This window comes from Malus sylvestris, chromosome 7, assembly GCF_916048215.2.
Source record: "Malus sylvestris chromosome 7, drMalSylv7.2, whole genome shotgun sequence".
NCBI lineage: Eukaryota > Viridiplantae > Streptophyta > Magnoliopsida > Rosales > Rosaceae > Malus > Malus sylvestris.
The window spans coordinates 4,541,093-4,651,325 of record NC_062266.1 but is presented as its reverse complement, the minus strand read 5'-3'; the positions used below and the strand labels follow the sequence as shown (position 1 = coordinate 4,651,325).

The 110,233-nt window shown below is 38.4% G+C and overlaps 6 protein-coding genes, 1 long non-coding RNA gene and 2 pseudogenes across 33 annotated transcripts; 4 read left to right on the top strand and 5 right to left on the bottom strand.

Moving 5' to 3' along the window:
- The first annotated feature begins 5,177 nt into the window (after positions 1-5,177).
- Positions 5,178-8,619, top strand: LOC126628176 (protein CDI-like; annotated as a pseudogene).
- Positions 8,620-30,274: 21,655 nt separating this feature from the next.
- LOC126629700 (transcription factor GAMYB-like) lies at positions 30,275-35,080 on the top strand. Of its 2 annotated transcripts, XM_050299802.1 has the most exons (5): positions 30,275-30,552; positions 30,783-30,987; positions 31,684-32,106; positions 33,279-34,278; positions 34,461-35,080. In XM_050299802.1, exons 3-5 carry the CDS (start codon positions 31,747-31,749, stop codon positions 34,727-34,729), a joined length of 1,629 nt encoding a protein of 542 aa, XP_050155759.1. In that variant the 5' UTR covers positions 30,275-30,552; positions 30,783-30,987; positions 31,684-31,746; the 3' UTR covers positions 34,730-35,080. The 2 variants fall into 2 exon arrangements, with proteins under 2 accessions (XP_050155759.1, XP_050155758.1); XM_050299801.1 differs by having other exon boundaries at positions 30,275-30,987.
- A 1,465-nt stretch (positions 35,081-36,545) lies between these two features.
- Positions 36,546-43,741, bottom strand: LOC126628147 (inactive protein kinase SELMODRAFT_444075-like). Its single transcript, XM_050297735.1, has 9 exons — positions 43,567-43,741; positions 43,226-43,368; positions 42,953-43,050; positions 39,799-40,010; positions 38,921-39,631; positions 38,650-38,798; positions 38,204-38,428; positions 37,893-38,042; positions 36,546-36,803 (listed from the first exon to the last, which is right to left on the bottom strand). Exons 1-9 carry the CDS (start codon positions 43,739-43,741, stop codon positions 36,549-36,551), a joined length of 2,118 nt encoding a protein of 705 aa, XP_050153692.1. The 3' UTR covers positions 36,546-36,548.
- A 6,718-nt stretch (positions 43,742-50,459) lies between these two features.
- Positions 50,460-51,995, bottom strand: LOC126629992 (uncharacterized). The gene has a single exon (XM_050300166.1). The coding sequence runs from the start codon at positions 50,993-50,995 to the stop codon at positions 50,504-50,506; it is 492 nt and encodes a 163-aa protein (XP_050156123.1). The 5' UTR covers positions 50,996-51,995; the 3' UTR covers positions 50,460-50,503.
- A 9,753-nt stretch (positions 51,996-61,748) lies between these two features.
- On the bottom strand, positions 61,749-71,687 carry LOC126628918 (SUPPRESSOR OF ABI3-5-like). Of its 3 annotated transcripts, none has more exons than XM_050298789.1 (16): positions 71,544-71,687; positions 70,728-70,847; positions 70,475-70,515; positions 69,465-70,242; positions 69,303-69,374; positions 69,126-69,218; positions 68,964-69,043; positions 67,867-68,020; positions 67,341-67,428; positions 67,169-67,260; positions 66,985-67,053; positions 66,368-66,532; positions 64,538-64,730; positions 63,006-63,965; positions 62,460-62,644; positions 61,749-62,141 (listed from the first exon to the last, which is right to left on the bottom strand). In XM_050298789.1, exons 2-16 carry the CDS (start codon positions 70,773-70,775, stop codon positions 61,962-61,964), a joined length of 3,198 nt encoding a protein of 1,065 aa, XP_050154746.1. In that variant the 5' UTR covers positions 70,776-70,847; positions 71,544-71,687; the 3' UTR covers positions 61,749-61,961. The 3 variants fall into 3 exon arrangements, with proteins under 3 accessions (XP_050154746.1, XP_050154747.1, XP_050154748.1); XM_050298790.1 differs by having other exon boundaries at positions 67,867-68,017; XM_050298791.1 differs by having other exon boundaries at positions 69,465-70,236.
- Positions 71,688-82,035: 10,348 nt separating this feature from the next.
- Positions 82,036-82,592, bottom strand: LOC126628587 (uncharacterized; annotated as a pseudogene).
- Positions 82,593-85,245: 2,653 nt separating this feature from the next.
- LOC126629597 (protein ELC-like) lies at positions 85,246-86,927 on the top strand. The gene has a single exon (XM_050299675.1). It carries the CDS (start codon positions 85,499-85,501, stop codon positions 86,756-86,758), a length of 1,260 nt encoding a protein of 419 aa, XP_050155632.1. The 5' UTR covers positions 85,246-85,498; the 3' UTR covers positions 86,759-86,927.
- Positions 86,928-93,803: 6,876 nt separating this feature from the next.
- LOC126628203 (putative disease resistance RPP13-like protein 1) lies at positions 93,804-104,362 on the top strand. Of its 24 annotated transcripts, none has more exons than XM_050297810.1 (16): positions 93,804-97,762; positions 98,410-98,526; positions 98,635-98,774; positions 99,169-99,305; positions 99,443-99,544; positions 99,630-100,005; positions 100,110-100,426; positions 100,585-100,714; positions 101,290-101,367; positions 101,603-101,757; positions 101,958-101,998; positions 102,167-102,600; positions 102,938-103,071; positions 103,209-103,279; positions 103,359-103,482; positions 103,840-104,362. In XM_050297810.1, exon 1 carries the CDS (start codon positions 93,897-93,899, stop codon positions 97,740-97,742), a length of 3,846 nt encoding a protein of 1,281 aa, XP_050153767.1. In that variant the 5' UTR covers positions 93,804-93,896; the 3' UTR covers positions 97,743-97,762; positions 98,410-98,526; positions 98,635-98,774; positions 99,169-99,305; positions 99,443-99,544; positions 99,630-100,005; positions 100,110-100,426; positions 100,585-100,714; positions 101,290-101,367; positions 101,603-101,757; positions 101,958-101,998; positions 102,167-102,600; positions 102,938-103,071; positions 103,209-103,279; positions 103,359-103,482; positions 103,840-104,362. The 24 variants fall into 24 exon arrangements, with proteins under 24 accessions (XP_050153767.1, XP_050153769.1, XP_050153770.1 ...); XM_050297812.1 differs by having other exon boundaries at positions 101,958-102,003; XM_050297813.1 differs by having other exon boundaries at positions 101,603-101,787.
- Positions 104,363-104,661: 299 nt separating this feature from the next.
- Positions 104,662-107,365, bottom strand: LOC126628202 (uncharacterized). The gene is made up of 8 exons (XR_007625315.1): positions 107,280-107,365; positions 107,007-107,193; positions 106,821-106,912; positions 106,571-106,732; positions 106,269-106,376; positions 105,586-106,187; positions 105,091-105,227; positions 104,662-104,994 (listed from the first exon to the last, which is right to left on the bottom strand). It is a non-coding gene; the product is annotated as an uncharacterized LOC126628202 (long non-coding RNA).
- Positions 107,366-110,233: the final 2,868 nt, after the last annotated feature.

The following is a 110,233-nucleotide window of genomic DNA, read 5'->3' as shown; positions in this document are numbered from 1 at the left end:
AGGAGTCATGATTCCAAGGCATACAAAGGAAAGAATCCACATCTTAAGTGTAAGTACTGCAATGATACTGGTCACACGGAAGAGAGATGTTGGGAGTTACATCTTAAGCTTAAGCCCAATTTCAAGACAACAAGACAATGGCTCCAAAATCTCCATCAATGGTTCTTTTCAAAGCTCAAAATTTTGCCAACAATGCTACCAGCTCTCTCACTCATGGCTCGATGGACTTCACAGCCAATCCTGTGACTCTTATCAATGAGTTTGCAGCCTACTTGCAAACTAAAAATCATGGAGAAGCTGCACAGACAACAAAGGGTGAAGGGAACAATCACACTGCACTTCTTGGACACTTTGCAGGGTTTCTAGCTGATCATGATCATGTTCCATGAGACATAGCTCCAGGTATCTTCAAAGCATTCTCAACTGCTTTACAAACTAGTATTAATCATGAATGTAGGATAATTGACTCGGGTGCCTCTAATCACATGACAAATAAAGCCTCAAATCTACATGATTTCCAAGCCTTGTCAAAACCATCCTATGTGTCAGTTGCAAATGGAAAAAATGTCTTGGTCATGGGAAAGGGAAAAATAGGTTTAGTCTCAAATACCATAGAGTCTACTACCTTATACGTACCATCTTTTCCATTTCAATTAATGTCAGTATGACAGCTCACAAACACTCTAAACTGCCTAGCCATATTCTCACCCACAAATGTAATTTTTCAGGATGCTTTCACCCTTATTATTTTTTCACGAAGCCTCCTTTATCAACAGCCCTTCAAGTTCAACCAAGCTCTTCCAAAGATCAACAACTTTGGCACCAAAGGCTAGCACATCCATCCGAAGTTGTTTTGTAAAAACTATTTCCCAAGTTTTGTCACCCATTGATTAAGTATGATACTTGTCATTTCTCAAAGTTTGCTAGGTTACCTTTTGGAACCTCAATGTCTAGGTCTAGTATACCTTTTGAACTTGTTCACACCTATGTATGGGGTCCTACTATTGAATCAATGGAAGGTTACAAATATTTTGTCATTTTCGTTGATGATTACACTCGTGCAACTTTTCTTTATCTCATGAAGGCTAAAAGTGAAGTTCCAACTATCTTTCAAGACTTTCATGCACTTGTGTTAAATCAATTCCATTCAACTATAAAAACATTAAGGTCAGATAATGGTACCAAGTTTTTATCCAACACCATGGTTCAATACTTGAGTTCACGAGGAATTGTGCATCAACCAGTTGTGTGGGAACCCAACAACAAAATGGGATTGCTGAGCGAAAGAACCGAGATCTACTTGAAAAAACTCGTGCATTGATGCTACATATGAATGTTCCCAAGAAGTTTTGGTCCTATGCATTTCTAACAGCTACATACCTCATCAACCGACTCCCAAGTTGGGTCTTAGAGTTTAAATCTCTCTTTGAAACTCTAGAAAATAGATCTATCAATCTGTCTCACTTGAAAGTGTTTGGTTGCTCATTTTTTGTTCATATACAACATCAACACCATGACAAATTGGATGCTAGGGCTGAAAAATGTGTGTATGTAGGGTGGTCACCAACACATAAGGGTTATAAATGCTTTAATCCTCGCGCCAACAAATGTATTGTCTCCATGGATGCCTTATTTGATGAAGACACCCTTTTCTTTCAACCAAGAAGGCATACTTCTTATGAGGGGGAGTCTCTACAGGATTTGTTTCCACTACCTATGTGCATAAAGCATGGTGATGATGTTTCAGCAGTGCATAACACTCAAGGTGATGAGGAAATACACCAAGTCACAAATTCTTCAAATTCACAGGTCCTTTCACCCAGGGATATTGAGCATGGATCTGAAGATCAAGTTGACAGTGCACAACCATCACAGTCAACCCAAGAAGTACGAAGAAATCCTTCTTGTACAAGAAAACCTCCAACAAGGCTCTTGGATTATGTCACTTATGCCTCAAGGTACCCTATCACTGATGCACCACAGTACTCGAAGTATTCATCTTCTCACCGTGCCTTTCTCACTGAAGTTTCTAAGATTGCTGAACTAAGAACATTTCAAGAAACGTCTTCCTGGCCCTATTGGAAACTCGCTATGGTTGAAGAGCTAAATGCATTGGAAGATAATAATACCTGGAGCATTGTCAAGTTGCCTCTAGGAAAGAATGTCGTTAGAAGTAGGTGGGTTTACAAAACAAAGCTCAAGGCAAATGGTTCAATAGAGAGACACAAAGCCAGACTTGTAGCTCGTGGCTTCACTCAGACATTTGGAGTTGATTACAGGGAAACTTTTGACCCAGTAGCTAAGATGAACACCGTTAAGGTATTGCTCTCTATGACAGTCAATTGTGGTTGGTCTTTGTACCAAATGGATGTTAAAAATGCCTTTCTTCATGGAGAACTTCAAGAAGAAGTCTACATGCAACCTCCACCAGGTTATATTTAGGTGGACAAATGAATGGTTTGTAAGCTACACAAGGCAATCTATGGATTAAAGCAATCCCCGAGGCATGGTATGCCAAGCTAAGTTCTGTCTTAGAGAAGGCAGGATTCATCAAAAGCAATGATGATTCCTCCTTATTCATTCGAAATGGATGCAGTGGTAAGCTTGTAATTCTTATTTATGTCGATGATCTGATCATCACTGGTGGCAACGAGAATGAAATTAAAGTCTTAAAACATTCCTTACACCACACATTTGCTATCAAAGATCTTAGGAGATTAAAGTACTTTCTTGGAATTGAGATGGCCACCTCTCAAAAAGGGTTGTTTCTTAGTCAACGAAAGTACGTGGTTGATTTACTCACTGAGGCTAATCTCACTGATTGCAAGCCTGCCCTCACACCTATTGACAGCAAAATGAAGCCCGACTTGACCGGAGACCCTCTCACCAATATAAGCTACTACCAAAGGTTAGTAGGTGATAGGAGCATATTTATGCAACTTAATTAGCTTGTTTCTTGGCATTTACTTAGTTTAATTCTAGTTATTTTAGTACTTTAAGCTATTTTCGTGTGTTTGTAGGTTCAAATAACAAAGTTAGCAACAAAGTGCTATTTAGAGCATTTTGGAGCATTTTTGGGCCAAGATTGGATAGTGCAAGCATGGAGACATGAGGATGGACGTTTTTGAGGATTTAAAGGCTAGAAATCAGCATGTGTGTGTGCAAGTGTGTTGACCTACAACTACAAACATCCATCCACTACACCTATTACATCCACTCATTACCAAACATCCATCCACTACACCAATTACATCCACTCATTACCAAACACTCACCCACTACACCCATTACATCCATTCATTACCAAACATCCATCCACTACACTCATTACCAAACATTCACCCACTACACCCATTACATCCACTCATTACCACAACATACACCACTATCACCTTAATTAGATGGTGGTCTTCTCCCTAGCCTATAAATACATCCATCCTTCACCATACCAGGGGGGAGATCCATCCAAAGACACATTCACACAGACAGTTTAAGGAGAATGGAGGAAGACACATTCTGCCGCAAGGCAGAGTCTTTTCTTCTTAACCATTCTACATATTCCCACAATAAAAACACAATTCCATGCACCTTCATTTCCTTTTCCTTGCCGTGACCTCCATCCAACCTAAACACATTCAGTCATTCCTTTCCATATATCCATACGCATCCATCAAACCACACATTGTGTCGCAACAAAGAGAAGAAGGAGGACCTTGGACGTGTTTGCCATTCAAGTTAGATTGTTGAAGCGTTTTTAGGTGTTTTCATTCTTTTGTTTTCAATGTCTAAATTTGTTTATCTTTGCTTTGTGAGTATGAGGAACTAAACCCCCCTTAGCTAGGGGGAATTCAAAACCATGTTCATGCTTGCAATATGATTTGATTACTTTCAGTTGTGATTCATAAATTGTGATTTCAATTTACTTATCCATTTGAATTAAAACTGATTTGTGTATGTTGGTTGAGAGTGCACGATTAATTTTCATGCCTAAATCTGATGCTAGGATATAAGAGAGTTTCACCTAATCGTTATGAACTTATATTCACAAGTAGTGAAGGTTGCTCGTCACAACCGTGTTAAGTAAATTCTTGGCATAAGTTTCATGCAATTCATAGTTACAAGTGTCTCGTTAATGCTTATGATTTTCATAGAACTTAATGATTCTTGCTTGTATCTCTATTATGCAATTCATGTAGGGAACCTGTGGAGAATGTTTTGGGTTGTTGTATGCAATCATCCAATTCAATGAAATTAGGAAAATCTGAGGGTTAATTAGTGCAATTCACAGTTAATCTGGGGTGTTGAGAATTCGTAGTTTATTGAAAAGCAACTGGAAATCGTTTTGTTTGCAAGTGTGTCATGTGTGGAGAAGAACTTCCTAACTAGCCTTCCATCCATTCAATTTACTCAAATTCGTGCAGATTTCATTAGTTCTTTAATTTACTTGTTTTGTTTTCAAATTCATCAAAACCAAAACCCCATTTACCTTGTTGAGTCATATTAGTTAGAAACTGATTTAGTTTGTACTTTTAAGTATTTCGAACCAAGTTGAAACCAAAATTCGTCCAAAAGTGTGTTTAGAGTCCAAATCTGCCCAGTTTGTGTTTTTAGGCAGATTTGAGTGTTTTTAGCTTGCTTTGAGTTCTTTGAGTTTGTTTTGAATTCTTTTAGTCTAGTTTAGTGTTTTTAACTTTGTTTATATGTTTTTAAGTCAGTTTAGAGGTTATTAGCAAGCCCTCCTAATCCCCGGTCCAGAACGATCCCTACTTACATTCTTTACTACAATTGATACAAGAGGGTTTAATTTGTGTGTTAAGTAAATTCGCATTAGTAGGCAAGCTTATCTATCTCACTATCACACGCCCAAACATCACTCATGTTGTTAGCTTGGTCAGCCAATTTATGCATGCTCCTACAATGCAATATCTTCAACTTGTCAAATGGATTATGCGTTATCTCAAAGGTTCACTAAACAGAGGCATTCTTATGTCAAACAATCAGTCCACGGAAATCAGTGCCTACACATATGCAGACTGGGCAGGTAGTACAATTGATAGAAAATCTACCACTGGTTATTGCACTTTTGTTGGAGGAAACCTTGTGACATGGAAGAGTAAGAAACAACACGTAATTGCTCGATCTAGTGCTGAAGCGGAGTATCGAGCAATGGCAGCTACTGCGTGTGAATTAATTTGGTTCAAAAGCCTTGTTTTAGATTTAGGGTTTCCACATCCAGCTCCTATGTCTCTCTTGTGTGATAACCAGGCCGCCATGCACATTGCAGATAATCCTGTTTTCCATGAGAGAACAAAACATATCAAGGTGGATTGCCATTTCATTCGAGCTCAAGTTCAGACACAAGTCATTCAAACTCAATTCACTCGGAGCCATGATCAATTGGCTGACTTGTTCACCAAGGCTCTACCCTCTCATTAGTTTCGCTGGCTTCTGAGCAAGCTTGGCTCGGCTACACTTCACGATTCAGCTTGAGGGGAAGTGTTGGAACTAGTCTCTAAACTGGAACCAGTCTTTAAACCCTAGCAGTCACCTCGTATCACAAGTCTCCAAGTAATCATGGATACACAAAGTCAACCACCGCCAGTTTTGTTACTTTTTTGCTTTCAAGCTTTCCCTCTTCCTTGATTCAAGGCACTTAACTTACTGATTACTTCTTTGTTTTAGATTTGATGTAAATCACCTTAAATTAAGGAAAAGCTTGTATCCTAGGTTTAACCTGTCTCTAGGGTTCCATGTAAAGATGGTTTCTTGTAACCATTCTCTTTTCTTGCCTACATATACTGCCATATACATTCAGAACTCTCTATGAATTTGAAATACTTTGAAACTAAAAATCCACAATTGCAATACAATATTTATCAACTAAGATGAGTTTGAATGATGGGAAGGTTCATCCAACGAGTTGTAATTGTGACATAGAGAAGGACAACCCCTTCAAGATATTTATGGGTTACGATTCATGCGAAGACATTGCGTATGAGGTTTGTAAACACTCAATACTATAGCGATCTTCGATCCCCGTTGTGATCATACCAATTATACAATCGAACCTCAGAAAGAATGACCTTTACTGACGCGAAAGGGAACAGGTAGAGAGGATCGATTTTTCTTTTACCACATTTTTTACTCCACATTTGGAGAATTATGAAGGTTGGGCAGTGTTTGTGGATTGTGATTTTCTTTACCTTGTTGACATTAAGGAACTGAGAGACTTGACTGATGACAAATATGCTATAATGTGTGTTCAACATGAATACACACCAAAGGAGACGACAAAAATAGATGGAGCAGTGCAGACTGTGTATCCAAGGAAGAATTGGTCTTCCATGGTGTTGTATAACTGCAGACATCCCAAAAACAAAGTATTGACACCCGAGGTTGTGAATGCGCAAACAGACGCTTTTCTTCATAGGTTTCAGTGGCTTGAGGATGAAGAAATCAAGTCCATCCCATTTACTTGGAACTTTCTTGAGGGGCACAACCAGGTTGTTGAGAATGATCCCGAAACTTTCCCAAAGGCGATACTGAAGGAATTATTTTGAAAAACATGTTCATTTGAGCAACATCATATAGCATGCAATTAACAATTAAAGGCGGAATCATGCTTGTATGCACCCAAAAACAAAACATTACCATGAAATTCAAAGCCTAGTAGATTGGTGAACCAATAATCAACTCAAAACAAAGTGAGTTGAAATTTTTACCTTTGTGGATTCCTCTTTGCATAAGCAAAGGCTAATCACCCAAAGAGATAGGGCATTCATTCCTTGCTTCTTAGATCCATGGATTTGGATGGAAGAATAGGTTCTCCAAGTTCCCAAAATTGAGAACCTCTAAGTCTCTTCACCAAGGTTAGATTGTAGAAGAAATGAGTGACCTTGGAGTAGTAGGATTGCTAGATGTACCCTCCAAGGTGTTGGCCTCTTTAGAGAGAAAATGGAGAGACAATTCTCACCAATTTTCCCAAAAATAAACCATTTTAATCCTTAATGAATATTTGGCTATAAAGTCATTTATATAGTCACTTCTTTAAGTGACCTAAACAACCAAAAACCCTAATTCATCTTCATGGCCGGCCACCTAATGGGATTTGGGCTTTTTGGGCTTTAATGAATCTTTATTCATTAAATTGTCATACAACTTAAGTTAATGGGCTTGACGTTCGAAGCCCATTGGGCCTTAAGGTCCAAAACTATCCCGAAGTCTTTAACAAACTTATTCGTTTGATTAATTAACATATTAATTAATCATTGCCATAAATAAATGATTAAACCATTTAATCATTCTTACTCATTTCCGTTTAATCTCCAATCTCTACCTTTTATGGTGTGCGATCCATTAGGTTCCTTTTAGCGAGGTAGTGGGCGATTAAAACCATTTTACATCGATTGTGAATTGAAACTATTTTCAATTCTCCCTTTAGTGATTACACACGTTTAGGGCTTCCACAAACCATGGTTGACGCCTAGCAGCATGTCATGGTTACCCAAGCTAATCAGAAGAGGTTAGAGAACCTATTCAGTTCGGGATTACAAATGCAATACGGTCTTTCTCTAATCTAATACTCTTGACCACATTGTTTGGTTTGATAGTTTATTTGTTCATGTCTACTATCCAATGTGAATCTTGTGCTTATATGATTTACTTGAATGTGATTTGGAACGCATTCCCTAATCTCATTCATACTCTGGCCAGAGATTCTAAATCATATCATAGAGTATTCTCCCTCAACTGTTTGAAGGTTAGAGATCCCTTGTTGCGCATTCACTTGTCTCCATAGCTAAGTCACTTGACCCCAACGATGTCGTGGACACCCCGAGGGGGTGACTTTGACATAATCAAAGATCAATGACTTAACCACAAGACAACTGTGATGCCTCAGGTCAAAGGACTTCTTTGCATTATCCCAACCATGAGTTCTTATGTGACATGGAATATGAGAACTCTTCGTTGATCACGTTCAGTGTACTCATTCTCTATTGAGCACCTACGTACTTGTCTTGATGTCACACACACCAATGACTCGAGACTAATCACTCTCCCTGAGAGAAGACATAGTACGTACCAATCTTAACGGACTGTCAATGCCCAATTGACAATCCTATGATCAGGAACATTTAGGATGTGTCTACGAAAGAATGGTCTCATGAATCTAACTTCATTAGATTACATTCTCCCAATCACATATTCCTTGGACTTTATCGTTTAAGCATATAACATTTATATGAGACGGCTCAAACAATAATCTTTGCCCTTTATATGTAAAACTAGATTAGTTTAACATGTGAAATGTCCGTAAAGTATCATCACATGATTGGCTTTAGGGCACATTTCCAACAGATACACTATACTCGCGGAGGGTCGTGGTTTGAGGCTTAGAAGGGTTGTGAGTTTGCAGACCTGTGGTTGAACGAAATGGAGAAGTACGTGCAAAAAATGAATAAGGAGATTAGAAACCAGATAGAATTAGTAGGTGGTGTGCTGCATTTGAAGTTTGGGATTCATCATTGAAGTTCATTTGCTTTTGTTCCTGCTGTCTTATGAATTTATTTAGAGATTTGAGAATTTCTAGCAATGATTATTAGCTAGGTATTGCATTATATGGTGTAATTGTGTAAGAATAAGATTTAGCTTGTTATGCTGTAATATTTGTACTAAATAAAAAAAACTAAAATAATGTGTATTTTTTTAATAATATTTTTACTATTATTAGGGGAAGGGGAGACAGTTCCAAATTATTACAATAATTTAGAGAATGAAGAATTTCAAAGTCGTAATGCATTGGTAAAAATCCAACACTTTATTCACTGTACCAAATACAAAGAACCCATAATAATATATGTATCTTGTACATTTGAACCTTAATGGTGTGGCATGAGATAAGAAGCACATTATATTTATATCTACTAAAGCTCAGCAGAAATGTACTGTTCATTAGAGCAACTCCACCGTTGCAAAGGCTCCCCCGGGGGCTATTCACTATTTAATCCACCCAATGAACAATAACTACCCTTAATGAATAGTAACTACCTTTTGCATCTCCACCCCTACGCTGAATAGCCTTGGCAGTAGGCAATAAAATATTAGTATTTTTTTTTATAATTAATATTATATTATTTAATTTGTATAAATTAATATTATATTATTAATTTATCTTTTCTTTTTAGAAATCTATTCCCGAAACTTCTACCATTTTTTTTTCTTCTTCCTTCCCACTCTCTTACTTCTCTCTCCCTCATTGTCTTCCCTTTTTTCTCCAGCTGATCGTCTCCCTCCTCGCTCTCTTTTTCTCCCCAATTTCTCCATGTTTTCTTCCTCAAAAGAGAAAGCTGCAGATTTTGCACCTGATTTGGATCGAAAGACCAGCAAGTCTTTCTTCTTATTCCTCAAAGCAAAGAAAGAGCAGTACCGAACCCACCCGCTTCCCACCATGTCTAAACCTGCTGACGTGTCCTTCTTCCTCCTCTTCCTGGTCCTATGTAGCCAGACCCACGGAGGCCACTTGCTCCTTTCCGACATCAACCAATCAACGTCACCTGATCTGATCTCCGATAGAGTCATCCACCACCATCACCAGTCTCACACCTTCACGCCCTACCTCACTATTAAGAATGCCTCATCGGCGGAGGACTCCACCTTCGAGCAGACCTACAAGTTCCTACCCTGCACCACCACCGTGATCGGTAACCTCTCTCTGCCAAATATTTTGGTGTTCTCCCTCGAGGGTTCCGGTGACCCATGTTTTAAATTGTGGCTGACGTCAGCCTTACATCACGTGGCCTTCTGGCTCTCAAGCTGGCAACTCTTGCCGGGCCTCTCCCTAGGGCCCGTTCGGGCTCCATCGCCAGCACACGTTGGACCTCCCCACTTGGGCTCTTTTACCCTGTCTGAAAGCCAGTCCATCGGGCAATAACCCATGATGGAACTGCTCTTATGTGAGAGATAGCACTGGAAGCATATTTTGGTTGCTTTTGATTTACATCATGCCACGTGTTAGTCATCCCCTTCCATTTGAGAGAGAGACAGAGGAAAATGGAGATGCCATTGCAATTGTAGACAGTTGCATGGTGGTAGTAAGGCCCATTCCTCGAAAAAGATATAATAATCTACTATTCATTAACAGTGCCCACTCGGTTTTGTCCCTCATTTATTCATGGTTTTTGGGTTTTAGTGGGATTGTGCAGTGAACTGGCCATTTTGCCCTTGGTCATGTGTGGTGCGCGTGCATGTTGTGTTTTTTAAGGAAGATGTTTTCCAGCATCTTCGTTTTCTTTTCCTCTTTGTTTCTTCTCATTGTCGTTCCGTTTCTCATTTTCCCGTTTGCCTTTTGGTTTCGATTCTCTTCTCGAATGTGTTTGCCCTTTTTTCCCCATTTGCGCGAACGAATCGCACCTCGTTTACGTATATTAATTCATGCATTGTTTTTTTTTTGTTTGGTTAGGAAGAAAATGTTATAATTAATTGTTGTATAGTTGGACTCTTCGGCTTTTTGGCCCAGTGCTTTCTGTGTTTTTTCTGGCTCTACGTCTAGTTGTTATCTCTGATTTTGTATTTTGGTTGCAGGAAGCATTCTTCTCCAAGTTTTAGGGTTTCATATCGTGACCTTCCAAGCTTTTTCTGGGTCAGGTATATAATTTATCTCTTTCGTGTTTTTTTTTTTTTGTTTTTTTGTTTGTGCTTCGCTTTTTCCTTGAAAATTTATATATATATAAAAATTTAAAAAAAAAAAGGAACAGTGATGATTAATTTTTGTGGTTTGCTTTGCATGTTTGGGTTTTTTACTGTGGGTGAGCAATTTTTTATTTTGGAGTTTTAATTAAAGGGCTAAACATTTGTCAGGAATACATATGGATGATGATGATTAGTTTTTGGGATTAATTTACTATTTCGGTTTTTACTGTGGGTGAATATTTTTTTTATTTTATTAAAACGCCAGAGATTAGTGAGGAATGGATATGGTTAGAACGGTAGTTAGTGACGACGTTCTGGCTTTATTCGATGGCTAGGGGACTATGGCTTTATATGTTATTGAAAAGGCCGAAAAAAAGGATGCTTTATACCCTTTGTAATGAATATTATGACGAGGATGTGTACATCTTCCGTCCTCTTCAATTCAATACTCTGCCAGTTGTGAAAACAGCAACCGAGCTACTAAATCCATGTGTGCTGCCAAAGATGGTGGAAGGACTACGAAAGATAAGCAAGAGTTATCCTCTTGCAATCACTAAAGTTGAGGAGTCTGAGGAGCACATGATATTAGGGATAGGATGACTCTACTAAGATTCAATAATGAAGGACTTGAGAGAGCTTTATTTGGAAGTAGAAGTCAAGGTGATTGTTTGCTCCCAATCCTCATCCTCTCTTCATGTTTTTTCTTTTTAAAGTAATTTTTCCACCCTTTAAGAATGTAAAATTTTATTTTCTTCTTTTCTTGATGGATTTGCTTTTGTTTGTAGGTTGATCATGTTGTTTCATTTTGTGAAACAGTGGTGTAGTCTTTGTCAATGAAATGTTTTGCTGAAACACCCAATAAGAATAAAATAACTATGGTAAGAAGCAACCTAATTTCAGAAATTTTATGTGATTTAGTTTTTAAATTATAATCTCCTAAAAACCTTTTGTAGATTGCAGAGCCATTGGAAAGAGGACTTGCTGAGGACATTGAGAATGTACATAAGCTACAGTTGTGGATGCAAATTTCTTCCTCCTTGTTCTTGGACAAGATTGCACCTATAAAACAAATAACATTTTAGGTCAAGGCCAAGAGCCTCACGCGCCCACGATGAATGAGGGGGGGGGGCTTTGGCAGAAGAATCTTTGATGTCAAAGTTAGAATTTTGAGAGAAAAGTGTTTGGAGAATTTCAAGAATTTTGCAAGAGTGTTGAACTTAGGTTTTTAGAGAAAATGGGGTAATATATATAGGGCATGGCCGATAGCCTTTGGAGAGAAGGTGGTCAGACCTTTATGGTGTTTTTGAGTGTATTTTGTAGTTAATTGGTAGTTTAATTAGCCATTACTAGATTAATTAGGTAATAAATCTATTAATTAGCTAATTAACATAATTTAAAAGGAATATTTTGGGGGTTACCTTGTGGAGAGGATTTGATGAGGATGGATGAGATAGGTTTTGAATTATTACCTATTTTGGGCACTTTTGACTTGGTTGAGGATTGATTGCCCACTGCTCGCGCATAGGAATCCCGGTATGCCTCGAGGGTAATTTTGTCCCCTTAACCCAAAAATCCATGTGTCGCCTTGTGATTATTTTTGGCTTCACAAATGCCCCCACACCTGCTGGGCTACTTATAGGGAAGGGCAGCAGGTGTAGAGACCTTCAACTTTGATGCAGATTCTCTCTTGGACTTGGAATTAGATTCTTCTAGAAAAGGGAAATAAATCGCCTACAAAGCCTATTTAAGCCTACCTTAAGTAGGGGATTAAATCAACTTCGGAGGGCAATTATTTATCCCTACAAGAAAGAGAGAAAAATAGAGGATATTTGTTCCCCCTCCCCTAGCACTCTTCTTTGCTTGCATGTGCAAAAAACCGTCTTCCATTGATTTCTTTGTCTTCTTCGCACTGCACCGATGTAAGAAAAACTTAATTCTCCTTGTCTTCTTCTTGGGATGTGCTGCCACGAAGCAGTTGTCGACTGGTAGGGGCCAGGAGTCGGTTTGGCATGAACTAAGGAGATAGTGTGCCGGGGCCATTACTTGTGCTGCTCGACTTGATTGAACCCAAGGATTGGCTAGGCATGGGCTAAGGAAGTGGTGTGGCATGGGCAACAGTTTAGGTTGCCATGTCCGGGCTGCTTGTTACACCCCACCCCCAATTAAAATTTGTTTTTTTTATCTTAATTTGTGAGCCATATGGGGCCCACCCTATGAGCTTTGTCTCCCAGTCTCTCTCCTCTCTTTCTCCCCTTTTCCCGTGTAAACTCTATCTCTCTCTTTCTTTTCTCTCATTCTCCCTAACCTCTTTCTTACCTCTCTCTGTCTCAGCCCTGAGGGCACCATGAACACACACACACACACACACACACACACACACACACACACACCAATACACCCTCATCTCCCTCATCATAAAACATCACTACAACAATAAAACATCATCACCATCACCCTTGTGTTCTAAAAAAAATGAAGAAAGAACACCCCAAACCCTTTTCTTCCTTTTGGCTGATACTGTTCATCATCTTCTCTGTCGAGTTTCGTATTGTTCCAATGTTGGTAAGCTTCTAGAAACCCTTAGGTTGTGTTTTAGGGTTATATCGAAGCTTGTGTTAAGTGATGTATACGTTCAAATCGTAGAAAATAGCTCGGGAAAGCTTTTCCAAATTTTCTAGGGAACACAGCCCCTTTCGAGGCGTTTTTCGACCAAACCACGATGAGTTGGTAAGCATGCAAGGTATCAATCTCTTCGTTTCATTGAGTACTACAACTTTCCTTTTTGTTTCACCTGATTTCGTTGAGTATTGAAGAAGTTATATCCATTTAAATCTTACCCAGTTTCGAGCGACCTCCGTGGATTTCGAGGCATTTTCCGGCCAAGCCACGGTGAGTTAGATGTCGTACAAGGTACCATTCTCTTCGTCTCGTCGAGAACTACAACTTTTATTTTTGTTTCACTTGATTTGGTTGATTATTGACAAAGTTATGAACATTTAAAGTTTGTCTAAAATTTCGACCGAAATCCGACCTTCTTCTTCCTTTGGGTCTGGTGACCCATAATTTGGATTCGGGCCAGGCTTTCAAGCCCAAATACCCAATGAGCTAAGGCCTATTTGGGCCGTGCAAAAAGGCCTGTGAAACCCCAACCCATAAAAGCCGACCCAAACCCTTTATGTGGAATATTCCCTTAGAGAATATTCTAGGAATATTCTATTAACTTTTACGAAATTTATCTGGGACCCTTCTTAGGGTAATTCGATGTTCTGAATCTGTTTCCAATGTCTGTTTTCACAAATTCAATTGCTATTATATAGTTTTACTAATTGGGCTCTTTATGTGCTTAGAGGCAATTATTTGTGGTGTTTCCGTCTTCTCTAGTTGCGTGGCTCTTTGGTGGCTAAGTACTGTGAGTGTTCCCTTCTAAAAATGCATGTTTTGATAGTAGAAATGCATACATGAAAAGCATGATTTAACAATTATGTTATATGGAACGCTTTATGAGATAACATGCTTATTGAGGCTAGTTTGAATTATTACTATTTTTCCTATAACCCGTGTTCTTATAGAATATCTTATGGATGACGATATGATATTTAGAACATGTTTAGAACATCTCTTTATAGTATAGATGATGGATGACTTTATACTATGAAGTTGCTTTTCAATATATATATGTTCAGTGGTTTTGTACTTACCTAGTGGTCCTTTTCCGTTACGGGACGTAGGGATAGATTCCGATCAGTCCCGAGCAACAGTTTGGTGTTGGCATAGGGCCTGGAGTGTGTTTCCTCTGGCTATTAGCACAGGGACGGGGAGTCGGCATGGGGCCTGAAGTGTATTTTCCTTTTACTGTCTGCTCAGAAACAAGGAGCCAGCATGGGGCCTGGGGGTTCTCGGACATTCCGTAGTGATTATTATATATACAAGTTATGATTTGAGATATTACACAGCATGCTAGGTTTCGAAAAACCTATGTTTAGCATGATATATATATATATATATATGTTTTCATAAAACATGGGGGTTAGTACGTTGATAACTGTTTTATTATATATATATATATGTATCAACTTGGTTCACTCATGTTTGTTTTGCGCCCCCTTCAGGATTTAGAATCAAGGCATATAATCCCGGCGTCAAGGCACTTCCGCATCAGCATCTTCGAGTCCTTTCGGTATAGGACCCATTTTTTTATTCACTCCATTTTATATTATTTCTTTTAGTATTCTAGTTAGTTGCATGCTCTGAACACGTTCCTTAAATGCATATTCTTTATTTTTTTATATTTATAAGTCTTATCTATCCCTTGTTTTCAGCATTTGCACTCAATCAATGGCTTTCGCCACCCTCGGGTGTCGGCTAGCACATGCCTATCCTGGTATTCAAGGAATATCAGGATCGGGGCGTGTCAATGCTTGAGTTTGATTTCTCAGCTGCCGTAGATGGAGCAGTCAAGAATCGAGCTGCCAAGATCGGAGCTGCTGAAAATGAAGTGTCGGATGAGCGAACTGTTATGTGCAAAAGTGGTTGCTGCCCCCTGACCATTTGCTGCCTAGTTGATCTTCAAGCATTCGATCTTTTAATGTGGCCTTCTCGCACTAAAGAGCTTACCCAGATGGGTGTCGGGGAATTAGTTTGGAGAACAATTAGTTTACTCTCTCGCACTAGAGAGCAATTAGTTTACCCTCTCGCACTGGAGAGTAATTAGTTTATCTTCTCGCACTGGAGAGCAAACTTATATGGGTGTTGGGAAATTGGTTTACCCTCTTGGACTGAAGAGCAATTAGTTTATCCTCTCGCACTGGAGAGCATAGAAGTCATTATCGTGAGTGCAGCTAAGGAAAACTGGATTGCTGGGACAATCGAAATAATCCTTAGCTTGCGAGGTTATGTTTGGCGATCTGCTTGAGACTTCGAACTGCTTGTGGACCCCGCGTAAGGATGTAAGCGTAGTGAGCTACTTCTAGAATTATTGTGTCATCATTGGGTGTTTTGTCATGTGCCCTTTTGAGGCTTAGTTGGCACAAGTAACATGGCAAAATGGGCATGGCTGGGAGCCATGGTGTAAGATTGGCACAGTTATGAGCCATGGTGATAGGTCAATGGCTGCCAGAAGTCATGGAGTAAGTAGGCACGGCTGTGAAAGTAAGGTTTGGGCCAGGTTATGCGCAGCATGAGGAATTGGACCACTAGGTTCGTGATGCTCAACTATTGATGATGTGGTGTTTCAGTATTGAATCGTCTGAAGTGTTGAGAACAAGGCCTACCCCTGGTTCTTGGTAGTTAGGCCGGTATGTCCTTCTGATATTCGTCTGCCCTTGACGCACCATTAGACTGAGCTGTTGTATTTGTCAAAATGGAAGTAGTCTTTGTATCCAGCAATCTATGTAGGGTAGTCTCGTCTGCTCGATCTTGTCATTGAAAGATGACTCGCTTATGTTGGTCATGTCTCATCAGAACGCCTTGTCAATAGCTTCGTTACTCAGGAAATCATGCAATCGCTCGGTCAGAAGCTTTTCTCTTCTTCCTGAATTTGCCTTTGTTGGGGTGACGGAGCTCTCGACTACCCCTGGTCGTGACCTGCTGGTCTAGGCTGCTTTTCCATGTGTTCGGCTAGTCTATGTCGCTGCTGTGGTGGGTGTGGTATGTTCCTAGCAAGTAAGCAGGTAACTCGTAGGCTCTTGGTTGAACTTGAGCAGGATTGAGTGACTGCTTCTCTCCGTCCACTATGCAGCCTGCTCTGATGTAAGGTGGATGATGCTCTTTGCGGGCCTTACCGCGAATGAACATTTCGCCTGGAAGGTTGCTCATGTTGATTATCGAAGTGTGGCCCCAACCGTGAGTGTATGTGGGCCTAACTGAGAATGCACGTTCCTTCATACGCTAAGACGGGAGTATACGCTATCTAGGGGGCCCAGTCGAAAGTGTACTCTGTTAGAACACTCGGTTCATGACTGGTCAAGTGGCTGCTTGCTGGGACGCTATTGGAGAGGTTCGTCTGCCCTTGTCCTACTTAGGGACACCTCGTCTGGGGCACGTTGGATCTCGGTGCGTTGCAAGAGTTGATTCACCAAGGTTGTTTGTTGTGCAAGGGCGCTCGTCAACTCTATGACTTGTCGAGACAAGATTTGTTCGCCATTTGGATTGGAAAAGCTTGGAAAAAATATGCCTCATTGAGCAGTGGAAGTGTGGTAGGCTTTGGGCACGAGATTTGAATTGGGAAATGTCAAATCCGTGGAGAAACGTGGTGAAAATGCCCTCAGCTCGATGGTTAGTCAGGATGGTTAAGATAATCTTGGGGTCGATTTGGGCTGCTTGGAATGCTGCAAGAACAGGCTGGGCCACGAAAGTGGGATTCTCGGGTCGATTTGGGCTGCTTGGAATGCTGCAAAAACAGGCTAGGCCACGAGAGTGGGCTGCTCGGCAGGAGCAGGCTGGGCAGCGAGAACAGGCCAGGCCACGAGAGTGGGCTACTCAGTGTATGATGTTCGCGAGTGCAAGGCTTGGCAACGCATTGGGATCGCGTTTGGCGTGGAGTGACATGGTTAGTGCCGTGAGCCGTCTTGGATGGCACGGCTCGAGCCGTGGTGGTGACACCATGGACCTCACCGTGGGTGGCTAGCCACCACAGTGGTTCCCGTGGTGGAAACTCGTGGTGATGGTGCCACTCCACCTATTGTCACATTTAGCCTCGTGGATCGTCATGGTTCCATCTCTTGAATGTTGAAATTTCTAAATTTCTAGCCATTGTACTTCTTTTTTACATTTTATCAAAGAATTTTTGCAAATAAAAAATTCTAATAATAAGAACATACGAAAAATCTACAAATGGACAAGAAAATAAAAAACATTGGACGCGAGAGTCTTCTACAAGTGTGGGACTCAACTCTCAATGAAAGCACCAAATTGTGGATGCAAATTTCTTCCTCCTTGTTCTTGGACAAGATTGCACCTACAAAGCAAATAACACTTTGGGTCAAGGCCAAGAGCCTCACGCGCCCACGATGAATTGGGGGGGGGGGGTTTGGCCGAAGAACCTCTGATGCCAAAGTTAGAATTTTGAGAGAAAAGTGTTTGGAGAATTTGGAGAATTTTGCAAGAGTGTTGAACTTAGGTTTTTAGAGAAAATGGGGTAATATATATAGGGCATGGTCAGTCCCCTTTGGAGAGAAGGTGGCCGGCCTTTTGTGGTGTTTTTGAGTGCATTTTGTAGTTAATTGGTAGTTTAATTAGCCATTAATAGATTAATTAGGTAATAAATCTATTAATTAGCTAATTAACATAATTTAAAAGGAATATTTTGGGGGTTACCTTGTGGAGAATATTTAATGAGGATGGATGAGATAGGTTTTGAATTATTACCTATTTTGAACACTTTTGACTTGGTTGAGGATTGATTACCCACTGCTCGCGCGTAGGAATCTCGGTATACCTCGAGGGTAATTTTGTCCCTTTAACCCAAAAATCCACATGTCGCCTTGTGATTATTTTTGGCTCCACAACAGTTTTCATTTCTGCAATGCAGGTTGAGTATGATTTTTGGGATTATTTCTTCATTGTCAAGAACCTTCTTAGTGTATGTTGTATTAACTATTGACAATAATCTTAAGTTCTTAACCTCATTTTGGTTGAATTTGACTGATTATTTCCTTTGCACAAGAACATGAATTAACCCCAAACATCTTCAAAACTACAAGCAAGAAAGTTTGTTTCATATCATACTTTCTGTTTTCATAAATATGGAAGAATCCAACATAGGGGTGGGCACGGGCCGGGCCGGACCCAATTTTGAAGGGACCGGACCGAACCCGGGTTTAAAGGAGATGAGCCGGGGACAACATATTCTAAGATGGGAACCGGACCTAACCCGACCCGGTTGAAATGGGCCGGTTTAGGTCGGATCCACGGGTCCTTTTTTTTTTTTTTTGTTAATAAAAAAAATTAAAAAAAATTAAAAACTAAAATTTGCTGAACTTATAAAGGAGGTTAGCTTCATAGCTGGAGAGGAGGCCAGAGAGAAACTAAACTCAATAACCTAATGTATGCCCAAGAGTAGCTCAAACCTGAAACAAAAATAAACATATAAATATACATTTCCAAGAGAACATGTTAGTCATATACAACACACATGCACACACCAAACACAAAATTAAACTAACTAGTTCCCAATCAGACAATACAGACAAATTTTGTTCCAGCAAGTTGTGTTTCTATTTGTCGATCGGTTCTGTCATTACACCAAAATTTGCACGTAGAAGACCACAACATACAAACATAAGATACATATCCACAAACACATCACTACCAGGCTACTAGCACACACACACATACACATAACATGTGTAGTTAGCTGTTACAAAAGTTGATCTTAAATCAAACTTTAGAGAAAAAGAAATGCACGAGATGGCACAGATACTCTCATGCAATGTTCACTGGGAAGCATAAACGACATGTATAGTTATTTCCGGGGCTCGCTTAACATGCATGAGAAGCGACTAATAGTGCAAGAAAGAGTTAAACCGCATGCAAACTAAGCGCAGGAATCAAACGGATCGAGACATTCTCGGGCCTCTAGGTTCTCAGAAGCAAACAGATCAGTCATCAATCTACTGAAAAATTAAGTTAATTAACTCTAGTAACCTAGTTCGAAAACCACAGACATTCTCGACCCTCTGGGTTTTCAGAAGCAAACAGATCAATCATCAATCTACTGCAGAATTAACAACAAATTCTAATTTAAAAGCCCTAAAATCCCTACACCCGAAATTCAAATTAATAACAAAACCCTAATTCAAAATTACCTACATTTTAGAGGGATGATGGCTGGTAGCAGCGTCCTCGATGGCGGTGATGGTAGTCGCAACAGTGGTGGTGTTGTCGAAGATGAGAGAATCGAGCCGTGGTTCTAGGACCTGGGTTCTCTAGGATGTCATCAAGGAGGATGGTTGAATAGGTGGTGCCGTTGTTAGTCGCGACAGCGGTGAGGCTGGATGGGTCGTCGAGCGATGTCGTCGAGAAGACGATGAAGTTTGAGAGTTGAAACTTGGAGTCGAGGGAGAGGGAGTGGACTGATTCTGGAACACAGCAGATGACTAGGGTTCAAAGTGACGGTTGAGATTGAATGAAAGGTTATCATTTAATCTCGGCCGTTCATTAAAATTAGAAACGGGCCAGTCCGGGGCCCTGTTTTTCTAAGTATATGGAACCGGTCCGCCCCGTAAATGACAACGGCCCTACCCGGCCCGTCCTGTTTGTTCTCTATAATATTTGGACCCGGCCCGTACCCGCCCGAACCTAGATACCTGCCCCGACCAGCTATTCCTCTACCCGTTTGCCCACCCCTAATCCAACATATACATTACTTGAGATTAAAGTTGGGTCTTCTTTCTGTTTTTAATTTGGGTTTCTTGGTGGGTTCTCGGCCCAATTTTAGGCGGTTCACTGGACTCACTTTGATTGCCTATCCCTGAGTATTCATATCATATTTTATTCTTCTTTCTTGTTAAAGATGACTTTTGAGTCCTATGATTTTCAGGTACTCAATCTTCAATCCTGCATAGTAGCACCGCACGCCACCTGTTTGATAAAAGGTACGGGAGAAACATGCACGCCCACACACACTGACACGGTGTCTAGGTTTTTTTGTTTTGTGTTTTTATGTGTTTACAGTTGTTTCTTAATAGTAAAATACTTGTAGAAATAGCTTACAAAAATAGGAGTTGTCTTTATATGATTTCCAGTGAGATCATAAAATCAAGAGATTGGAAGGAATCAGTTGGAATAGCTTAGATGGACTTCTCTGGATAATGAACTTTTGAAAGATAAGAGTAGAAATTAGGATGGTATGGTATGATAAAGCCATCATAATGAAGAAAGACGTTAAATAAAAAGTAGTTATTCTTCTTCTCTCATTTTTTTGTCTTACAACACACATTTCGATTTTACAATTTTTCGAATGTGATGGGTTGGTCTTGGATGCATATTGCATTGCAACTATATTGTCAAATGGTTGTAACATAAAGCAGAAGAACCAATAAACTGAAAGTTTTACTATGATCATTTCATTAAGCAGTTATCCCTCGAAATTTGGGGGTTTCTTAAGATACAATGTTATCAAAATCCTGTTTTTTCTCTTTCTAATTTTATGATTTTGAGGGTAGAAGTCAACTCTTTCTCTCATGTTACTGTTAGGGGTGGGTTCAAAAAACCGAAAACCGAAAAAAACCGAAAACCAAACCGGACCGAGACCGAAAAAAACCGAACCGAAAAAAAAACCGAACCGAAACTGTCAAACCGAATCGAACCGAATTTGATCAGTTCGGTTTCGGTTTTTGAGGTTCGGAAACCGAACCAAACCGAACCGAACCGATATATATATATTTAATTATTTGTTTCAATATTATAAATAGTTCAGTCATACAATCATAACAAAATATAACCTGTTGTCAAGTTGGTTTCAGGGAAAATTTTAAAGCTGCAGCGCATGGGTTCGAACCCTCATGCCTCCCGATTTCAGAAAAGTTTTTAAACTTTTTTTGAGAAATCGTCAAAACCCTTTCTATTTCTAACCCTAGCAACTAGCAACCACACACCCACACCTTTTATTTTTTTCATTCCTCCCTTCTCTTCTCTCTCGTTCCCTGCCTCCAGTCTAACCCTAACCCAGTAGCAGTAACCATCTCGCGCAGCCGAGCCTCCTCTCTCTCTCGCTGGGTCTCTCTCTATCAGTCTCTCACCCCCCTGACCTGCGACATGCGACCTGTCGTCTTCTTCCTTCCCAGCGACCTGCGACCTGTCGTCTTCTTCCCGGCGACCTGCGACCTGCGACCTGTCGTCTTCTTCCTTCGTCTTCTTCCTTCCCAGCGATCTGCGACCTGTCGTCTCACATCTCGCCGATGCCATCTCACTATCAGTCTCTCACCCCCGTGACCCATGACCCGCGGGCGACCCACGACTTCCTCTCACCATTTCTGATCTGTAGCTTTTCAATTTCATGGTTTTTGCAATTTGTTTTGGGTATGCTGGATTTGGTTGGGTAATTTCGTTTCTGAACACTATGAGACTATTAGTTGAGATTTAATTAATTTGTGAGAAATGTTGGTTATGCACTGCAATTTGTTTTGGGTATGTTGGGGGGTGTCTGTCGATGTGGAGAAATTAGGGCTGTTGGGGAATTGGGGCTGTTGGGGAAATTAGGGTTATTGGAGAAATTAGATCTTTTCGATATGTCCCTTCCCTCGGCTTGTTTTGCTTGCAGCTCTACTTTACCTCCATTTTTGTTGTACTCATTTGTCTTAATATTAAAACGAAGAACTTGATGTGTACATTCCTAATATTAAATATCTTGTTGGTAGGTTGTGAATCCTGTGAATCTGGATTAGGATTGATGCTATCATCCTCTCTCTGTATAAATAATTGATGTTTGTTTAAGCATATTGCATATGATTCGCATTCGGGGAATCTTGTATGGCATTTGGCATGTATCAGCCAAGCTGCCAAGGCGTCCCACATTCCTGTTTCCTGTGCAAAACAATTACTGTCCTTCTCAGTGGTTGTTTTGCATTTTTTGGAGGGGAACAAAAAAACCGAAAAAAAACCGAAACCGAACCGGAAAAACCGAACCGAAAAAAAAACCGAACCGAAAAAAACCGAAAAAAATTTGGGCCGAACCGAACCGAACCGAAAATTCGGTTTGGTTTCGGTTTTGGCAAAAAACCGAACCGATAAGAACCGAACCCAGCCCTAGTTACTGTGGTCTTTTTATCATTAAATTTTGGTGAAAACATTGTTTAGCATAAATCTTATCACAATACAAAATAACAGGGAGATAATTTTGGTGATATTGCATCTGTTTGTTTTTTAACCACGTTTATGCATACTACTCATTCCAAGCATGTTGATGTGATAGCTAAAGAATTCAATTTGTAGAACATGCTTAAAAAATTATAGCTTTAACTAATCACTCATCTTTCATCTCTCTCCCTCTCTCTCACTTTTGCACTAACTCACGACGTATTCCGTTTGATTTTGCTGTTGCTGGTCTGCATGTAAATTTTCACTTTCCTTATAAAATTTGCTTTTTTATATTCCTAGCACAATCATTTGACACTATATTTTCTTTGAAGTTGATCTGTGAGTGCATTTTCAAATGATCTGTTTGTTGAACTCTAAACGGAGTTCCAACTTTGATCGCAACATTGTTTGAATTTTGTCCTCTATCCTATGTCGTTTTCCACTGATTTCAACTTCCAATTTTTCCACATTAAATGTTCACGGTTTAAAGGCATTGTTCCAATATTAAACTATTTTATTTATTTTAACAAAATTGCAAACTGTATACTTCTTCCAGTAGAATATAATTTTGCACCTAAGATCAAATATGATACCATTCACTGAAATGCACACATCTAACTAATTCTATAAATATGTGTTATCAATGGTTTGCATGATAGCTATCATTCTAATGTGACTTATAGATTGTCAGATATATGTGGAATATTGCAATTCGAGTAAGAAATTGTATTTGATTAAAAAAAAAGAACTTAGATATTAGTCCGAAAATATCTATATTTCATGCTATATGACTACTGCTTCTATGTTCTATGGTCTAAAATGTACTTGGCATGCTAGGTTAGTGGGTATGACGAGGCACTAAATCGCTTTTCTATTCTTGGGGTGCAGGGAAAACGGAGGAAGAGAGAGAATAAAATTCTGAATTTATCGGGAACATTGTAGATATTCCATGCATTTTTGCAACTGGAATCATTTGGTAAGTACTTAACCTTTTAATCAAAGCCACATATGCCAAGGTTTTGTAATCAGCATCCAATAAGATAGTTGCTTTTATCTTTTAATGGCTCTATTAGTTGTGCAGATATACACAGTAGTGTGTTTGAAATAACTTTTGCAGTATGGTTTATATATATCGTGGCACATATGGAAGTGCTGTTGCTGAAATAATCATACTAAGACCTAGTTTGGGAGTGAGGTGCTTAAAAAAAAAGTACCCATGAAAAAAAACTGTAAGGGTTTTATGTGTTTGGTAAACTGAAAAAAAAAGAGCTTATTTTGGAAGCTGCTGTGAGAATAAGCTGAAATCAAAGGAAAAAGCTGAAGCTGCTATTTGCAGCTTTGGAAAACTGGCTTTTTTTCAAAGCACACGGAGCTACAGTGCTCCTTTAATGAAAAGACCCACTATCAGACTGTTTTTTTTTTCCAAAAGCACTTTTACAAAAAAGTTTACCAAACACTCTGCTGCTTTATTTCACAGCCGCTTATTCTCACAGCAGTTTTTTTTCAAAACACATCAATACCAAACCAGCCCTAAAGGTCATGATTTCACAATTAAAGAGTATGCCACTTGGTTCCCTGTGGGGCACTACAAATTATGGCCAAGTAGCTTAGATATGGTTAAGCCTGCCTGCATATAGAACTTAGTAGGTATTCCTTTAGTTCCTTTATTCTCATTGATATTACATTTGAGTCTGGCATCTCTCTAAGAACCAGTATGGCGTACTCATTCATTTACAAACTCATCTTATTCATCTCCAAATTTTGGAAACCATTTTGCCAATGTTGAATATTTACGAGAGAGCGAGCTATAGTTACATCAAAAAAATATTATTGTAACGGAGATAAATAATTATGCAATAAATTTGTTATCTGGTCAAATTAAGTTCAGATTCTTTATGCCCATTTTCTGGAAATTTTGAGAATCTTAATATAATGTATCCTGCTGAATTCCCCTGCTGAATTCCTCAACACACTTGATTTTAATGGCTTATCTCTCGGCAAGTTGATTTTAAAGATAACAATGCTCATTATGCTGCTTCGAAACTTAAATCAATTTATTGGCTTTACGCTATTGTCATGTGTAAATAATACACTTATTCTCTTTACATTATAAATCTGATGTCATGGATCTCATATACAATATAAATTCAGTCTCTTGATTCACAGTTTCAATGAAGCCAATAAACCTGCATTCACAACGGAAACCATCTTCCAGTCAACAACTTTTATGATCTTTTTTAATGTAAATAGAACAAATAGTTTGTCATCCTTTTTGCATGTAAATAAGATAATGTTTCGTAATCTTTTGTATGTAAATATTACTATCGATCCAAAGCCACAAAAACTACCCAGGTAGAATGTGTCGATCTAATCTTTTTGGCATGTAGGTAGGACAAAGTTCTATGATCTTTTGAGCATGTAATACTATCAATCCAAGGCAACATGAACTACCCATGTGGACTGTGTGGATCAAATTTTTTTGTACATGACAATTCATCTAACATTTTCAATGTAAATAGTGTTAATCTTTTGTGATACAATCTCTTATATCTTTCAACATAATTTTTCATACATATTTCAATCTCGCAGCAACATGCGGGCACCAATTTCTAGTACTAATACTATTGATCAGAAATGATTTTCACCCGCTTTTTTTTCTCATTCCACATACCCTTATTTAATTCTTATCATTAATTTGAATAAATTAAAAGAAGCAGCACATAAATAAACGGAAGAGTGCAGAATGAAAAAATTGTGTACAAGTAATTTCCCTTTAGGTACCTTTTGGTACGTGGGACGAGAAGTTCCATCCCACGTTTGGTGCGCCTAAAACAGGTGGAACGCGTTGTTCCAGTTGATGAATTTTGGATGAATTTTTGTTCCGCCTCATTCTCTTGGAACGACTCGTTCCACATATGTGGAACACAAAATTATAACATCTTCGTCTCCTTCTTCTTCCTCCTTGTTTCCATTCGAGGGCATCTTTGCTCCCTCTCCATTATGTCTCGTCCCATTCCGTTTCGTCCCGTCCCGTATGCATACCAAACGATTTATTGTTCCTATATTGTATTTACTTGGGGTTTGTTTTTAAGGCCTTAGTAATTGTAATGTATCTTCGAAATCTCACTTTATCCGATAAAATTCATTTTGGTCCCAATTTACCCATTAAATTAAATTTTTGCCCTACATAAAGTATTAAATATCGATGATATCGGAAATATCGTTAGTCTAAAAACACGGAAATTTCGATGGAAATATCGAGATATTATCGATATCGATAAAAATTGAATAAAAACCACGGAAATTGTAAAAAAAACTTGGAAATTTTTATTGAAACTTTGCAAGATGTTTATTTAGTCAATTATCTATTAGTTTATCACAAAAAATTGGAAGGAAATGCATTGCATGATAAATATAACTGATTTAAGTTGATTATATAGCGAGCTGGCAAGCATTGTGAGTGTAGAAAATATGTAGTAATTAATGAAAGAAGTTTAAACACACCATAATTATTTATATATAATGAATTAGTACAATATTTTACACTTTATACATTGCATGGTAAGATATATGAGTGACTTAGTAAGGTCTAAAATATCGATAATATCGGAAATATCGGTAGTCCAAAAAAATATCGGTAGTCCAAAAATACGGAAATTTCAATAGAAATATCGAAATATTATGGATATTTTAGACCATGTACTCTTACATTACCCCTGCTGTCAAGTTTGTCAAATTTTCCGTCGAAGTTGCTGACGTGGCTTCCGAGGGTCTGACCCCATCTAGAGGCTAGTGGTTATAGCCTAGATCAAACATACTCTCGAAAAAAGATATATTTGAAGATAGCATATATCCGGTTGTGATACACAAACATTACATACTACTAAAAACACAGTAGAGATTGAGTGGAAAGCCAAATATAATTAAATTCATGCATACGCCATAGATCATGAATGAAATATGGCTTTCTCATCTAAAAATCTTTTATTAAGGAGAGGAATGGATGAGAAAGGTATGCATTCTGCCAAATATGGCATCATTTGCTTGCAACTTGGGCTTGAGTAGAGACTCACACAATCCACTTTCAGAAAGCAAAAACAAAAAAAAACAAAAGTTGAGACGTGTTGGATTAAATTAATGAGGGCATTAACATCTGGATTCGAAAAAGAGTAATGTTATACTTATCACCTAGTTATGAGTCTTGTGACATTATTTATATCATCTCTCTAACAGAGATAGAGCCCGTCAATGCATGTGAGTCTCATCTCTATTAGAGAGATGATACAACTAGTTGTAAGAGTAACATTTTTGTTCGAAAAATTAAGGCAGCTATCAGGTTAAGCTCAGTTTTATCTTTTTCTCAGTTTTTTTTTATATTTTAAATATTTTTTAAAATATTAAAGATAATTAAAATCTTCTAATTTCATGCATTTTTTGAATTTTGAATACTTCAAAATTGGTTTGTTTTCAATCTACTTATCTTCTCACAAAAAGCTAATACACTAATATGAACATACGACCTACCTCAAGGAACAAATATACATGAATGGGTAATAATACCTATATGCAAGATATGAAACCTAACTAAAAGGTGAAAAATCATAATATACTTACGAGCAAGGCACATTAATCTTTGACACATATTAGTTATAAAAAGATATGTCATATAGGTAAATAATATAATTAATCTGTGATATAGGTTGATTATAAAAATTAAAAAATAAAATATATAAATCGGGTTTAGAGCATGAAGAAGAAAAAGACATAACAAAAGGGGTGAAACTAAAATAAGAAAATAATTATTAAAGAGATAACTATGAAAAGATTTAAAATTTTCATTGAATAGATAATTATTAATAATAAAATAATCTTAAACTCAAGGGATTGGGTTTTTTAATAAAATGAACTATTTCTAACATTGGCTAATAAAATTAGATTTATATCAAGTTTAAAATCAATATTCCTTACAAGTCAAACTTTATATATAGCTTCAGTTTGGGAAATCCTGAGAAATTCTCGTCCTACGTGTGGACGCATACCATGATACCAAGAACTAGTTGATCTCATCCATCTATTTTTCTGAGTTATTAAAACAGTTGGAAAAATCCAAGGGTAGCAATTATTCATGCATGCTAGGTTATGTTTCCTTCTTTTTCTTTGGCTTTTTGGTTCCATGCACATAATTGCTGACACAAATGGATGAAATTAGGTTTCAAAGTTTTCAAAAGGGAAATATTTTGAAATGTCTTACGAAGTTATACATTTTATTTTTCAATTGTCGTCATATGAATTAAAATTTTAAACGATTTGTCATATCAATTTTTCGAAATCATTGATCTGTAATCTCATTATAACTTCGTTAAATTTTGCATCCAACTTGCACATGACTTATGTCCAAAGTTATTTACGACTTTTGACCTCTTTTTTATAAGGCTTTTGCTTCTTTTTAGTACAAATTCTTAAATTTTGGCTATTTAAAAAACATGTCGTGTTCATTTGAATAGCTTATGGTGAACTACTAATAATTACACTAAACTCACTAACATGGAGTTGTGGTAAATTGCAAGCTTTGAGAATTTAACGTGACCAATCATGTCCAAAAAAAAATGTTCCATCATGGCAATTTCTTTCATTTTATTGCTACTATATCAAAAATGTAGTCCATTGTCTGATCATGTTCCAAATCAATGGCACTAGATAGTGAGAAAAAATTGCTTAAAGTTCAATTTGACACATAGAGAAGAGAGTGCCCGTCATTCCTCTTTTTGGAACGAAAAATCCTCAAATTATCGTATTCTAGATTAGCCTTTTCTGTGCTTTTTAAGATTTTTTTTTTTTGTTGAAGGCAATTTTATTGTAAGGCCATTAAGGTGTCGAAATGCCTAAAAGAACTCTGAACATAAGCCATGTGCGAGGCACCCAACTTAGCTCAGGGGCGGAGCCACCAAGGGACTAGGGTAGTCCCTGGCCCATCCTGACTTCATTTGACGTGTGAACCTCATGGAAGAAGATGAAGCAAACGACGTCGTTAAGCTGTTTTGATTTTAAATCTTTTCGGCTGTCTAATGAAACAATAAGTTTGGCAGGGGAGTTTTAAAAGAGATGTGCAATTTTAAATGGAAAAAGCAACCCCACTTCTGGTTCGATTCTCTCACCTAACAGTAATATACACCCAATAATTTTCTAAAGCAACCCACCTTCTTTATTTGCAGACCTCTCCCCCTTTTCCTTCTTTTTCTACTTCTTTGTATTTTCTTTAGCCTTCCACAACCTACCTCTTACTTGGTTGTCTGGGTTTTTACATTTTTTTCTTCTTAGTATTGAATTTAAGAGAATTTTTTCAGTTTTGTGAGGATTACACAAATTGCATATGTCAACATGTTATAAATTCAACTTTTTACACTCATATATATATATATATATATATATATACATATTTGTGAAAGGCCCCTCCTCATTCAGAATTCTTGCTCCGCCACTGACTTAGCTTGGATAGAAAATTTAACGGAATGGGGTGAGATGGAAAGAGATCCTCTTCGGATCTCTCCCTCTAAAGTCAGGGATTAAGTGATCCGAGCCTTTGAATCCAACAACAAAAAATTATTATAATTTTTAAAAGTTTTTACTAACTTCTTTGTTTTTAGCTGTTAGATCAAATTTCAAAGCCCCAGATCACTTGATCCTTGGGCTTTGGAGAAAGAGATCCGAGGAGAGATGACAAATTAATGAATTCGAGAAGTTAATAAAACAAATTGCTTAAAAATTTTAATTCATTTGACAATACTACCATCAATATCTAATAATCTTAAGTTGCAAGCTTCTTACCCTATAATTGGAAAGGGCATCCGCACTTTCTCGTTCCAGTTTTTCGTCTATTCTCTTCCTTTGCATATTGTACCTCTTTCACAACCCAGTGTTATTCTGGGACTCTTGTTTCCTTTTCGTGCTAAACATATTATTGTTATGTATCTTTTAAGGTCTTATCAAATATTAGATATCTTCTTTAATTGTGCTGCTATATCGGAAGCCGCGGCAGTTCATGCAGCGTTCTTGGTTTGTACAGAGGGTGGCTGTGCAAGGGTGGAGATCGAATCCGATGCTCAATCGCTAATTCGATTGCTCAATAGGAATATTCTACGGATGCTAGTTTAGAGTGTTTCATTTATGGTATTAGATGTTTGGTATCCCAATTAGGAGAGGTGAAGTTTCTGTATGTAAAATATAGAAGAGATTTTTCAGTGTGATCGGTACACAAGGTGGTACACCACGTGTCATTATACAAATGATGGGATATGTGTGCTAAAAAGTTAATAACTTAAAAAATAAAATTTCCCACCAATTCTATTAAAATATGTGGTGTACCACTTGTGTTCCCATCACAACTAAAAATTTCTTCAAACAAAGTAGAAATTCCGCTGCTTATGTTGTTGCTTCATATTTACCTCGTGTGGGAGTGTTTTCCATTGAGATGTTTTGAGTCTTGAGTTTTTGTTTAATATTCTTACTGAGATATAAGGGTTTCATTATACTTTAATAAAATTTTATCCCTTGACCAAAACAAAAATTAAAAAATGGATAGGGGGATAAGATAGTGATTGAAAATAGCATCACTCTTGTCATCTTAATTAGTCAATGCTCGAGCCTCGACCAAAAAGAGAGAGGAATTAATTAAACATAGATATTATTATTTGTTACCCAAAAAATATATTTTAATTATTATTTTATTTAAAATAAAATAAAATTTGAGGAAGAAAAATAGAAAAAGTAAAGGAAAAGAAAAAGGGTGAAGAGAGAGAGTTGAGAGATAGAGAGTGAGGTGGTAGGGATTCCAGAGCCAGCCTAACATCGCTCTGCTCCTGCCATTTCGCTTCTCAAATCCCCAAATTTTATATACGCAATTTCACATTACTCCGCTTTCATTTCTCTCTCTTCATCCCTCTCTCTCTCTCTCTTCTGTGTATTGGGTGTGGGTGTGTGTAAATGTCTGTGTTCGGATCTCCGTCTCAGTTCGCAGATGCGTTGCTCTCTCTACGCTCGAATCCTCTCTCTCCTCTTTCAAAAACTGCGGTTAGAATCCCACTCGTCTCGATCTCTGCTTTCGTTTTCTTCACCTAGGGTTTCCGTTTTCCGGATCTGTAAATTTACAAACCCACAATTCGATTCCACGCAATTCGCATTTGGGTAGACGCCGGAGCTCTTGGAATTGCGATTCCAGCACAAATTAGCCTTCCATTTCTTCAATTTCTCACTTTCTGAGCTTATTTCGTCTGAATTCTGACCTTTTTCGTCGATTTCAGGTGCTCCGTTGGCACGATTTTCTCAGCTCTTAGCTCATTTCGTCACTACTTTTGAGTTCCCGATTTCGATTTCTTTTTCAATTTCCGTTTCCGATTCCGGGGATTTCAATTGCGCGCAAAAGGACTTGTCTTTGGATTTTGGTTGATTTCGCAGCTTCAATTGTTGGATAAATTTGCATCTGGCTCTATATTCCCTCTAATTCAGGTATGCGACGAGTTTTCGGCGTGATTGGGTTTGTGTATAAATTCCAATTAATTCAGCTGAGGGTTTCAGTATTTATCATCCATATGGTAATAAATGTGGTTGCCATATATAGTCTTGGTTCTAATCAACAAAGTCATTATGATTTGGATATGGGTGGTTCTAATCAACAAAGTCATTATGATTTGGATATGGGTTTGTCTCCACTTTCCTTGTTTTTTATTTTTTTGCTTCTGAATGGGGTAAAAAGGATTTAATTCGACCTTTGAATATAACTCACTGCTTATCCTTTTGTGGGTTTTGAAGATCTGCATTTTAGAACATATCATTAATTTGCATCTTGGTGTTAATTACTCATAAGTAGTGTTGAAATAATGCTACATGTATATGTTATGCCCATCTTTACTCCTTTGTTCCATATTGCCTATCAGGAACTGCTTTTATGATTTTCCTTATTGTTTTCTTTCTGTTTATGGATTAAAGTTTATCTATTTATTTTATATTTGTGTGCTGTTGAGTTTCGGGGGTCGTTTGTATTTATGACATGGATCAAATTTTCGTTTAAACCATTGGCTATTTGTTTTTTTTTCTTTGTTTTGTTCCATAAATAAATACTTTGTGCACGAAGCTGGAGTGCATGTATAACAATTGGCGCTGCGGTTGTGTTTAATATTGTATTTGTCTCTCTACTTATTCCAGGTTGTCAGCCTACTCTTTGCATGGTCTTGGCTCTTGGTAGGAGTTTTGATCACAAATCAAGAGATGAGTCGGACAACAAATGAGAGTGAAGATGGAATGCTGTACAAGGATCAGATTGATTCTCCGTTGATGGATGAGAGTAATGGAGGGAGTGGAAATGGTGGAATTGTTCTAAAGAAAGGGCCATGGACCTCGGCTGAAGACACAATTTTGGTGGAGTATGTTAATAGGCATGGGGAAGGAAACTGGAATGCTGTTCAGAAGCACTCAGGCCTGTTCCGTTGTGGCAAAAGCTGCAGACTGCGATGGGCAAATCACCTAAGGCCGAACCTGAAGAAAGGGGCATTTACCCCTGATGAAGAACGTCTGATTGTTGAACTCCATGCCAAGATGGGGAACAAATGGGCACGCATGGCAGCACACGTAAGTACATGGTTTATTTTTGTCTGTTTCTATATGGTTCATACCAAGCTCTATTTCCTTGTATTGCCTCAAACTTGAATTTTATATGGTTCATTCTTTTGGGATTTTCTTTCAAAGCTTTAGCTGCAACTTTTGGTTTTGTGTAGTAGGATGCTTCTTTTGCATGGAACAAACATTGATAGTTTCTTCAATTATCCTTTATTCTTTCCTTCAGACTTCCTAATTACGTGCCAATGTTGTCATTATATATGTTCAGCTTCTAGAACACAAAATTAAAACTCGTTGACTGCTGCACATATTTTGCACTACCACAATTAAAGAACTTGTGCCTATTATGATTTATCTATTAAGATCAATTTAATAAAATCCTAAAAGATAACTCTACACAGTGATCCAAAGTCTTCCCTTAATTTAAAAGATAGTAAAATCATAAAAGATAACAGTAACAGTACCCTAGTTTGATACAGCTTCTAAGTAACATTGATTCTCAATTGGTTGAAACCGTATTGAAATCTTGTAGCTTTTGTTCCTCCACAACTTCTTAGATGGATGTGAATGAGAACTTGGATGTGATATCTATCAGATTTATTGTGTGTTGAGCATTTGAGAGATCAGAGAAAAGTTTTTAGGGTGATACATATGTTAAATATCCTTCCTAGATTTTATAGTCTATGTTTTGCAAATTTTATGGAAACTAAAATCTTGACTGAATGCGGTAACGGAAATGTACAATTTTGCACGATACTTTGGCTAGATGAAGACCCGTATTAATCCTAAGATATTTTGCATCCCTAAAAGGGTCAAATATAATTTCATAATATATGGTATTGTTTTTTAGATAAAAAAATGGAGATTATTAAAGTGTGTATGTTAGGAGATTATTATAGCAAGATAAAGTTCATTGTTGCACAAAATGCATGTTGTAGCGGATGCACCATATTAACATATCTCAACTAAATGTTCTTCACAGACTGGTACTACTTTTTACTATTTTTAAAATTTTTATATTGGGTTCCTTCAATGGTTTTTTCTCTTATTAGTTTCAAATTGAAAATAAAATAAATTATCATTTATTGTCAGCTTGATTAGAATCTTAATTTTCGTATTATTCTTCTCAAAGTGTTTTCCTTTGTTTATTGGATATGATTAACTGTCTTTTCTGCACTCCTTAGTTGCCTGGACGTACGGATAATGAGATAAAAAACTACTGGAATACCAGAATTAAGCGGCGCCAGAGGGCTGGCTTACCACTTTATCCTCCTGAGGTGTGTTTGCAAGCATTGCAGGAGAGTCAACAAGGCCAGTCCAGTGGTGCGGATGGAGCACATAATGATTCTATGCAAGCTAACAGTTTTGAGATACCTGATGTTGTATTTGACAGTTTAAAAGGAAACAACTGTGTCTTACCTTATGTTCCTGAACTTCCTGATATTTCTCCTGGTGGAATGCTGATGAAAGGCCTTGGTTCTTCTCCATATTGTGGTTTTATGGCACCAACAATGCATCGCCAAAAGCGTCTTCGAGAATCAACAGCTTTATTCTCTACTTCTGGTGGCAGTTTCAAAAATGGTTTCCCCCGGTTTGATCAATTCCAAAATGATACTTGTGATAAAATTGCTCGAACAGTCGGGTTTCCTTTTCCTCATGATCCTGATCCTATCATTCCACTGTCTTTTGGTGTAATTCAGGGTAGCCATTCCCTTTCAAATGGCAATTCTTCTGCTTCTAAGCCCACAACCGGGGCTGTGAAGCCGGAGCTCCCTTCACTCCAATATCCAGAAACTGATTTAGGTAGCTGGAGCACTTCTCCTCCGCCCCCCTTACTTGAATCAGTTGATGCTTTTATCCAATCGCCCCCACCGGTTGGTACGTTTGAGTCTGATTGCACTTCACCACATAATAGCGGCCTGCTAGATGCTTTACTCCATGAGGCAAAGACTCTCAGTAGTGCGAATAATCATTCATCTGAGAAGAGTTCAAATTCATCCAGTGTTACTCCTGGCGATGTGGCTGAAAGTTCCAATTTGAACATTTGCGAGACAGAATGGGAAGAATATCGAGATCCGATTTCTCCACTGGGTCATTCTGCCACTTCGCTGTTCAATGAGTGTACACCTATCAGTGCCAGTGGAAGTTCATTAGATGAACCGCCGCCTGCTGAGACCTTTACTGGTGAGTATCTTAATCTATGAGACCTGGAGACGAACGAGGTTGACAGTAACATTGTAAATTGATTCTTGATATTCCTATTGCAACATTTTTTGTATTAGCAGTTGGATAAGTCCATATCTATGTGCAGAATATGTCCTGTCCTGCCTGTTCTTATGACTTATGTTGTTTGACTATTCTGCCAGGGTGCAATGTGGAATCAGAACTGGTAGACCAAGCTTGGACCCCAGATACCGAAAGAGAAACCGCACTTCAGTTGGATTATACTCGTCCTGATGCTATACTTGCTTCAGAATGGTTTGGTAACAGCATGCATGAAAGTATTGCATCACTGCTGGGTGATGATATAGCGGCGGAATGCAAGCACCTGGCTTCTGGTAGTCCTACATCAAATCAAGGGTGTCCATGGAACACCATGCTTCCCGTCTGTCAAATATCGGCTCAGCATCCTTAAGAAACCGCTCTGTCAATTGTATGAACCTGAAACTTGTCACCGAATTCATGCTGATGACTTGTTAACTGTGGGGGAAGTGAGTCCCCGTCTGAGAAAAGGTCACTTGCAATTGAGACTTGCGGGATGTGCTTTTCATGAGTCGTGGTTATGTTTTTGTTTGTGGTTTTCATTCGGTTTCTTTTCAAACCTTGCAATGCAAAGCATGTATGCCTAAACAGAACCATATGAGGTACAATTTGCTTGCAGGCTTTTGCTATGATTGCAGAATAACTATGCATTTTCGAACATGGAACCGTTCTCATACGATGGAACCTGCTTAGTTGTTTTAATTTATTTGCGTTTGAATTGGTATATTCTGTCTACGCTTTCCCTTCTTCCGTTGCTCTTTTTCGTTTTCCCCCTCATTGATAAAATTTGAAACGATGAATTTATTGGGGTAAATTGTTAGTTGTACTGGGGGGAGGGTCGAGAGCTTTGATGTGAAGCAAGTTAAAACTATGAGGGGAAAGGAGGTTTGAAAAATAGTCGATGAAAGATGGTGGGAGAGAGGTACAAAAAATGTACAACGACAAATAAAAACCCAAAAACTAATTTAGGTTGGTTGGTTTCTCCCTCAAAAAAATAAAAAATAAAAAAAATAAAAAATTTAGGTTGGTTTCATTTTCAAAATTTTGCTTTCATCATTTATCCTTATTTTCTCCCCTCCCATAACCCTTCTTCATCGCTCATTTCCTTCATATAATGTCATCTTATCTCTAATACAAAAAGTAAAAAGTGAGTGGTATTTCCCTTACTTGAGAGGTCTTAGATTCGATTCTCGCAAAAAATGAATTTAAACTACATTATTGTTAGCCCATTGTGAGGCTAAGCCCACCCCCTCACCCTTAATGTAAATAAGATCATTTGTTCAAAAAAAAAAATATCGTGTGGACGAAACCTAGTTTGATGATAAAAATAAAATAAAGATGTGTAAAAAGAGGATAGAGGTGTAATCACTCCCCAAAATTAATTCTCCATTTTGTTTCTATGACCGTAACCCTATCAAAAGAAAATGGTTTTTAGTCAAAATAGTCCATGAGATTAGTGTAACTCTTCACTCTGTCCCCTGATATTTAAAATCGATAGAAATGGTACTTGAATATATCCATCATCAATTATTTTAGTCATTCTATGAAAAAACTCCGTTAAATAAGGATAACATGACAAAAACACTCAATTTTTTGTCATATCATTTTGGCCAATTGTTTACTAAATTGAGTGTATTTTTATTATTTTGGTCTTATTTAACAGAGTTTTTCATGGAATGACCAAAATGATAAATGGTAGACAAACTCAAGACTACTTCTACCAATTTCAAATCTCAGAGATCAAGGTAAATAGTTAGACCAATTTCAGAGATTATTTTGGATAAAAAGTTATATATGGTTTGAATTAAAAAGATCAAATGTCATGGCAAAATAAATATGCATATCAAATGTCAAACTTAAAATAATCATACAAAATTAGAACGTTCCAGCCTTTGCAGTGGAGAGGTCCTAGTACAACCCAAAATGCTCGATTAACTTTCATCATCTGGAGATTGGTAATCTCATCCTTAAAAGTACTCCACCACTCTTGTTATAAAATAAAAAGTTCAAAAAGATGTGCGTGGGACGTTTCCGCACACTCGTTTTCTCCACATGCACGCAGAAATCTCTCAATTATATAAAAGATAATTATGAGATAGAAGTGCGCACAACGAGAAAAGACGTGTGTGGAAATCATCCCCTGTAAAGAAGTACTCACCATTCTTATTATTCTGACATTGTATCTCTCGTCTTCAGTACTCAGAACTAGTACCCGAGGGGGAATTCACAGAGACAGTGAAAGAGCTAGACCCTTCTGTTTCTGAAGAAATAGTAGAGGTGGGATGTTGCATGTAGTCTATGGTGGGAGTAATTTCTATGCTAATATAATCAGTAGCATGCGATTCAGAAGATCCCGGAATGCTTCCCGCTGACTCAGATTGTGCTGGTGAAAAGTCTCCAATGCTACAAATGTTGGCATCGTTCAAGTAATTCAAAGCATTCACCACCTGCCATTGTATCAGAAACAAAAACCAAAAACCATCAGATTACGTTTGCTCCACGTAGCTTCTTATTAACTTTAAAAGTTACATAAATAATGTGCAGAATTGATATGATTGATGAGCAAATTAGAGTACTGCAGGTCTGTTCGGTGTCAAATTTCAAAGCATATTGAATGTAGAAGTGAATTATTTTTTTCATTTGGACGAGATTTGAAGAGGATTAGACATGAAGGAAGTCATCTCTTCTAATCCTACCATTTTGGGATGGATAGTACTGCTATAGTTTTATTCACGAGTAATCCATCTTATACTTTTTAGTTGGACATAATTTTTCACTTCTTTTTCTTTTTCAACAATCAATAGTGTTTGTGTGTTAAATTATTAAATGTTAGAGGGAGGGGGGGTCTAACCCGCCCAAGGTGCATAGGCATTATTGTTTTTGGTCACTGCGATAAAACATTATCTGCTTCACTTCTTCCTTGAAATGTATTGTTAGAGAAGAATCATCATCTCTAGATTCTTCTCCTTAATTTATGTTTCCTTGCATTATAGGTCAACTCATTCATAATTATATTTTAAATTCCTACCACACGTGGGTTAAGTCATCCCCTTGTTTAAGGAATAGTATTTCTACACATACCTTACTTTCGTGGTATATTCATTCAAATTCAATCTTGGATACCAAACGAGATCATAGTCACAAAGAGAAATGCTCCAGAGTTTGAATATCAATTGATGGGTTACTATTTTCTTGTATAAAATGTTACTTTGATACACAAATTAACTATAGTCTTACCACCTTTTAATAGGGGTGGGTCCTGCATTGTATGTGGGAAGACATGTAATCATCAATGTAATCAGTTTTGCATGTCTAACATTACCTCTCTTTTTTTCATATTTGGTCTCACTTATTTTTTATGCGTCATGTTGCAGTTGGTATCTATTATTTGATACTTATCTTCATTCTTGTTCCATATTCATCTATATGCACCCAACTTGTGTCCTAGTTTGAAGCTTTATGTTGCAGTTGTTGTGTTGAAGGACTAGATTATGCAGACATACAGAATATCAGAGTCTAGTATCAGGTGGACTTACACTATCCATAGGTAATCTCTTGTGTGGATCCCTGCTGAGACATTTTTCGGCTACCCGAACCATCCAATAGAGCTGGTGAACATCATGGCAATCAACATTCCTCGGATCGATTAAATCTGGGTAGTTCCTTTCTTTTAACAGTGGTCTTGCCTGGCAAGAAAGTTATAGACTTGTTAGTTCAAAATAATGAATGGAATGTGAAGTGACATACTAGAAGGCTGCTCCTTTTCTTAGTAATCAGTTTGTCTTTAGTAATTAATGTTTCCTGGTGCAACAATTTTTAGAATTATTTATGGTATGGAAGCTCTTACCCATCCCACAAGACTTTTTCCTTCAAGCTTCTTGTCAGTAGGCCTCAGTCCTGTGATAAGTTGTAATAGAATGACCCCGAAAGCATAAACATCTGTCTTAGTTGACACTTTCCCATTTTCCGCATATTCTGGGGCCAAATATCCCAGAGTTCCGACAACTCTTGTTGTATCTGATGACCGATCTGAGTCTTCGTGTTGAGTTCTCGCAAGACCAAAATCTCCTAGCTGATGCATAGAACATGTTAGATGAAGCATGAATGTGGTACTATGGTTAAACCATAAGGTTTAACTTAAGAGTATTGGAAAATTGGTTATCCAGTCTAGTAATTGCGGCAAGAAGAACGCTTGATTTTTCATTTGTTGGATTCGAGTCACATAATAACAGTGATGTTATAGGATCATAAAGCTGATATTAATAGCAGACATATTGGGTTTAGTAAACTTACCAGTGATTCATAATCGTGTGTCACGAGGATGTTGTTTGGTCTCACATCTCTATGGATGATGTTGTTTTGATGCAGGTATAGTAGGCCTTTTGCAGCTCCAGTAGCAATTTTTATCTTCTTATCCCAACTGAGAGGTCTTTTTCTGTGTTCTGCATGAATTTAGAAAAAATGTTATGCAGCGTTTAGGGTTGGACCTCTCAATCCTGAAATATTTAGGAAAACACTTGATTTTTCCAAATTACGGGTTCTTCTAGGCTTGTTCACAACTTACCCGACAGATGTTTATCCAATGAACCATTGCAAACATATTCGTAAACAAGCAGCCTCTTGCTTCCTTCTGAGCATGATCCTAACAGCATTACCAAATTCTCATGTCTTGCCTTGCTGAGTACATGAACTTCAGACTCAAATTCTTTTTCTCCTTGGCAGCTTGCATTCTTATGTTGCTTAACAGCAATCTTCAGCCCATTAAGTTCTCCTCTGTAGACGGAACCAAATCCGCCTTCAGACAAGTAGTTCTTGTCTGAAAATCCATCCGTAGCAGCTACAAGATCTGCATAGGTAAAGTCTCTCTTCCATCCAATCATTGGCCGTTTATTCTTGCAATCTGTGCATACTGAATTTTTGAATTCTTCATCTGTTCGACATTCTCCTATCCAATCGTCCTTGTAGCTACGCTGTTTCTGTTCATTGGGACTCCCACCATTATGTGTTTCCTTTTGATCGCTTGCTTGAATCTCTGGAATTGGAAATGAGGACTGCTCTCCTGCTTTCCCTCTTTCAGCATTGGTCGCGCTTTCTTCCTCACCATAATTACAGGCAAAGCCAGGATTATATAGGTCAGTATTCCCCAGAGTTGAACTTGACACTCTACTTGCTAGCTGCAGATCACTTGATGATGTAGATTTTCTATAGTTAGACCTTGAGTGTCCACGACCATCTTGTTCTTTTCCAAAACTGCTCGTACGAGGACTTGGAGATTCTGAAACAAAATGTACTCTTAGTCAAGTTCTTGCATTTGGTACCGACCATAAGAAATGTGGAGTTATGTGTGATAATATAGTGAAAAATCCCTTTTGATTGTAAATTTAGTCCATGAACTTGGTGCTCCGAGTCCCAGATCATACGAGCTGTGATTAGATTTCTTACTTTTAGGAGAAGGTTCTTCCTCTGGGCTTCCCGGTATCATTTCATCATATCTTACATGGGAGCTTTTACTGCGTTTTTTGGTGACTGGTTTGTTGATGATCCCCCCAATTTCTTTTGGCCCTCGCAATTGTTCAACAGAATTGTTACGCTTCATCCTTGATATGCCACATGGCAACTTCTCCATGAAGAATTGCTTGTCTTTCTTCATCTGCCTGCATCATCAGATCAGAAACAAGCTTTCGAAGGTTGGTGTCTCTATGTCCTCTTACATTTTATTGTTTCCAAATCGCAGTTTGTTTCAATTACAAATATAATTTAACTTAACATGTTTCGGAAATTTAATAGTTTGAAGCAGGAAGTACGAAGCTTCATCGGTAGTATAATGATTTTTCACACCATTTAGCTTGAAAATACACAATTTAATTAACAATATTATGGCTTCAGAATTCAGATTTCAGACTGCACCATAACTATGTGTTGTGCGGAAGCATCAAATATGAAACCAATAAGTTACAACGGCAAAATCTGACAAGACAAATAATTCAAAGCACAAGGATTTATACTGGTTCGGCGTAAGCCTACGTCCAGTTCCGAGACGGAGAGGAAATTCCACTAATATCAAAAGGAGATTACAAATAGAGTTTTAACTCTCAAACTCAAATCCCACATACAATCAATAGCTCTCACTCAAACTAAGAAACAAATGGAGAAGAAGAAACACATATCAAAATCCTTCTCTCCCAAAAGCTACACAAGTAGCACCAACATCTTTGATTGAGTGATTACTAACAAAATGGGATTATTATAAATGGTGGGAAGGAGCAGCTCATATTCAAATGGGAGAGCCGAATGCTCTCCCTGGTTTCTCTCATCTGCCGCTCCCCCTCTCTCTTTTCTAAAGGCATAACCAAATGCCTTAATATAAACAAAAGGCCACATATTCTTTGCCTTTGTAAAAGCTGTTGGAATTTAGTTTAGAATCTAGGTTGTTATCTTGCGGGCCAAGGATTAGTTACTTGCCCATTAAGTATTTGAGTTTGTTTAGGATTTGGTTTAGGGTTTTAGTCTAGGGTTTGCTTTGGTCTTTCTCTATATAAAGACCTCTTTGTTTTGTTTCTGTTTAAATCAATCAATAAAGCTATGTTTTTCCGGTATACTTTTCTACTTGGTATCAAGAGCAAGGTCGGTATCTCGGGAACCACCACCATGCTGTCTGCCAGAATTAGCCCAACAACACAGCCACTTTGATTCCGCATCAGTCGCTCGTACTTTGATTGTTGCATCAGTCTGCATCTGCATCAGTCTGTTGATATTTGCATCTGCATTTGGACCGCATCACCAGCACCTGATCACCCTGCCCCACTGGACACGTCCGACTACAACCTGCTGCGTCGACTTGAATTTGCATCTGCTCAGATCGCTGCAATTATCGCAGCCAACTGGACCACCGCCACACCGCACCCACCATCTGCCGCACCGCTTCAGTCTGCATCAATCTGCATCTTTGCATCTGCATCAGTTTGCATCAGTCGCATCTGCACCTGTGATCTGCATCTTCACCAGGTATCGTGTTTCTTGTTCCTCAGTATTGTCATGGCATCTGCAAAGGACGATTCCTTACAAGCTATTGGTGTGAAATTGAATGGAAATAATTATGTGTATTGGGCGTATGTGATGAAGAATTTTTTGATTGGAAAAGGACTGTGGGGCTATGTTTCTAGAATGGTTTCCATTCCGAATAACCCCAAGGATGAAAAATATGTTGAATTGTTTGCTGCATGGGAGATGAATAATTCAAAGATTATTACTTGGATTAATAATTCTGTTGATTTGGCTATTGGAATGCAATTGGCTAAGTTCTCAACGTCTAAGGAAGTTTGGGATCACTTGGCAAAGTTGTATACCAAGGCCAATTTTGCTAAGAGGTATCAATTGGAAATGGAGATTCATACAATCCAGCAAGGTGATAAGAGTATTCAAGTGTTTTACAATGAACTGACCAATCTTTGGGATCAACTTGCATTGACTGAGCCTAAAGAACTCGGCATTGTCAAGCTCTATTGTAAATATAGAGAAGAACAACGTCTTATTCAGTTTCTAATGCCTCTTCGGGATGAGTTCGAGACGCTCCGTAGCTCCATCCTTCATCGAACTCCTCTTCCATCTGTTGATTCTGTTCTTAATGAGTTACAAGCAGAAGAGGTTCGTGTGCAGTCGCATAGGCTCTCTTCATCGTCGTCAAATACTTCAGCATTTGCTGCAGCAAGGTCTCGTAGGGTTGCTATGGATGAGTGTTCTTATTGTAAAGGGAAAGGGCATTGGAAATCCCAATGTCCTAAGTTGTCTCAGCAACATGAACTTCCACAGAAAGGAGGAGCAACTGCTGTTTTGCATATTGGAATTGATTCAAAATCTGAATCTAGGAAGGATGATTGGACATGGTAGTTTGAAGTTGGCATCGGCATTGACATGGTAGTTTGAAGTTGGCATCGGCATTGACATGGTTGTGTTTTGAAGTTGGCATCGGCATTAGCATGGTTGTGTTTTTCGCATCGGCATTGGCACTAGAATTTGGAGTCTTGTATCCACATCTACCTTGCAAACTCATGACTGTGTTCCGCCATGAGTTTGACGGGGGGTGTTGGAATTTAGTTTGGAATCTAGGTTGTTATCTTGCGGGCCAAGGATTAGTTACTTGCCCATTAAGTATTTGAGTTTGTTTAGGATTTGGTTTAGGGTTTTAGTCTAGGGTTTGCTTTGGTCTTTCTCTATATAAAGACCTCTTTGTTTTGTTTCTGTTTAAATCAATCAATAAAGCTATGTTTTTCCGGTATACTTTTCCTTATTCTATTTTATTAGCCGAAAGGTATTTTGGCTTGTTGTCCACTTGGTCACAAATAGTGTTCTCTTGAATTTGAAACCATAACTATTAACAAAGCGTCAATCATTCGAATGATTGACTATTTGACAACACGAATTCATCAATTCAATTCGATACATAAGCTTTTGATATTTCGGATACTTAGCTTATTAACAATTTATTGTCTGTTTTTATTTATTATGCAAAATGAAGGGTGCACTTGTGAAACAAGGTTGGATGAGTACGGCATGAAGCAGAACAATTTCAAATTCTCCAAGTCTATTAATGACTGACCTATCGAGAATCACCCATGTTGCTCCCAATCTTATCGTGGCCTCTGCAGCAACCATCTTCTGAGAGGGACCAGCAACCACCTTCGTGTTGAACTCAACCTGAGAAATGTCATCCAAACAGTGATCCATTTGATTAAAAAATGAGGTTGAAAAAAATTTCCGAGTGGAAGATGCAATATTGGTCTGATAGATAGTATAGGTGATCTATAAATCTTTAACAAACAGCAGGTGATCTCCACGTTGTAAGAAATAGTGGCCGGAAGTCTTATCTGACCTTCACTTTTTTACACATCGTAGAAATCATAGTGATCTCCTCTTTGCTACGATACTCCTCTGTTTTCCTCACAAGCTCTTCTTCTATGACTTTCTGGTTGGTTCCAATAAATGAACTCGAGTCTATCTTGGTTCTGTATCCCACTGAGAAAGAGGACAGAGAAGGTGGGAAAATGGGGTATTGGGGGAAATAAAAAAGTTAGCAAAACCTGTTCTGTGTGATAGAATCATAGAATAGAACTAACATTTTTTTTTCATCATATTAATTGGTGATTTTGTTTATCATACTTTCGGACTTTATTTTCTTCGTTCTATTAGGAAAACAAAAGCAAAAATTCTTACACAGTCTCCCAGCGAACGTACTAGGATTATTAACCTGGTGAAGAACCGAAAGAAGTATAAGTTCATCCCCAGGCTTAAGGGATAAGCTTTGCAGGACCCGTTTGATTGAGCTCGAACTAACAATGTCTTTGGATGCATCCTGGATCACCACTACTTTCTGAACTTCCGCTGCCATAAAGTTTTTTCTGAAACTCGAAGTAGTTCTCCTAAATTTTCAAAACAACGATGCAGTACAGAAGAGAAGATTGACAAAGTGAAAGTAATATACGTATGCTGAACTGGTTCCCAAATTAATGCTTAGTTTTATGTTGCATGTAGACTTCTCCTATGTACATTATGTGTAATATGTATATATATGTGTGTGTGTGTGTAAATATATTTATAGCGGGAAAGAAACTAACACAAATATGTTTGCTTGATGATTAAGAGTTGCAACTGTTAACATAGCAGTTGCTAGGAAAATGAGAGTATTTTACTGAGAGAATATGATGAAAGAGGATTCTTTTATCAGTGACATTTTGCCGATGATTCAATAGAACTAGAACGTCGGAAATGAATTCGAGAAGAAAATATAGTAGTGGTGAATCCAATCAGCGGCCTCGGAGAGTTAGTTCGAGCATATTCGGATATCCGAAGATGGGACCTGCAGGGGGTGTTTGTTCTTCAAGTTGTGGAGACTAGGGAGAGTATTTAATTAGCATTTGTTTACTACGTTGTTAATACCAATGCTAAGCTTGATTATGATGCATGAACTGTAATTTAATTGCTGTCCTCAAACCAGAACAGTTGGGAATCATTGATAATAACTAGGAAGTCTATGAAGTTTGTTCCTGTAGGTAACTCATTTGTTTATATAAATTTAAACTGTGTTTATTTGGTAATAAAATACTTAAAACAGCTGCTTATTTTTAGCTGTTTTTGCAGGATATTTAAAGTGTTTTAGGAGATAGATTAAAATGGGTGATTGTTTACTAATATCTAGCACTAGTTTGTCAAAATAGTCAAATTTTTTATTAGGATTTTCTTCTGTTTGATCTTTACAGCAACCTGGGTGGGTTTTATCACCAAGAACGTAAGACTGCACATTGTACTCGACATTTGTTAGGGGGTAGTTGACTGTTTTGTCACAGCTCATTATTACTTTTGTTATGGTTTTGCAATGTTTTAAAAGGAGAACGCGAGCGAGGCGTTTGATGGATAATCCTGTCTAGGCAAAAACCGTAAGGCGTGAGACGAACTCTCATGAGACTTAATTTTTATACTATATATATATATATGTATATATTATAATACTTTGTAAAATAAATATTCATTGTTAGTCAAAAGTGCACAAAGTATAAACAAGTATAACTCACATGACCAAGTTTAATCAAGCAATCAAATTAATCAATATTCAAGCATCTACTTAAGTAAATGCCTATATATATATATATATATATATATATATATTAAGGAGAAAAAGAGATATAAGGATAAATATAAAGACTTAAAAAAAGAATAATATAACATTAAAAAAATATAATAAAAGATGTTTTTTTCTACCGGCCAATCATAAGCATATTTAGGAAAATATAAGGAAAAGACTTAAAAAAAAGAATAATATAACATTAAAAATATAATAAAAGATGTTTTTTCCACCGGCCAATCATAAGCATATTTAGGAAAATAATAAATATAAAAAAAGATGTTTTTTCTACCGGCCAATCATAAGCATATTTAGGAAAATAATAAATAAAATAAAGGGTAAAAGACTGTTTACTACCCTCATGTTTCGTGGTTTTCAACATTTAGTACATCAAGTTTTTTTCGTCTCAGATTCATACCTAAAGTGTAAATTTTGGGACAGTCTCATACATCCGTTAGTCAAATGGTTAAGTTTTCCGTTAACTGTGACGTGATGCACTGACTGGGCGCCACGTGTCATCCACGTTTTTTTTTTTTTCTTCTTCTTCTTCCTTCTCTTTCCTCCTTCTTCCTTCTTCTTCTTCTTCCTCCGAATCTACCCAGATTCAGTTTTTTCTTTTTTTTTTCTTCTTTCTTCTTCTTCTTCTTCTTCTTCCTCCGAATCTGCCCAGATTCAGTTTTTTTTTTTTTTTCTTCCTCCTTCTTCTCCTTCTTCCTTCCTCCTTCCTCCTTCTTCCTTCCCCTTCTTCGTTCTTCTTCTTCTTCCTCCGAATCTGGGGGAAGATGAATTTTTTTTTTTTTTTGAGGAAGAAGAAGAAGAAGAAGAAGGAGGAAGGAAGGAGGAGGAAGAAGGGGAAGGAAGAAGGAGAAGAAGGAGGAAGAAAAACAAAAGTTGTAGTCTGAGGAAGAAGAAGAAAAATAAGAAGAAGGAAGAAGGAGGAAGAAGAAGAAAGAAAAAAAAACTTCCCCAGATTTCGGAGGAAGAAGAAGAAGAAGAAGGAGAAGGAAGAAGAAGGAAGAAGGGGAAGGAAGAAGGAGAAAGAAGAAAAAAAGAAAAAAAGAAAAGAAGAAAGTTGCAGTCGGAGGAAGAAGAAAAAGAAGAAGAAGAAGGAAGAAGAAAAAAAGAAAAAAAGAAAAGAAGAAAGTTGCAATCGGAGGAAGAAGAAAAAGAAGAAGAAGAAGGAAGAAGAAAAGAAAAGAAAGAAAGAAAAAAAAAACATGGATTACACGTGACGTCCAGTCAGTGCGCCACGTCACAGTTAACAGAAAACTTAACAGTTTGACTAACGGATGTATGAGACTGTCCCAAAATTTACACTTTAGGTATGAATCTGAGACGAAAAAAACTTGATGTACTAAATATTGAAAACCACAAAACATGAGGGTAGTAAACAGTCTTTTACCCTAAAATAAAAAATGGTTATCTAATATGTATCTTGTATATGAGGAAATACATATTAAAATCAAAAAGTGAAGAGTAAGGAGATGGCAGGTAATAAATGTCAATAAGTGAAGATAGTGGGGAATAAATATTAACAAAGTGGGGTAGTTAAAGCATTAAAGACAAAAATTAAAAATTAAAAAAAAAACTCAGCCTAAAAAATCCTAGCCGTCGTCTTCATCTTCTTCGCTAGTTTCTTGGTCTGCAACTCAAAAACAGCCTTGCAACTAAAAGAAATCCAGATTTCTGCAACCTAAAAATGCAAAAGGGACGCCTAGTTGATGCCTCAGGCATGCCCCGACGAGTCTAGGCGAGTATTTCGCCCACTCCCATAAAACAGAGGCGAAACTGGTGAAGCCCCGCCTCCAATGCCGCCTAGGCACGTCCCGAGGCGAGTTTTTTTAAATACTGTGGTTTTATCACTTTTTAAAACATTAAAACACCAATTAGAATCTTGTAAATGACGAGTTCGATATTAATTTATTTTCCAACAGTTAGTGTAAATATATTGTTATATAAACAATGCAGCAAAAACACCTCATATTGTGTCAGAGGTAGTGCACCTGCCTTTTATGCTTGACTTCGAGGCCCCTCTTGTAAGTTAGAATAGTTTACAACTGTAAGTGCGAGATTCTTGTGACAAATCAAACAAGAACATGTGTACAAAATAATATTTGTATTGATGAATGTTTAGGGTTACAATCTTTGACTACAAATTTGATCCTCAAGTCCGATATTAGGGATGCAAAGGGTGTGTGTGTGTAGGGGTTGTTGATACGAGGCTCGTAGTGACTTAATCTCAAATGAACGGATGTTGCAAGGTTTTGGCTTGTGGTGTTTGAAGAATTGTCACGTGTAGTGGTGCTTGAGATTCTTTACAATTGTGACAAAGAATGTAGAGGGCTTTCTGAGTCTTTTGAGCATTTGGGAATGTTTGGGGCTTGAGAGCTTGAACGTTTGGGTGAGAGAATGAATTTCTGAGCCACTTTCGTTGTCTTAGAGCGTCGTATTTATAGGCTCTCCAAGTTTTGATTGGGGCTTGATTTGGCCTTGATTGTGGACTTAATTAATTGACGAAAGAACCAAGACTTGATTTGTGGCTAGGTTCGTGACTTGACTCTATCAATTAATTTGTTTTAAATTTAAATCAATTTATTTGTTTGATTTGAATTAAAATTATTTAAAGAATTAATAAAGATAATTCTTTAACTACTTTTTGTCGACGCGTGACATCCTTGGTGACTCATTTGGTTTTGATGAGACACTTGTTATGCGTACGATTTATGACACATGGTACACTCGGAAATATTTTGTCTTTCTATGCTTCTTGTATAATATTCTCAAGTTCAACAAAAAAAAAAAAAGAAGGTATAATATTCTCAGTAAATAAGATATTCACATTTTATACAAGGACTGTTTTGACTTGAACAAATTATAAGAATTGGCTTGAGTTGGTTCCATTTAGGCTTATCATTTTAAATGGTTTAAAATAAGCACACATAGAGAACGTATAATCTCAATTTAATCAACTGTTAATTAACAGTATTAACTACATGTTCGATCCAAACTGAGATATCAGATTAATGATAGTCAAATCCAGTCTTAATGCGGTTAATCAAAAAACCCCTAAATGTGTTTAATAGCACATTCTATCAGAATGATAAAACTTCATATATTGCACTCATGTAGTGGCTGGAAGATGGGACCATATTGGAACCAATTTTAGTTAACCAAAGTATAGAATCGACATTGAGTCATATGGGCTTGTTTCTAGTTTAGATTTCACATGTAAAAAATTCGTGCTCTAGAGTATTCTATATTCTGAGAAATGTTAAGGAGACTCTCTCAAAAGTGAAAATTTCTATGAACTCTCCGTCACCTCATGTTTTTTGCACAATTCTTATGCTTACATTATAAAATATTGTGCCAAAAACGTGAGGTGACGAAGAGTCTATGGAGAGTCTCACTTTGAGATAATCTCCTTAGCATTTCTCTCTATACTCCAACTATTAGATCTCGATTTTTGTGTTTTTTTATAAAAAAAAAATTACCTATTTAAAAGTTTGAGTATCTAATTCTTCGGAACTCTATAAAAAAATCTTGTCACATGTATATATTATTCATTGAGAGCTGAGCGCTGTTGTTTGGGCTATAAATAAAAACAAGGTATGCTATAGGGCCAATCTATTTTTATTTACACAAAGGCATGCCATACCGGCCCACCAATTTCAAAATCGAACTCAAGCTAAGTCCCCAGGGCTCAGGATGACCTCTTCCCCTTAGACCTCACCACTGGAACTCAGACTCGACCCTTCCCAGAGCGCGTTTGCCATGTGAACGACCAAACCCAAGAATATCTCGCTTCCTTAAATGACAAGGAATGTGTCACCAACCAAAAATTGCACTTATTGTCAGCGTCAAAAGACCAATATACTCTTGCTCCAACTCAGAGATATGATCGAGGATGCTCCTCTCGAACTACCTATCAATAAAGCTAAAGGCTTCAAGCAAAAGACCTTTGTCACATTCAATCTCTACGGTTATACAAACGCAAGTGATTTTTCAATCAACCCAATTGCTTTTCATCACAAACAAATTAGTCTTCAGTAAATATTTTAGCTGTTCAGCTATAAATCCATGCTTTCTTCAAAGCAAACCCATATTACAATCCTTGCTATCTAAATTTTTTATAGCTCTGCAATCACGTAGTATGATTCGGTTGACAACCATTCCAACCAACCTAGGCCTCTATGAGACAATGTTTTATTTTTAGTTCAGTCATACATTAGTGATATCACGGAACCCCTCTAGCATTATTTTGCCTTGTATTGCCTGAATGTTGCTAGTGTTTACTGCTTTAGTTACATTTTCAAATTTATTTACTTTCCAGTTATGTAGATCAGCTCATCAGCCTCGAATCTCCATTGTAAACACTTGTAATGTTGATTTCATCGTTTTCTCGAGGCATAAAAATGAACTTAACCAAACCAGCATCCCATTCGGTGTACAATCATTTAGTTAAGAAGTCAAATATACACACAAATCTAAACACACTCTTAAGTTGACAGCCTCCAATAGTGGGACGTCTATTCCCTTTTTCTCCATTTTGTGGCATTGAGACCAAAAACAATACCCAAGACAAATCACGTAATCAGTGGAGAAGGGGACAAGGGGAGAGGGGGCTGCGGGTTTTTTTTTTTTTTTTTTTTGGTTCTTTTTCTTTTTGTTACTTTCCTTCTTAATATTCATGGTATTTGAAATTTTAAAATTGGTTAAAAATTATTTTTGTTTGTTTAAACCATGTGGCAATATATGAGTAGTTGGGTGGTCCTCATATTGTGTCACGTCAACAAACTAGCAAAAATTTAACGACAGTAGATGGCATGGAGAAGATTGATGTGTTCAATTTCAGAGACGAAATCGACCAATTTTCAAATTACACGACTAAAATGATGTGTTGGATCAAATTCAAGAACTATTGGTGATATCAGAGACCTTTTGGTTGGTAGAAGTCAAATTATCTGCAATACTCTTGGCTTCTTGAAGATAGTCATGAATAGAGCGAGTCTCTTTTTGCAAATCAAGGAAGCGGAAGCGTAAATTAGCAGCGTAAGCCACGTAGACTTGAGAATGAGAGAACAAAATCGGAGAGAGAATAGAAACAAGATAGCTGCACACCAGTTAATTAGTTTTATACCACGAAACATATTCAGGATTAGGCTTGGCAGAAACATCAACAGTAGGAAGATCAGTGCTAGGAGCAGAGGAGAAGCCATCAACATAAGAGACAATTAAGATCATGACCAATTGAGAAGGAACGCATCTGACACGTCCAGTTGAGAAAATTGGTCTCCGTAAGCTTGAAGAAGTGAACCACATTAGGTCAGGAAGGAAGAGAGGGGGCGGAAGAGGAAGCATGGGAGAATGAGATGCCAAAAGAACTTTGGGTCAAGGGAGAGGGTGCAGCACATTAGGGTTTTTGCGGAAAGATATTCTCTTCGGATCTCTTCCTCCAAAACCCAAAGATCAAGTGATTCGGATCTTAAAATTTTTTATTAACAACAACAACAACAACAACAAAGCCTTTTCCCACTAAGTGGGGTCGGCTATATGAATCCTAGAACGCCATTGCGCTCGGTTTTGTGTCATGTCCTCCGTTAGATCCAAGTACTCTAAGTCTTTTCTTAGGGTCTCTTCCAAAGTTTTCCTAGGTCTTCCTCTACCCCTTCGGCCCCGAACCTCTGTTCCGTAGTCACATCTTCGAACCGGAGCGTCAGTAGGCCTTCTTTGCACATGTCCAAACCACCGTAACCGATTTTCTCTCATCTTTCCTTCAACTTCGGCTACTCCTACTTTACCTCGGATATCCTCATTCACAATCTTCTCCTTTCTCGTGTGCCCACACATCCCACGAAGCATCCTTATCTCCGCTACACCCATTTTGTGTACATGTTGATGCTTCACCGCCCAACATTCTGTGCCATACAACATCGCTGGCCTTATTGCCGTCCTATAAAATTTTCCCTTGAGCTTCAGTGACCTACGACGATCACATAACACGCCGGATGCACTCTTACACTTCATCCATCCAGCTTGTATTCTATGGTTGAGATCTCCATCTAATTCTCCGTTCTCTTGCAAGATAGATCCTAGGTAGCGAAAACGGTCGCTTTTTGTGATCGTCGCTAGATTGCTCCGGTCATTAGTGTGGATAAGTATATAAATGGATAGAGATAGGAAAGCAAACACCAGATGTACGTGGGTCACCCATATTGGCTACGTCCACGAAATAGAGGAGTTCTCATTAATTGTGAAGGGTTTACACAAGTACATAGGTTCAAGCTCTCTTTTAGTGAGTACAAGTGAATGATTTAGTACAAATGACATTAGGAAATATTGTGGGAGAATGATCTCGTAATCACGAAACTTCTAAGTTCCGGAGTGTGGTATCGTCTTGACTTGCCTTATCTGTCTCGTAGGTAGATGTGGCATCTTCTCTGGAAGTACTCTTCCTCCATCCAGGGGTGGTATCTTTAACTGGTGGAGATGCACAAGGTAATGTATCAATTTCACTTGAAGCTTACTTGTAGTTTCGGGCTTGGTCAAGCGCGATACAAACCATGTAGTAGGAGTCCTCCAAGTCGCCGAGCTAGGGGATCTGCTGAAAGAGGTGACAGACAAGGTAAGCAATCAGAGCTCCAAGCAATCAGTCCCAGATCAGAACTTTGATTTCGAGTTCCGGCTGATTGTTCACATTCTCCCTATCTTGCAGGCAGCATGAAGGATAAAGAGAAGAAAAATGAGAAGAGATGATATGGGATACTTTTGCTTTTGAAGAAGTAACTTTCCACAGGCTTATTCTTGAACTGGGCTGGAGGGTTTTCTGGTTTCCTCCAGAGTATAAGGCCGATTGAAGAATTTGAGGGTCAAAACAAGTCCATCAAATCTATAGTACGTTCGACCCTGCTGATATGAGATACTTTTGCTTTTGACAGAGTAGTGGATGTATCGGCACGTGTGCTGTTACGCTTGTCTCCACATGCTTCCTTGTATCATTCTCACTTGCCCTATATGTTCCTCAGGCAGATGCGGTATCTTCCCTGGAAGCATACGATGTTGAAGATGAGTACTCGAGAGCAATGCCAGGTAAGTAATCAAGTAAGGGGTTCCAGGCAGTCAGTTCCTGACTGGAAGCTTGATTCCAAGTGCTGACTGATTGCTCTCTTTCTCCTTGTCTTGTCGGTAAGAACAAGGCCAAATGAAAAGACAGGGAAAAAACATGATATGGGATACTCTTGCTTTTAACCCTGATGATATGAGATATTCTTGCTCTAGTATAGCTTGTTTGCAGAGGTATTATCGGGGGGAAAGAAAGCTGAATATTTCGAAAGGCTTCTTTGGGAGTGCCCTCTCAGATATGAGGAAGGGTTGAGCATTTTTGCAGGTCTGCCTGTCTGTTGGGGATGGAGGTCAACATATATAGGAGTCTCCCTAACAACAAGTAGTAATGCTATTCCTTTACCCTGCTTGGTCATAACACGGTAGTGGGAGCTACCAGCTTCACATGTTTTAACTTTGTCAGAGCACTTTGAAAAAGTGGTCTATGGTATCTGGGAAGCTGATGTTGCGTGTAAAAATTACAGACAAGCTTTATCCAAGGAGATCCGGCTCTTGAAGTTGGGAAAGTGGTGCCTCTTCGGTTTTCGAACAAGCAATCCTGTCGGAGATCTGGCTCTCGAGATTCGGAGAACGATGCCTTTTCGATTTTTGAGAAAGCCATCCTGCTAGGGGTCTGGCTCTCGAGATTCGGAGAGCGGTGTCTCTTCGATTTTTGAGAAAGTAATCATGTTGGGAGTCTGGCTCTCGAGATTCGGAGGGCGGTGCCTCTTCGATTTTGGAGCAAGCAATCTTGTTGGGAGTGTTTTCTCGAATGTGAGAAAAGGTTGGGCATGTTTGCTAGTCTATCTTGCCACGAAGCACAGAGGTTGACACACAGGGACTTTCCAATTATCCAGCAGTGGTACTGTTCCTTTACCCTTGTGGGTAATAATATGGTAGCTAGACCTTCAAAATTTATGGGTCTAAACTTTGTTAGTGCTGTTTCTTTGCTATTCTTTTACCCTTCTTGGTCAGAGCGGTGTAGTGGGAGCTGCAAAGTTATCTGTGGTACCCATGAGCTAATGTTGCGTGTGGGGTGTGAGTGATTGAACAGTAAGATTCATGTGCTTTCTACTTCACCAGAAATCTTCGACATAATGCCCATAATTTCCGCAAAGCTGACAGGTGCTGACAAGGCTGGAAAAGTAGGTGCCTCTTCGATTTCTGAGATCGGCCCTCGTGGTCTCTGAGCAGCCCAGCTTTTGAGAAAGCAAGCGCCTCTTCGATTTCTGAGATCGGCCTTCGTGGTCTTTGAGCAGCCCAACTTTTGAGAAAGCAAACGTCTCGTGGTCTCTGAGCAGCCCAGCTTTTGAGAAAGCAAACGCCTCTTCGATTTCTGAAGCTCCGTCGAGTGCAGATTTTTATAGAGGCTGGCATTAAGTTCCAAAGCACACTTGAATCTCCACCAGTAGAAGCTCCATTCTTGCACTTCTAAGATCTTGATTTGTCCGACCTCTTCTCTCTTCAACACCTTTGAAAATGTCTGGCCCCTCCGACCGTCGTTTTGACTTGAACCTTGTTGAAGAGGCAGCCATGCCTTCTCCAGACAACATATGGCGCCCATCATTCGTCTCCCCTACTGGTCCTCTTACTGTTGGGGATTTCGTGATGAAGAATGATATGACCGCTGCGATAGTGGCCAAGAACCTTCTCACTCCCAAAGATAACAGACTACTTTCCAAACGGTCTGATGAGTTGGCTATTAAGGATTCTCTGGCTCTCAGTGTTCAGTGTGCAGGTTCTGTGTCTAACATGGCCCAACGCCTATTTGCTCGAACCCGCCAAGTTGAATCATTGGCGGCTGAAGTGATGAGTCTCAAACAGGAGATTAGAGGGCTCAAGCATGAGAATAAACAGTTGCACCGGCTCGCACATGACTATGCTACAAACATGAAGAGGAAGCTTGACCAGATGAAGGAATCTGATGGTCAGGTTTTACTTGATCATCAGAGATTTGTGGGTTTGTTCCAAAGGCATTTATTGCCTTCGTCTTCTGGGGCTGTACGGCGTAATGAAGCTCCAAATGATCAACCTCTGCTGCCTCCTCCTTCTAGGGTTCTGTCCAGTACTGAGGCTCCAAATGATCCCCCTCCAGTGCCTGCTCTTTCTGGGGCTCTACCGACTGCTGAGACTTCTCCTAAGCAACCTTTGTGAAGGCTCCCTCTTGTTTGTTTATTTTGACTCATGTATATGTACATATTTGTGACTTATCGGGGATATCAATAAATAGCTTTCCTTCATTTCAACGTATTGTGTTGAATACACCAAAGCCTTCTTCGCTATGTTCTCTGAATTTTCTTTTGTTGAAGCTTGTATGTTGAAGCTTTGTGAGTGGAGCATGTAGGTTGAGGTAGTATTCCCTTAATTTCCCGAGTGAGGAAAACTTCTCGGTTGGAGACTTGGAAAATCCAAGTCACTGAGTGGGATCGGCTATATGAATCTTTGAACGCCATTGTGCTCGGTCCTGTGTCATGTCCTCCGTTAGATCCAAGTACTCTAAGTCTTTTCTTAGAGTCTCTTCCAAAGTTTTCCTAGGTCTTCCTCTACCCATTCGGCCCTGAACCTCTGTCCCATAGTCGCATCGTCTAATCGGAACGTCAGTAGGCCTTCTTTGCACATGTCCAAACCACCGTAACCGATTTTCTCTCATCTTTCCTTCAATTTCGGCTACTCCTACTTTACCCCGGATATCCTCATTCCTAATCTTATCCTTTCTTGTGTGCCCACACATCCAACGAAGCATCCTCATCTCAACTACACCCATTTTGTGTACGTGTTGATGCTTCACCACCCAATATTCTGTGCCATACAGCATCGCCGGCCTTATTGCCGTCCTATAAAATTTTCCCTTGAGCTTCAGTGGCATACGGCGGTCACACAACACGCCGGATGCATTCTTCCACTTCATCCATCCAGCTTGTATTCTATGGTTGAGATCTCCATCTAATTCTCCGTTCTTTTGCAAGATAGATCCTAGGTAACGAAAATGATCGCTCTTTGGTATTTCTTGATCTCCGATCCTCACCCCTAACTCGTTTTGGCCTCCATTTGCACTGAACTTGCACTCCATATATTCTGTCTTTGATCGGCTTAGGCGAAGACCTTTAGATTCCAACACTTCTCTCCAAAGGTTAAGCTTTGCATTTACCCCTTCCTGAGTTTCATCTATCAACACTATATCGTCTGCGAAAAGCATACACCAAGGAATATCATCTTGAATATGTCATGTTAACTCATCCATTACCAACGCAAAAAGGTAAGGACTTAAGGATGAGCCTTGATGTAATCCTACAGTTATGGGAAAGCTTTCGGTTTGTCCTTCATGAGTTCTTACGGCAGTCTTTGCTCCTTCATACATATCCTTTATAGCTTGGATATATGCTACTCGTACTCCTTTCTTCTCTAAAATCCTCCAAAGAATGTCGCTTGGGACCCTATCATACGCTTTTTCCAAATCTATAAAGACCATGTGTAAATCCTTTTTCCCATCTCTATATCTTTCCATCAATCTTCGTAAGAGATAGATTGCCTCCATGGTTGAGCGCCCTGGCATGAACCCGAATTGGTTGTCCGAAACCCGTGTCTCTTGCCTCAATCTATGCTCAATGACTCTCTTCCAGAGCTTCATTGTATGACTCATTAGCTTAATACCTCTATAGTTCATGCAATTTTGTACGTCGCCCTTATTCTTGTAGATAGGCACCAAAGTGCTCGTTCGCCACTCATTTGGCATCTTCTTCGTTTTCAAAATCCTATTGAAAAGGTCAGTGAGCCATGTTATACCTGTCTCTCCCAAAACTTTCCACACTTCAATTGGTATATCGTCTGGGCCTACTGCTTTTCTATGCTTCATCTTCTTCAAAGCTACAACCACTTCTTCCTTCCGGATTCGACGATAAAAAGAGTAGTTTCTACACTCTTCTGAGTTACTCAACTCCCCTAAAGAAGCACTCCTTTCATGTCCTTCATTGAAAAGATTATGAAAATAACCTCTCCATCTATCTTTAACCGCGTTCTCTGTAGCAAGAACCTTTCCATCCTCATCCTTGATGCACCTCACTTGGTTTAGGTCCTTTGTCTTCTTTTCCCTTGCTCTAGCTAGTTTATAGATATCCAACTCTCCTTCTTTGGTATCTAGTCGCTTATACATATCGTCATAAGCCGCTAACTTAGCTTCTCTCACAGCTTTCTTCGCCTCTTGCTTCACTTTTCTATACCTTTCACCATTTTCATCGGTCATATCCTTGTATAAGGCTTTACAACATTCCTTCTTAGCCTTCACCTTTGTTTGTACCTCCTCATTCCACCACCAAGATTCCTTTTGGTGTGGGGCAAAGCCCTTGGACTCTCCTAACACCTCTTTTGCTACTTTTCGGATACAACTAGCCATGGAATCCCACATTTGGCTAGCTTCCCCCTCTCTATCCCACACACACTGGGTGATTACTTTCTCTTTGAAAATGACTTGTTTTTCTTCTTTTAGATTCCACCATCTAGTCATTGGGCACTTCCAAGTCTTGTTCTTTTTTCTCACTCTTTTGATATGTACATCCATCACCAACAAGCGATGTTGATTAGCCACGCTCTCTCCTGGTATAACTTTGCAATCCTTACAAGTTATACGATCCCCTTTCCTCATTAGAAGAAAATCTATTTGTGTTTTTGACGACCCACTCTTGTAGGTGATCACATGTTCTTCTCTCTTCTTAAAGAAGGTGTTGGCTAAGAAGAGATCATATGCCATTGCAAAATCCAAGATAGCTTCCCCATCCTCGTTTCTCTCCCCAAAACCATGGCCACCATGAAAACCTCCATAGTTGCCTGTCTCCCTGCCCACGTGTCCATTTAAATCTCCTCCTATAAATAACTTCTCCGTCTGAGCAATTCCTTGCACCAAGTCTCCAAGGTCTTCCCAAAATTTCTCCTTCGAACTCATATCCAACCCTACTTGAGGTGCGTACGCACTAATCACATTGATAAGTTCTTGTCCTATTACAATCTTGATTGCCATGATTCTATCTCCTACCCTCTTGACATCTACAACATCTTGTGTCAAGGTCTTGTCCACGATGATGCCAACACCGTTTCTCGTTCTATTTGTGCCCGAGTACCAAAGTTTAAACCCTGAGTTTTCTAGATCATTTGCCTTAAGACCAACCCACTTAGTTTCTTGTAGGCACATAATATTTATCCTTCTCCTCACCATAACTTCCACTACTTCCATAGATTTTCCCGTTAAGGTTCCTATATTCCACGTTCCTAAACGCATTCTACTCTCCTGAACTCTACCCTTCTGTCCTAGCTTCTTCAGCCTCCCCCGTCCAATGGAATCAAAGTACTTCTTTTGTGTGTCCCGTGTAAAGTTGATAGGTGCATATGCTCCCAAACAACTTTGAGTGGAGTCGTTCGAAAAGAAGTTTCTATGGCCCCCTTGCTCATTTAACACTGCATCCGGGTGCCTATGAAGATACAGCGACCCTTGCTCACTTATCACTGTGCTCGGGCCACACAGCGCGCCACTTACGGGTGACGCCCTAGCTTTAGCGCGATTTCGTTCTGAATTCATTTTCATAAGGATTCGACGTAACTGTGGAGTGCCGGCTGTCGACTACCTGACGCCCTCCCCCTCCTCCTTTACCCGGGCTTGGGACCGGCCATGTAAGATAAACTTCCAACGGGTAAAAATTATTATAGTTTTTCAAAGTTTTTACGCACTTCTCTATTTTTAGCCGGTTGATCAAATTTTAAAAGCTCATATTACTTGATCTTTGGGCTTTGGAGGGAGAGATTCGAAGATGATCTCTTTCCGATTTTTGCAACCTTAACTGGCTGATACCATAAAGAAATTATATCTTGAAATTATAATCTTATAATATTACTCATAGTACAAATGCACCAACAAGATCCTCTCTGGATTCTCTTTGTGAGGATCACAGAGATTCGTGAATTGTGTCTGTTCATCTTACATCGTGCGGTTAGTTTTTGTCAAGTACTGCTTGTGTTCAATTTTAAATAAAAAAATTTAAAATGATTTATGACCGTACGATGTACGAAGAACGGACACGATTCACAAATTACCGAGATCCTCACAATGAGGACCCAGATTCCACAAAGACATTTATATCCAATTGTGTATTCCAAACATACAAATAAGTATCTCTACAAATCAAAAGTACAATCACAATCATAATATTAATTCTTAAACTTTTGGAAAGACAATTTTCTTGGACAAGACTTCGAATATTTGTAGCCGACGGATTTCTACATACAATGCCTTGAGAGAGGATCCTGGCCGGATCCTCTTTGTGAGGATCTCGTCCTATCACATCCGTTAATCATTGTATTTAATTTTCATCAGGTACTTTTTATATTTAATTTTAAATAAAAAAATTACAATAATTTTTACCACATGATATACGATTAACGAATGTAATTTGAAGATCATCATAATCCTCTAAGATTATCTCTCCAATGCCTTAATTTAGATAAAAGGTCCATTTCCTTGGTACTATAAACGAAGCAAAAATCGTGTCGACCATTCGTGTCAATTACTGCCAAAAGATGAACTGGAAAATGAAAGGATTGTCCTTCTGCTAAAACATTTTTTATTCAAGAATCTGCATGGTACCAAAAGCAAAATCATCTAATTTTTCGTCATCCTTCAGAGATGAGACTTGTATATGATTAACTAAATTTAAAATTGTTTAATTATTTAATTAATTTTAGATAATTTCGATGTTGGATTGAAAAAATCGAAACCGTTTAGTTATTTAATTCTATTTATTCAGCAATCTTTATTGAACACGAGTTTGACATTGTGTTCTTTAAGCTGTCTTTGGTGATCGAACCATCATGCCTACAAGGTTTTCGCATAAGACGAACTAAATATAGAGTACATATCTTTTTTGGATTTAAAAAAATTGAACCTAAAGATTAAATGATTTGGATCATTGAAATTTGATCCAACGGTTACAAATAAAAAACTCTTCTAAAAATTATAATAATTGTAGCCGTTGAATCAAATTTCAACGATCCGGATCATTTGATTCTTATGCTCAATTTTTGATTCTTATGCTCAATTTTTTTAAGTCCAGAGAAGATCTGTACTTCTAAACATAACGTTATAGATATATTTAATGGAGTAACCCAATTTAATTGTAAATCATGTTTTGTGATTGCACGACCAACTTTACGAATTTGTTGTCTAAAAAGTCATTCCCTATATAATGAAAATGTTTTTTTTTAGTAGGTCTTTTCAATATTTTGATGATCGACATTGATAATCATGCGTCTTATCCTTTACAATAGATCAAGAGTGACATAACAAAGTCACGTCAGTGCAACGGATTAGTCTTTACACAACTGGACGCTTGGCGGTTCTTAATATTAAAGATTATTGTTTTAACATTGCCTAAAAAAACTTCATTCTAATGGACGGGCGGGGGGTTTTTGGGTGTAATGGTCCTCACCTCTTTGAGGGCACTTACGCATGCGATCATTAGAGAAGAACTAATCTCGTCAAATCTTTCTCAAAAAAAAAAAAAAAAAGAAGGCACATACAGTGGCGGATCTAGGATTTGAACCTTTGGAGGTCCAGTGTTAAATACAAGTTTTTTTTTTAATAGGAATAGAATGTGAAGCGCGCAAAAGAAAAAAATCAGTTTATTCACTTGGTGGGCTTATTGTGCGCATATGTCAATAGATATCAGCATATACCGAAGCAATCTGATGAGTGATATATAGAGAACTTGTCAAGTGTTGTCGACTTAACATGTCAAGATATGCCTAGCATACATTACATCAAACATGTAGTTGCACAAAAGAGACTCGTACCAAACATTCGAATGGTTCTCGAAAGACCTTCACATATATATTTTCCATACTCAGATGGTCTTGAGACCACCTTGGTCCCTATTCCTATCTGGGCTGGGCACATAGTGAGGATTTTCTAACTAGAAAGTATGATTGGAGTAGAGAATAACTTTTGTAAGTTTTTTTAGTTAAATTTAACTTAAAACTCATCGTTCATATGAAAATCATATAATTGTTTATGTACAAGTCTCACATTCTAATATTACTAATGTCATGGATCTTTTTTTTTTTTTTCACATACAACACAAACACAACAACAAAAGTATGGACCAAAGTACAACAAAACCAAGCTCAACAGAAAAAAAAAACCGAACAACTTGCATCCTCTGCCACAACTTCCTCTGCCTCTGCTGCCATCCGAATGACCTCCAGACTCGAACAATTGCCAGAAAGCAAGCCAAATCGAGCCCTCAAAGTGGCTAAAAAGAAGGCTTCAACAACCGCCAAAGAGCACATCAAAGATCAGCACCACAAATCGAAGGAAGCTTGCAGGAAACAACCCATGAGCAACAGAGGCAACAAGGCTAAGTCGAGGCAAGAAGGTGGTGAGAACACCCGAGCATCAAAAAAAATCTGAAGCTCTACACATCTCCCTCCTAAACAGGAATCGCGAAGATTTGCGTTCACGATGTGGATTAGTGGAAGCTGATCTAGAGGATGAGAGCACCGGAGGAGTGAGCCAAGTGGAGAGGGTAGGGTGTGGAGTGATGAAAACGAAGTAGGTGGAGGGGAAAGGAAAGGAAGAAAGGGGAGTTGAGGAAGGGAAACTAGAGGCAGCAGTAGAGTAAAAACCCAGCAGGGACAAAAGGAAAGAAAAGGAAAACAAGAGGAGTAAGGGGCTACCACCAACCCTAGCCATAGCTAGGATCACCGCATTGCAAGAAAAGAAAGAGAGAGACTTCACTCATGGTGGGATGACCCGGTAGAAGCCAACTCAATCAAGAAGCCAACTCAATAGCTTCTTTTAGAACCGCTATGCCCTTTGCTGAACTGTTTATATATTTGCTACAGTTGATTGACTAAGCAATTTTTTCATAGAGATAATCTTTATAATGTGTTTTATATATAATATGAAATGTTCCGACCATCTATTTTTATACATTTCTATGACTAAATAATCTCATATTTTATTAATTTTTTACAAAAAAGATCGAAGTTGTAATACGAATGATTTCGATCATTTCAAGGGATAGATAAGGATTTTTCATTTTTCAATTGGGAGCTTTGGTTTTGGGTCAATCAAAAGTTACAACAACAGGAGTAAATCAATCATATTTATCCTAATTAACAAGAGATCAATGTAATTTTCAACCAAGACCAGACACTCCATTGCATTTCTGTTTTACACTTCTGCATATTTATACTTCGAGTTGCCGTTTATGTTTTTTTTTTTTTTTTTTTTTTTGAGATGAAAAATTAAAAACATACAAAGGTAAGAATATGGTACTAACATGAACCTCGATAAAAACCTTGCATGTTTTATTAGTCAAATGAATCAAATCTAATATTCCAATTTAGCATAGTTATTGGTTTTAGAATCCTTGTTACTTTTTTTTTCCTTCTCATTTTCGAGTTGAAAATATTTTGCATCAAGTTAGAAAGCGCAACGAGTCGTTCCATTTGCACTTTGCTTCTTCTTACGTACTTTTAAATTCATTTATTAACTAAAATCATCGGCCGAACTTACCCAAAATACACAAAGTATCCCTCCACTATTAGAACATGTATTACACGAGAACACCTCGACCTCCTTAGCTCGTTAACTCCTCTAAACCCATGAAATCCCCACCATGGACGCAAATCTGGGTAGACCACGTTAAAACTGAACATTTTAATGAGTGCTAGAAAGCAAGTTTTTACAAAGAGCGAAGCATGCACAATAACACATAACTACGACGACCACTTGCTCTACGACTGTTTCCATCGCTTTGTTCGAATAATCTTCCTTAAGGAGACAAATATCGACTATATCTACTTCCTAAACCCTAAAAAGACAATCAAAATAACGATTAACAGTGCCTTAAGACATCTCCCGGAACCTGGCCAGTGCCTTCTTGTGAATGAGAGTTTTGTAACTATCTCCAGCCTGCACCTCGAGGGTTGGATCTAACTTCTTCTGCTGACTCCCAAGTCCTGCTCTCCGTTCCACGGACTGAGCCTGGACTGGTTCTACCATTCCGCTTCCATCTCTTCCTAACCCCTGTGATCCGATCAACAGCAAAAGAAGAACAAACAATACCCAAAATATTTAGTTAGAAACCTTGCACACATGCACCGTCTAGCCAGGGCCATACGACAGGTAATGTATGGGCGTCAGATTATTGGCACCATAAGCTGCTGTATTTATAAGAATAGCACTACCAAATTCACTTTTGACCTATACAGAAAATAGAGCTCTGCCTGAATCATGTAATTCGAGTTCAATAAGGGGTATTTTTTTGGGGGTGCTATCTGGTTCAACCGAGTAATTAATAAAAAGTTCAAACAAATTATGAAGTGCAAAAGAAGGATATGCTACCGAGCCTTCGTGCCAGCCCATGTTGCGAAGCATCTTGTTGCCCACATTGCTCTCATCAATTGCTTTTTCAGCCGTAATCACCTCATAACTGTCATTGTTGGCATCTCCAACCCCACGTCCTCCACCAACACCAGGGGGAAAAGGCATTGAATCATAAGAACCCTTTCTTGATGCAGAATCTCGATCTTGACAGTAACAATAGTAATCACACAAGATTTTTACAAGTCAATTCACAATTGTGAAAGTACAAAAATGACTCATCCAACTTGGATAATCCTATTGGGGTATCGAATATCAAAATTGAACTGACATCTTCACATCAATTACGCAGACCAGTATGAAAAAGGTTGCAAGAGTGATGGTTCTAATAAATGAAATTTGAAACTAATACTAGATTCAATTGAGCTTGTACGACAGAAAGAAGGGCCATTCCAATCGAAAACCATATTCAAGAAAACTTTGGACTGATGTGCATTCATGTATTGACCATGTAGTAAAGAAATAGAGGGGCAAACCAATCAAAAACAATTTCTTAATAAAGCTTACTTGACTCCGCAAAACTAAGGTCAGATGCATTGTCACCAAAAGACGCTGACGAACCATACAGGTTCCTTCTCTCGGCAGCACGATCCCTGTATGCAGTATGAGGTTCTTTAGGAGCAGAAGCAGGAGTTAGTGGCATTTCAGAAAATCTCCTCTTTCCACTCCCAGCAGCAACAGGTGGCGTATAAGAACCCAATGCAGATGCATCTGTTCTAAAGGGTGTCAAAGCTGTGGGGGTAACTGCATTTGTTGATGCAGATGAACCTGCCATGCCTGGAGCAGAAGTTGAAGTTGTGGAAACTCCAACACTTGATCCTGAAAACGAGGCATCTGATTTCAGCGCACCTCTTCCAGATCCCCTTATGACTCCCATCACCGTCCCTCCTATACTGTTACTCACAGGCCTTGGCATAACTGGGCACTCCAAACCAACAGTCTCTGCAGCAGAAACAGTTGCAGTAACCCCTGAATTGGATGTAGTAGTCTCCTTTGTCACATCAGTTTTAAACTTGCTCTTTGCAGACTGCACAGAGGAAACTGGTCTATCATCAGCCGAACCACTTGGCTGGTTGTCATCCAGAGCTACATGGGTTGCTTGCCCTTCATGATTCCTTTGCTTCCACATTGTCAACACATTACTCATTTTTTTCTTGTTTGCCAAAATACTGCTCTTTGAAGCCAGTTTGATCTCTTTTGCCTTTTCCTTTTCCTTTTTCTCTGCAGCTATTGCTGCTGCTGCAGCAGCCTGGACTGCATCTGGTAACGACGCAGCCTTCTCAGATGTTGACGTTGTAGCTGGTGCAGAAATTACTGCTTTTCTGTTACTTGAACCATCCGATGCCTTGGAAAGCTCAGATTGATCAGCAGATGTTTTGTTATCATTTTGATCAGTACAAGGGATGTACTGCTGAGTTTGTTGGTCATATGTATACCAAATGCCATTGTTACCATCGTAGTAAAGGCCTGCGTTGAAAAATGTACATAAGATACAACAAACCACGAATCACGACAGGCACAATCTTTGTCTGTGTGTGTGAAAGAGGGGTAAGGGGAAGGGGACAACTTAGGCAGAAAAACTAGTCCAGACAATTGACATTAACTTAGTATATTAGTCAACAGAACCTTATGATCTAAAACAAAATTATCCACTACCTCAAAGAACCAGCCAACTACTCCAGATCAAAAACAGGGAATACAACAAACATTCATATTTAAGTCAGGAATCTTTGACAGAAACCACCCATGGAATCCTAACAATCATTCATATTTAATTTAGACAGAAATGCACTCAATTGAGAAAAAGAGTCCTTAGTTTTACAAGTTCAAACAGCATTTCCAAGATGTGAAATAAATTAGTCAGAGCCATTTGCTTTCAAAAGCAAACAAATAATAAAATAAAAAATTCACTTCATTAACTCAAATGCACAAATAAAAATAAAAAATAAAAATAAAAAACCAAGTACAGAACTATTAGTTTGCAACGAGTTTGACAACATGAACTGTACGAGGCAAAATGAAACACAAATAAAAATAACCTGTATTTGGGTCATAGTAGAACCCAGAAGCAGCATCATAGTAATAACCAGATGCCTCATCCCACACAAAACCAGATTGTGGAACCAAACCATCTTGTTGTACTGCCATCTCCCCACCATTTTGCTCGTTCCCAGTAGCGGATTGTTTATCATCTGGATTATATTCCTTTGGAGCCCATCCAACAGTGTCGTACTAAAACAAAAACAAAAACCAAAAACTTGCATAAGGTTTAATAAAATATACAGTTACAGTAACATATACATAAGAAAGCAAACAGCATACTATCAGCGCCATGGACATATTCAATGACTAAGGGTGATTATCAGCAATTTGAGTTACTTTCTCTTTACACAATTCATGCTCACTTGACTTACTTAAGGATCCTTTCTTATCTTAGGTTTTCCTTTTTTAAGATTTTGTAAAACAACCCTTCAGGTTTTGCATGCTCCCAGCTTAAAACTATGAACTATCTTTAAACAAATGAGAGAAATTTAAGGTTAATCATAAGTTCATAACCCAAAAGGTTCCAAACACACCTAAAATTCAGAAAATAAAATGTATTCCCAGTAGGTGATAGAGGTGGTGTGTTCGTTGGTGGCTCAAGGATCAAAACTAAAACAATGAAATTCAGGCTGCAACTGGCAAGTATGATACAGTACCAAAATCTCAATGGTAATTTAGACTATGGTCGTTGTTTTCCCGAATCAAGTTATCAAATGGGTTGGGTGTTAACACTGTTGCCTATGGTCGTCAAGTTGCAATTTGGATCGCCAAAATACCAAGGCCTAACAGGTTTAGGTTTTCCAATTGGTGTTGGGAAAGGAGAAAAGGAATGTGTACAGGTTATTTCCCATAAGAATTGGGAAATGGGTTTTTCTTTGTAATCCCAATCAGTTTAGGATTAGGAAAAAGTTAGTTTTCCGTTTTCTAAAAAGATTTAGGAATCCTATACTTGTAAGGCATGTAACCATCGGCCTATGTACTATAAATAGGCTTGTTGGAGACTGTTTATTCTCACGAACAGCAGAGAGAATACAAGGGTAGAGAGCCAAGAGTGATAGAGAGATCTAAAGCAAGATTTTGGTGTTTAGCATAAGGGTTTTCAATAAGTTCTTGTAACCAAGTTTTATTCTCCATGATGGAGGTGATTTCTCAAGAGAGATCACACGAGGAGTAGGCAAAGTTCGCCAAACCTCGCTAAATTCTTCGTGTTTGTGTGTGGTGTGTTTACTGTTCATATATTCGCATAGCATCATCTTATAAGTTTGTACAACGCCGGAGCCTATAAAATATCAATAAACAAGATAAACTAAGGAGGATTAAAATCAATAATTAGTATCGAGAGTCAAGGTTGTAGTTACAACTAGGGTTGGGGTTGTTATCCTATCGTTGCGATGACACCATCATACTTCAAGTTTCAACAGCCTAATCCAGGACGCTTTTGAAATTTTAAGATAGTGAATAAAGGATTAACCTAATGGGTAAAGGTGACACAACCAAACTTGATAGGAGGCATTCTTGAGAGGTGCTTAAGCTCAGAAGCGCTTTTATTAGTTTTCATTAAAAGAAGCGCTTCTACATATTCACTTGAAAGAGCTACATGAAAAGCAACTACAAGGTCCTTCTCCGGCAAGTAATTTTGTCCATGGTTATACCAAACTATAAAACTTGCATTTAGTTTATGAACCGCTTTTGGCACTATCTAAAGCACTCCTAAACTGACCCATAGTAGTAAAAGAGTCAAAGAATGCAGTAGCTCATGTTGCCTATAAGGAAGTTTAATCACAAACAATACCAGTGCAAGCTTGATACTTTAAATCTCAAATCACCTGTTGAGCAAATGTGGCTGCCTCAATTGCAGCAGCTGCCAGGCTGCTTGACTGTGAAGATCCTGGACCAAGAACGCTCTTTGCATATGCTACTCTCAAAATTTGCCCATTCCTCTCAAGTGTTGTTCCGTTTGTTGCTTCAAGAGCTTTTGTAGCATCTCCTACCTAAAAATCATGCGTTGTAGTTTAAACCAAAATAATTTTGACTAGAACTATGTTCATATCTATGTATAATAAAAGTTATAAAACATCATATTATGGAGCTTATTTACTAATAGTAATACAATAAACCTACAACTATAAAAGTTTAGCATATAATGACTATATAAAAGTTCTGAAGAATTAAATTCATAAGTTCTGACATGTGCATTTGGAAAGTAAATTTTGTACAAGTTCTGTAAATATAAGTTGGTAGCATTTTTTGTAATATTTCTAAGTTCTGTACTTTTAATTGCTGGCATCAATTCCCCGTCCCCACATCAGTTAACTTCAGTGTCTCTGAATTCTAGTACCATAACATTAAACCATGATTGATAAATAGATACCAAAAGAATGGAGGAAGACAATCCAATTACAATAATTAACCAACTCAATAGCCAAAGACAAAAGGGACATACCGAATGGAAATGTACAAAAGCAAATCCTCTTGAAACATGAGTAAATTTGTCTCTAACAAGACGAAGATCCTGCAAATATTACGTCAATAAACCTTCCAACATAGAAAATAGATTCTGTCTTTTAACTTTAAGATGAAAGTAAATGAGTATCTACAGCATCCACTGATTTGTTCAGCATTTGCACCTTAATTGCAGCATGTTTGGAAAACTCATAGCGCAGCATTTCCTCATCAGCATTTTCATCCAGTCCACGAACAACCAAGACATGAGTAGGACCTAATTACATATATACTCAGTGAAGGTCATAACAAATAATACTCAGCTACGGCCAACCAAAAGCAACAAAGTAGACCAACCAGCTTCAGAACCCTTCTTAGCTGAAGTCGTTTGATTGGAAAAAGAAATATCTGCTGCAGGAGCATCCTCAGTTCGTGCCTTATTGCACTGCAACAGAGGGCAAAAATGACATATACTAACATGAACTTCTTTTTGAGAAAAAACTTACATGAACTATTATTAAATTAACATAAGAAAAGTCATACGCTACACGTTTCTGCATGTTGAAAATTTTCTTTTCTGAAATAATAAACAGAAAAAAAGATAATAAAAAAAAGTTTCCACTATACTGTAATTTTATATTTTCTTGGACACAATAAGATTTCATTCTCAAAGCACTGTACTCAAGCCTAGAATAACTGAAAATCTAACTCCAACACCAGGTAAATTGCTTGATGGTACGCATTTAGCATTACCACAATCATTGTCAGAGTGCCATTATAAATTTATTTATAACACAATGAAGAGTTTGAAAGGTTTAAGAATTCGATCAAAACATATCATAACCATGGGAATGCATGTGTTCTAATAACAAAAAAGGCATACCTGAAAACAGGAAGTGCGCCGTGCAAAATTAACATATTCACAACTTATGCACATCCAATCAGATGGCACTGTGATGCTTTTATGGCTATTATGGCCTAATTTAACGGCATTCTCCTGACCAAAAGATCCACCTGCACCCCCAGTTGGCTTACTACTGCAACAACACAATTGAAAGTCCAAATAAGTATACTTCCAGTAAAATAAATGGGTTCCTAGGACACAAATAAAAAGACACAATTTCAGCCTTTAGATGTTTTTCTATCATCTGACAGCTGAGGATACATCTGACACAAAGAATAAACCCTTCATTTTTTTACACATTAAGTATCTGCACATCGTATGAGATGTCCGTTTTCCTCTACATTAATTAAGCAATCCTCTTCACCTTTACTATATTTCCATCTTACTACTATAAATACCTCCTCTCACTGCTTTTTCCTCAACTACTGCTCTGGTGATCCCTACCCTATTTATTGAAGCTCTTTTGGATTCAAATTCTATTTTCTTATTGTCTCTATCCTGTCCTCTGTTAAATTATATTTTCATTTTCATCCGAAATGAACTGCAGAGGAACATAAAAAATGCATCTTTCATTTAGAACCCAAACAGCCAAAAAAGAACAAGAACAAAAGAAGACACCCTCAATTACAGTATGTGTCACGTAAAGAATAAGACATGTAGCATTTCATAAACTGCTATAACTGCAACATGAATTTCAAGTAGCTGGTTGGTGAGTATATCAAGAGATGTGGCTGTTTGAAATTGTTACGCATTTTCTGGTGGATTCCTACTTGAGGAAGAAAGAGAACTTAAGGAACAGGGAGAAGATATTAACACAAAGTATACATAAGGATATACTATATACAAAACATTGGCAGGAGGTAGAGATATTAACACGGCACTGGCTAAAATGTGGGTTTTGTTTGTTGAAGGTTATATTAAAATTTATCCAGATCTGACCATTTTCTGCTCCATGTTACTTCCTCAATGTTCACAAGGTAAAGATATTAACACAGCACTGTCCACCATTACTATAATACTTATTACAAAAAAGTATATCAGCAAGATATGAATCAGGAGCATGGGAGAAAAAACACCTATACTCGAAAAACAGCTTCCTGTCATCGACCACAAGCCCTTCATCCCCAATCTTGTCCATCATAGTGCAAGCTGCTCCCTATTTAACAAACATAAACTCCATTGTGAATTATTCTTTTAAATCAAATGTAAAATATTTAAAGATAAAGAATGATACATACCACAGAAGGAAAATCAATAAATGCAAAACCACGAGAAGTGCCAGAATTACGTTCTTTGATCACACGGACATGTCGAAGAGGTCCCCATTCAGCCTGGTAGATATCAAATTGCTTATCAAAAAAAAAAGGAGATAAAAGTAAAAGAATAGCATTCACAAACAACAAAATGAATATTACAAGCATCTGGTATAAATCTTCCTCATTCGTCTTCTGGGAAAGACCCTTCACTACAATAGTTGCAGACGGGGCCTACAAAAGAATATCATACTTATGAAATAATCAGGCATGTAAACCCAAAGGAAATCAGATAGAACACAAAAGATAGACATAAAAATATACCACAGAATAATGTTCTCTATGGCGTTTCTCATCACGGTCCCTTCGCTTATCAGTTCTCTCATACTGTTCATCATCATAGCTGTCCTCTCGATGACTTCGCCCATGGCTTCGACCTCTAGGGGACCTTGATCTAGGGCGATCATCATGCCCACGAGAAATTGACCGAGAACGGGAACGCTCATGCCTTCTATGTGGACTCTGTTCTCTCTCCCTACTCATACATTTCTTGTCACGCTCACGGTCACGAGATTCACGAGATCCCCGACGCCTCCAATTGCCATCTCTCCTACTACTTCTGTCGTAATCAGAATCATAACTATATCGACCATAGTCATAATCCCTTCCACGACTATCCTCCCTGTTCTGATGGGTTGCACGAGGCCTGGAGTCAAAATCATCATATGCATAATCATCACGATCACGTCCACCAAACCGGGCAATCTTGTCAAACCTAGGATCACGATAGTTGTCAACACTACGATAGCTATCCCGAAATTTATCAAAATCCTGAAATGTATCGATCTCATGATCAAGAAAGTTATCCATCTCGTGATACGAATCCATGTATTGTTTCTCATGTCGCCTAGGTTCCCTCTCGATTGGAATATCCTCCTCATAACTTCTTCTTGAGTGTGGCCAGACACCAACAGCATGAGGAGGTGGCGGTGGATAGTTATCCCTATCCAGAACATCACGGTGAAAAGCGTTTCTTGGATAGACATTGTCCCTTGAGTATCTTTCATCTATAAATCTCCTCTCATCATATGAACCACTGACCCTGCCAAAAAAGAAAATATAATGGGATGAAAGGAAAAGAAAAAATGTAATACAATACAAAAGATATATGACAAAATTAAAGAATATATTCCAACAGTGCCAATGATAGATATAGTTCCACAATCATTCATGAAGTTTAAAGTAAAACACTAAAGTAAGTCTCAATCCGCAACAGTAACAAACTTAAGTAGCCACCAAAGTGATGATGAACAGCAACATTAAGTAGCACTCACCGAAAGTTTGGCTCGTGGACTGCACCATACCCCTCCAGAGCCTGTGGATTCAAGAGAATAAGGTAATGTCAGCAAGAGATCAATGATGACATGAGGTTAGGCAAATCCAGTCAGTCCATATCCACATTGCCCCACGACTTTCTCTCATTTTTCTCCCAAAAAAATGGACATTCAGATTGGGCCCTAATAAATTCTTGTATTTATCATCATTCATCCCATATAGGTGATTTATTAAGGAGGAAACCACAATTACGCTGTTATTATCCCATCCTTGCTGATGACCATAGCGACCGGGATCCATTTCTTTCTTGCATGCAAGTGAAACCCGAGAAAGCTCTTGATGAAGATATCGTGCAGAATTTGAATATCTTTCCTGTATATAATGCACAAACAGACACACAGTTATACCCATGATGAACCAATAACCTACAATTCCCATGACTTTGACCTTGTTGGCCTCCCTTTCACAAGTCACAACCGGAATAACCAAAATCCTCTCCATAAAGTCCCAACTTCTCTCAACACACAACACCCTCGACAGAAAACACCATCAGCGTATGTACATACAAAATACCATTCAACCAAATCTTGAGCAATCAAAACGTTGACCGAAGCACGACTTACCCCTTTAAACAGGCTTCATAAAAATCGTAATTGAAAATACAAATTACCTAAAACTAATCCAAATTCTAATTGAACCCACTAAACCCTCAAAAATCACTTCAAAATAACACAATGCAGACCTGAACAAAATCATACCCGAAATTTTTAATACGGAATTAACGAAAATAGTCACATAATCCTAAATCTCCCATAGTCAATCACACATACGGAGAAATAATAAGCATCAGGGCACAAAATCAATGGGTTGGATTTCAATTCCAAGGAAACTGGATTGAAAGTTGAGAAAATGGGTTAGCACAAGTTCGAATTTTCGTTTTGAATTTTATATAAAAAGGAGTTTCACAAAATTGGGAATTCCATCATTTAGGATTTCCCAGCAGGCACCATAAAAATCCAAAAGGAAGAAGAAGAAGAAGAAGAAGAAGAAGAAAAGAAAAAGGCTTACCCCTGCAGATCCTAAGCTTCAGATCACAGGCCACCTTTCGCTCTCTCTCTCTCTCTCTCTCCTGCTCTCTCTCTCTCTCTCTCTCTCTCTCTCTCTCTCTCTAGTCCCCTCTCCTGCCTTCCGGTTGTTGCTCGTGTCGACCAAAAGAATTTACTCGTGCACTATTAAACTTTTCGCTACCGCGACTCTTGTGCCACGCACGCACATGGATTGGGCTATTTGAATGAAAAACACCCTTTAGGCCCAAATATATATATTGGATTTCTTTCAACCATTTATATTTCGATTAAGCCCAAATCTAAAAATCGGAGGCCCAACAGACCATGTGTATTCATCCACGCACTCTAGCTACGTACCCAGTTATTAATCACAACACCAAAAATCAAAACATTATTATGTTTTACCCCGTGCAAAATATAATATGAAATAATATAAATTAGAATCAAATGTCTTATTTTAGACCTTTTTATATTAAACATTAGCTACTTTTTAAATTTCGATTAAACTACTTTCACTTTTGATTAAACCCTATATTCCAGGTATATTATTAATTTAACTGTTTTTCAAATTCATTTTAAATTCATTTTTATGTCAAAATGCACTGAATAATATTAATTAATTTATTGTTGATTTTATGGAATATCATCCCTTCCTCAATTTAAGGATTCAATTATATATTCAAAGTATTTAAGAAATTTCAATATATCTAAATTATTTGTGACTTTGTTTTATACAAAAAATTGTTTGCACCATCTTTCTTTAAAAATAAATATTGACATGTACCAACACAATTTATTCTCAAATTGAATCATACTTATGCTAAATTAAAATGTATTCATACTGATTTAAAGTGTATACTTACTAAATTGAAATGTACACATGCCGATTTGTAATGTACCCTTATTGGCTTGAAACATACCAATAGGTTTTACAGTTACACATAACTTACCGTTAGCATTTTACATACTAAAATTATGATAATATAAACGTACCAGTAGCTTGGTAGTTTGGTAGCCTTTGAAGCTACAACATTGAAAAAATCGAGTGATTGGCGCCAAAGCGCACCGCAGCGGCTTGGTATTTCTCAGGTCCAGCTGTGTTTTCAAATATCATGTCTTAAGCCAAGAAACTGACCATGTTAACCCATGTGTTTTAAGTGGAAAAAAAAGTATTATTTTGTAAGCGATCAGACACATATTAGAAAAAAATACTTATATGGGACTATACATGTTGCAAGTTAAGAAATGTCACACGTTGTTTATATTAACTCATGTCTCTAATGGGTGTAGAATGACATGTGTTTTTATCAACTTTCATCTTACAAAAACAATTCATTATCCTAAAAAACAAGAGACTCGTACTGTTTTTCTCCATAAGTTTTCAAAATTCATAATTTGATTGTCTAATTTGTAACAAAAGTATAAGATCTATTTTCCATGTGTTAATCAAAATCATAATAACACCATAAGTACCAAACTCTAGAAAGAGCTGTTCAAATGAACTAGACTTCATGCTTTGTATAGTGTATAGGATGTATAGGAAATGTCACATTGCTTAAATTTCACATGACATGTTAAAAAATAAAAATAAAAAGATCATTATTTTTGCAAATCAAAGAGACCACAATTCAACCATTAAACTCAAGAAACACTACTTAAAGTATCATATGACTTCTGATGAAGTAATGTGTCAATTCAATGTATGCAATTAGGGGTCGACAATGGGCCAGGCTGGGCTAGCCCAACCCATTTTTTGTGCTTGGACCGGGCAAGGCAATTAAAATGGAAAAAAGAATAGGCTAGCTTGGAATGGGCTTTCTTGAAGAAAATATAAACATGGATTGGGCTTACCCTTGTGCTCCATTAATAAAACTAATTAATATAGTTGATGTGGTGTAATTCACTATGGGGAAGTTAATAGAGGGAAAGGGACATCTTTGATGCACTTTAATATTTGATGCAGTTTACATTCTAACTAGTACTAATAGCCACTGATATGAAAAGGTTTGTATTTGAATTATTCATTATTTATTAGTTGTAACAAAAAAAAAACACATATTTATTATAAAGATAGTTAGGCATACACACATAACGCATCTTGGTAGCCTTTGAACCTACATCGGTAAAAAAACCGAGTGGTTGGCACCAAAGAGCATCGTAGCAGCTTGGTGTTTCTCAGGTTCAGCTGTGTTTTCAAGTATCATGTCTTAAGCCATGGACCATCCGTGTTAACCCCTATGTCTTAAGTTAACGATATGTTTTCCATGTGTTAATCAATATCTAGGCTGCACTCTCGACGGCGACTATGAGGGATTAGGGGTGGGTTCGGTTCGGTTTGGTTTTTGGCTGAAACCGGAAACCAAACCGAAGTTACTGTTCGGTTCGGTTTTTCTTCGATTCGATTTTTTCGGTTCGGTTTTTTCCATGAATTTTTTTTTTAAATCTGGATATTAGTACCTGCATAGCTTGTTCATCACCAAAGACATCAAATTCCAACTCCTGATTTTCGGTTCTTACGATCTCAACCTCTTCAGACTGGTTTGGAGAACATCTTTTGTGATTGTCACCACTGTGATCTCCATGATCCTGCCATTTTCAATGATGTTGTTGGACTTTTAGGGGCTTTGGGATTTTGGCCGCTCACAGTTTACTTCCCTATGGAGATGTATATTGCTCAAAAGAGGATACCAAAGTGAAGCACAAGATGGCTTTGCCTCCAAATCTTGAGTGGTGCAATCCTTTCTTCTTCCAACTTTTCGATCTACCCATTCATTACCCGTGGGCCCCTCTTCCCCTAATTCTTTCCATTCTACCAACGAATAATCTATAATAATTCGCAAATCCCAATCGGCTAATTGTTCTCGGATAGCACCTGCTCCAGTAGAAATTTCTCTATTTCGAAATGTATCGAAGCCCTGGGTAGTTAAAAAAAAGTGGGATGCTGTATTTCCAAGATTGGATTTCATATTTGGATGAACCTTGTAATCGTAAGAAAATAGGTTTTTTTAGCTATGGGCCCTTATAATGACCATAGCAGCTGCTGCTAGATCAGTTGGTGGTGTGATTAGTGATCTCAAGATCTACAAGCCTTTCAAGACCAGCTACTAATAAGTTTAGCAAATATGTCGTAACACTATATATATGTTTTCATTGTTACTTAAGAGTTTGCAAATTTTCAAAAAGTAAAAGAGAATTGGCACTTTGATTTCAAATCTTGTTCATGTTCACAACTATTAATTTAATTAATTAATTAATTAATACCCAAAACAAATAATTAAATAAATAAAATATAAAAAACTTTTAATATAATTAATTCGGTTTGGTTCTGTTTGGTTCAGTTTCTAGACCACTAAAATCGAAACCGAACCAAAAGAATTCGGCTCGGTTCAGTTTTTTCAATTTGGTTCAATTTTTTAGTTCGGTTGGTTTTTTCGGTTTCGGTTCGGTGTTCGATTCTGTTTTTTTTTCTTCAGTTTTTTGAACCTACCCCTATGAGGGATCGCTAGACCAACAATGAATGTTTAATGATGGTAATTCCACCCCAGGCTAAATAAATGATTAAAAAGGAGTCCATGACCCGCGTATAAGGAGAGGTCGAATTTCAAACTTATCTCTCGAGTATACCCATTACCAAAAAATGGACGTCACTATGGGACACATGTATATTAGATGCCTCTTTAATAACACTATAAGTATCGAATTCTTCTTTTGAAATTTTCGCCCATGTGTTATCCAACAGAAAAAGTTGTTCAAATAAATTTGACTACTTAAATTTTGTTTGCTTTGTATAGTGCATAGGAAATGTGTTGTTGCTTAAATTTCACAAAAAAATTTGTCAGTTTTGCAAACCAAAGATACAACAATTCAACCATTAAAATTAAAAAACACTAGTCAGAGGATCACATGACTTATGATGAAGAAGTGGGTACAATTAAGGGTCGACAATGGGTCAGGCTGGGTTAGCTCGACCTATTTTTTAGGTTTAGTCCAGACCAGGCAATTGAAATGGAAAAAAAAATATATGTTGGGCTGAGATGGACTTTCATGAAAAAAAATATAAACCTGGACTGGGTTTACCCTTGTTGTGTTCTATTAATAAAATTAATTAATATAGCTGATGTGGAGTAATTCATTAGACGGAAGTTAATAGAGGGAAAGGGACATCTTTGATGCACTTTAAGTTCAAACTAGTACATTAGTTATATGAAAAGTTTAAATTTGAAATTATTAATTATTTATCAGCTCTCTGTAATCATATATACGAAAGAGCATTCGGCTTCATGAAGCTACCAAACCCCATAAGACTTCTTCATTAACCTTCACGATGTAAATTGGGTTCATTAAACTGTTTTTCACATCAAAATATTTCAATTCAAATCGAGAATTGGTAAAAGGAAGCATTGTGGATCGGGTACATCATCTACCTTACCAAGTAGTCTATGGACACATGAATCTTCCATGCACTTCACACATCGAGCATAATTGTCCTTGCCAGTTTTGTTAAGGGGTGTCCATGTTTATGTAAATCTCCTACCCTCGTAAAGTAAAATTAATAACAAGTGTATATGCCAAATAAGTGTATGAATGTACCAAACCCATGCAGACTCGCAGGCAGGAAAAGAAACACAAAACAAAAGCCACAGTAACAACCAAAATAACAGAGACACGTGAACTAAAAGAAGTGTATAAATGTTACATAACCAAGCCAATTCCTTAGTTGATTTTCATCAACTTCTAGCTTATAAAAGATCAATGCTGACTTGATGTTTTCAATGGTTAAGTCATCGAAGACCTGCAAATACAATTGTACAACATTTTTCTCAAATATAACCTCAACTTCAAGCCTTATATCACTGTCAACCAACAAAACATATGATCAATAGAGTGTATGATAATGTGGTATAAAAGTTCAAAGTAAGGAAGATCTAACTTTTTAAAAGTCCTAATGTGCGGAAATCAGGCGATGATTCAAACTGTTGATGCACAAAATCCGGATGATCTTGGACTAACGTAAATCCGGCTGTGAATCACACAAACGCTCAAGAACACAAAGATGTATCGTGGTTCACCCCAATGTTTGGGCTACGTCCACAATGATGTTGATTTCATTTCATTGTATGAATGTATGAATTACAATAGATCGGCAATGGAGCTCTCTGTGGATGCAACCTTTACCATTTTGCTCTCTGTTTGGCTGAGAGGGTATTGCCCTCTAATGTTGTGAGGGATGAGACTTTGTTTCTCTGGATGTAAGGCTCTCCCCTTTAGTGAAGGTGAGGATCCCCTTTTATAGAGTAAGGGTTCCCTCACTTCTTACATAAATCATGGGCTTAGGGATAAGGCCCAAAGACGAGGCACAATATATGGTACCAACAGGAGGCCCAAAGACGAGGCCTAATATATGGTACCAACAGGAGTCCCCTAAGTTTTCAGTCAAGAAAGTCTTTTGGCTTGATACTTCAAATCCAATTCATGTACGGGCTGAAGTGACTAGATGTCGTCTAGAACTAGTACTCAACATAAAGCAATACTCGGCTAGAGGTATTACACGTTGCGAGACTGCTCGGCTGGAGGCGATGCTCGTTGCGAGGCTACTCAGCTAGAGGCTATGCTCGTTGCGAGGTAGCTCGGTTCGTGGTATTTCTCATTGCAAGTATCTACTTTATGTCGACATGCACTCAGTATGAGTTGATTCTCGACATGATTCGGGTCCGCTTGTCGGGTTCGCATATTGGATCTATATGTCGGATTCGCGGATCGGGTCCGCAAGTCGGGTCTTTGAGTCGGGGCCATATGTAGGGTCATCGAGTCGGGGCTATTTGTAAGGTCATCGAGTTGGGTCCAGGCACATAGGTGTCCCAATAAGTGAATGTCCGAGCAAGTGGGTGTCCGGTCAGATAAGAGATCACCGTTCGGACTGAATCTTTGCCACCATGAGCACGTGGCTCATCAGTTTATAAGTTGGTATACTTCTTTAATCAGCAACAATGTTGATCAGTGGATCTAGTTGCTCAATAATTCCTGCAATAAATAACAGCATAAGTATGACCGTATAATGAATAAATCAAATTGACAAAGTTTGTCAAGGAAAAATATTGTACTATGTGCCTTCTATAAGTAAATAATTTATTCAGTCGTGTGGTAAATCACATGTTGTATAAGTGACATAGTTTAAAGGCGGTCACAATATTCTAGGCCATGAATAAATATTGCACATGTACTTGAGTTAAATATACGTCACTAGGTGAAGAATAATATATATATATATATATATATATATATTATATTTTCCTTCGTGGGGCTATTCTGGATAATGGGTTGTATTTGTCCCTTCATGATGAAGGTTTTATCATAACGTTTAAATAATAAAGGTTACTTTCATCATAACATATATCAATAACGTATTAAATAAAAAAGATAAAGTTCTTATCTTTCGCATGGGGGTTGTCGACAAAAGCCATCCTCAGATGCCAAGCTCTGCTTAACCCCTTATATATATTATATTTTCCTTCGTGGGGCTCTTCTAGGATAGTGGGTTGTATTTGTCCCTTCATGATGAAAGTTTCATCCTTTTTTCAGAAGTTGGTGGTTGACAGTTGCAGGTTATGATAATAAAGTTCTTATCTTCTCTGTTCGTCCATCATTGTTCTAGCAATGAAACTGTGGACAAAATCTTCGAAATCATTACTTGCGTCCTTTCCAAACCTCTCCCCTTTTTGTCGCTCCTCTTCGCCAGCGCTCTGTAAAGAAACAAGGCGCCCGGCACGGTGGTGAAAATTCATCCGAGCAAGTACTAATATGCCATTCCTCCGAAACAACGACGCTTCTCCCTCCCTCTCTCTGAAAACCTCACTTTAAACCCCAGAGAGCAGAGACGTGATGGCTCAAACACTAGTTCCTCCCGGACCAGCGCCTGTGTGAAATCCCGTTCCTGGATTTCACTGTTATAATCTACGTATTTGTATTATTGAGATTTTATATTATTTTTCGAGAATTTATTTTAATTTGTTTGAATTAAGATTTTAATTAAATTAGTTACGAAGTTTGAAGTTTGGAGATTAATTATTTAAAATCCGTAGACCTTTCGAGGTCACAATTTATATCGTTGAATAGATTTCGAGATCACGAACGTATAGGTGAAAGCCGCTTGTGAGTCCGAGTTTTAACGATATAGTTACGGATATTTGAAGTTGTGTTACTAATCTATATATTTTAATTTATTTTAAAACTCCCACATAGTGGGAGAGGGACCAGGGAGAAATGGGAAATAAAAGGGAACGGACAGAGAAAAAAAAGAAAAGGGAGGAGGGTCTGGTTTTGACCCGTTTTTGGGCATTTTCGACCCTTTTGACCCACAAACTTGACCCGCTTGTATCTTCTTCATCCGAGCTCCGTTTTGGGTAATCTTGGTGTCCATGGAAAGCTCTTAGCGAGCCCTACAACTCTGTAATGTTAGATTTTCCATTTTCTTAGCCATTTTTCCAGTTAGAGGCAGCAACCGTGGGTTTTCCGGCGATTTTGTCATTTTTCCGGCGATTCCGGCAACCATTTCCCTCAAGTGAGGTATGAAACTTTACCTACTCTTCATAATCTTCAAGTTGGTATGCTTGGTTTGTGTTTTTGTAGTCGTTTTAGTGTTAGGTGTTTAGAACCCTAGAAATCCGGTTTTCCTCGGTGAAATTGGATGGCATACGGCTTGAATTTGTCGTTGGACTAGTTGTGAAAAGTGTTTCCCTTGTTGAGCTCTAGCTACCACGTAAATTTGAACTCATTTAATTAATATTGAAAATTTGGGTTTTCTAAACCCTCCACCTTGGCTATCACCACGTGTGGCGGTGCGTGGGACAGTCTACGAGTGTTGTTTAAGTACCAAATACCTTCTAGTGACCCTGTGAACCGATGTCTAGCTTGGTTTCCTGAAATTCAATTGTTTGGTGTGGTGATCAAATTGGACCGCCACTTGTTTGTGTGATTAATGACAATCCGATCTTTGGTTCGTCGTACAATTTTGTGAACACCGTAATTATCAGTTGTTGGACCTTTGAGAACTTACAGATTGGAAATCCGATGTGCGGATCTTCCGGATTGAATAACCTTAGTTTGTTGACCTTAATGGACCTACCTTATCGACGGTTGATGCTTTAGTTAACGTGCTCTACTCTTGAGTGTTACTTACCTCTAGTATGTTGTTTAGGCTTGATGGAAGTTAGTTGGCTCATCACGATGATGTGTCGTTCCCAGTTGACGTGTGTCTCGATATATGTATTAGTGGTACCATATTGAGTTATACTTGTTTATTAAATGTGCTTTCTATTGAATTGTTATTTTTATTTTTAGCATCGATCTATGTTTAGTAATTGTGAATCGACTATAGCTTGGAAACGTTTATGAAATGTGGTTAGATATGTATGAGGTGTATGATTATTTTCATGACAATGTGATCCTAGAATCCTATTAGAGGTATGTTGTAGCACTTATATGCTTGGGTGACATATTAGTGGTGACCTCGAGAAGTTGATGGTGTAGGCGACTACGTTGTAACTCATAGGGGTTGAGATGTGGATAAGTTGAGGTGTTGAGTTTACTGCACCATGTAGTAGTTGTACATTGATGGTCCTGCTTGGTATATCCATATTGGGGGACCATACGCATTATAGGAGTGATCATGCTTGGTATATCCGCATTGGGTGATCACTACCTACCTGATTATTTTGACCCTGCTTGGTTAATCCGCATTGGGGGGTCATTAGTGGTCCTGCTTGGTTAATCCGCATTGGGGGACCATACTATATATGGATCGCGCTTGGTTAACCCGCGTTGGGTAATCCTTATGGCCATGTATGCTTAGGAATGATCATGCTTGGTTAATCCGCATTGGGTGATCACTTCCTAATAGTTGTAGGGGTGACTCTGCTTGGTTAATCCACATTTGGGGGTCACTGCCTGCTTGGTTACTTTCTCAAGGGTGGCTCTGCTTGGTTAATCTGCTTTGGGGGGGGGCACTTCCTGTTTGGTTACTTATGTGGGCTTCAGTTGAACTGCGTCCCTCTAGCCCTAGTTTTAATGTACATATGAATGATGGTTTTTGAGAATCTTGATGGTTTGAATGGGATAAGTCGTTGGATGTCTGAGTGACTCCTTCGGAGTTGTTAGAGACTTGATTATGTTTTCATATTTACGAACTTATATTTGAGGTTATAAACTATGATCAATGATCTTTCTTTTTATTGATTATCTCATACTTGTAATTTGGTTCCGTTGAGTGGTCCGGAACCCAGTGTTGTTGGATTCCGTTGAGTGGTCCAGAATCCTTGCTTTTGCTTATTTCCATAAGGTTATCTTAGAATCCTAGATTCGAGTGAATGAGAATTACGCACAATGGATCTTGTGCATACAAATTAGAATATCATGTTATTATTCATAACCCAAGTAGGGAATTATGTAGAGTTCTTTAATTAAACTCGTGAAATGATGTGCTATCTCATTGATTGATTAACGTAATTAAACATTACTATTGTGCTTCGTGATTCCCTGATATGTTACAAGCTATGGATAGAGATATAATGTTGGAAACATAGTGATTGGTATGATGTAGTGAAATGTGATTTGACTTGTGTATTGGAAATGGTTGTGTCATGTGATTGAAATGCCTATTGAATTGCTTGGGAGATGTGAGATCTAGTAATGGACCGATAACCCATTGTGATGGGGATTTGTTGCTCGTTATTAGTTCGTTTTGTTGAGTCTTCGTGAATTGAGTAACTTGAATCCTGTCTTGTTCCTTCAAGCCGTAGTTATGCTTATTGGACTTCCGTTCGGTTCTGTTGAATGGTTCGGAACTAAGTTCTGTTTGGATTCCGTTGAGTGATGGTTCGGAATCCCTTCTACTCTGCGATTCCGTTGAGTGATGGTCCGGAATCGTATCATTGAGATGTTGCATATTATGAAATGGAGAATCATGTGAAATGTAGTGATTTATATGAAGGATGAAGTGGAAAATATATGTGTGGGCATAGTATACCTGCGTGCATGACAAGATGATAGTTGTGTATGGCTTATTGTTGATGCGTAGTGTGGTACCCTATGTTTTTTTCACTATAAGTATTTTACGAAAAGATTAAAGTTTGACGAACGTTGAACTGCGAATGGCTTGATCCCTATTGAGGGTACGCAGACAGTCTAACGAAGAGGTTAGATGCAGCCATAAATTGTACGAAAAAATGCTATGAAATTTGAATCTTGATTTATGCTTTGTACATATCCCGGAGGCGGGGTATGTTAGATGTACGGGTATTGGTGACGTCACGTGTCGATTCTGGACGTATGTTGGGATCGGGGCGTGACAGCCTGCTCAGTCGTCTTCCAGCTCGACGCCTCTACCCATTGAGGCTCTTCTCATCTGTGATATGGAGCATGAACTGACGCTGACCGCTCTGCCATCGTCGTCGTCGAAGGCCTTCAGGTATCCGACTAGGCCTGGCTCTTGGCCTCAATCATCTGACCAACTCTTTCAGCTTCTCAGGCGTCTGCGGCGTCAAAATCCCGCCGCCTCATCCAAATCCAAGATTCGAAACGCACATTCCCAGAGGTATTTCTCCTCCAGGCACACAGCGGCGCCGCATATCACAACCTTCTTCACCGTCTCCATGTACATGGCAGCTAAGTTGTAGCCCGCAAACCTGCCGTAGCTCAGCCCCACCAGGCTCAGCCTTCGCACCAAGTGCGCCTGCATCACGCACTCGGCCTGGAACCACTCGGACCGGTCGAGCTTGGTCGTGTAGGAGCCGTCGAAGAAGACGAGATCCGACACGTAGATGTTGTAGTGAAAGGTGACGTGGCAGATGAGGTCAACGAACTGCCACATTACGTTGACACCGAAGTCGTGGATGAGGAGTAGGTTGGGCTTGGAAGGGTTCGGCGATCGCAGGACCCAGCAGTGTATGGTGGTGTCGTCGTTTTTGAGGTCGGTGATTGCAGACCGGAGGCCGACTCGGGCGAAGGTGTACCGGTGGCATGAGTTTTTGGACTGTGTGATGCTGAAGCATGGCATTTTGGGTTAGTTTTAGAACTGTGTAGGAACTAAATTGAGGACTAGGTGAGATTGTGTGATGTATTTTGGGTCGGTTTGAGGCGGGTGATGGCAATTGGTGGGTTGTATAGGGTTACAATTTTCATGTGGATGTGATGTTACATGGCAGAACTAGCAGCACTGTGAGTTTTTTACTCATCGTGACTCTCAGAGTGTTTATGTGTGAGAGAGAAGGGTTGGAAGGGTTTGAGTTTTGGTTTCTTGGGTTTTTACAGATTCACGGTGGTGAGATGAAAAAATGAAAGAAGACCAACGTAGCTTTTCGTATCGATTCTCACAGACGGTGCCAAATGTTGATGCACAAAATCCGGAAGATCTTGGACCAACGTAAATCCGGCCGTGAATCACACAAACGCTCAAGAACACAAACATGTATCGTGGTTCACCCTAATGTTTGGGCTACGTCCACACTGATGTTGATTCCATTTCACTGTATGAATGTATGGATTACAATAGATCGGCAAGGGAGCTCTATGTAGATGCAGCCCTTGCCATTTTGCTCTCTGTTTGGCTGAGAGGGTATTGCCCTCTAATGTTGTGAGGGATGAGACTCTGTTTCTCTGGATGTAAGGCTCTCCCCCTTAGTGAAGGTGAGGCTCCCCTTTTATAAAGTAAGGGTTCCCTCCCTTCTTACATAAATCATGGGCTTAGGGATGAAGCCCAAAGACGAGGCCCAATATATGGTACCAACACAAACAATAACGTATATTCGGCTACATTCCTTGCTTCACTTACAGTATTATTGTTGATATCCTTGTTGAGTTGCTTATATTTTCTTTTCATAGTATTTTTAGCAATAATTCTTCCTCAGCCTAATGTGTCATATTCATGTATCTCTTTCAAATCTCTCTTAGGCTTTATGCCTTCATCATCCAATGAGAATAAGAATACTTTTGGCCTCTACACGTATTTATATAAAGCTAAATAACCAGCATTTAATACATATATGACATATGTGATAACAATATAGAATCTTTATAGTATAGGTACCTCCAATTGCATGTCAGTAATATACAAACCAAATGTCTTAGTAGGTCTTGGAAGAGTGCGTATATATGTGAATGCCAAATTTGCTACATAAGAAACAGGTTCGGGACCTTCCAATTTTTTCATCTGATGATACTTCATGGATTTCCAAGCTTCTTTACATTTTACCATATTCTCCGTCATCATTCCAATTGATCGGTGAAGACTGAAGTTTCAATCAATTTTTTATATTTGGTCTTTGCTTCTAAAACTGAAATAAAAAGATTATTATTGAATAAATAAGAAGAATTGACATATAAATCTAAAAACAACATTGAATATATTAATAAAATAAGGAAATCAAAACAGAATGCAACTATAGATTAAGGACAATGTATTTTAGAGGAACATGATTTGTTTACCATTTAGCAATCTAAGTTCAGGACCTTCCAGAATTTGGTGAAGAATCTTGTACAATATTCAAAAAGGAATTATAGGATTTTGGTGAAGAATCTTGTACAACATTCAAAGGCTTTATCGTTTCCATTTAATTCAAATTCATCTAAAACACGAAATCGATATTTTATAAGCTTTGAATAGTATAAAAACATTCACCATGATGCATTAACCTCATTCTTGCTTTATATTTTATTATGTTATTTGATATTGTTATGATGAATTGTGTGAGTACAAAGAAAAACAAAAAAATAGAAGCAAAACTAGGTTTGTTTTTTTAAAACCCTAATCGCCAGCCACAACTGAACTTCATTCTTACTTTATATTTTATTATGGGGTAAATTACATTTTGCACCCTTAGGTTTGAGTACAATTGCAATTTCATAAAACATCTTCAAAACATTTCACTCTCATACATTTACTATTCTTTTATTTCAAAGGGCATTTTCGTAAAAATACATATTTAAAATGATAAAAACCGTAAAATTAGAGATGGGCTGTTACAATAAACTTTGAAAATATTACATCAACCATAACTAACAACATTTTTCTTCAATTACATTTCAAAAAACCTAAAATTTAGTTGAAGTAGCAAACCTATGATGCATGGATAATTATGTATAATTGCGTATCTCGTATCCGATACTTGAATATTTTTTATACTAGTTGGCTACGTATCATGGTCAATGAATAAGTCTTTGAGTCTTTGACTTGATGAATACTCAAATCCCACATTTTGAATACACCTATCCAACTTTTAAGATACGTTTACGCTTTTGAATTTCTACTTTTCAAAACGTTAGGTGGTTATTTGGAATGTTTTAAAATGTTAGGACCAATATGTAATCACCCTAAAAGTTGGGTAAATGTCCGGACTTAACTCTAAAGATTATTTCTGCAAAAGATCAATCAAAACTAGGGTTGTTTTGTTAGTCAACTATAATAAATATATAGACAGTTCGTAATACATTTTACCGTTACTAACCATTTATTTTTATACTATTCAATGCCTATATGACTTCATTTTTATTTTACTTAAAAAAAATTAATGTAATAATTTATAATATAAATAGTTTCGATCCCTATCTTGAGATTTTTCCTTAAGTTTTTAAGCCCATATAAAATTTAATTTTCTTTTAGGATAATGGCCACATACAGACATGGCCCTTTTGGCAAAAGATTTTCCTTTGATCTTGTTGAAAACGAGTGAGGCACAGAAGTCACCGCACCACGCTCCACGCAGTCGCCTGTCCCAAACACGCTCACACTCCCTCATTTCTCCCGTAAGCAAACATAACAAGCAAACAAAATCCCAATTTCCATCCAAAATCTCCATCGATCAAAACCTCGCTCCGATTAAAATCCTCCCTCGCCGCTCTATTCTTCTCGGAATCTCAAATCTCAAATCTCAACCTTCCGAACCCGACCCGATCCAAATTGCTGCGATGGTTCCACCGGCCGGTCCGAGCCCACCGAACCCCCAACTGATCCAGCAGTTCCTGAGCTCCGTCCTCTCCCAACGCGGCCCCTCCGCCCTCCCTTACTCCGAGGACACCAAGTGGCTCATCCGCACCCACCTTGTCTCTCTCACCTCCGCCTACCCTTCCCTCGACCCCAAAACCGCGACGTTCACCCACAACGACGGTCGCTCCGTCAACCTCCTCCAGGCCAACGGCACCATCCCCATGTCGTTTCAGGGCGTCACCTACAACATCCCCGTCATCATCTGGCTCATGGAGTCCTACCCTCGCCACCCGCCCTGCGTCTACGTCAACCCCACGCGCGACATGGTCATCAAGCGCCCTCACGCCCACGTCAACCCTTCTGGTTCGGTTTCCCTCCCTTACTTGCAGAACTGGGTCTACCCTAGCTCCAACCTCGTCGAGCTCGTCAAGAATCTCAGCGCCGTTTTCGGTCAGGACCCGCCGCTCTTCTCCCAGCGCAGGCCCAATCCCAATCCAAACCCTAACCCTAATCCTAACCTTGGTCATTCCTCGTCGGCTGTGTCGAATTCGGGATATTCGAGCTACCCGGGATATTCGGGCTCATCGGGATCGGCTAATCCTGCCCGTCCTGCAATTCCGCCGAGGACGTATCCGCCGTCACCATATGGAAGTAGTGGATCATTTTCTCGGGTTCAGACGGATGATCCGAATGAGGTTTTCAAGAGGAATGCGATCAATAAGCTTGTGGAGATGGTGCACGGCGACATGGCAGGGTTGAGGAAGACGAGGGAGGCGGAAATTGAAGGGTTGTTCAATGCACAGGCGGTGCTGCGGCAGCGATCGGAGCAGCTCAACAAAGGGTTGAAAGAGATGGTGGATGAGAAGGAGGGTTTGGAGCAGCAGTTGCAGATGGTGCTGATGAATTCGGATGTTTTGGAGGCCTGGTTGAGAGAGAATGAGGGGAAGACCAGGGGGAGGCTGGATGGTGATGTGGACGATGCTTTTGAATGCATTGACCCGCTTTCAAAGCAGATGTTGGATTGCACAGCCTCTGATTTGGCGATTGAAGATGTTGTGTATTCTTTGGATAAGGCATTGCATGATGGGTCAATAGCCTTCGAGGAGTACTTGAAGAATGTGAGGTCATTGTCCCGCAAGCAGTTCTATCATCGTGCTACAGCAGCTAAAGTCAGGGCTGTGCAAATGCAATCGCAGGTTGCGAATATGGCTTCTCGACTTTCACATTATGTTTCATCTTAGTATAAATGGTATAGTCTCATGTTGGATTCTTGTGGAAATATGTCAATGCTTTCTTGTTCTTCTTCTTTCTTTTCCAAATTTTTCTTTCCCAATGTTTCTTTAGGGCTGGTTTCTGTGGGAAATATGTTGTTGTTCAATAACTAATATATCGAAACTCAATTTTGCTCTAGATTTGTATATGAATATCAGATATAATCATTTCTCCTGAATTCTTACTTTTTAATGATATGACTTTTGGTTTAATTTGTGAAAATTTTACTTTTCTTGTACTGTAAGTCCTATGATGTGGATTTCTGTCACCGAAATCTATAGCGGAAAGGTGGTTGTTGCATGGGAACTCCTGAAAACAGTCAAGTGCAACTATGTTTATTTGAAGCACCTATTAGCCTTTTTGAAAGGTAGCCTTTGATGAGTATCTGAAGAATGTGAGGTCGTTGTCCTGCAAGTAGTTCTACCATCGTACTACTGCTGCTAAAGTCAGGATAGTCCAAATGCAATCACAGAATTGATTATATTTCTGCCTGAAGCATTAATTTGTTCCAAAACATATTCCATTAAGCAGAGAAGTTGTTGTTTGATGTAGGCGATTAATCATTGCTTACTAGAATACAATGATGTGTGGGTACTCAGAAAATCTGACTTGAATGGTGCTTTGGAGAAAAATTAAGTGCTTTTGTTAATGTGCTTTGCATCTGGTCTGTGGATTTGATCAGTAACCATATGACTCGTTCCGACCAAGCGATAGGAATTGGTGTTGGTTTTGAAGTAGTCATGCTCATAGTTTCGTTTGGAACATTGTAGCTTGTACTGTTAGGCTTTCTTAGTCAGGTTACCATGGTCATAGATAGTGGAACCAATAAGCAGGTGCAGAAGGCACATTGGTACATGCAGTGGGGTTTTAAGGCTGGCAAGAGGAAACATGATACAACCCCAAAATGGAAAGAAGCAAAACCCTAAAGCATTTGCTTTTAGCTCAATTGTGAAAGCCAAGTGTCTTCAGTCTCGCTCAATCAAGAAAGAGTAGCGCAGGCTTCATGTCCCAACCTATGATTGTTCCTATGGCAAACAAGCTCAATATGTTGTGGTGGTGCATAGACCTCCCAAGGTATGCATAACATTGTCTAGACCTTGCCTGCGTTGCATAATTGTCACTCAATCTGCTGTGAAATTGTTCAAATTAGTATATATGTTTAATCCTTATTGTTTAGTCTAGGTTGGCAAGTCTTCGTTAATTAAGTGGCTTGTAAAGCATTATACCAATCATAATTTACCAGAGGTTTGAGGTCCAGTTACCATTGTTTCAGGTGCCATGTTTCGCCATTTTCTTCTGATGTTGCGATAACTTGATTTGATATGATATTAGATTGAGCATTGTTCATTAAATGCTTGATTTATTCTGTTACGGAAACAATGCTATGATTGATGCTGCAAAGTTTGCTGATTTAGCATTACTTCTTATAAACAGGAGCTACGGTTTTGAAATGGTGAGACTTCAGACATTTAATCTTATTATTTTTCTTCTACTGTCTCTACATGGATGGTTTAAACTTGAAAGGAAATCCTCACGCCACAAAAAATTGTGCCCTATTTTTTTAGGATGTTTGTGAGTTCAACTCTTGTCGTGCATATCAAACACACACACTCGTCTGCACACATGTGAACACACACATTTATAGATGTTAGAATTATGCATTGGGAGACCACTCTTCTTGAATATTTATTCAGTGGATGTTGTGGGTATCTTGATACATTATTTGTACATAAACACTTCCTTTTTTGAGGATTTATTCCGCTGACCACATTGTCCATTAACACGATAGACATTTATTTTCTTCATAGGAAACATTAAAATTCCAAATGCAGGGTTGGAACCAGGTCATTTATGTTTATATTGAGGCCTATTATTTTTTTTTGAAAGAATTCTTTTTGTCAGAAATATCTTCAGATCTTCATTTGGAATTATCGTTTGTCTAATTATGACTAGTGCATTGTTTATAGCTGTTTAAAAATTCGGTGTTTCATAAGTCTAGGAACATTGCTATTATTGGTGTTCCATTATTTTCATTCATCATAATATCTATATTGCTCAAAATTAATAGAGATTGGAGTCATCATCTCGCGAGGAAGGCATAAACTCTGAAAATATGATTCATAGATGCATTATCTTGCTGTTTATTTTTAACTATATTTGTTGCCCGATGTACATTCTGCATCAGGTTCATATTGCAGGTGTTGGGGATTACAGTTTGGATGTCAGTTTGGATTTGATCTGGTTATAAGAACATATTCATAGAAGTACGGATTTTGTGGAATGCCATCTACCAGCCCCCCAACGGCTCAAATAGAAAATAAATTAAGAAAAATGAAAATCTAGTCCATCATATGGGGCATGTTATTTATCTTCTATTGATTATTTTTCAAATAAATTTTTCGAATTTTAAGTTTATACCCTTTGTTCCAAAGCTAGTTTATTTGTTTTGGCAGGCACAGTTTAGGATCACAGCAACTGCTGTTGTGCTTGAGTTCAAGCACACGCATCATGAGTAGTGAAGAACTGAAACTAGGTCACCCCTGCAAGATCTTCAAGAACACTGCACATGTAAAAGATGTGTTTACCTCAGATCTTTGAAATAGCTCTATTTGATCCCGGAGCAGGTGAAAAAGGTGTGCTTGTTTGATGTTGAGGCATACTACTGATAACATCCCAAAATAGCTTGATTTGATCCCCGAGCAGCTGAAAACGGTATGCTTGTTCGATGTTGAAGCATATTACTGATAACATCCTTCGTTGCAATCATCATTCTGAGCATAGACAGGCATGTGTCTTCGTATGACGCATGATACTAATTTAATTCACTTTTATTCATTTTAATCTCGACAGGCTGCAAAAGAAGAAATTAGTAACCAACCGAAAAGATGGGTGGACAACCAGAAGGAGAGATTGCTAGGTGCACTTGGAGGACAAAATTTTGATGCTGACATTGTTTTCTTTCCTGCCTGGACTCGAGTTGAAGTTCCTCTATTTACAACCCATTGACGACATCCCTAGAACCCTGTGATAAGACCTGGGCAAGCGATGAAAACTACTGCTGAATTTTGCAGAGATCATAATATTCCCATCCCTGTTAACAGAGGTTCACTTTACATGGTAATCTATGACGCCGAGCTGCTTATTGCAGCAGCATGTGGTTTCGTGCTCTCAATTCTGCCCTGGAAGTACTGCATGTTTTTCTAGGTACTTGAAGAATTTTTTTTTTTCATTTGCTTGTGTGACAGCCAATTGAAAGGAAGCCGAAGAAGTCTACAGGCCGGTGGTTCCTAAATCATTGCAAGAAGATCTGCCATTTGCATCAAAATCGAATGATACAACCCATACAAGAAAAAATCAAACAGCTGTTGGATGAATCGTCGGGAACTGGAAGATAATGCTGTCATCCAAGATCTTTGATTAGTTCAAAACGACAAGGTATGCTCTTAACACCTTGGATGTAGAACTTCTTATGAATCTATTTGGTAATCAGTTACTGGCTTCGAAGTTTTTGTCTGAACGCGAAACTTACCTTCGGAGAGGATTACTTTCGAGTTTTGACATGTGAAGTGTGACACCAATTTAATATATCCCTTTGTCTGAACTTTGCTTTAGCGCTTTCGTTTGACTTCTAACAGGGAGCTGTTATTTGCGCTCCCAAAAATAATAAAGTAGGAGTGCATGATGACGACTTTTGAGTTATATATGTTCTCCTTCGAAATTTCCGAAATTTCCATATTCAAGTAATTAAACCTACTCATATCATATGTAATGGCTTATTGATTATATAATCAGAACATAATCAACAGAAGATTCCAATCTTAATTGTAGTGTGCCGTGTCCGCCCTTCTAATAGCAAAATCTCAAGGCGACTTCTAAGTATCAACAGACAACAGTGATGTTTTGGTTAATTACCGTTCAAAGGCACATAAATTGACAGTAAAATTTTGAGCTCAATCGAGTGGTTATTTATAAGGCTGATGAGTCTTCTTATTTATATAGTGCTAGTTTGGTATTGCTGTGCTTTTTAAAAGAACTGTTTCTGCTGTGCTGTGAGAATAAATAGCTATAAAATAAAGTTGTTAAGTGTTTGGTGAACTTTTTTTTTTATGTAAAAGTGCTTTTCATAAAAAAAACAGTGGCAGAGTGTTTAGTAAACTTTTATATAAATTGCTTTGAATATGTTAAATGACTAAAAATGATATAATATTTAATGGTAATATAATAATTTCAAAGACTATAAGGTAGGGGTAAATATTGTAATTTTGTAAACCATGTGAGGGCATACTTGTTATTTGAAAATTTTATTAAATGAGCATTGATTACTATGCTGTGGAAAAAAAAAACATTTTTTTTATAAGCATTGTAGACACTACTTCTGTTTTTCTATGTTTTTCTACTTTCATTGACAACAGTTTTTAAAAAAAATATTTTTGTTTTGTGTTTTACCAAACACATTTAATGTTCTAGACTTTTTAATAAGCTGTTTTTTTTTTTTTAACATCACAATCTCAAACCAACCCATAATTAGGTCAATCATACAACTTTTTCTTCGGCTAGAGATCTGCTGTCCCCAAACTTGTGTCTCTATCCGTGTCTCGTTACAATTTTTTGACAAGTGTCCTTTAGTTTAACTCCAAATTCACACTGTCAAAGTTTCAAGATTAAATAAATTAAAACTAAAAGTTAAAGAAAATAAAACCAACAGTCACTCAAACTCCCTACCAGCACCAATCTGACCGCCACACCCTCCCCAACAACACACAGTAATTTGTTATCGGAACACCCTTCTCTCTCTCCTCGCCAATTTTTTCTCTCTTCAGATAGTCATGATAGAAACAGTCTGTCTCCCAGTTTGAGTTCCATTCTTTTTCTCCCTCCACTTCCTGCAAATTGGAGCACCACTGCCATCGCCATTTTCATTACTACTGCAAATCCAACCCCTGTGGCCGCTCCCCCCCTCCTTCGCCGACATCTCCCGTCGCCCAAACTACCGCACAATCCGTGCTGTTGCCATCAACCTCCCTCTAAACCCTAACTCCCAACAGGCCATCATCGTCGCCCCTGTCCCCCAACCCCTCTCTGCCCCAAGATCTCCCGTCCTTTACACTTCCAATCCCTTTTGGTTTTATTTTCTTTAATTTTTTATTTTAATTTATTCAATCTAATGAAACTTTGACAGTGTTAACTTGGACTTAAACTAAACGACACATGTCGAAAAATGATAAAAGAGACACGTATAGAGACACAAGTTTGGGGATAGCAGATCCCTAGCCTTTTTCTTCGTTATAATTGAGCGTTGTTTTTATTTGGAGTTTAATAAATTCGAACTTGGAATCTTTTCAAACTCTAGGAAGAGAATAACACTAAACCAAAATCACTCTTTTATTTGTGGGAAGATGATCCATTGTTTGACAGATTACATCAAATTTCAAATACCCAAATCACTCTTTTACTAATGAAAAAATTGTAATAATGATCTCTCAACTCAATTGAAGCAATGATCCCTCAACTAAATATTCATTACCATTGGTTCCTTAACTCATCAAAACGTGCAGTTATAATCTATTTCGTTAACTCCGTCAGAATTATGTCAAAATGAGTTACGTTGGAAGAACCATTGTTACAATTGAGTTAAAGTTGAGGAATCATTTCTCCAATTAGGTTAAAGTTGATGGATCATTGCTCTAATCGGGTTAAAGTTGAGGGACCATTTCTCCAGTTGGGTTAAAGTTGAGGGACTATAGCTAAAAAATTTCACATTTGGTTATCTGTATTTGCCCATTGATGCAGCCTCATGTGCGTGACACATAACTCACGTTTTGAAGAGTTATGAACCAACGATGAATTTTTAGTTGATGAACTATTATTATAATTCCCCCTTTATTAATGGACCCAGCTTTAATAGACCTATTGATGGGAGGTCCTTGTTATGTAGTGGCTTTAATTTTGGAAAACTTTATGCTGTCTCTCTAGCATTATCTTTTTCCTTCCATTGTTGAATTCTTTTGATTAAGTGGGAAAGGAGAGACTCTAGGTTGGCTGTGGACTTGGTCAATAATAGGCGATTTCCACACAGGCTATATTATTAAAGATATTATAATCTTTAGGGTAATGCTAGGGAGATTAAATTTACAGTCTAAATTTTGTAAACTAAATAATATGGAAGTTGATTTTTAGATTATTACTTACGTGTTCAGTTGATCAACATGTTTATTTCTTATTGATGACACATCATTTAATTTGTAAATTTAATCTAGTCTATTTAGCATTACTCATTCGGCCTTTAGTGATGGTCTCTTTCATCTTGCACCTAATAGTTATGTTATGGCCAACAATAATTGTTGCATTTGGTGACTTAAAAATTGTCTCTTTCTTTTTGTTCCGAATCTTTTACTCATATCATATGTACATGCTTATTCATTATATTACTCCAATCTATTAATTAAAATGCATGATAACATAAAAAGCAAAAGATTCCAATCTTAATCTTAATTAATTAGGTAATTAATTTGACTAATCATGTGTTGTATCTGCTCGTCTAAGAGCAAACTCCCAACACGATTTTTATTATAAAAAAGACAATAGTGATGTTCTGGTTAATTACCATCCAAGGGCACACAAATTAACTGTAAATTTTAAGCTCGATCGAGCTGTTATTTAGAGGAATAATGAATCAAATATATGATTAGGAACTGAGTTGTTTGTTTAAGTTCACCAAGACACCAGACATGATCAACTGTTTCATGCATGCATCACTCACGAAGAAGAAGATGATTCAAAGTTACATATACTAATGTCCTGGAAGGAAGCCTACAACCTGTCACTCTCACACCAACCAACTACTAGGAAATTGTCACTTAAATTGTAGGGAACAAACACTCTTATGATTACGCGGGTGGTCCGCTCAACTATTGACCACCAACTACTAGGAAATTGTCAGTTAAATTATATGGAACTGAGACTCTATGATTAACATGTGAGGTCCACTGAACCATTGACTGAAAAATATATCAAGTCGTCTCTTTCCGAAACGAAATTAATCACTCTTCCTCACCTCAACACTTCTTTGAAGACAAGAAAAAAAAAAAAACAGAGAGAGAGAGTGAAATGGCAGGAGCTTTGATCGGAGAGGCTTTTCTCTCTGCTTCCATCCGGACGCTGTGCGACAAGGTTTCTTCTGGCGAGCTCGTGGACTTCTTCCGGCGGAAAAAACTTGACCATTCACTATTGGAGAAACTGAAGCTGACGTTGTTGACCCTTTATGCAGTGCTCAACGATGCAGAGGAGAAGCAGATTGTCAACCCTGCTGTGGGGATGTGGCTCAACGAGCTCAAACACGCTGTCTTTGATGCGGAGGATCTACTGGACGAGATCGATGCTGAAGTTTTGCGCTCCAAGGTGGAAGCTGAATATCAAACTAAGAAAACCCAGGTGTGGAACTTCCTATCTACCTCTCTTAATCCTTTTTATCAAGGCATGAATGGTAGGGTACAAGTGATATTTGAGAGACTAGAACACCTTGCGAAACAAAAAGATCTCCTTGGTCTTATAGGAGGTGTCAAGGGAACAGTTTCTCAAAGAACTCCCACAACATCCTTTGTTGAGCATGAATTTAGTGCTTGTGGTAGGGAGAGAGATGAAAAGGAGTTGAAAAGGATGTTGCTATCGGATAATGCAAGTAGTAGCCACATATCGGTAATCCCCATAGTGGGAATGGGCGGGGTTGGTAAGACAACCCTTGCTCGGGTCCTTTACAATGATAAAAAAATAAAAGAGCATTTTGATGTTACGGCTTGGGCCTGTGTTTCCGAAGATTTCGATGATATTAGGGTAACTAAAACCCTTATTGAATCAATTATCTCAAAACCTTGCAGTCTTCAAGATATGAGCTTGCTTCAAGTTGAACTTAGGGAACAAGTGAGGGGGAAAAAATTCCTATTTGTGCTGGATGACCTTTGGAATGACAAGTATAGTGATTGGGATCTTGTACGGGCTCCTTTTACTTATGGGGCGAGGGGAAGTAAGGTCATAGTGACAACAAGGAACAAAAGTGTTGCATCCCTTGTGCACACTGGTCCTATTCACTACTTGAGAAATTTGTCAGATGAAGATTGTTGGTTGTTACTCTCAAAACATGCATTTAGAAATGAAAATCCTAGTGCACATCCAAAGTTGGAAGAAATTGGTAAGCAAATTGCACACAAGTGCGACGGTCTTCCTTTAGCTGCAAAAGCACTTGGGGGTCTCTTAGGTTGTAATGTAGGTTACAAGGAATGGAGTCACATATTGAACAACAATCTTTGGGAGACATTGTATGATAAAAGTGTTCTTCCATCTTTAAGATTGAGTTACCATTATCTCCCTACTTATTTAAAACAATGCTTTGCTTATCTCTCAATTTTTCCAAAAGACTATGAATTTGAAAAGGAAAATATAATTCAACTTTGGATGGCACTTGGTTTAATTCCACAAGCTGAGAGTGGTCAAGGATTGGAAGAGCTCGGTGGGAGATACTTTGATGAACTATTGTCACGATCACTACTTCAAAGATCATGGAAATCAAGTTTCACAATGCATGATCTCATTAACGACTTGGCTATGTCTGTGTCTGGAGAATTTTGTTTTAGGTTGGGTGAGGGACAACCACATGAAGTTCCTAAACGAGTTCGGCATTTGTCATATATGAGAGAAAGATTTGATACCGTAGCAAAATTTAAGCCATTGGATGAAATTAAGTGTTTGCGCACCTTGTTTCCCATGTCTTTAAGACCATACTATAAGTGGGATAAGAGCCTATATGTAAGCATAAAGGTTCTAGAGGATTTGTTACTAGCACAAAGATGTTTACGGGTGTTGTCATTGGCAAGATATAAAAATATAACTCAGTTACCTGATAACATTGGTAAACACTTAAGCTTGCGCTACATTGACCTCTCTTACACTGCAGTTAAAACGTTACCAAATACGATGTGTGAGCTCTACAATTTGCAAACTCTATTATTGTTAGGTTGTTCCTCTCTTGTTGAATTGCCTGCAGACATGAGGAAATTGATTAATTTGCGTCTTCTTGATATTAGAGAAACTTGTATAAAAGAGATGCCGGTGCAAATGGGTAGACTAAAAAGTTTGAGTACATTGACTGCTTTTGTGTTGGGGAAATCTACAAGGTCAAGTGGCATTGGAGAACTGGGGCAATTGTCGAACCTTCGAGGAAAACTATCTATCTTGAATCTGCAAAATGTAGTCAATCCTATGGATGCCTTGGGGGCCAATTTGAAGGATAAGAAAGACCTTCACGAAGTAGAGTTGGCATGGGGTCATGAGGATGCAAATGATTCCGTAAAAGAGAGACATGTACTTGAAAGCCTACAACCTTCCGTAAATTTGGTGAAGCTGACCATCAGATTTTATGGTGGAACTAGGTTTCCGGATTGGTTGGGAGACTCTTCCTTCTCCAGCATACAAGTCATGCATCTCACTGATTGTAGTACTTGCTTGTCATTGCCACCAGTTGGGCGGTTACCCGCTCTCAAAGAGCTCTATATAGAAAGGATGAAAATTGTTGTGAGTATTGATGTTGAGTTCTACGGGGGTAATGGAGCTTCTCTAAGTCAACCATTTCAATCTCTCGAGAAGCTAGTGTTTAAAGAGATGCCGGAGTGGGAGGAATGGCTGTCAAGTCCAGGTAGTGGTCAATCTTGCTTTCCTCGTCTTGAGGTGCTTATTTTACACAATTGTCCGAAGTTGAGAGGAAACTTACCTGATCGTCTTCCTTGCTTGAGACAACTTGAAGTGGACGAGTGCGGGGTTCTGCATGAAAGGGCTACCAGAACTAGATGGATACCCTGGTCTCTCATCGTTAACACGGAATCCTTGCGACAATCTCTTAATCATCTGAATATAGTTAGATGCCCTGGTCTCTCGTCGATACTCGAGACGGAGTCGCTGTCCTCGCTTTGGACGCTTCGGATTCAAAATTTTAGTCGCACAGATTGCTTGCAGCCGCACTTCAGCAGTTGTCTTGCAAGTTTGAATCTCGTTAACTGCGCGTCACTCTTGTCGTTCCCGAGAAATGGTCTACCCACTTCGTTGACATATCTTAGAATACAAAAGTGCAGGAGATTAGAATTCCTATCTCATGAGATGATGACCAAATTGACATCCCTTCAACGTTTGTATTTGAGGGACAGCTGTGATTCACTGAGGTCCTTCCCGCTGGGCGTTTTCCCCAAACTTTCAAATCTTCATATCTGGGGCAGTAAAAATCTTGAATCCCTTTCCATTGGAGAAGGAGCTGATGATGAAAATCTCACTCATCTCGATTCTCTCTTTATCTATGACTGTCCAAATCTGGTCTCTTTTCCCCACGGGGGATTGCGCACTCCCAAACTGGCTCGATTTATAGTCTGGAAATGCGAGAATTTGAAGTTATTGCCCGACCGAATACACACCCTCACCGCCCTTCGAGACTTACGTATATACAATCTTCCAAATGTTGAGTCATTTGCAGAAGGGGGTTTGCCTCCCAACCTAGAATCATTTCGAATCTATGATTGTGAGAAACTGAAGCCTTCAGTGGAGTACTGGGGTTTGCAACGACTTGTCTCCCTTCGAACATTTCGGATCCGGAAAAGCCAGCATCTGTTGAAGACGGTGCTCAAGGAACAGCTGCTCCCTACCACACTTCACGGTCTCGAAATCTCTGGAGTGAATAGGCTGAAATCTTTGAAGGGAAAGGGACTTCAACACCTCACTTGTCTCCAAGAGCTCGAAATTACAAGCTGTCGTCGTCTCAAATTCCTGCCAAAAGAGGGTTTTCCGGCATCGCTCTCTTTTCTGAGCATCCAAAAATGTCCTTCTCTGAGGAAGAGGTGTCGGGAGAAGACGGGAAAAGAGTGGAGCAAGATAGCTCACATTCCTTGCATCGAGATAGATGATCAAGTCATCATTTGAGATCTCAAAGTCAAAGTCAGGTACGTACAGAGCACCATTTTCATTCCATAGGTAAGATTCAGATTCTGTACAAAGTTTCTCTTCAATTATTTGCCGTCATTTATACTGTTTTAATCGATCAATCAATCAGTTTTTAATTGTTTAATTCAACTACGCGACCCTTCCATCTTCCTTCCGTGCTTGTTCCCCCCTGTAAACCATGTATCGTTAAATTTCAAGACAATATCATCCGAGGGCAACTTGTGTTAGCTTACATTAATTACTAGTCGTCGAATCGTGCTCTGGCTTATCTGTCATGAATATGATTCTCCCACATGGGCGATGAGGTAACCCTGGATGATGTTTTTTATTTCTTTCTCATACTTATGTGATTTGATTGTGGTGGAATGCATATTCATCTCAATATAAGGAAAAGATCCCGATTGTCAAACTTGAACGTTTAAGTGATAAACTGGATTGATTAAAACTTTCACATTGCTATCTTTCCTTGTCAATTCATGTCTAAATTTTTTTCCCGCTTTCAGAGTTTGATTGGGATGATAAAGTAGGGGAAAATGTGAAGGCATCATTTAAGCTTATGTATTAGTCAAATGTTAACAGCGAAATTCAACTATGCTTTCATGGCAAAATTATGTCACTAACTTGTTTGTCGGCTTTGCTGATGCAGATAGCAAACTGTGCTGTAAAGTTTGAATTACCTAAGTCCATTGCTTCCATCAATTAGTTGTCTATGAATGGTTCCCTTGCAGTGTGACATGTATATGATTCTCCTTCAATTGGATAGGTAACCCCTGGAATGATGTTTTTTCTCATATGCTGCTTTATTTTCAATACAAGCAAAAATGCCTTTTCATCTTCCCTTCATGTTGCTGCCATCTTCGTGTGGTTGCAGATCTGTTTTGGTACATACACAGCTGTTGAAGTGAGAATGGGTGACGATGACCACAAAACAAAAATGAGAGCAAGTTTCTTTGGAGCACTGCCCTCATGCTTGCGCTTGTTGGAAGTTAGTACATTATGTTACAAGAGCTGGTGGGTGGTTGCTGCAGTACACATTTTCACAGAAACGATATTTCTTATGTTGAACACTGCAGATAACAAAAATTGAATTCCATTTCACTTTGTTTCTTCAGAATTGTTTCTGAAAAGTTCATAAAAAACAACTTTTTTCCCCTTTTTAATTGAGTTTAAGAGTGACAGAGATAGTTCTAGAGACGTTGATTATATTCATTAATATAAAGAAAAAGCCACTTGTTAACCGTGCGCGTAATAAAGTGAATAGCTCATGTATAAGTTGATGCTAACTCAATCTATTTATAAGTTGGAATTATTTAAGAAGCTGTACCAATTAGGTTTCATATTAAGATCCATTGCTTGTTTTGTAAGATCAATCAATCGTTTATAATTTTATCATATTTGAATTTAGGAGTATTCATATATGTTGAGCTGGGGTGTGGACAAGGAAAGCACTTGTTTTGGCATCCTATCAAAACAGATATGAGAAGAAACATGATTTTCACAATTTGATGTGGAAATGAAGTGGGAGAACGCATCGATCTGCAGGTAAAGCTCTATCTTCTTTCACTACATTAACTGTGCACCAACCTTCCATGAATTTTTGTTGGAATGTCCACATACTCTCCTTAAAGTAAACGATCCTGCACTTTTATTTTCATCTGAAATTGTGCCTATTGTCACAGCCTATGAGCATCTTTTTCTCTGGAAGTGTTCCAAAGGAACTGAGAGATTACAGCAGTTTGCTCTACCATTGGGGATGTTATGAGCTATCCCAGGACAAAAGGGTATGTTTTCTATATGTGCGGTGACATTCGACTACAATTGGAATCTAATTGAATATGAGCAATCCCTTTGACTATGTACAAGCAGAAGAAACAAGGGGAGATGGATGTCGAAAGCAATGATGGTTCGTGAAAAACGTATGGCTTTGAACAAGGTTTTAGTGACGTTGTTTATGCCCTCGAGTTTTGATAGGAAACCAGTGTTGTCACCAAGAAAACGAGGGAAGGAGAAGTCTCTTAATGGAAGCAAAGATATGAACTTGGATGCATCTCCGAAATCTGATGAGCAGGAAACTAAGAAAATGAATTAGGAAGAGTTGATGGAAATTTGTAATGGCAGCAGAGAAGGTGCTGCTGCTATGAGCAATAAGGATGTCAGTGCCAAGGCAGTCAGAAAGCATCGTAAAGTCAAGGAATGGCCCGGGAATATTGAGACTCAAGCGGTTGATTTGGCAGCAGAGATGGTGGTGCTGTTGATTATGGTTTTTTTTCTTTGAACGCATATTGATATTGTTGTTGGTTGGTTTTAGTTTGGTTTAAGAGGACTTATGGTCTCGAGTTTTTGCAGGCAATGTGTGTTGATTCACCTGGCAAACAAGGGAAGGAGAATGCGCTTGATCAGAGCGAAGATGTGAAGTGCTCTGATGCAGCAAAACAGGACGAGTTGATGGAAATTTGTAATGAAGAAGAGATGGTGCTGCTGCTGTGAATGAGAATGATGCCAAGGGCAAGGGCAAGGCTGCAAGAGGGTTTCGCAGGGTCCAGGAACGTCGCATTTAGAGCAGAGAGGCTGATCTTGAGCTTCCCCTACCTCAAGGCACCATTAGTTGCTGAGAATGTGGGAAATTGTCTCCAATTTTTTAAGTTCTGTGAAAATTTTGAGAGGTAGTTCTTACTTTTGTTCTATTATATATTTGATTAAAATGTTGATCAAAACTTGTCTTAATTGATTTTATGTGGCCTTTTTTTTGGGTGCTAAGACATTCCTGAACTTCCAATTCACTTGAAATCTCTTTTTTTTTTCTTGTTTCTTTTGACTCTAGTTTTTTAAAATTGAAGTGCTGTCCTTCTCTGAGGATGAGGTGTCAGGAGAAGAGTGGAGCCAGATAGCTCACATACCTTGCATACAAATAGACGACGAAGTCATCATTTGAGATCTCAAGTCAAATTTAGGTACCTTACATAGCACAATTTTTCATACAATAACCTGTTTCATTCCATAGCCAAGATTTCAGATTCTGTATGAGTTTCTCTTCAATTGTTTACTGTCATTTATACCGTGTTTAATTAATTAATCAATCAATCAGTTTTTAATTGTTTAATTCCACTACACTACTCTTCCACCTTCATTTCGTGTTTGTTCTCCCCTGTAAAACCATGTATCTTTAAATTCCAAGACAATATCATTCATGGGCAACAGGTGTTACCTTACATTAATTACTAGTCGTCCAGTTGTGCTTTGGCTATCTGTCATCATGAACATGATTCTCCTTAATGAGACGAGGTAACTCCTGGATGATGTTTTTTTTTTCTTCTCATAGTGATGTGATTTGAATGTGGTGGAATGCATATTCATCTTAAGGAAAAGATTCAGATCCAGATCCAGATTGTCAAATTTGCACACATAATAAACTGGAATTAATTTGAAAAAACTGTACCAATTAGGCTGGACCTATTCAAATCAGCATGCATATGCTTGTTTCCTAAGATCACTGGTTAATTTATAGTATCTTCATCTTTGAATTTAGGGCATCCTTCTGAGACGAGGTATGAGAAGAGACAAGCATTTTCTTAATTTGATGATGAACGAGCAAAACCATGTGAAGGTAAAACTTGCCTCTAATTCTTGTGAACTTTAATACCTTGCATTTGGCAATTAAAATTATGGTTCTAATTTAATACTTTGCACATTATCGGTTGAACGAATAAAATTTGAACCTTATTATTCTTATCTTCTTTTCACATAATTCCAAAAGTTATAACATCCACCTCTGGAAGACTAACCAAAATTACCATGGTTATGTAAGATTCAACTGATTTTCTTGTTTTATGGTCGTGCAGTTGCATACTCAAGAATTTTGAATTCGATGAATGGTGAAAGAAAAGCACATGGATCTCCTTTTGTTTCTGAGTTCCTGGCATCAATATGCTGCACATTTTGGATCATTGGATGAAATGGTTTTCGGAATGAAAAGATGATCAACTCATGTGCACAGGTGGCCGTATCCACATCAATATGAATTTCAGTATGGGAGTTGTTTACTCAATATTTAGGAATAAGCAATTCAGGAAAACTGGTTCCAACATTTTCTTATTTTTTTGGATCTTGGTACACCTCAAGTGACTGCTCTTTCTAAACTTTCACTTTGCTATATTTCCCTGTCAAGTCATGTTTAAATTCTGTTCCAACTTTCAGAGTTCGATGGCCATGATAAAATGGAAAATGAAGGGAAAAATGTAAGGTATCATTATTGAGGCTTTTATAAATATGTTACATCTATCTGTAGAATTTAGCTTAATCATTTCGGCTTATTTATTAGTGAAATGTTGACTGTGAAATTCAACTATGCTCTGAGTCAGGTCAAAATTATGTCACTAACGTGTTTGTTGGCTTTACTGATGCAGAGAGCAAACTGTGGAATTGTAAAGATTGGATTATCTAAGGCCAACAATTTTAACATCCATCAATTAGTTGTCCAGGAATGGTTCTCCTGCCGTTTGGCGTGAATATGATGCTCCTTCAATTGGATAGGTATCCCTGGAATGATGTTTTACTTGTATACTGCCTTATTTTCAAGACAAGCAACATGGCTTTTCATTTTCTCTTCATGTCGCTGCCATCTTCGAGTGGGTGAAGATATGTTTTTGTACACAAACAGCTGTGGAAATGAGAACGGGGTGACAATGACCAGGTTCAGGTTTCCTTGGAGCACTGCCCTTATGCTTGCGCTTGTTGGAAGTCAGCAAATTATGTTACTAGAACAGGTGGGTGGTTGCTGCACTACACTTTTAACAGGAACTATTTCTTATGTTGGACACCGCAGATGAGCTGTAAGCCTGTAAGTGAGTTTCATTTCACTTTAGTTTCTTCAGAATTGTTTCTGAAACGCTCATAAAAACTTTTTTTTTTTCTCTTTTTAATTGAGATAGAGAGAGACGGAGATAGTGAGTCTCATAGACATTGATCATATTCATTAATAGAAAGAAAAAAAAGTCGAGATTGTTAAACATACACGTAATAAAGTGAATAGCTCATGTATAAGTTAATGCTAATGCAATCTATTTGTTAATGGGAACTATTTAAGTAGTTGCACCAATTATATTTCATTTCACAATCCTTTTGCATGTTTTCTAAGATCAATCAATCAACTATAATTTCTTCATCTATGAGTTTAGGAATATCATATGGAGCTGGGGTATGGATAAGGAAAGCACTTGTGTTGGCATATCGAATGGATATGAGAAGAAACAGGATTTCACAATTTGATGTGGAGGTGAAGAGGGAGAAGAATCGATCTGGAGGTAAAGCTGTGAGTTCTTTCCCTACATTTACATCAAAACTGTCCAAAAACCTTCCCTGAACCTTTGTTGGAATGTCCACACTCTCCTTAAAGAGAAAGATCATGTCCACACCACATATTATCTGAACATTGGCATGTTGTCACAGCTTGTGAACGTCTTATTCGCCAGAGAGTGATCTATTGGAACTGAGAGATCACAGCATTTTGCTCTACCTAGGTGTGTTTTCTAGTTGTATGTGCGGTGACATGTGAGTACAATTGCAATCTAGTAAAACATCTTTATTTGGATACTGCAGGGTCGTCCATTACGGAGGCAACCATCTGATTCATTAACCTTTCTAAAGGAAGATGGTGCAGACCGTATCCTAATTTTGGTGGAGGATGGTCGGAGCAGGCCGTCAATTGTTAGAATTTTTCTTGGTAACAACTCTGAACCATGGTAGTTCTTCATGTACATTATTGCAGATAGCAGTACAAACACTAATCAGTAGGAGGTGAAAAGAGTACCAATTATATCTTTTATTATTCTACAAAAGTCAACATGTAATTGTATAGATGGGGAATACGGGATGGAGCTCCTTCTGTTGAAAACTGCTTATTTTATGGCGCTGAAATAGCCAATCGACAAATACCTCTCCTCTCTGAGTCTAAAGTGTGCACGTATAATATTTTTACATTTTTAAGTAGGTTAAAATCGTACTGATATCACACGATTTTCTCTTCACCCCCTTTCAATGAACTGGTTTTTGATGCATTAATTGTTTGCTTGGCTTGCAGGCAAGAACGGGCCACGAGCCAGAGGCCTTCCAAAACTCGGTTTTCAAACTACAAAGAAAACTTGCAGGTTCCCATCCTCCTGAAAGCAATGAAGAAAACGCGCAGGTTTCCTAGAACTTCTGAAAGCATCGAAGAAAACGCGCAGGCTTCCCAGAACTTCTGAAAGCATCGAAGAAAACATTTAGCGCAGTCCTAAGGCTAATTAAGTTTTTAGGCATCAGAAGACAAAGTAGGTTTACATCCAAGTTACAAGTATTTGGCTGCCCCAGCTTCTGCATAAAACTCCTATATGGGGAAGTCGTTTCCTGCTTCGGATTTCTCTTTATGGCACTGCTGATTCGGAGGGGGAAGCGATCTTAAGAAGCCGGCCAGCTGCCTCAGACAAAGAAGTGTGGTTTTAAACTTATGAGTAGTGTGCAGAATGAGAAAACACGTGTGCGAAAAGTATTTTTCCTGTTTTTGTTGTAATATCTGAAGACATTTTGATATAAACTCTCTTTTTAAGTTAATGCGTTTCGATGTACTTTCATCCGTGTTGCATATTACACAAGTTTTGAGCAAGCATTGTCGATGGGCTGGCCCAAGTTTAAATTTTTGGGTCCAGGCCCATGCTCAATTTGGTTGGGTGCTGAAGAAAACGAGAAAAACTTGGGTGTACCGATTTTTTGTTAATTTCTCTCTCATTGGTAACGGTTGGTTTAAGCGAGCCTCTCTAACATAGAAATATTCGTTTGTATCAGCGGCGATTTACTTAAGAATCCAACCATCACATTACGTGATCTACAAATATGATATAAAAAAGTAGTTTCTCTAACATCATCCTTGTAGAAAATGTTTAACGAATACCATTAGATCATGATAGTAATTAAAAAAATGCTACGTTTTCAAATTACAACACCACATGCATAAGAGAGCAGCTGAATTACCACTACACTAATCTGACTACTTAGCGCTCATCAGTTCTACATTTAGGACAGATGATAAGATAATATTTCTTAACTTGGCTGCCTTGTTTCCAAAGCAAAGAAAGAGTACTGGGTTTAAATTGTGCTACAAAAACTTCGAGACGTTGTGTACTGGTATTCGAGCAAGCACAGCCATGAGGCAGCACGCAACGAACCCACACACACTTCAACATATCCGCGCTGTGTCCACCTGAAGATTAAAGTTTCAACTGGAAGATGAGAAAATCATGCCGCCATATTCAAACCGCACCAGTATGTGAAAACCATCTTCTTCGGGTGGGGTTACCTTTTTCGATGCAGGAGAATCATATTCATGTCGGATAGGCAGAGCCACAGAGCGGCATTCAAGTATTACTACTCGTCGTAATCACGTCTTTACATTTCCACAGAACGCACACAATAAGTCACTCCCAGCATATTCTCCTGAAAATTTCTAGAAACACGTTTTTTAAAGGAAGAAGAAAACAGAACGAGAGAGCGATACAGATGACTAGCGATGCAGTATGCTGGGCCTAAACAATTCCATAGAAATTTCTGCAGATACATGTGACAAATTTAACTCCTCTGCCCTGTTTTTTTTTTTACTTTAGCAATTGAACTATGAAACTTTGAAGAGAACTTAGCGGGATTGTCCACTCTCACTTTAAATCTTAGGGGATGAAGCAGGAAATATGGCGAAACAACTAAAAAAGGTTAACTATAAAAGTGAAAGAGAAATCTCTACGTAGATTTTATGTATAAAGTCGAGAACGATCTATATAACAAAATAAAAGGTAAGTACCTGAATATTAGAGAGTTGAGAGTGAAATGAGAAGCAGAAGTTTTGGTAAGAGAGAGAGATCATATCGTGATGACTTCGTCATCTATCTTTATACAAGGAATATGAGCTATCTTTCTCCATTCTTTTCCCTTCTTGTTCTCATACCTTGTCCTTCAGAGAAGGACATCTGGTGATGTTCAGGAAAGAAAGAGATGCCGGAAATTCCTCCTTTGGCAGAACTAATTTCAAGTTCTTGAAGAGAAGTGGTGTTGGAAAAGTCCATTTCCGTCGAAAGATTTCAGACTTGATAGATAAGAGATTGCAAGAGTGAAAAGCGTGGGAGCAGATGTTCCTTGAGCAACGTCTCCAACAGATCCTTGCTACCCATGATCCCAAATGTTCGAAGGAAGACAAGTCATTGCAAACCCCACTCCACTAATGGCCTCAGCACATGATTGGTGTGTTTTTCTCCACATGAGTTCCAAATTACTACACTAAAATTTTTTCTAACAAAGTTGGATAGCAGCAAAGACAACAATAAAGAGTGGAGCATGACATAAGGGACGAAATTCCTTATGCTGTTAAGAAGTAACCATGACAAAGCCCATCCCAGGTTACCAGATCTGTAAAATACTTGACAACAAAATTATTACATCGAAATAACTCAAAAACTGAAACAAGCACATAGAACAGTTGCGACTAACCTTGAAGCAATATATCTTCACCAAAATTGCCTTTCAGTTTCCAGAAGGCATGTCCATCAGCATCGACAAGATAAGGCTGTATTCTACCAGCCTCACATATTTCATCGCCTATAAGTTTATCAAAACAATTTTTGGACAAGCACGTGTTACCATATTTTCATGAAGAACCAGAACATGAAAAGCATTTCAACCAAATGGAAAAACATCTCAACTGTTCTTAAGTCGTAGTGATAGTTTAACATCGATTATTGAAAGAAAAAGGGATAACTGAACAGATGAAGATATTAGAAATGGGAACTTACTTTCCGGTAACATGGCCATTGCTCACCCCCGCGTGAACTTGAGCTTCCTCATTTCTGATTACTGAAACAATGGAGTTCAACCTTGAAATCGGGACAAGCATTGCCATTATCTGCACTGGTCCTTTTAGCCATCTCCTGCAATTTTGTTTGGAGATCTCTCTCCTGCACATAATTGATTTAGTTAAAAACAGAATTTCATGTTGGCCCCTAAAGATGCTTGCCTCATAAAAGCTTGCCATTTCCATATTACCTTATTCTTTGCTAGAGAAATTTTTTGCTATAGCGTCCCTTTTATAGTTGGACAAATCTTTCATTTTGCTCCTCAATCCATCCCTCAGTGTCCTGGAGGAAAGACTTAAAAGATCTTGTAACTTGTAATGCAGAAAACAGGTCAATTACAAAATTATAATTTGCATGATATGCATCTTCTACTTACTCTGTGTTAAAGAGCTTCATCACAGAGGAAATTTAAAAGCACAAGCTTTCGGGAGAAGCTTAAGGCATCATATCCATCTCCGCCTCCACCAAAAGGGGCTGACCGACCTTAAGAGACCCTAAATGTGGAGATCAGGTTCTCCAAATCTTGGAACCATGAGCAGTTGGTGCTTGCTTGCTCTAGAGACCTAAGAGAAAATAAAGTTGGCTTAAACCACATGAATTATTCACCATTAGAGCTTACTAAAGTACTTTACGCATAACTATAACATACTAGGTAGAGTTCTAACTCCTGTATGAAGAAGAGCATATAGCTATGAAAACGAGATGACCGAGATCGGGCTGATGGCATACTACCTAGGCATTGAAGTCAAGTAGAATGAAGAAGGCATTTTCATCTCCCAAGAAAGCTACACAAAGGAGATACTGAAAAAGTTCAAAATGGATGACTGCAAGCCCATAAGCACACCAGTGGAGTGCGGAGTTAAACTAACCAAGCATGACGAAGGAGAAAGTGTAGATCCAACATTTTTCAAGAGTTTAGTTGGAAGCTTGCGCTACTTGACTTGCACAAGACCAAATATTCTCTATGACGTCGAATTAGTCAGTCGCTACATGGAGAATCCCACAACTACACATTTGAAGACCGCCAAAAGAATTCTTCGATACCTTAAAGGTACTGTTAACTTTGGCTTGTTCTATTCAAGCTCTAATAACTACAAACTTGTTGGATATAGCGACAGTGATTGGGCAGAAGATTCCAACGATAGAAAAAGCACTACTGAATTTGTGTTCTTCATGGGAGACACTGCATTCACATGGATGTCGAAAAAGCAACCGATTGTCACTCTCTCTACCTGCGAAGCTGAATATGTAGCTGCTACCTCATGTGTCTGTCATGCAATCTGGCTGAGAAACTTGCTAAAAGAATTAAGCATGCCATAAGAAGAGCCAACAGAGATCTATGTCAACAACAAGTCAGCAATAGCTCTAGCAAAGAATCCAGTATTCCATGACAAGAGCAAACACATAGATACCTGCTATCATTACATAAGAGAGTGTATTGCAAGAAAGGATGTGCAAGTGGGATACATGAAGTCTCAAGACCAAGTCGCCGACATATTCTCCAAGCCACTCAAACAAGAAGACTTTGTTAGATTGAGGAAATCAATCGGCGTCACAAGACAAGATTAAGGGGGGATGTTGAAATGTAATCTTGTCTTAGCCGAAGACAATTGATCCGGCCCATACACAAAGAAAGATCCATGCACATGCTAGAGAATTCTAGCAAAGTTCAAGTTGGTGGAAGAGTCTAGAAGAATGGTGAGGATTCCACCAACATACAAGATTAATGTAGATAATTCTAGCTTAGGAAGGTAGTGGAATTATCTAGATATCTCTAGCATGATGCTTCCATGCTTCTCCAAGGTTCCATCCATGCCTATAAAAGGAGAAGACATCCACACCATTTGAAACAACCAAGAGAGCAAGAAGTGAGAAAAGAGTGAAGAAGTGTAAGAGTGTTTGAGTGTTTCCTCTTGTACTAGTTTGTGAGTGAATAAAAAATTTTGTGTAAAAACTTTGAGTGTTCTTTCTTTCTCTTGCCTATCAATTCCGCTGCATTACATTCTTCTTTGTGAGATAAACATCTCCAAAGTAGTGAAGTCTTTTTAAGCCCCAACAGACAGCGACTCTGTCTCTAGTAATGACGAGAGACCAGGGTGTTTGGATTAAAACTGAACTTTAGGCCCAAGGATAGAGTCGGCCCAAAAGGAGGCCTGGAGGAATAGAGGATCAAAGCCCAGCCGAGACTTGGGAAGGCAGGAAAGGGCCTTTTCTGACTTGATACAATTCACAAAGGCCACTTGCCTACCTACCCAAGGACCAAGTGGTGTAGACTGATCAGACTGCATAGCCCATAAAGTACTTTATGGTGGCATTACATGTAATAAAGCTGATGAGTCATCACTCTCAGACCGCATTCGGGCAAAGTTGTTGCTACAGGAGCCAAACCGAGTAGTCTATAAAAGGAGGAAGAGAAGACAGGAATAAGGACACTCAAACAAACAAACAAAAGCACAAACTCTGCTCAAAAAGCCAGATTTGCCTTTCAAAACGAAGCTGTAGTCAGCCCAAGCTTTCATCCCCCTCGGGATAATCTTTTCTCCTAAACTTTGTAATAGCTCTGCTACCTTGTTCAAACTTGTTGTAGTATCGATTCACCCTTTTGTATTCTCCTTTCCCCTCTCCACCTAAGCTTTCAGACCTTTGACAGAACCACAAAGATAGGGACCTGCAAGACGATCAGCCTTAATTGATAAGGTTTAATCTTGCCCGACCTGTTTTGTTCTGTCTTTGTCTTTTCTTTCTTTAAAGTCTAGCGATATGTTGTATGTTTTTAGTTATATGCAAGTTGTTTCTAGCAAAATCACGATGACAAAGCTTTCTCAACACTTGGATCTGATTTAAATATATCTTCAATGCTTAAATTAGATCCAAGTCCTAAGCCCTCAGGCATGTAAATCTGATTAGTTTAAAAGTCCTTGGCCTCAAGGCATAAAAAAGAACTTTATGTGGACTTAACCCATCCACGACAATCCTTGATAAACGAGAAGTCCGAAGTTACTTGGGGCGCAAGTAATCGACCTACCTTCTAGTTTTCTTTCTATTATATCATGATTATCATAGAATGCTTAAGCATGGGATGGACTCTAATGGAAAGCCTCAAGGCCTACACCTAAGGCCCCACAAAGGCATCCATTTGGATTCATCCTATTCAGCGATCTTAAGAGTCTAAGCATAAGAATGAACTCTGATGGGAAGCCTCAAGGCCTACACCTAAGGCCCCACAAAGGCACCCATTTGGGTTCGTTCTATTCCTTGGATTCGGGTAATCAGAAATATAATGGTTAGAAGACTCCTACAATCACAAGAATACATATGATGCGTTCGAGTACTGGTTTAGTTATGTATGGGAAGCCTTAAGGCCTACATTTAAGGCCCCACAAAGGCACCTGTTATAACTAAACACGGTTTCTTGGATACATATATATATATACAATGAAAGAACGACAACCATTTTACATCTGCCATGCTAAAGATGGCAGTGGCACGCCTGAGCACCTAAATGTTAACCTTGATTGTGAGCCTTAAGGCCTATACCTAAGGCCCCACAAAGGTACCTCTCAAAGTTAACTCTGTCATTCTCTTTCAGCCTTGCCCGAAGAG

Bases quoted from the DNA above. Each gene is read 5' to 3' on its own strand.
- LOC126628147 (XM_050297735.1), bottom strand. From the start codon at position 43,741: ATGGCAGCGGAAGTTCAGAAAGTAGTGGTGATCCAGGATGCATCCAAA. The intron at 38,043-38,203 runs GTAAGAGCTTCC...CTTTCTTGCCAG, and splicing joins GAAAAAGTCTTGTGGGATGG to GCAAGACCACTGTTAAAAGA. The intron at 36,804-37,892 runs GTAAGTCCACCT...ATACAATGGCAG, and splicing joins AGAGATTACCTATGGATAGT to GTGGTGAATGCTTTGAATTA.
- LOC126629992 (XM_050300166.1), bottom strand. From the start codon at position 50,995: ATGAAGTGTAAGAGTGCATCCGGCGTGTTATGTGATCGTCGTAGGTCA.
- LOC126628203 (XM_050297815.1), top strand. From the start codon at position 93,897: ATGGCAGGAGCTTTGATCGGAGAGGCTTTTCTCTCTGCTTCCATCCGG.
- LOC126628918 (XM_050298789.1), bottom strand. From the start codon at position 70,775: ATGGATCCCGGTCGCTATGGTCATCAGCAAGGATGGGATAATAACAGC. The intron at 70,243-70,474 runs GTGAGTGCTACT...CTTTTTTGGCAG, and splicing joins GTCCACGAGCCAAACTTTCG to GGTCAGTGGTTCATATGATG. The intron at 67,054-67,168 runs GTGCAAATGCTG...TAATATTTGCAG, and splicing joins CCAAACATGCTGCAATTAAG to GATCTTCGTCTTGTTAGAGA.
- LOC126629597 (XM_050299675.1), top strand. From the start codon at position 85,499: ATGGTTCCACCGGCCGGTCCGAGCCCACCGAACCCCCAACTGATCCAG.
- LOC126629700 (XM_050299802.1), top strand. From the start codon at position 31,747: ATGAGTCGGACAACAAATGAGAGTGAAGATGGAATGCTGTACAAGGAT. The intron at 32,107-33,278 runs GTAAGTACATGG...TGCACTCCTTAG, and splicing joins GGGCACGCATGGCAGCACAC to TTGCCTGGACGTACGGATAA. The intron at 34,279-34,460 runs GTGAGTATCTTA...CTATTCTGCCAG, and splicing joins GCCTGCTGAGACCTTTACTG to GGTGCAATGTGGAATCAGAA.